The sequence below is a fragment of the Bombina bombina genome, chromosome 2 (assembly GCF_027579735.1).
Source record: "Bombina bombina isolate aBomBom1 chromosome 2, aBomBom1.pri, whole genome shotgun sequence".
Classification (NCBI taxonomy): Eukaryota; Metazoa; Chordata; class Amphibia; order Anura; family Bombinatoridae; genus Bombina; species Bombina bombina.
The window spans coordinates 120,037,146-120,181,324 of NC_069500.1; the positions used below are offsets into that span (position 1 = coordinate 120,037,146).

General features: G+C 40.9%; 1 protein-coding gene across 1 annotated transcript; it reads right to left on the minus strand.

The window, feature by feature from the left end:
* Positions 1-58,482: 58,482 nt before the first annotated feature.
* On the minus strand, positions 58,483-118,284 carry LOC128648520 (succinyl-CoA:3-ketoacid coenzyme A transferase 1, mitochondrial-like). The gene is made up of 4 exons (XM_053701240.1): positions 118,158-118,284; positions 68,370-68,450; positions 67,382-67,483; positions 58,483-58,721 (listed from the first exon to the last, which is right to left on the minus strand). The coding sequence occupies exons 1-4, from the start codon at positions 118,236-118,238 to the stop codon at positions 58,680-58,682; spliced, it is 306 nt and encodes a 101-aa protein (XP_053557215.1). The 5' UTR covers positions 118,239-118,284; the 3' UTR covers positions 58,483-58,679.
* Positions 118,285-144,179: the final 25,895 nt, after the last annotated feature.

A 144,179-nucleotide genomic window follows, 5' to 3' on the forward strand; every position in this document is an offset into this window, starting at 1 on the left:
GAATATTATAAAAACAATATAAAAAAGGAAATTTATGCTTACCTGATAAATTTATTTATTTTACGATAGGACGAGTCCACGGATTTCATTCTTGCTTATGGGATATCGCCTCCTGGTCAACAGGAGGAGGCAAAGAGCTCCACAGCAGAGCTGCATAAATAGCTCCTCCCTTCCCCCCCAACCCAGTCATTCGACCGAAGTTAGGAAGAGAAAGGAAAAACCAAGGAGCAGAGGTGACTGAAGTTTAACAAAAAATAAAAACCTTTCTTTAGAAAAAAAACGACAGGGTGGGCCGTGGACTCGTCATATCGTAAAAGAAATAAATTTATCAGGTAAGCATAAATGTCATTTTCTTTTACAAGATATGACGAGTCCACGGATTTCATCCTTACTTATGGGATACAATACCAAAGCTATAGGACATGGATGAAAGGGAGGGACAAGACAGGAACCTAAATGGAAGGCACCACTGCTTGAAGAACCTTTCTCCCAAAAACAGCCTCGGACGAGGCAAAAGTATCAAATTTGGAAAATTTGGAAAAAGTGTGAAGAGACGACCAAGTTGCAGCCTTGCAAATCTGTTCAACAGAAGCATCATTTTTAAATGCCCATGAGGAAGCCACAACCCTAGTAGAATGAGCCGTAATTCGTTCAGGAGGCTGCTGTCCAGCAGTCTCATATGCAACGCGGATGATACTCTTCAGCCAAAAAGAAAGAGGTAGCCGTAGCTTTCTGACCCCTACGTTTCCCAGCAAAAACAACAAATAATGAAGATGTTTGACGAAAATCCTTAGTCGCCTGCAAGTAGAACTTCAAGGCACGGACTACGTCCAAATTATGTAACAGATGCTCCTTCTTAGAAGAAGGGTTAGGACACAAGGAAGGAACAACAATTTCCTGATTAATATTTTTGTTGGAAACAACCTTAGGAAGAAAACCAGGTTTGGTACGTAACACCACCTTATCAGAATGAAAAATAAGATAAGGAGAATCACATTGTAAAGCCGAAAGCTCAGAAACTCTGTGAACAGAAGAAATAGCAACCAAAAATAAAACCTTCCAAGATAATAACTTAATATCTATGGGATGCATAGGTTCAAACGGAACCCCTTGAAGAACTTTAAGAACTAAATTCAAACTCCAAGGAGGAGCAAGTAGTCTAAACACAGGCCTGATTCTAGTCAGAGCCTGACAAAAAGATAGAACATCTGGAACATCTGCCAGACGTTTGTGTAGCAAAATAGACAAATCAGAAATCTGTCCCTTTAAGGAACTTGCCGACAACCCTTTCCCCAAGCCTTCTTGGAGAAAAGATAAGATCCTAGGAATCCTAATCTTATTCCATGAGTAGCCCTTGGATTCACACCAATAAAGATATTTACGCCATATCTTATGGTAAATTCTTCTAGTAACAGGCTTGCGCGCCTGAATCAAGGTATCAATGACCACATCAGAGAACCCTCACTTAGATAAAATCAAGCGGCCAATCTCCAAGCAGTCAGCTGCAGAGAAATTAGATTCGGATGATGGAAGGGTCCCTGAATGAGAAGGTCCTGCCTCAATGGAAGCTTCCACGGCGACAGAGAGGACATGTCCACCAGATCGGCATACCAAGTCCTGCGAGGCAACACAGGAGCGATTAGAATCACTGAAGTCCTCTCCTGTTTGATCCGTGCAATCACCCGGGGAAGGAGAGCAAACGGTGGAAACACATAAGCTAGGTTGAACAACCAAGGCACTGCCAAGGCATCTATCAGTTCGGCTTGAGGATCCCTGGACCTGGATCCGTATCTCGGGAGCTTGGCATTCTGACGAGACGCCATCAGATCCAATTCCGGTCTGCCCCACCTGAGGATCAAGGTGGCAAAAACCTCCGGGTGGAGTTCCCATTCCCCCGGATTAAACGTTTGTCTGCTCAAAAAATCCGCCTCCCAGTTCTCCACTCCTGGGATGTAGATTGCTGACAGATAATAGTGAGCCTCCGCCCACCAAATTATCTTGGATACTTCCGTCATCGCTAAGGAACTCCTTGTTCCTCCCTGATGATTGATGTAAGCCACAGTCGTGATGTTGTCTGACTGAAAACGGATGAATTTGGCCAAAGCCAACTGAGGCCAAGCCTGAAGAGCATTGAATATTGCCCTCAACTCCAGAATATTGATTGGAAGTAGAGACTCCGACCAAGTCCACACACCCTGAGCCTTCAGGGAATTCCAGACTGCACCCCATCCTAGTAGACTGGCGTCCGTTGTCACTATCACCCATGAGGGTCTGCGGAAGCACGTCCCTTGGGACAGATGACCCAGCGACAACCACCAAAGAAGAGAGTCTCTTGTCTCCCGATCCAGATCTATCTGAGGAGACAAATTTGCATAATCTCCATTCCACTGTCTGAGCATGCTCAGTTGTAGAGGTCTGAGATGAAAACGAGCAAACGGAATGATGTCCATTGCCGCCACCATCAATCCAATTACCTCCATGCACTGAGCCACTGATGGCCGAGGATTGGACTGAAGGATTCGGCATGTGTTCAGAATCTTTAGCTTTCTGACTTCCGTCAAAAAGATTTTCATGGATACCGAGTCTATTAGAGTTCCCAGGAAGGGAACCCTTGTCTGTGGAATTAGTGAACTCTTTTCAAGATTCAGCTTCCACCCGTGAGTCTTTAGAAAGGATAGAACAATGTCGGTATGAGACTTTGTCAGCTGATAAGACGACGCCTGGATCAGAATATCGTCCAGATAAGGCTCCACTGCAATGCCCCACGGCCTGAGAACCGCCAGCAGAGACCCTAGAACCTTCGTGAAGATCCTGGGTGCTGTGGCCAGCCCAAAAGGAAGAGCCACAAACTGAAAATATTTGTCCAGGTAGGCAAACCTTAGGAACTGGTGATGATCCTTGTGGATAGGAATATGAAGATATGCATCCTTTAAGTCCACGGTAGTCATATATTGACCCTCCTGGATCATTGGAAGAATTGTCCGAATAGTCTCCATCTTGAAGGAGGGAACTCTGAGAAACTTGTTTAGACTCTTGAGATCTAAAATGGGACGGAACGTTCCCTCTTTTTTGGGAACCACGAAAAGGTTTGAGTAAAACCCCTGCCCCTGTCTTGGAACGGGACAAATTACTCCCATAGTGGAGAGGTCTTTTACACAACGTAAGAACGCCTCTCTTTTTGTCTGGTCTACAGACAATCGTGAAAGAAGAAACCTTCCCCTTGGGAAAGAATTTTTGAACTCCAACTGATACCCTTGAGACACAATTTCCAGTGTCCAGGGATCCTGAACATCTCTTATCCAAGCCTGGACAAAGAGAGACAGTCTGCCCCCTACTAGATCGGTCCCGGATCGGGGGCCGCCCCTTCATGCTGTCTTGGGAGCAGCAACGGGCTTCTTGGGTTGTTTACCCTTGTTCCAAGCCTGGTTGGGTCTCCAGACAGACTTGGCCTGTGCAAAATTCCCCTCCTGTTTAGCGGAAGAGGGGACTCCCTTGAAATTTCGAAAGGAACGAAAATTACTCTGTCTACCCCTCTGCTTAGATGTTTTATCCTGAGGTAGGAGATGACCCTTACCTCTCGTAATGTCAGAAATGATCTCTTTCAAGTCAGGCCCGAATAGGGTCTTTCCCTTGAAAGGAATAGCCAAAAGTTTGGATTTAGAGGACACATCCACAGACCAAGATTTTAACCATAAGGCTCTGTGAGCTAGAATGGCAAATCCTGCATTCTTAGCTGCCAATTTGGCTATCTGAAAGGCGGCATCTGTAACAAAAGAATTACCAGCTTAAGGGCCTTAATTCTATCCATTATCTCCTCTAAAGAAGTCTCAGTCTTAAGAGACTCTTCTAAGGCATCAAACCAAAAGGCAGCTGCAGTTGTGACTGGTACAATGCAGGCCGTCGGTTGTAATAGAAACCCCTGATGAACAAATAGCTTTTTTAGAAGACCCTCCAACTTTTTATCCATAGGGTCTTTGAAAGCACAACTGTCCTCAATAGGGATAGTTGTACGCTTAGCCAGGGTAGAAATAGCTCCCTCCACCTTAGGAATCGTTTGCCAAGAGTCCCGAACGGTGTCAGGTATAGGGTACATTTTCTTAAAAATAGGGGAAGGTGAGAACGGAATACACGGTTCCTTAATAATTTCCGAAATTCTCTTAGGAACTGGAAAAACGTCAGAATAAGATGGAACTTCTAAATACTTGTCCATCTTACACAATTTTTCTGGAGGGACCACTATAGAGTCACAGTCATCCCGAGTCATAAAAAAAAAGCCTCAGTTCACAAGGTCCCCTAGATATCATAGGACATGTAGTGAAATACGCACATAAGCAGTGACTCACCCGTTGCGTCAGCAATTGTGTCTACCAGATGATCTGGAAAGGTTTAACATGTTGGGATCCCCCTTGTAATAAAAAGACAGCCCACACATGCTACCCAGGGAAGCCCTTACCGAGCTCCTCACAGAATAAATAGAGGCATAGTACAGTCAGGTTCTGGGTTAATCTTACAGTATCACAAGGTCCACTCTTCCTCCTAAGGTCCTGAAAGGTATAAGGGTCTTAGTCAATATTCTATGACCGCACACAGAGAAGCAGCACAGTTGTGGGAGGTGCAGTGAAACTAAAATCCACTAGTTCCCATAACCTGTCAGCTATTTTCAGATGCTTCTCTGTAGAAAAAACATAATTTATGTAAGAACTTACCTGATAAATTAATTTCTTTCATATTAGCAAGAGTCCATGAGCTAGTGACGTATGGGATATACATTCCTACCAGGAGGGGCGAAGTTTCCCAAACCTTAAAATGCCTATAAATACACCCCTCACCACACCCACAATTCAGTTTAACCAATAGCCAAGAAGTGGGGTGATAAGAAAGGAGCGAAAGCATCAAAAAATAAGGAATTGGAATAATTGTGCTTTATACAAAAAAATCATAACCACCACAAAAAAGGGTGGGCCTCATGGACTCTTGCTAATATGAAAGAAATAAATTAATCAGGTAAGTTCTTACATAAATTATGTTTTCTTTCATGTAATTAGCAAGAGTCCATGAGCTAGTGACGTATGGGATAGCAAATACCCAAGATGTGGAACTTCCACGCAAGAGTCACTAGAGAGGGAGGGATAAAATAAAGACAGCCAATTCCGCTGAAAAATTAATCCACTACCCAAATCAAAAAAGTTTCAATTTTTATAATGAAAAAAACTGAAAATATAAGCAGAAGAATCAAACTGAAACAGCTGCCTGAAGTACCATTCTGCCAAAACTGCTTCTAAAGAAGAGAAAACATCAAAATGGTAGAACATAGTAAAAGTATGCAAAGAAGACCAAGTCATTGCTTTGCAAATCTGATCAACAGAAGCTTCATTCTTAAAAAGCCCAGGAAGTAGAAACTTGCCTAGTAGAATGAGCCGTAATCCTCCGAGGCGGGAATCCACCCGACTCCAAATAAGCATAATGAATCAAAAGTTTAAGCAAGATGCCAAATAAATGGCAGAATCCTTTTGACCTTCCTAAAACCAGAAAAGATAAAAAATAGACTAGAAGTCTATCTGAAATCTGAATAGCTTCAACATAGAATTTCAAAAACTCTTACCATATCCAAAGAAAGTATGAATCTCACCAAAGAAGTCTTAGGAAAACAATAATTCCTCCCTAATGTTTGTTAGAATTTACAACTTTAGGTAAGAATTGAAATGAGGACAGCAAAAACCACCTTATCCTGATGAAAAAATCAGAAAAAAGAGATTCACAAGAAAGAACAGATAATTCAAAAAATGTTCTAGCTGAAGAGATGAAAGTAATTAATGTCCAGAGCAAGCATATGCTCAAATAGAAGAGCCTGAAAAGCCTTCAGAACCAAATTAAGACTCCAAGGAGGAGAAATTGGCTCAATGACAGGTTTGATACGAATCAAAACCTGAACAAAATGATAAATATCAGGAAGTAACACTGCCTTATCCTGATGAAAAATCAGAAAAGGATATTCACAAAAAAGAGCAGATAAGTCAAAAACTCTTCTAGCAGAAGAAAAAACCAAAAGGAACAATACTTTTCCAAGAAAGTAATTTAATGTTCAGAGAATGCATAGTTTCCAACGGAGGAGCCAGTAAAGCCCTCAGCACCAAATTGAGACTCCAAAGAGGAGAGATTGAATTAATGACAGGCTTGATACGGACCAAAGCCTGTACAAAACAATGAATATCAGGATGATTAGCAATCTTTCTGTGAAAAAAGAACAGAAAGAGAAGAGATTTGTCCTATCAAAGAACTGAAGACAAAACCTTATCCAAACCAACCTGAAAAAATAATAAAATTCTATGAATTTTAAAAGAATGCCAAGAAAAGTAGGTCTTCCAGACTCAATAATAAATCTTTCTAGAGACAGATTTACGAGCCTGAAACATAGTATTAATCAATGAGTCAGAGAAACCTCTATGACTAAAAATCAAGCGTTCAATCTCCATCCCTTCAAATTTAATGATTTGAGATCCTGATGGAAAAAATGGGCCTTGAGAAAGAAGGTCTGGTTTAAACGGAAGTGTCCAAGGTTGGCAACTGGCCATCCGAAAGAGATCCGCATACCAAAACCTGAGAGGCCATACTGGAGCCACCAGCAGAACAAACAAATATTCCATAAGAATTTTGGAAATTACTTTGGAAGAAGAACTAGAGGCTGAAAGAAATAGGCAAAAAGATAATTCCAAAGAAATTTCAATGCATACACTACTTCTGCCTGAGGATCCCCGGACCTGAATAGGCCCCTGGGAAGTTCTTTATTCAGATGAGATGCCAACAGATCTATTTCTAGAAATGCTCACATCTGAAAAATTGAAAAACATATCTGGGTATGAAAGACCATTCTCCCGGATGTAAAGCTTGATTAAGAGATTATCCGCTTCCCAAAAATCTATACCTGGGAAAAAAAACACAGAATTTAGATAGGAGCTGGATTTAGCCCAAGCTAATATCCGAGACACTTCTGTCACAGCCTAAGGACTGATAGTCCTACCCTGATGATTGACATACACCATAGTTGTGATATTGTCTGAAAAACAATAAACGTCTCTTCTTCAAAAAGAAACTAACTGAAAAACTCTGAGAATGCACGGAGTTCTAAAATATCAAATGGTAATCTCGCCTCCTGAGATTTCCAAACCCCTTTGTGCTGACACAGATCCTCAGACAGCCTCCCAACCAAAAAGACTCACATCTGTAGAGATCATGGTCCAGGTTGAAAGAAACGAAGAGACCTGTAGAACTAAATGATGGTGATCTTAACCACCAAATCAAGAGAGATATATATTAGGATTCGAAGATTTAAAAATGCGAAATCCTAGAATCCCTGCAGCATAATTCAGCATAAAAGACTGGAAAGGTTCTTTCTATTGAAAATGAGCAAAGGGAATTGAATCCAATGCTGTGGCCATAAGACCTAAAACTTCTATGCATATATAGCAACTGAAGGAAATTATAGAGACTAAAGGTACCGACAGACGGAACCCAATAAAATTGTCCCTTGTTTGATAGAGACAAAGACAGTGACACAAACTATCTGGAAACCTAAAAAAGGTGACCCTTGTGTGAGGAATCAAGAGCTTTTGAAAAAAAATCCTCTATGTCCTGGAAGAACAAAGTGAATCATATGAGATTCCGCATCCTCAGAAAATAATCTGAATGAAAATATGCATTTATTGTATCTAATGAAAACAAATGATGCTATCACTGACCAAAAAAAGGCAGAATAGATTGAATAAAACTCCAAAACCCAGTTCCTAAAAATGGAACTGGAAGAAATACCCCAGAAGATTCCAGGTCTGAGCAGCGCTCGAACCTCACGGGTGATCAGCCATGCTTCAACAGTACCCAAAATATATAGGACCGAAACACACTTAAAGAAAGTGTTAGCCTTACTGGAATAAAATCAAAGAAATTTGGACCAAATAGAACCAAATAAATTTCAAAAAAGTCTGATTTCGAACTGAAAAATTTCCAATTAAAAACATGTTACTTGGGAAAGAATTCAGGAATTCGTTCCTTAATAAGAACAACCAAACTAATATAAGCTTAAAGTTTTAGTCTTAGAACTCAATCTTGAAGCCCAGAGTAACAGTTTAAGAATTGAACCCAATTATAATTTATTATCTTAAAACAAAAGAAATATGGATTTTTAGAAATCGCAAAATTCTTCTAGCTAAAACAGCTAAAGACATAGATTAAACCTCATTTGCGAAAATATTCAATAAAATGAAGACACAAATGAAATTATTAGCATGATAGTCCAGTTAAAGGACCAGTCAATACACTGGATTTGCATAATCAATAAATGCAAAACAACAAGACAAATGCAACAGCACCTAGTCTAATAAATTTTGTCTCTATTAACAATGCTAAAATAAATCATAATCTGATACTTGATCTTAAAGTAAACAGAAAAAATGAAGCAATTGCAACATCATCCAAATAAATCACAGGTCCAAGAAAAGTACCTGAAACTAAATAATTTTCCATAAATAAGATACAACCATCTAAAGGAAAATAATTACTATTTTGCTATAGAAACGATAGCATAATTAGTAGGAGTAGAGATAGCCCCAATAAATTGGAGAACCCTCCAAATTGAATTTAACTGCCGGCAAAGAATATAGTTTAAAACCTTTGAAGAAAGAATAAAAGAAAATTCTCAGCCTATTCCATTCCCTAGTATGAGGAACTGGAAAAACAGAATTTATGTTTACCTGATAAATTACTTTCTCCAACGGTGTGTCCGGTCCACGGCGTCATCCTTACTTGTGGGATATTCTCTTCCCCAACAGGAAATGGCAAAGAGCCCAGCAAAGCTGGTCACATGATCCCTCCTAGGCTCCGCCTACCCCAGTCATTCGACCGACGTTAAGGAGGAATATTTGCATAGGAGAAACCATATGATACCGTGGTGACTGTAGTTAAAGAAAATAAATTATCAGACCTGATTAAAAAACCAGGGCGGGCCGTGGACCGGACACACCGTTGGAGAAAGTAATTTATCAGGTAAACATAAATTCTGTTTTCTCCAACATAGGTGTGTCCGGTCCACGGCGTCATCCTTACTTGTGGGAACCAATACCAAAGCTTTAGGACACGGATGAAGGGAGGGAGCAAATCAGGTCACCTAAATGGAAGGCACCACGGCTTGCAAAACCTTTCTCCCAAAAATAGCCTCAGAAGAAGCAAAAGTATCAAACTTGTAAAATTTGGTAAAAGTGTGCAGCGAAGACCAAGTCGCTGCCCTACATATCTGATCAACAGAAGCCTCGTTCTTGAAGGCCCATGTGGAAGCCACAGCCCTAGTGGAATGAGCTGTGATTCTTTCAGGAGGCTGCCGTCCGGCAGTCTCGTAAGCCAATCTGATGATGCTTTTAATCCAAAAAGAGAGAGAGGTAGAAGTTGCTTTTTGACCTCTCCTTTTACCAGAATAAACAACAAACAAGGAAGATGTTTGTCTAAAATCCTTTGTAGCATCTAAATAGAATTTTAGAGCGCGAACAACATCCAAATTGTGCAACAAACGTTCCTTCTTCGAAACTGGTTTCGGACACAAAGAAGGCACGACTATCTCCTGGTTAATGTTTTTGTTAGAAACAACTTTTGGAAGAAAACCAGGCTTAGTACGTAAAACCACCTTATCTGCATGGAACACCAGATAAGGAGGAGAACACTGCAGAGCAGATAATTCTGAAACTCTTCTAGCAGAAGAAATTGCAACCAAAAACAAAACTTTCCAAGATAATAACTTAATATCAACGGAATGTAAGGGTTCAAACGGAACCCCCTGAAGAACTGAAAGAACTAAGTTGAGACTCCAAGGAGGAGTCAAAGGTTTGTAAACAGGCTTGATTCTAACCAGAGCCTGAACAAAGGCTTGAACATCTGGCACAGCTGCCAGCTTTTTGTGAAGTAACACAGACAAGGCAGAAATCTGTCCCTTCAAGGAACTTGCAGATAATCCTTTCTCCAATCCTCCTTGAAGAAAGGATAGAATCTTAGGAATCTTTACCTTGTCCCAAGGGAATCCTTTAGATTCACACCAACAGATATATTTTTTCCATATTTTGTGGTAAATTTTTCTAGTTACAGGCTTTCTGGCCTGAACAAGAGTATCAATAACAGAATCTGAGAACCCTCGTTTTGATAAGATCAAGCGTTCAATCTCCAAGCAGTCCGCTGGAGTGAGACCAGATTCGGATGTTCGAACGGACCTTGAACAAGAAGGTCTCGTCTCAAAGGTAGCTTCCATGGTGGAGCCGATGACATATTCACCAGATCTGCATACCAAGTCCTGCGTGGCCACGCAGGAGCTATCAAGATCACCGACGCCCTCTCCTGATTGATCCTGGCTACCAGCCTGGGGATGAGAGGAAACGGCGGGAATACATAAGCTAGTTTGAAGGTCCAAGGTGCTACTAGTGCATCTACTAGAGTCGCCTTGGGATCCCTGGATCTGGACCCGTAGCAAGGAACCTTGAAGTTCTGACGAGAGGCCATCAGATCCATGTCTGGAATGCCCCACAGATGAGTAATTTGGGCAAAGATTTCCGGATGGAGTTCCCACTCCCCCGGATGTAATGTCTGACGACTCAGAAAATCCGCTTCCCAATTTTCCACTCCTGGGATGTGGATTGCAGACAGGTGGCAGGAGTGAGTCTCCGCCCATTGAATGATTTTGGTCACTTCTTCCATCGCCAGGGAACTCCTTGTTCCCCCCTGATGGTTGATGTACGCAACAGTCGTCATGTTGTCTGATTGAAACCGTATGAACTTGGCCTTTGCTAGCTGAGGCCAAGCCTTGAGAGCATTGAATATCGCTCTCAGTTCCAGAATATTTATCGGTAGAAGAGATTCTTCCCGAGACCAAAGACCCTGAGCTTTCAGGGATCCCCAGACCGCGCCCCAGCCCATCAGACTGGCGTCGGTCGTGACAATGACCCACTCTGGTCTGCGGAAGGTCATCCCTAGTGACAGGTTGTCCAGGGACAGCCACCAACGGAGTGAGTCTCTGGTCCTCTGATTTACTTGTATCTTCGGAGACAAGTCTGTATAGTCCCCATTCCACTGACTGAGCATGCACAGTTGTAATGGTCTTAGATGAATGCGCGCAAAAGGAACTATGTCCATTGCCGCTACCATCAAACCTATTACTTCCATGCATTGCGCTATGGAAGGAAGAGGAACGGAATGAAGTGTTTGACAAGAGTTTAGAAGTTTTGTTTTTCTGGCCTCTGTCAGAAAAATCCTCATTTCTAAGGAGTCTATTATTGTTCCCAAGAAGGGAACCCTTGTCGACGGAGATAGAGAACTCTTTTCCACGTTCACTTTCCATCCGTGAGATCTGAGAAAGGCCAGGACTATGTCCGTGTGAGCCTTTGCTAGAGGAAGGGACGACGCTTGAATCAGAATGTCGTCCAAGTAAGGTACTACTGCAATGCCCCTTGGTCTTAGCACCGCTAGAAGGGACCCTAGTACCTTTGTGAAAATCCTTGGAGCAGTGGCTAATCCGAAAGGAAGCGCCACGAACTGGTAATGCTCGGCCAGGAATGCGAACCTTAGGAACCGATGATGTTCCTTGTGGATAGGAATATGTAGATACGCATCCTTTAAATCCACCGTGGTCATGAATTGACCTTCCTGGATGGAAGGAAGAATTGTTCGAATGGTTTCCATTTTGAACGATGGAACCTTGAGAAACTTGTTTAAGATCTTGAGATCTAAGATTGGTCTGAACGTTCCCTCTTTTTTGGGAACTATGAACAGATTGGAGTAGAACCCCATCCCTTGTTCTCCTAATGGAACAGGATGAATCACTCCCATTTTTAACAGGTCTTCTACACAATGTAAGAATGCCTGTCTCTTTATGTGGTCTGAAGACAATTGAGACCTGTGGAACCTCCCCCTTGGGGGAAGCCCCTTGAATTCCAGAAGATAACCTTGGGAGACTATTTCTAGTGCCCAAGGATCCAGAACATCTCTTGCCCAAGCCTGAGCGAAGAGAGAGAGTCTGCCCCCCACCAGATCCGGTCTCGGATCGGGGGCCAACATTTCATGCTGTCTTGGTAGCAGTGGCAGGTTTCTTGGCCTGCTTTCCCTTGTTCCAGCCTTGCATTGGTCTCCAGGCTGGCTTGGCTTGAGAAGTATTACCCTCTTGCTTAGAGGACGTAGCACTTGGGGCTGGTCCGTTTCTACGAAAGGGACGAAAATTAGGTTTATTTTTGGCCTTGAAAGACCTATCCTGAGGAAGGGCGTGGCCCTTACCCCCAGTGATATCAGAGATAATCTCTTTCAAGTCAGGGCCAAACAGCGTTTTCCCCTTGAAAGGAATGTTAAGGAGTTTGTTCTTGGACGACGCATCCGCTGACCAAGATTTCAACCAAAGCGCTCTACGCGCCACAATAGCAAACCCAGAATTCTTCGCCGCTAACCTAGCCAATTGCAAAGTGGCGTCTAGGGTGAAAGAATTAGCCAATTTGAGAGTACGGATTCTGTCCATAATCTTCTCATAAGGAGGAGAATCACTATCGATCGCCTTTACTAGCTCATCGAACCAGAAACACGCGGCTGTAGTGACAGGGACAATGCATGAAATTGGTTGTAGAAGGTAACCTTGCTGAACAAACATTTTTTTAAGCAAACCTTCTAATTTTTTATCCATAGGATCTTTGAAAGCACAACTATCTTCTATGGGTATAGTGGTGCGTTTGTTTAAAGTAGAAACCGCTCCCTCGACCTTGGGGACAGTCTGCCATAAGTCCTTTCTAGGGTCGACCATAGGAAACAATTTTTTAAATATGGGGGGAGGGACGAAAGGTATACCGGGCCTTTCCCATTCTTTATTTACAATGTCCGCCACCCGCTTGGGTATAGGAAAAGCTTCTGGGAGCCCCGGGACCTCTAGGAACTTGTCCATTTTACATAGTTTCTCTGGGATGATCAAATTCTCACAATCATCCAGAGTGGATAATACCTCCTTAAGCAGAGCCCGGAGATGTTCCAACTTAAATTTAAATGTAATCACATCGGGTTCAGCTTGATGAGAAATTTTCCCTGAATCTGAAATTTCTCCCTCAGACAAAACCTCCCTGGCCCCCTCAGACTGGTGTAGGGGCATTTCAGAACCATTATCATCAGCGTCCTCATGCTCTTCAGTATCTAAAACAGAGCAGTCGCGCTTACGCTGATAAGTGGGCATTTTGGCTAAAATGTTTTTGATAGAATTATCCATTACAGCCGTTAATTGTTGCATAGTAAGGAGAATTGGCGCGCTAGATGTACTAGGGGCCTCCTGAGTGGGCAAGACTCGTGTAGACGAAGGAGGGAATGATGCAGTACCATGCTTACTCCCCTCACTTGAGGAATCATCTTGGGCATCATTTTCAGTGTCACATAAATCACATTTATTTAAATGAAAAGGAACCTTGGCTTCCCCACATTCAGAACACAGTCTATCTGGTAGTTCAGACATGTTAAACAGGCATAAACTTGATAACAAAGTACAAAAAACGTTTTAAAATAAAACCGTTACTGTCACTTTAAATTTTAAACTGAACACACTTTATTACTGCAATTGCGAAAAAGTATGAAGGAATTGTTCAAAATTCACCAAAATTTCACCACAGTGTCTTAAAGCCTTAAAAGTATTGCACACCAAATTTGGAAGCTTTAACCCTTAAAATAACGGAACCGGAGCCGTTTTTAACTTTAACCCCTTTACAGTCCCTGGTATCTGCTTTGCTGAGACCCAACCAAGCCCAAAGGGGAATACGATACCAAATGAAGCCTTCAGAAAGTCTTTTCTATGTATCAGAGCTCCTCACACATGCGAATGCATGTCATGCTTCTCAAAAACAAGTGCGCAATACCGGCGCGAAAATGAGGCTCTGCCTATGATTAGGGAAAGCCCCTAGAGAATAAGGTGTCTAAAACAGTGCCTGCCGATATTATTTAACAAAAATACCCAGATTAAATGATTCCTCAAGGCTAAATATGTGTAATATATGAATCTATTTAGCCCAGAAAAATGTCTACAGTCTTAATAAGCCCTTGTGAAGCCCTTATTTACTGTCTGAATAAAAATGGCTTACCGGATCCCATAGGGAAAATGACAGCTTCCAGCATTACATCGTCTTGTTAGAATGTGTCATACCTCAAGCAGCAAAAGACTGCTCACTGTTCCCCCAACTGAAGTTAATTCCTCTCAACAGTCCTGTGTGGAACAGCCATGGATTTTAGTAACGGTTGCTAAAATCATTTTCCTCATACAAACAGAAATCTTCATCTCTTTTCTGTTTCAGAGTAAATAGTACATACCAGCACTATTTTAAAATAACAAACTCTTGATTGAATAATAAAAACTACAGTTAAACACTAAAAAACTCTAAGCCATCTCCGTGGAGATGTTGCCTGTACAACGGCAAAGAGAATGACTGGGGTAGGCGGAGCCTAGGAGGGATCATGTGACCAGCTTTGCTGGGCTCTTTGCCATTTCCTGTTGGGGAAGAGAATATCCCACAAGTAAGGATGACGCCGTGGACCGGACACACCTATGTTGGAGAAAAAACCTCTGAAAACACAGAAGAATAAAAAAGCAGAAATAGTGTTAGCTAGTCTTGAAAAAGAACTAGTTACCTTAATATCCAAAATAATCAACACCTTTTCAACAAAGAACAAATGTACTTTAATAAAAAAATAAAATAAAAAAAGTAGATTTGTTAGTGTCAATATCTAATGAAGAAAATTCTGAACGAGAAAAAACATCATCAGAGAAGGATAAATCAGTATGTTGTTGGTCATTTGAAACTTCAATAATTAAAAAAGAAGTTTGAAAAAGACCTAAAATTTTTTATTAGAAGGCACAATGTCAGACAAAGCCTTTAAAATAGAATCAGAAAAATATTCTTATAAATCTTCTAAATATTTCTTGTACATAAGATGTAAAAAGAATAGCAATATATAAAGCATAAATACTAATGGATTCTGCATGTAAAAGTTTATCATGATAACTTATTACAAACCATAGCTAAAGATAAAAATTCATAACATTTAAAATAAATGAACTTAGCTTGGTAGGACTGAACTCAGTCAACAGGAATCCCATAGATCGTTTTGAAACAGGAACAGTGAAATCTTGCAATATGTAATAGAAAAAAACAATATTTAAAGCAAAATTATCAAATTCCTTAAATGACAGTTTCAGGAATGGGAAAAGAATGCAAAATAATAAGCTTCTAGAAACCAGAAGCAATAAAAAAGTGAGGTTTAAATAATGTGAGGAAAAAAAGTGGAACAAAAAATACGCCCACATTTTTTGGCGCCAAATATGACGCCCACATTATTGGAGCTAAATACAACGACCATATTTTTGGCGCCAAGTATGACGCCACAACCACTGACGCCAGAACCGACGCCCACATTTTTTGGCGCAAAAAAAAATAAAAAAATGTCTGAATACACATGCGTCAAAAATGACGTTTAACAGAATACAACTTCCGGCGTCAACTACAGCGCCGGAAATGACGAAATTTTTGCGCCAAAAATAGTCCGCGCCAAGAATGACGCAATAAAAAGAAACATTTTCTGCCCCCGCGAGCCTAACAGCACACAGGGAAAAATGATCAATTGAAAATTTTCAAGGTAAAGAAAAATAAATTGAATTAAAATGCATTATCCCAAATAATGAAACTGACAGTCTGGATTTTAAAGGAATACTGATTATCCTGAATCATGGCTAATATAAGTTTAAAGACATATATTTAGAACTTTACGTAGAAAGTGCCCAACCATAGCTTAGTGTGTCATAATAAAATAAGACTTACTTACCCTAAGACACTCATCTACATATAGTAGCCAAACCAGTACTGAAACGAGAATCAGTAGAGGTAATGGTTTATAAGAGTATATTGTCGATCTGAAAAGGGAGGTAAGAGATGAATCTCTACGACCGATAACAGAGAACCTATGAAACAGATCCCATAGAAGGAGACCATTGAATTCAAATAGGCAATACTCTCTTCACATCCCTCTGACATTCACTGCACTCTGAGAGGAAAACCGGGCTCCAGCCTGCTGCGAATCGCATATCAACGTAGAATCTAGCACAAACTTACTTCATCACCTTCATGGGAGGCAAAGTTTGTAAAACTGAATTGTGGGTGTGGTGAGGGGTGTATTTATAGGCATTTTAAGGTTTGGGAAACTTTGCCCCTCCTGGTAGGAATGTATATCCCATACGTCACTAGCTCAAGGACTCTTGCTAATTACATGAAAGAAATAGTACCATCGGCACCATTTAAAATAAAAAACTCTTGATAGAAGATTTCAAACTAACACCTCACTTTACCTCACTCCTATCACTAACACAGACAAAGAGAATGACTGGGTTACGGGGGAAGGGAGGAGCTATTTATGCAGCTCTGCTGTGGAGCTCTTTGCCTCCTCCTGCTGACCAGGAGGCGATATCCCATAAGTAAGGATAAAATCCGTGGACTCGTCATATCTTGTAAAAGAAATGAAGTTTAACAATTGAGATTCATGAGTGATCTCCTTTATCTTGGGGTGCCTTCTACTATTATAATTGTTGCACAAGTTTAGGAGGTCCAAAAGTGACCTTAGCAATATAGAAAGTGTTCAGTATAGTTGGCACTGTTTTCCATAAATTTTATTGTGCGACATGTAAATGTCGATTTTAATTTGCCTGGCTTTATCTACTGAAATGTAAATTCTTACGTCATATTGTTTGTATGCCTTGCATTGAACCCCAATAAAAAAAAAGTATCAGTAACAAATCTTTTGGCTTTGATAGTGGTGACAAATGTGATTAGCTTTACATGGATTTACTTTTAGTTACAACCAACTGTACTTTAAACTTATTTTATCCATCCAATTTAATAAGGGATTTTAAAAACTTTTCTGAAAACTGAAGTGATAAACTAAAATGTTTTGTGGCGATTCCCTATTCTTCAGTAGCCACATAAAATGTAACAAAGACTTTAAGCAAAGGGAAATTTAAATCAGAGAAATATAAAGAACCTTTAGGGTATGCTTTACATGTTAGATTTAATTTCTTGCTCTGAATTTTCCATGCTTCACAAGCATTTTCTGTTCTCTCTCTCATTGAAAATGATGAATGCTGACTTACAGATCCTGTACTGTTATCCTTCAGAAACAATCTAGGCAGAAACAGAAGTCTGCCCTATAAATTACAAGCAATGAAAGTGAAAGATGATGGAATTAGTCATCTACAATACAACAAACACAGCCTTAACAGCCAGATGAAAATCTTGAGACACATTGTGTGCCAGGTGATAGAAAATGGCTTAAGACTAGATAATTTAATTTCAAGATAAACGACTAGTGCTGCGATTAACAATGCAAGATGAAAGGAACCACCCCCATTGATACACAAATTTAAATCAATTTCACTACTTTCATTGCAACCATAAATATATATATATATATATATATATATATATATATATATATATATATACATACACACACACAGTTCTGCTCATAAGTTTACATACCCTGGCAGAATTTATGATTTCTTGGCCATTTTTCAGAGAATATGAATGATAACACAAACACTTTTCTTTCACTCATGGTTAGTGTTTGGCTGAAGCCATTTATTATCAATCAACTGTGTTTACTCTTTTTAAATCATAATGACAACAGAAACTACACAAATGACTCTGATCAAAAGTTTACATACCCTGGTGATTTTGGCCTGATAACATGCACACAAGTTAACACAAAGGGGTTTGAATGGCTATTAAAGGTAACCATCCTCACCTGTGATCTGTGTGCTTGTAATTAGTGTGTGTGTATAAAAGGTCAATGAGTTTCTGGACTCCTGACAGACCCTTGCATCTTTCATCCAGTGCTGCACTGACGTTTCTGGATTCTGAGTCATGGGGAAAGAAAAAGAATTGTCAAAGGATCTGTGGGAAAAAGGTAGTTGAACTGTATAAAACAGGAAAGGTGTATAAAAAGATATCCAAGGAATTGAGAATGCAAATCAGCAGTGTTCAAACTCTAATCAAGAAGTGGAAAATGAGGGGTTCTGTTTGAGAACATACTGCATTCATCTTGCCATCAATTCTGACCAAATTCCCAGTGCCTTTGTAGCTCACACATCCCCAAAATATCAGTGATCCACCTCCGTGTTTCACAGTAGGAATGGTGTACCTTTCATCATAGGTCTTGTTGACTCCTCTCCAAATGTAGCATTTATGGTTGTGGCCAAAAAGCTCAATTTTGGTCTCATCACTCCAAATGACTTTGTGCCAGAAGGTTTGAGGCTTGCCTCTGTGCTGTTTGGCGTATTGTAAGCGGGCTACTTTGTGGCATTTGCATAGTAATGGCTTTCTTTTGGCGATACAACCATGCAATATATATATATATATATATATATATATATATATATATATATATATATATATATATATATATATATATATATATATATATATAACCCATGCCACAATTGATAACAGACCAACAGTCATATGTAACAATATATTACATTTCGTCATAAGGGTTATAAAAGTATCAAATCCTACAAGAAACACACTGTTTAATTGTGTCCCAACGCACTATAATATGTATCCATTCTTAAGTATATGATAAACAGACACTTCAAAGCATAATATAGGTGGTGTTTACAGAAGCTACTAAAGCCAGATCGTAATGAGAAAAAAATATATATGCTCAATAATCTTATACCGGTATTACCCATCCTACCTTATAGTCAAATGTGTAGCGTGTTCATGGTGGTGTTAATTTTACTGGCCATATCAGGCTCCAAATACTGGGCAGAGTGGATCGTATAAAAGTAACAAATATTGCCGTTGCAATATACCAGGCGCCAAAAAAACAGCTCTGGCGCCCGTAGAGCTCCTTAGCCTAGTGCATGGCTAATTAACATATACTGATGACGTGTGTGTGTGTTCACGCGTAGTCATGGAAACACTGTTGTGAAATTCAATACATTTAGTGAGCGATCCTGACGGCCTGTTATACTAGCGCTAACTAAGAACAGGGATTAATTGAGAGATCACACTAAATAGAATGATGTTATATGGGCATATCTTGAACCTAGGTAGGCTAAGATCGAAACAGCTAATAAGTAAATTCACCTCTAGACCCCCCCGGTGGGTCATAAATCATACTGTAGTGTATGTAAAGCCGGATAGTGCATATAGTGCATAAAAGATGTTTACACATAAAGAAAGCAGGGTGTGTGCAAAAAAGCAATGTGCCATGCAACGTTAAAAGCAATGTTATAACCACTGTCCTACAGACATCGCTGGAGAGGAAGAGGGATGCTATACATTATCCCTAGATGCTAAAAATAATTCTGCCATTGAATAAACACGTATGGTGACAATTAAGCCAAACAGAGAGTGATCCTTATCAGGTATATGCATACAAATATATGACAAAAAAAGAATAAGACTTTGTGCCTGGACACCCACGTGTCCATACAGTGGAACCTCAAAGTATATCATTGGTTCACTGTTATAAATGGCAATCAAAGTTAACCATGATGTCCTATGCAAGCTTTTAAAAGTGTGCTACCAATTTTATACTGGTACTCTTGATCCAGGAGGGCATGTGTCGATTCTCACAATTAGTTCCTGTGTTTGGTTGTGATACATCCACACAGAGTCCATAGTAGGACCTTCAAATAGTCACAGGGTATCCAAGGTACCCCATCGCTACCCATGTATTAATGTGACCTGCTTCCATCTGTGTGCAGCCATCACAAAGGCCCAAAAAAAGGCTATTAAGGAGGTCCCACTAAGTGTGTATCACACTAGAGCATATGAAACTCACTGGTTAGTTAACCAACTAAAGTACGTCAAGGATGGACCAAACCAGTGTGCATCACATGTAATCCACTGGTCAATACTTCAGCACTTACTTGTGTCCCACCATCGCAGGCGAATCACACCAGGTGAATCATCACAAGAGCGGAGTACTTAGTAGTCAATCTACATTGGTATCAGAGGAAGCAGTGCCAGTCATTAGACATTCAGGCCTTTGGGGTATAGGGTACCAAGTCTATGAATCCATCTAGACTCCACCTGGAGTAGGGTTCTATCCCTGTCTCCCCCTCGTTTGAGGGCTGGAACATGGTCAATTAAGATGAACCTCAAGTCAGTTACTTTATGTTTGGCCATAAGAAAATGTCTTGCCACGGGTTGGTCTGTTACTCCTTTGTCCAAGGCGATCCTTATGGCTGATCTGTGATTAGCCATCCTTAGTCGTGCATTGTCAGTCGTTTTTTCCTACATAAAATTGGCCACAACAGCAGCTCAACAGGTAGATCACATGAGTAGTTGTACAGGTGATAAAATGTCTTATTGTGTACTTCTGAGTCGTATGTGGATGTCTAAATACTTTACATGGGATCATTCCACTGCATGCTGTGCATCCCAAACACCGGTAACAGCCCTTTTTCTTTGTTTTGAGCCATTGTTTTTTCATGTAGCATTGTTGTGGGTCTGTAGACATGAGTAGATCCCTTAGGCTCCTTCCGCGTCTATACCCCATAATGGGGGGATCCATATGTTCAAAAACATAATTTATGTAAGAACTTACCTGATAAATTCATTTCTTTCATATTAGCAAGAGTCCATGAGCTAGTGACGTATGGGATATACATTCCTACCAGGAGGGGCAAAGTTTCCCAAACCTCAAAATGCCTACAAATACACCCCTCACCACACCCACAAATCAGTTTAACGAATAGCCAAGAAGTGGGGTGATAAGAAAAAAGTGCGAAAGCATAAAAAATAAGGAATTGGAATAATTGTGCTTTATACAAAAAAATCATAACCACCACAAAAAAGGGCGGGCCTCATGGACTCTTGCTAATATGAAAGAAATGAATTTATCAGGTAAGTTCTTACATAAATTATGTTTTCTTTCATGTAATTAGCAAGAGTCCATGAGCTAGTGACGTATGGGATAATGACTACCCAAGATGTGGATCTTTCCACGCAAGAGTCACTAGAGAGGGAGGGATAAAATAAAGACAGCCAATTCCTGCTGAAAATAATCCACACCCAAAATAAAGTTTAATGAAAAACAAACAGAAGATTCAAACTGAAACCGCTGCCTGAAGTACTTTTCTACCAAAAACTGCTTCAGAAGAAGAAAATACATCAAAATGGTAGAATTTAGTAAAAGTATGCAAAGAGGACCAAGTTGCTGCTTTGCAAATCTGATCAACCGAAGCTTCATTCCTAAACGCCCAGGAAGTAGAAACTGACCTAGTAGAATGAGCTGTAATCCTTTGAAGCGGAGTTTTACCCGACTCGACATAGGCATGATGAATTAAAGATTTCAACCAAGATGCCAAAGAAATGGCAGAAGCTTTCTGGCCTTTTCTAGAACCGGAAAAGATAACAAATAGACTAGAAGTCTTTCGGAAAGACTTAGTAGCTTCAACATAATATTTCAAAGCTCTAACAACATCCAAAGAATGCAACGATTTCTCCTTAGAATTCTTAGGATTAGGACATAATGAGGGAACCACAATTTCTCTACTAATGTTGTTGGAATTCACAACCTTAGATAAAAATTCAAAAGAAGTTCGCAACACCGCCTTATCCTGATGAAAAATCAGAAAAGGAGACTCACAAGAAAGAGCAGATAATTCAGAGACTCTTCTGGCAGAAGAGATCGCCAAAAGGAACAAAACTTTCCAAAAAAGTAATTTAATGTCCAATGAATGCCTGGGTTCAAAAGGAGGAGCTTGAAGAGCCCCCAGAACCAAATTCAAACTCCAAGGAGGAGAAATTGACTTAATGACAGGTTTTATACGAACCAAAGCTTGTACAAAACAATGAATATCAGGAAGATTAGCAATCTTTCTGTGAAAAAGAACAGAAAGAGCAGAGATTTGTCCTTTCAAAGAACTTGCGGATAAACCTTTATCTAAACCATCCTGAAGAAACTGTAAAATTCTCGGAATTCTAAAAGAATGCCAAGAAAAATGATGAGAAAGACACCAAGAAATATAAGTCTTCCAGACTCTATAATATATCTCTCTAGATACAGATTTACGAGCCTGTAACATAGTATTAATCACAGAGTCAGAGAAACCTCTTTGACCAAGAATCAAGCGTTCAATCTCCATACCTTTAAATTTAAGGATTTCAGATCCTGATGGAAAAAAGGACCTTGCGACAGAAGGTCTGGTCTTAGCGTAAGAGTCCACGGATGGCAAGAGGCCATCCGGACAAGATCCGCATACCAAAACCTGTGAGGCCATGCCGGAGCTACCAGCAGAACAAACGAGCATTCCTTCAGAATCTTGGAGATTACTCTTGGAAGAAGAACTAGAGGCGGAAAGATATAGGCAGGATGATACTTCCAAGGAAGTGATAATGCATCCACTGCTTCCGCCTGAGGATCCCGGGATCTGGACAGATACCTGTGAAGTTTCTTGTTTAGATGAGACGCCATCAGATCAATTTCTGGAAGCTCCCACATTTGAACAATCTGAAGAAATACCTCTGGGTGAAGAGACCATTCGCCCGGATGCAACGTTTGGCGACTGAGATAATCCGCTTCCCAATTGTCTATACCTGGGATATGAACCGCAGAGATTAGACAGGAACTGGATTCCGCCCAAACCAGAATTCGAGATACTTCTTTCATAGCCAGAGGACTGTGAGTCCCTCCTTGATGATTGATGTATGCAACAGTTGTGACATTGTCTGTCTGAAAACAAATGAACGATTCTCTCTTCAGAAGAGGCCAAGACTGAAGAGCTCTGAAAATTGCACGGAGTTCCAAAATATTGATCGGTAATCTCACCTCCTGAGATTCCCAAACTCCTTGTGCCGTCAGAGATCCCCACACAGCTCCCCAACCTGTAAGACTTGCATCTGTTGAAATTACAGTCCAGGTCGGAAGAACAAAAGAAGCCCCCTGAATTAAACGATGGTGATCTGTCCACCATGTTAGAGTGTGTCGTACAATCGGTTTTAAAGATATTAATTGAGATATCTTTGTGTAATCCCTGCACCATTGATTCAGCATACAGAGCTGAAGAGGTCGCATGTGAAAACGAGCAAAGGGGATCGCGTCCGATGCAGCAGTCATAAGACCTAGAATTTCCATGCATAAGGCTACCGAAGGGAATGATTGTGACTGAAGGTTTCGACAAGCTGAAATCAATTTTAGACGTCTCTTGTCTGTCAAAGACAGAGTCATGGACACTGAATCTATCTGGAAACCCAGAAAGGTTACCCTTGTCTGAGGAATCAATGAACTTTTTAGTGAATTGATCCTCCAACCATGATCTTGAAGAAACAACACAATCGATTCGTATGAGATTCTGCTAAATGTAAAGACTGAGCAAGTACCAAGATATCGTCCAAATAAGGAAATACCACAATACCCTGTTCTCTGATTACAGACAGAAGGGCACCGAGAACCTTTGTAAAAATTCTTGGAGCTGTAGCTAGGCCAAACGGCAGAGCCACAAACTGGTAATGCTTGTCCAGAAAAGAGAATCTCAGGAACTGATAATGATCTGGATGAATCGGAATATGCAGATATGCATCCTGTAAATCTATTGTGGACATATAATGCCCTTGCTGAACAAAAGGCAAGATAGTCCTTACAGTTACCATTTTGAACGTTGGTATCCTTACATAACGATTCAATATTTTTAGATACAGAACTGGTCTGAAGGAATTCTCCTTCTTTGGTACAATGAAGAGATTCGAATAAAAACCCCAGCCCCTGTTCCAGAACTGGAACTGGCATAATTACTCCAGCCAACTCTAGATCTGAAACACATTTCAGAAATGCTTGAGCTTTCACTGGATTTACTGGGACACGGGAAAGAAAAAATCTCTTTGCAGGAGGTCTTATCTTGAAACCAATTCTGTACCCTTCTGAAACAATGTTCTGAATCCAAAGATTGTGAACAGAATTGATCCAAATTTCTTTGAAAAAACGTAACCTGCCCCCTACCAGCTGAGCTGGAATGAGGGCCGCACCTTCATGTGGACTTAGAAGCTGGCTTTGCTTTTCTAGAAGGCTTGGATTTATTCCAGACTGGAGATGGTTTCCAAACTGAAACTGCTCCTGAGGATGAAGGATCAGGTTTTTGTTCTTTGTTGAAACGAAAGGAACGAAAACGATTATTAGCCCTGTTTTTACCCTTAGATTTTTTATCCTGTGGTAAAAAAGTTCCTTTCCCACCAGTAACAGTTGAGATAATAGAATCCAACTGAGAACCAAATAATTTGTTACCCTGGAAAGAAATGGAAAGTAGAGTAGATTTAGAAGACATATCAGCATTCCAAATTTTAAGCCATAAAGCTCTTCTAGCTAAAATAGTTAGAGACATAAACCTGACATCAACTCTGATAATATCAAAAAATGGCATCACAGATAAAATTATTAGCATGTTGAAGAAGAATAATAATATTATGAGAATCATGATCTGTTACTTGTTGCGCTAAAGTTTCCAATCAAAAAGTTGAAGCTGCAGCAACATCAGCCAATGATATAGCAGGTCTAAGAAGATTACCTGAACACAGATAAGCTTTTCCTAGAAAGGATTCAATTTTCCTATCTAAAGGATCCTTAAACGAAGTACCATCTGACGTAGGAATAGTAGTACGTTTAGCAAGGGTAGAAATAGCCCCATCAACTTTAGGGATTTTGTCCCAAAATTCTAATCTGTCAGACGGCACAGGATATAATTGCTTAAAACGTTTAGAAGGAGTAAATGAATTACCCAAATTATTCCATTCTCTGGAAATTACTTCAGAAATAGCACCAGGAACAGGAAAAACTTCTGGAATAACCACAGGAGATTTAAAGACCTTATCTAAACGTTTAGATTTAGTATCAAGAGGACCAGAATCCTCAATTTCTAAAGCAATTAGTACTTCTTTAAGTAAAGAACGAATAAATTCCATTTTAAATAAATATGAAGATTTATCAGCATCAACGTCTGAGACAGAATCCTCTGAACCAGAAGAGTCATTAGAATCAGAATGATGATGTTCATTTAAAAATTCATCTGTATAAAGAGAAGTTTTAAAAGATTTTTTATGTTTACTAGAAGGAGGAATAACAGGTATAGCCTTCTTGATGGATTCAGAAACAAAATCTCTTATGTTATCAGGAACATTCTGAACATTAGATGTTGATGGAACTGCAACAGGTAATGGTACATTACTAAAGGAAATATCTGCATTAATAAGTTTGTCATGACAATTAATACAAACAACAGCTGGAGGAACAGCTACCAAAAGTTTACAGCAGATACACTTAGCTTTGGTAGTTCCAGCACCAGACAGCGATTTTCCTGAAGTATCTTCTGACTCAGATGCAACGTGAGACATCTTGCAATATGTAAGAGAAAAAACAACATATAAAGCAAAATTGATCAAATTCCTTAAATGACAGTTTCAGGAATGGGAAAAAATGCCAAGGAACAAGCTTCTAGCAACCAGAAGCAAAGAAAAATGAGACTTAAATAATGTGGAGACAAAAGCGACGCCCATATTTTTTTAGCGCCAAATAAGACGCCCACATTATTTGGCGCCTAAATGCTTTTGGCGCCAAAAATGATGCCACGTCCGGAACGCCGACATTTTTGGGGCAAAAGAACGTCAAAAATGACACAACTTCCGGCGACACGTATGACGCCGGAAACAGAAAAGATTTTTTGCGCCAAAAAAGTCTGCGCCAAGAATGACGCAATAAAATGAAGCATTTTCAGCCCCCGCGAGCCTAACAGCCCACAGGGAAAAAAGTCAAATTTTTAAGGTAAGAAAAATATTTGATTCAAGTGCATTATCCCAAATATGAAACTGACTGTCTGAAAATAAGGAATGTTGAACATCCTGAGTCAAGGCAAATAAATGTTTGAATACATATATTTAGAACTTTATTAAAAAAGTGCCCAACCATAGCTTAGAGTGTCACAGAAAATAAGACTTACTTACCCCAGGACACTCATCTACATGTTTGTAGAAAGCCAAACCAGTACTGAAACGAAAATCAGCAGAGGTAATGGTATATATATAAGAGTATATCGTCGATCTGAAAAGGGAGGTAAGAGATGAATCTCTACGACCTATAACAGAGAACCTATGAAATAGACCCCGTAGAAGGAGATCATTGAATTCAAACAGGCAATACTCTCCTCACATCCCTCTGACATTCACTGCACGCTGAGAGGAAAACTGGGCTCCAACCTGCTGCGGAGCGCATATCAACGTAGAATCTAGCACAAACTTACTTCACCACCTCCATAGGAGGCAAAGTTTGTAAAACTGATTTGTGGGTGTGGTGTGGGGTGTATTTGTAGGCATTTTGAGGTTTGGGAAACTTTGCCCCTCCTGGTAGGAATGTATATCCCATACGTCACTAGCTCATGGACTCTTGCTAATTACATGAAAGAAAAGTCAATTTAAAAGGTAAGAAAAAAATTGATAATTCATATGCATTATCCGAAATAATGAAACTGTTTGTCTGAAATAAGGAATATTGATCATCCTGAATCAAGGCAAATAAATGTTTAAACACATATATTTAGAACTTTATATAAAAGTGCCCAACCATAGCTTAGAGTGTCACAAAAAATAAGATTTACTTACCCCAGGACACTCATCTACATGTAGTAGAAAGCCAAACCAGTACTGAAACGAGAATCAGTAGAGGTAATGGTATATAAGAGTATATCGTCGATCTGAAAAGGGAGGTAAGAGATGAATCTCTACGACCGATAACAGAGAACCTATGAAAAAAGATCCCGTAGAAGGAGACCATTCAATTCAAATAGGCAATACTCTCTTCACATCCCTCTGACATTCACTGCACACTGAGAGGAAAACCGGGCTCCAGCCTGCTGCGAAGCGCATATCAACGTAGAATCTAGCACAACCTTACTTCACCACCTCCATGGGAGGCAAAGTTTGTAAAACTGATTTGTGGGTGTGGTGAGGGGTGTATTTATAGGCATTTTGAGGTTTGGGAAACTTTGACCCTCCTGGTAGGAATGTATATCCCATACGTCACTAGCTCATGGACTCTTGCTAATTACATGAAAGAAACCTCTATGACTAAGCACTAGGCGTTCAATTTCCATACCTTCAAATTGAATGATTTGAGATCCTAATGGAAAAACGGACCTTGAGACAGAAGCAACACAAACGATTGCTCCATGATGATTTAGGAGATCATTCTAGGAAGAAGAACTAGAGGCGGGAAAATATAAGCAGGTTGATAACACCAAGGAAGTGTCAACGCATCCATTGCTTCTGCCTGAGGATCCCTGGACCTGGACAGGTACCTGGGACATTTCTTGTTTAGATGAGAAGCCATCAGATCTATTTCTGGAAGATCCCACATCTGAACAACCTGAGAAAACACATCTGGATGGAGGGACCAGTTCCCCGGACGTAAAGTCACGGCTTAGATAATCCGCTTCCCAATTGTCTATACCTGGGATATGAACCACAGAAATTAGACAGGAGCTGGATTCCGCCCAAGCAAGTATCCGAGATACTTCTTTCATAGCTTGGAGACTGAGTCCCACCCTGATGATTGACATATGCCACAGATGTGAGATTGTCTGTCTGAAAACAAATGAAGGGTTCTCTCTTCAACAAAGGCCAAATTTGAAGAGCCCTGAAAATCGCACGGAGTTCCAAAATATTGATTGGTAATCTCGCCTCTTGAGATTTCCAAACCCATTGCGCTGTCAGAGATCCCCAAACAGCTCCCCAACCTGAAAGACTCACATCTGTTGTGATCACAGTTCAGCTTGGACCAACAAAAGAGGTACCTAGAACTATACAATGGTGATTTAACCACAAAGTCAGAGATAGTCGAACATTGGGATTTAAGGATATTAATTGTGATATCCTTGTATAATCCCTGCACCATTGGTTCAGAATACAAAGCTGGAGAGGTCTCATATGAAAACGAGCAACGGGGATCGCGTCCGATACTGCATTCATGAGACCTAAAACTTCCATGCACATAGCTACTGAAGGGAATGATTGAGACTGAAGGTTCCTACAAGCTGAAGCCAATTTAAAATGTCTCTTGTCTGTTAGAAACAGAGTCAAGGACACTGAATATATCTGAAAACCTAAAAAGGAGACCCTTGTCTGAGGAATCAAAGAACTTTTTGGTAAATTGATCCTCCAACCATGTTTTTGAATAAACAACACTAGTTAATTTGTGTGAGATTCTGCAGAATGTAAAGACTGAGCTAGTACCAAACTGCAATACCCCGCTCTCTGAATACAGAGAGTAGGGCACCGAGAACCTTTGAAAACATTCTTGGACCTGTCGCTAGGCCAAAAGTAAGAGCGACAAATTGGTAATGCTTGTCTAGAAAAGAGAATCTCAGAAACTGATAATGATCTGAATGAATCGGAATATGAATATATGTATCCTGTAAATCCATTGTGGACATATAATGCCTGTGCTGAACAAAAGGCAGAATAGTCCTTATAGTCACCATCTTGAAATTTGGTACATTTAAATAACTATTCAAAATTTACAGATCCAGAACTGGTCTGAATGAATTTTCTTTCTTTGGGACAATGATTTGAATAAAACCCCAAACCCTGTTCCTGAAACGGAACCGGCATGATTACCCCTGAAAACTCCAGATCTGAAACACATTTCAGGAAAGCCTGAGCCTTTACTGGATTTGCTGGGATGCGTGAGAGAAAATATTTTCTCACAGGAGGTCTTACTCTGAATCCTATTCGGTACCCCTGAGAGACAATTCTCAGAATCGATTGATTTTGGACAGAATTTGTCCAAAAATCCTTGAAAAAAAAATCTTAATCTGCCCCCTACCAGCAGAGCTGGAATGAAGGCCGCACCTTTATGCAGACTTGGGAAACAGATTCCTTGGGGGAAGGATTAGGTTTCTGTTCCTTAATTTGTCGAAAGGAACGAAAATGGTTAGAAGCTTTAGAATTACCCTTAAGACTTTTATCCTGAGGCAAAAAAACTTCCCCCCAGTGACAGTTGAAATAATCAAATCCAACTGAGAACCAAATAACTTATTACCTTGGAAAGAAAGATAGCAATCTAGACTTAGAAGTCATGTCAGCATTCCAAGATTTAAGCCACAAAGCTCTTCTAGCTAAAAACATAGATTTAACATCAATTTTGATGATATCAAAAAATGTTGATGCAAGTGAACAATGCTAGACAAATCAGAATCCAATTCTTGTTGCGCTAAATTTTCCAACCAAAAAGTTGATGCAGCTGCAACATCAGCCAAAGAAAATGCAGGCCTGAGAAGATGACCAGAATATAAATAGGCTTTCCTTAGATAAGATACAAGTTTTCCATCTAAAGGATCTTTAAAATAAATACTATTTTCCATAGGAAAAGTAATACGTTTAGCAAGAGTAGAGATAGTCCCATCAACTTTGGAGATCTTTTCCCAAAACTCCAATGTAACTGCTGGCAAAAGATACAATTTTTTTAAACCTTGAAGGAGAAAAAAAAGTACCAGGCCTATTCTATTCCTTAGAAATCATATCAGAAATAGCATCAGGAACAGGAAAAACCTCTGGAGTAACCACATGAGGTTTATAAACAGAATTTAAACGTTTACTAGTTTTAATATCAAAAGGACTAGTTTCCTCAATATCCAATGTAATCAACGCTTCTTAAACAATGCATATACTCCATTTAAAATAAATAAGTAGATTTGTCAGTGTCAATATCTGAGGAAGGATCTTCTGAATCAGATAGATCCTCATTAGGAGGAGGATAATTCAGTATATTATCGGTCATTTGAAATTTCATCAACTTTATGAGAAGTTTTAAAAGACCTTTTATGTTTATTAGAAGGCGGAATTGCAGACAAAGCCTTCTGAATAGAATCAGCAATAAATTCTTTTAAACTCACAGGTATATCTTGTACATTAGATGTTGAAGAAACAGCAACAGGCAATGTACTATTACTGATGGACACATTCTCTGCATGTAAAAGTTTATCATTACAACTATTACAAACCACAGCTGGAGATATAAACTCCAGAAGTTTACAACAAATGTACTTAGCTTTGGTAGAACTGTTATCAGGCAGCAGGGTTCCAACAGTGATTTCTGAGACAGGAACAGATTGAGACATCTTGCAAATGTAAGAGAAAAAAACAACATATAAAGCAAAATTATCAATTTCCTTATATGGCAGTTTCAGGAATAGGGAAAAAAAAATGCAAACAACATAGCCCTCTGATAGAGAAAAAAGGCAAGAGGCATGTAGGAATGGGGTTTAAAATAATGAAAATATTTGGCGCCAAGTATGACGCACAACACAAACAGAAAAAAAAATTGGCGCTAACAACATCCGGAAATGACACTTGTGTCATTGAAGACGCAACCCTGTGAAAGGACTCGGCGTCGACTAAGACGCTGGAAATTATGAATTTGCGTCATCGGAAGTAACTTGGCACCAAAAAATTTCGCACCAACAATGACTCAATATACTTTGGCATTTTGCGCCCTCGCAAACCTAATTCTGCCCGAAGAATTTTAAAATGACATTCAATTGAAAAAAAGACTATACCCCAGGTAAGAATACATTTTTCCTAAAAAATGCATTTCCCAGATATGAAACTGACAGTCTGCAAAAGGAATTATATTTGCCATGATTCAGGTTTCAGTATAAGTACAATACATATATTTAGAACTTTATATAAATACATACAGTGCCAAACCATAGCTGAGAGTGTCTTAAGTAATGAAAACATACTTACCAAAAGACACCCATCCACATATAGCAGATAGCCAAACCAGTACTGAAACGGTTATCAGTAGAGGTAATGGAATATGAGAGTATATCATCAATCTGAAATGGGAGGTAGGAGATGACCGATAACAGAGAACCTTTGAAAAGATTTCCCGTGAGGAAAACCATAGAATCAATAGTACTCTCTTCACATCCCTCTGACAAACAAACACTGTACTCCGAGGAATCGGGCTACAAAATGCTGAGAAGCGCATATCGGAGAAGAAAATCATGCACAAACTTACTTCACCACCTCCATAGGGAAGCAAAGTTTGTAAAACTGAATTGTGGGTGTGGTGAGGGGTGTATTTATAGGCATTTTGAGGTTTGGGAAACTTTGCCCCTCCTGGTAGCATTATCCCATACATCACTAGCTCATGGATTCTTGCCAATTACATGAAAAATGAAATTATCAGGTAAGCATAATTTATGTTTTCCATCTAATACGAGGAGAGTCCACGGCTTAATTCATTACTTGTGGTTAACAAATACCCAAGCGCAAGAGAACACTGAATGAAAAAAACGGGAGGGTAAAAAGGAGGCAGACCCTATTCTGAGGGCACCATAGCCTGCAAAACCTTTCTCCCAAAAGCTGCCTCAGCCAAAGCAAAAACGTCAAATTTGTAAAAGTATGTAAGGAGGACCAGGTAGCCGCCTTACAAATCTGCTCCATAGAGGCCTCATTCTTAAAGGGCCAAGAAGAAGCCACAGCTCTAGTTGAGTGAGCCATAATCCTCTGAGGAGGCTTATGTCTCGCTGTCTCATAAGCCAAACGGAATCATGCTCCTCAGCCAAAAGAATAGGGAAGATTTAGAAGCCTTCTGCCCCTTGCACTTCCCCGAATAAACAACAAACAAAGCTGAAGTTTGTCTGAAATCTTTTGTAGCCTGAAGATTGAATTTCAAAGCTCGAACCACAACCAAGTTATGAAGTAAGCATTCCTTCAAAGGTGGTTTAGGACACAAGGAAGGAACCACAATTTCCTGATTAATGTTGCGATCAGACACAACCTTAGGGAGAAATCCCAGTCCAGTGCGAATGACAGCCTTATCTGCATGGAAAACCAGGTAAGTAGGCTCAACTTGCAAGGCCGCTAATTCAGACACTCCGTCTTGGAAGGTTCTTTTTCTACTGGCTATTGCTTAGGAACGCAGAGTCTTAATGTCAAGAGAATGCATAGGTTCTAACGGAGGCCCCTGCAAAACCTTCAGAACCAAATTCAAACTCCAAGGAGTAGAATGTCTAAACACAGGCCTGATCCTGGACAGAGCCTGAACAAAAGACTGAATATCAGGGAGCTCAGCGAGCTTCTTGTGTAACAGCACAGATAGAGCAGAAATCTGTCCCCTTAAGTCCCTACTCCAGACTGTCCTGGAGGAATGAAAAAGTTCTGGATACCCTGACCACTCCAGAATCCGAGACACTTCCCTCATGGCTAGGGAGCTTTTCGTTCCCCCTTGATGGTTGATGTAAGCCACCAAGGTAATGTCTGACTGGAATCTGATGAACTTGGCGAAACATGAGGGGCCAAGCCTCCAGAGAGTTGAAGAATGCCCAAAGTTCCAGGATGTTGATCGGGAGAAGAGACTCCTTCCGATTCCACTTGCCCTGTGCCTTCCTGGCAGCCAAATCCGCTCCTCAACCTGAGAGACTCGCATCCATAGTCACAATCTCCCAAGATGGTCTGAGGAAGGATGTCCCCTGGGACAGCTGATCTGGACAGAGCCACCAAGAGAGAGACTCCCTCGACCCATTGTCCAGAGAGATCAGTTGGGATAGGTCCAAATGATCGCTGCACCTCTGCCTCAGCATGCACAGCTGAAGAGGCCGGAGATGCAATCTGGCGAATGGAATGACAATAGTGGATACCATGAGCCCAGTTACCTCCATGCACCGGGCCACTGATGGCCTTGAGGAGGAATGAAGGGCAAGAGAGCTGAAGACAATCTTGCAACATCTCTGGTCTGTTAGGAATATCTTCATGGCACTGGAGTCTATTCTCGTTCCCAGGAACTCCACTCTGGTACTGGGAGTACCATTCATCGTAGAAGAGCTCTCGAAAGGTCCTCTGCCAGCCGGTAGGTTGGAGCCTGAACCAGAACGTCGTCCAGATAAGGAGCCACTGCTGATCCTTGATCTCGCCACCGCGAGCAGAGCTCCCAAAACCTTTGTGAAGATTGTTGGAGCAGTAGGCAGCCCAAAAGGAAGAGCTACAAACTGGAAGTGCAGATCCAGAAAGGCAAACCTTAAGAACCTGAAGTAATCCTTGTGTATCGGCACATGAAGGTAAGCATCCTTCAAGTCTATCATAGTCATAAACTGACCCTCTTGAACTAGGGGCAGTATAGACCTTATAGTTTCCATTTTGAACAATGGAACCGACAAACTTGTTTAAGCACTTTAGGTCTAGAATCAGACGAAACGTGCCCTCTTTCTTTGGTACCACGAAAAGGTTTGAATAGTACCCTAGACCCCTTTCTGTTAGAGGTACCAGTACAATTACTCCTAGAGAGGAGAGATCCCTCACACACTCTAGAAAGGCAATCAGTTTCTCTGGATTTGATGAGAGATTTGAAAAGAGGAATCTGCCCCAGGGAGGATGAGTTTTGAAACCTATCCTGTAACCCTGATTAACAACTTCCAGGACCCAAGGATCCTGTACGTCTATCAACCAAGCCTCCGCAAAAAGAGAGTCTGCACCCTACGAGATCCAGAGACAGATCGGGGCCGCCCCTTCATGTCAATTTTGTCTCAGCTGGATTCTCTCTGCTTGGCCTTATTCCAAGACTGAGAGGGTTTCCAAGATTCCTTGGACTGCTCGGGCTTCGCGGCAGGTTGCTGACCTTGGGACTTGTCCGAACGAAAGGGACGAAAATTAGGACCCTTCGGTTTAATCTTATCTTGCGGTAGAAAGGCACCCTTGCCCCCCGTGACCATGGATATGATCGAGTCTAGGCCTGGATCGAAAAGAATCTTTCCTTTAAATGGAAGGGAAAGCAATCTAGATTTGGACGTCATGTCAGCAGACCATGACTTCAACACAGGGCCCTCCGGGCCAAAACAGAATAATCTGCATATTAGCATTACAGATAAATGAATTAGCTACCCTCATCGCCTCAAATCTCATGTATTTCATTGAGGGGAGTCTCCACCTTGATCATCTCTGATAGAGAGTCGCACCAATAGGTAGCGGCTCCCGCCACCGCAGCAACCACGGCTGCAGGTTAAAAAACGAACCCCATTTGCTGAAACATTTTTCTTAACAGGATCTCTAATTTTTTTAGCCATGGGTTCCTTAAACGGCATCTATCCTCAAGCGGCATAGTGGTGCGCTTAGCGAGCATGGAGATAGCTCCATCCACCTTAGGGACAGATCCCCACAATTCTAGCTAAAAATCTGGAACCGGGAACATTTAAACAAAGAAGTGGAGAAAGACTTTCCAAGTCTCTTCCATTCATTCTTAATTTTCGCCATCTTTATGGGAACCGGGAAAGTCTGGGGTACTACCCTGTCCTCAAACTTTATCAATCTTAGGAATAGAAGGTTCCTCGGGTAACTTCGGTTCCGGAACCTCTAGAGTCGCCAATACCTCTTAACAAAAAGCTTAAGTTCTCCATCCTAAACCTAAAGTATGGTTGGAGGTTTAGAGGGCGCAGATTCCGACCCAGAGAGAGAGTCTTCCGAAGTATCGGCATTCTCTGCATCAGCGGATAACCTAGTCTTGGATACATCCAATGGAGTAGATGACCCCTGGGAAGGATAGCAATGTGCAACTTTTCACTTGCACTTGGCTGGGCAAGGTAAAGCACCAATGACCGCAGATACCTCCGTTTACAAATGCTCAGCAAAATCGTGCGGCAACGTGGCCCCTCCCGCAGGAGGATTAGAAGCTGCATGTGTAATCGGAATTGAATGTAGGGAACCCACCTCACGGGACAAAGACCCCTCAGAGGTGGACGGCTCAGTGGTACTAAACATCTCATTTCTTTTAGATATCACTATTTTATCGAGGCATGTGGAACATAGCTGAGCAGGTGGGTATACCTAAACCTCCTCACAATAAACACAAACATTAGATTTAGGTAAAGAGGGAGTACCCTCTAACAGAGTCCTCCATAGCTTGCGCTTTTAAGGATTATAGAAAAGATTAAATGGCACCTTTATACTTCCAATGGCTGGGGCACTCACCAACTCCTATGACCCAGGCCCACAGAGAAACTCGTTTTCGGCTCCTGCAACCGACTGTCAGGAAAAAAAGAGGCCACACCCTGTCACATGGAGTACCGTGCAGGACCGCCCCCGCAGCCAGGAAAAAAGCGCGCCAACTAAACAGGCTGTGCAGAAATCAAGGAATTAAAAAACCTGACTGTTCCACATTGCTAGAGCCACATATCATACATGTCGCAGCAAAAAACACAAAAACATCATGTATACATCACCCCCTGTTCAATAATCACCTTTCGGAGATATTAACCCTTGATTCTATACAGATAAAGGAGCCACACTGTGACCCTGTCTTCTTGCGTTATTACAGATATAAAAAATGAAACGATCTTACCAGAGTCAACAACGTGGAACAGGAACACGGCCTCAAGTTTGACAGTGTGTAGCATCGCTCCTGACAGACGAGTGAAGAAAGCAGGCAGTGAAACTTGTCAACACTGATTGCTTAAGGAGCTGTTAATATGAGTCTGGATGGTTTTGCTGTAAGACTCTACCTGCATCTCTAGACCCTAGCATTCATCAATGCTCTCACTGAGTGGCTGAAAAGACTACTTAAAACTCCAGTCCCATTACGAAGCGTACTAACCTCTATAAGGAGACTACTCCGAAATCTTCCGACACTTGTCTGCCATCCTCCTGTGACGAAAGGCAAAGAATGACAGGGGGATGAGGGGAGTGGGGGAGGTATTTAAGCCTTTGGCTGGGGTGTCTTTGCCTTCTGGTGGCCAGGTTCTGTATTCCCACAAAAATGAATGAAGCCGTGGACTCTCCTCGTATTAAATGGGAAAAAACCACACAGGTCAGTCGACCTGAAAGAGAAACATTCTATGAGAGAACCATCTCTCAACAGTTCAACCTCCAGGCAGTTAACTGCAAGGTATCAAGATCCTGATAAAAGATAAAGGACCCAGACAACAAATACCACGAAGAGGCAGTCATCAAGGAGAAGCAGAACACATTCTCACTAAATCAGCATGCCAAAGCCTGTGCGGCCATGCAGGAGCAATTAGAATAGTAGGAACACCCTAATGTTTGATCCAAGCCACCACTCTTGAGAAGAATAGGAGGGAACAGGTAGACTAAGTTGTAGTTTCATGAAACCACATGCCCTATGATCTTTAGTCCTAGCACCATACCTCGGAAGCTTAGCTTTGAAGCAGGAGGCTATTAAATCTATATCTGGAAAACCCCCAAAGAAAGGTTATTTCCTGAAAAACTTACTGATTTAAAGAACATTCTTCCGAATGGAGAGTCTGCCTATTGACATTGGCTCCTCTGCTTACTGCAGAATGCAAGATAATTCCTGCATAGGCAGAGGACTCTGGGCACCTCCCCGAAGGTTGGTATAGGTTACCGTTGTGAGGTTTCCCAAATGGAACTGAATAAAGAGGAGTGCAAGACAAATGAGGTCACTATAAAAGTGTATTATAAAATAGCCCTTAACTCCAGAATATTGATAAGGAGAGACACTTCCTCTTGATCCCAAGAGCCTTGTGCTTCAAAAGAAGAACAAAAAGCAACCTAGTCAGACAGAAAAACATTCTGTAACAAGTCTGAATGATCCCCATTCAACTGTGGAAGCATGCACATTTGAAGGTGACACAAATTAAACCAAGCAAATGGCACACCATCAGATGCTGCCATTATTCGATATACCACCTCAATATATTGTGCCACTGACTAATGAGCTTTAGAGAGAAGCTGGGAACATACCTCCTGAAGTGCATTCCTTCCAGATAAAGACTTATGCTGACAGTCTATAACCGTTCCACGAAAGCAAAGCATTGTAGATGGAACTCCTTTCCTGGTCAATCCTCCAACCATGCGCTTAAAAGCAAGACAGAATCTTTTGAGTGTGGTCCTGTGCCACCCACAGTAAGGGAGCATGATTTAGAATATCCTCCAAGTAGGAAGCCACAGCAATCCCCTGTAAAAGAACCCTAGCCAAAAGAGCTCCCAGAACCTTGGTAAGGACTCGAGGAGCCGTAGCTATACCTATTGGCAACGCTACACACTGGTAATGCCGATTTAGAACACCAAAAACGCAAGAAATTTAAAAAATCCCTATGCATCGGGATGTGAAGGAAAGCATTCTTTAAGCCAATGGTAGACAGATTGACCCTCCTCCCATTAGGAGAAGAAAAGATTTCAATGATTCCACCTTAAATAAATATTGGAAGGTGAACAGATCTGTTTAAATCCTTCAAGTCAAAAATAGGATGGAATCATTATTTCCCATCTGTTCCGAAGTCTGTGAGGGAAAGCAGTTTACTCTATCCTCTAGCCCCAGAGACTATAGCTCCGATACCAAGGAGGTCTTCGAGACAATGAAAGCCTCCCTTCTGACTGAATCCTCCTGGACCCTTGATGGAACAAAATCCCTTGGAGGACGGGACTTTAAACAGAACCTGTAGCCCTGATTGATATATCCAGCTGCCATGGGTCCCAGACTGACCAGGCCCAATCCTTCCAATACAGAGAAAGTCTGCCCCCCTACACTGCTCGTCTCCCAACTCTCTCCTTATGTCCAACAGACTCAGGACGATCCTCTGAGCCTCCCAGCCCAAAAAACATCACCACAAGTTGACAGGGTCGCTTAAACTCTGACCAACTAATGACCTGCCCCTAATAGGCAAACATAAGAGGACATACTCAGGAACATGATACCCAGGCTGCAACAGAACTCACAGGGCTAGCCAAATCTGCAAAGCTGGAGATCCTTGCAGTGATAACTATGTGAAGGATAGCTTCCCTGATGTAGTAATTGGCTAATCCCAAAAAGCTGACTTGGTCCTGGATCTCCTCCAGGGAAATCGCCTTATCTTCGCTATCAAATCAGGATTTAGCAGCTTCCGATAATGTAGTAATGTCCACAGCTGGCTATCTCCAAAAGGACTGCCATCTTGTGGATCTCTGCCTCGCTCCACAAAACTCTCCCCCTCGCTCCACAAAACTCTCCCCTAGTTTTGAAAGCTTCAAGCGCTCCCTAAAGTCTCTTCTGTTCAGGGATGCATACAACCTACACTAACCTTTCCTAATACCAGTTCCTCTCTTCCATTACTATCCGCCATGAACCCCCTTAGAATGTAAGCCTAAGAGCCCACTTACTTGCAGATCACCTTTACTAGAGCTGACTACAACAGTGCGACTCTAGGCAGGGCCCTCTACCCATTTGATCCCTATAATTGCTACCTTGTATAACGCCTATGTTTATAGTGCTGCAGAATCTGTTGGTGCTCTACAAAAAATAAATAAAAATAATAATAAAAATAATAAGGGACAGCACCCTGAGATATTCCAATAAGCCCCCCACCAAAGAAGAAGACAGAAACCGTGAACTCCCTGTTAGCTGTAAGGGTTATTGTGCTATTTCTGTTTCCCAACTGCGGTCCTCAAGTACCCAAACAGGCCTGGTTTTCATTATAGCTGAATCAATGCACAGCTGAAGTAATCAGCTGATCAGTAACCAACCTGCTCTCATCCATCAGCTGATTATTTCACCTGTGCTCTAGTTTAGCTATATTGATCTCCCACAGAACTATTGCTTAGCGTATCTAGAGCGGAAATGGCATGTATTAGAATGAAGCCTTTGGTTTGAAGTAACTAGATTGAAAAGAACGATCTGTACAACATGAGCCTTCGAGATCTGTTCTGTACCTCAACTCCCAACGGCAGGCCACACCCGATGTATTCCAGCCAGTATGATGGTAGGCCACCAACCATGAGTCGTCACAGTTTGATAAAACAAATCCTTATGAAACCTTGGGGGATTTTGACTAAGGATCCTATTTTGGGAAGTTTAATAGGTTCAAAATCAAAGATGGTGTATAAAAGAGCACCTAATTTAAAGACCATGTTGGCCCCCAGCAAAATAGTGAAATATAGAAAAATTGAGAACCCTTTTACCATCAAGTCTAGATCATTATCTCTAGAGTCCTATCGATGTGGAGTCAGTAGGTGTAAGCTGTGTGCTTGTATTGCACACAAACAAGAGACATTTAAATCTAATGTGACTGGACAAATATTTTCCATCATTGGTCATATATCATGTGCTTCACACTATGTTGTATATTTATTTTCATGTATGTGGGATACAGTACGTTGGTCGTACATGTAGGAGGCCCAGCATCAGATGGTCTGAGCATGTACGCAATATGGAAAAACAGTGTCCCCAGACACTAATTTGCAACATAATGGTGACATCAGATGTTTTTCTATCATTCCAATCGAGTTTGTGCCTAAGTCACATCTCTATAATAGATTGTCTAGACTTAGGCAGAGAGAGACCTACCGGATCCATGTATTTAAGAGTCTACATCCTGCGGGTCTAAATCTTAATATAGACTTGGCAGCCTATCAATAACACAGGTTTAGATGTATATATATATATATATGTATATATATATATATATATATATATATATATATTAGAATCAACTATTTAGGGGTGCTCATTTAGAGCCTAGAATATTTCTTATAATCAGAATATTTATTACATTCCAAATGGGTCACTATTTAGAAGAAATAGGTCTGTATTGATGGATCTCTCTCTTTTCTCCCTCTTTCCATATCCCCATGCCTATCTGGCCTATGAGTTAGTTATGGAAGATAGATTAGAATTACACACTGTTCTATGATTGGCCATATAAGTCTGGTGTATATAATATGAGATTGGATCAATATTATATTATGTTTAGATTATGAATTGTATTCTTATCATGATGTAATGCACTGAATAGAGTTATATGTGTATTAGTTGTAGTATTATTTCTGGGGTTTTTTTATATATATTTTTATTGTATGTAACATTGGTCTATTATTGATACTATGTTCTGTTTAGATTTTAGATTAATATTATTATTAGTATCTGTATTGTATGTTTCTGAATATATAGAAGCAGTATTTTATGTCATGTCATGTAGGTATTGTATGTGTATATGTGCATGTATGTGTATATGTATATATATATATATATATCATGTGGTATTATGGCTGTTTGTGATATTTATAATGTGACAGGTCAGTATCAATGGGCGAGACGATTACACGCCCCCCCTTTTTTAGGGTTGATAGTTATTCCCACATATGATTGGATGGGTGATTTTTACCCATAACCTCACCTTTAGGGGGGCGTGTGTAGTTTGCTGCGCTTTGAACCTTGTAGTAGTTATATTGTGCATGAGGAGTAAGGTATTTTATACAGCCTGATGAAATGGCTAGTTTTTAGCTGAGAAACGCATTGCTGGTTTTAGCTGACTAATAATAAACAGTCATTTAATTTTACTGCCTGCTCCTCTTATTTGGCACTATCCTGTATGCCCTGTGTGGGTTACGTTCTAATAACCTATCCAGATTCGGCGCCCCACCACACCTTCTTGGTTTGCCGACTGCCATCACCGGATTGGATCTTGTGGACCGTCTGAAGCTCTGGGTTTTCTGATCCGTATTGTGCGTCTGTCGGGCGACTCAATAGATCTGACATGCTGTGTCTGGCACTATTGACATGCCGCTGCTTCTATGAGTAGTTTTTTGTAAAGGGGGGGGGGGGGACACCTCCTATTGTCCTGTGTTGCTGCTCTTCAGACAGTGTTCTATTTGGCGCCTCTCTGTTTCTGTTCTCTACAGGATCTAACACTTCGTCTGTCTCTGTCGGGAGTGCTGCCGTAATCAGGGAAATCTTATTGGCCTTTATCCAGCGCACATCTCTTGGGCTTTTTGGCTCCGTTTTTTTCTTGACTGTTCTTAGTCTTCTGCCTTGAGGTTTGCAACTCTGCTCTATGCTGACAATATAAATTTCTTGGTTTGTATATGTTTATAGGCATTGTGTTTTACTGTTTTTCCTAAAGATATTTGCACATAATATCAACATTCACTGCAATGTATATTGTTATATTTACTGCGTAAATATGTGATTGGTATGTGAGATATTGGCACACTGTGGTATGTTACACGTAGGTTAGTTTATTCGAATATTGTTGCTCTCATTATATATATATATATATATATATATATATATATATATATATATATATATATATATATATATATATATATATATATATATATATATTTATATATCGTTTTTACATTTTTGTCACATTGTTTATGTGAATTATCCATGAGATATTACTTTATACCAGGGGCATATTACAGAAGTTGTATCGACTATAATATTTCGATTTGGTCTAAACAATTTTTGGACTTTGGTTTTAGATACACATTTTATTATAAGTATCAAGATGTATAGCATTTTTATTTACTATTGATACTCTGATTATATATTTAAAGAGATAGTTTATTTTAGGATTATTTATCCTTCACATTTGAATATTGGGTTTATTGGTTATATTTACTAGTGGAACACAAATAGGATGCTTTCAGTGGGAGAAAGAACCGATATGAGACTACTATTGATCTTTCATACTTCATCTTTGAGTCCTGTACCTTCTGAAGAGCATTCTATTGACAAACTTTCAATTCATGCCTTGTTTGCTAAATTGGAGGAACCCAATAATACAGAATGCAGACATTGGTTGGATGCAGAAATGTTACAGAAAAACATTGATAAGAAACAGGTTCCAAGGGGCCTCAGGATTTTTAAAAACAGCTCCTTTAAGGAAGATCCCACTCATATCTAAATGGAAGGAAGCACTTAGGATTTTCATCAAAGTTTGCGAGCAATCATTGATTGCCCATAGAAATTTTTTTTTTAAATTAGATGAAGATCTTAATATGGTATTACAGAAAACTCACACCTTTCAAAAAGATCTAATGGAGAACAAAAATCGTAAAATAGATGAGGAAGATTACAAAAAACATAATTTATGTAAGAACTTACCTGATAAATTCATTTCTTTCATATTAGCAAGAGTCCATGAGCTAGTGACATATGGGATATACATTACTACCAGGAGGGGCAAAGTTTCCCAAACCTCAAAATGCCTATAAATACACCCCTCACCACACCCACAAATCAGTTTAACGCATAGCCAAGAAGTGGGGTGATAAGACAAAAGTGCGAAAGCATAAAAAATAAGGAATTGGAATAATTGTGCTTTATACAAAAAATCATAACCACCACAAAAAGGGTGGGCCTCATGGACTCTTGCTAATATGAAAGAAATGAATTTATCAGGTAAGTTCTTACATAAATTATGTTTTCTTTCATGTAATTAGCAAGAGTCCATGAGCTAGTGACGTATGGGATAATGACTACCCAAGATGTGGATCTTCCACGCAAGAGTCACTAGAGAGGGAGGGATAAAATAAAGACAGCCAATTCCGCTGAAAATAATCCACACCCAAGATAAAGTTTAAATCTTATAATGAAAAAAAACTGAAATTATAAGCAGAATAATCAAACTGAAACAGCTGCCTGAAGTACTTTTCTACCAAAAACTGCTTCAGAAGAAGAAAACACATCAAAATGGTAGAATTTAGTAAAAGTATGCAAAGAAGACCAAGTTGCTGCTTTGCAAATCTGATCAACCGAAGCTTCATTCCTAAACGCCCAGGAAGTAGAAACTGGCCTAGTAGAATGAGCTGTAATCCTTTGAGGCGGAGTTTTACCCGACTCGACATAAGCATGATGAATTAAAGATTTCAACCAAGATGCCAAAGAAATGGTAGAGGCCTTCTGACCTTTCCTAGAACCGGAAAAGATAACAAATAGACTAGAAGTCTTTCGGAAATTCTTAGTAGCCTCAACATAATATTTCAAAGCTCTAACTACATCCAAAGAATGCAATGATCTCTCCTTAGAATTCTTAGGATTAGGGCATAATGAAGGAACCACAATTTCTCTGCTAATGTTGTTAGAATTCACAACCTTAGGTAAAAATTTAAAAGAAGTTCGCAACACCGCCTTATCCTGATGAAAAATCAGAAAAGGAGACTCACAAGAAAGAGCAGATAATTCAGAGACTCTTCTAGCAGAAGAGATGGCCAAAAGAAACAAAACTTTCCAAGAAAGTAATTTAATGTCCAATGAATGCATAGGTTCAAACGGAGGAGCTTGAAGAGCCCCCAGAACCAAATTCAAACTCCAAGGAGGAGAAATTGACTTAATGACAGGTTTTATACGAACCAAAGCTTGTACAAAACAATGAATATCAGGAAGATTAGCAATCTTTCTGTGAAAAAGAAAAGAAAGAGCAGAGATTTGTCCTTTCAAGGAACTTGCAGACAAACCTTTATCCAAACCATCCTGAAGAAACTGTAAAATTCTCGGAATTCTAAAAGAATGCCAGGAAAAATGATGAGAAAGACACCAAGAAATATAAGTCTTCCAGACTCGATAATATATCTTCCTAGATACAGATTTACGAGCCTGTAACATAGTATTAATCACAGAGTCAGAGAAACCTCTTTGACTAAGAATCAAGCGTTCAATCTCCATACCTTTAAAGTTAAGGATTTGAGATCCTGATGGTAAAAAGGACCTTGCGACAAAAGGTCTGGTCTTAACGGAAGAGACCATGGTTGGCAAGAAGCCATCCGGACAAGATCCGCATACCAAAACCTGTGAGGCCATGCTGGAGCCACCAGCAGAACAAACGAGCATTCCTTCAGAATCTTGGAGATTACTCTTGGAAGAAGAACTAGAGGCAGAAAGATATAGGCAGGATGATACTTCCAAGGAAGTGACAATGCATCCACTGCTTCCGCCTGAGGATCCCTGGATCTGGACAGATACCTGGGAAGTTTCTTGTTTAGATGAGAAGCCATCAGATCTATTTCTGGAAGTCCCCACATTTGAACAATCTGAAGAAATACCTCTGGGTGAAGAGACCATTCGCCCGGATGCAACGTTTGGCGACTGAGATAATCCGCTTCCCAATTGTCTATACCTGGGATATAAACCGCAGAAATTAGACAGGAGCTGGATTCCGCCCATACCAGTATTCGAGATACTTCTTTCATAGCCAGAGGACTGTGAGTCCCTCCTTGATGATTGATATATGCCACAGTTGTGACATTGTCTGTCTGAAAACAAATGAACGATTCTCTCTTTAGAAGAGGCCATGACTGAAGAGCTCTGAAAATTGCACGGAGTTCCAAAATATTGATTGGTAATCTCACCTCCTGAGATTCCCAAACCCCTTGTGCTGTCAGAGACCCCCAAACAGTTCCCCAACCTGTCAGACTTGCAACTGTTGAAATTACAGTCCAGGTCCGAAGAACAAAAGAAGCCCCCTGAATTAAACGATGGTGATCTGTCCACCACGTCAGAGAGTGTCGTACAATCTGTTTTAAAGATATTAATTGAGATATCTTTGTGTAATCCCTGCACCACTGGTTCAGTATACAGAGCTGAAGAGGTCGCATGTGAAAACGAGCAAATGGGATCGCGTCCGATGCAGCAGTCATAAGACCTAGAATTTCCATGCATAAGGCTACCGAAGGGAATGATTGTGACTGAAGGTTTCGACAAGCTGAGATCAATTTTAGACGTCTCTTGTCTGTCAGAGACAGAGTCATGGACACTGAATCTATCTGGAAACCTAAAAAGGTTACCCTTGTCTGAGGAATCAATCAACTTTTCGGTAAATTGATCCTCCAACCATGATCTTGAAGAAACAACACAAGTCGATTCGTATGAGATTCTGCTAAATGTAAAGACTGAGCAAGTACCAAGATATCGTCCAAATAAGGAAATACCACAATACCCTGTTCTCTGATTACAGACAGAAGGGCACCGAGAACCTTTGTAAAAATTCTTGGAGCTGTAGCTAGGCCAAACGGCAGAGCCACAAACTGGTAATGCTTGTCCAGAAAAGAGAATCTCAGGAACTGATAATGATCTGGATGAATCGGAATATGCAGATATGCATCCTGTAAATCTATTGTGGACATATAATGCCCTTGCTGAACAAAAGGCAAGATAGTCCTTACAGTTACCATTTTGAACGTTGGTATCCTTACATAACGATTCAATATTTTTAGATCCAGAACTGGTCTGAAGGAATTCTTCTTTGGTACAATGAAGAGATTCGAATAAAACCCCAGCCCCTGTTCCAGAACTGGAACTGGCATAATTACTCCAGCCAACTCTAGATCTGAAACACATTTCAGAAATGCTTGAGCTCTCACTGGATTTACTGGGACACGGGAAAGAAAAAATCTCTTTGCAGGAGGTCTTATCTTGAAACCAATTCTGTACCCTTCTGAAACAATGTTCTGAATCCAAAGATTGTGAACAGAATTGATCCAAATTTCTTTGAAAAAACGTAACCTGCCCCCTACCAGCTGAGCTGGAATGAGGGCCGCACCTTCATGTGGACTTAGAAGCTGGCTTTGCTTTTCTAGAAGGCTTGGATTTATTCCAGACTGGAGATGGTTTCCAAACTGAAACTGCTCCTGAGGATGAAGGATCAGGTTTTTGTTCTTTGTTGAAACGAAAGGAACGAAAACGATTATTAGCCCTGTTTTTACCCTTAGATTTTTTATCCTGTGGTAAAAAAGTTCCTTTCCCACCAGTAACAGTTGAGATAATAGAATCCAACTGAGAACCAAATAATTTGTTACCCTGGAAAGAAATGGAAAGTAGAGTCGATTTAGAAGACATATCAGCATTCCAAGTTTTAAGCCATAAAGCTCTTCTAGCTAAAATAGCTAGAGACATAAACCTGACATCAACTCTGATAATATCAAAAAATGGCATCACAGATAAAATTATTAGAATGTTGAAGAAGAAGAATAATATTATGAGAATCATGATCTGTTACTTGTTGCGTTAAAGTTTCCAACCAAAAAGTTGAAGCTGCAGCAACATCAGCCAATGATATAGCAGGTCTAAGAAGAAGATTACCTGAACACAGAAAAGCTTTTCTTAGAAAGGATTCAATTTTCCTATCTAAAGGATCCTTAAACGAAGTACCATCTGACGTAGGAATAGTAGTACGTTTAGCAAGGGTAGAAATAGCCCCATCAACTTTAGGGATTTTGTCCCAAAATTCTAATCTGTCAGACGGCACAGGATATAATTGCTTAAAACGTTTAGAAGGAGTAAATGAATTACCCAAATTATTCCATTCTCTGGAAATTACTTCAGAAATAGCACCAGGAACAGGAAAAACTTCTGGAATAACCACAGGAGATTTAAAGACCTTATCTAAACGTTTAGATTTAGTATCAAGAGGACCAGAATCCTCAATTTCTAAAGCAATTAGTACTTCTTTAAGTAAAGAACGAATAAATTCCATTTTAAATAAATATGAAGATTTATCAGCATCAACGTCTGAGACAGAATCCTCTGAACCAGAAGAATCATTAGAATCAGAATGATGATGTTCATTTAAAAATTCATCTGTATAAAGAGAAGTTTTAAAAGATTTTTTATGTTTACTAGAAGGAGGAATAACAGACATAGCCTTCTTGATGGATTCAGAAACAAAATCTCTTATGTTATCAAGAACATTCTGAACATTAGATGTTGATGGAACTGGAACAGGTAATGGTACATTACTAAAGGAAATATTATCTGCATTAATAAGTTTGTCATGACAATTAAAACAACAGCTGGAGGAACAGCTACCAAAAGTTTACAGCAGATACACTTAGCTTTGGTAGTTCCAGCACCAGACAGCGATTTTCCTGAAGTATCTTCTGACTCAGATGCAACGTGAGACATCTTGCAATATGTAAGAGAAAAAACAACATATAAAGCAAAATTGATCAAATTCCTTAAATGACAGTTTCAGGAATGGGAAAAAATGCCAAGGAACAAGCTTCTAGCAACCAGAAGCAAAGAAAAATGAGACTTAAATAATGTGGAGACAAAAGCGACGGCCAAAAATGACGCCACGTCCGGAACGCCAGCATTTTTGGCGCAAAAGAACGTCAAAAATGACGCAACTTCCGGCGACACGTATGACGCCGGAAACAGAAAAGATTTTTTGGGCCAAAAAAGTCTGCGCCAAGAATGACGCAATAAAATGAAGCATTTTCAGCCCCCGCGAGCCTAACAGCCCACAGGGAAAAAAGTCAAATTTTTAAGGTAAGAAAAATATTTGATTCAAGTGCATTATCCCAAATATGAAACTGATTGTCTGAAAATAAGGAATGTTGAACATCCTGAGTCAAGGCAAATAAATGTTTGAATACATATATTTAGAACTTTATAAACAAAGTGCCCAACCATAGCTTAGAGTGTCACAGAAAATAAGACTTACTTACCCCAGGACACTCATCTACATGTTGTAGAAAGCCAAACCAGTACTGAAACGAAAATCAGCAGAGGTAATGGTATATATATATATATATATATATATATATATATATATATATATATATATATATATATATATATATATGAGTATATCGTCGATCTGAAAAGGGAGGTAAGAGATGAATCTCTACGACCGATAACAGAGAACCTATGAAATAGACCCCGTAGAAGGAGATCATTGAATTCAAACAGGCAATACTCTCCTCACATCCCTCTGACATTCACTGCACGCTGAGAGGAAAACCGGGCTCCAACCTGCTGCGGAGCGCATATCAACGTAGAATCTAGCACAGACTTACTTCACCACCTCCATAGGAGGCAACGTTTGTAAAACTGATTTGTGGGTGTGGTGAGGGGTGTATTTGTAGGCATTTTGAGGTTTGGGAAACTTTGCCCCTCCTGGTAGGAATGTATATCCCATACGTCACTAGCTCATGGACTCTTGCTAATTACATGAAAGAAAACAACATATAAAGCAAAATTGATCAAATTCCTTAAATGACAGTTTCAGGAATGGGAAAAAATGCCAGTGAACAAGCTTCTAGCAACCAGAAGCAATAAATAATGAGACTTAAATAATGTGGAGACAAAAGTGACGCCCATATTTTTTAGCGCCAAAAAAGACGCCCACATTATTTGGCGCCTAAATGCTTTTGGCGCCAAAAATGATGCCACATCCTTAACGCCGACACTTTTGGCGCAAAAAAAACGTCAAAAAATGACGCAACTTCCGGCGACACGTATGACGCCGGAAACAGAAAATAATTTTTTGCGCCAAAAAAGTCTGCGCCAAGAATGACGCAATAAAATAAAGCATTTTCAGCCCCCGCGAGCCTAACAGCCCACAGGGAAAAAAGTCAAATTTTTAAGGTAAGAAAAAAATTGATTTATTCATATGCATTATCCCAAATATGAAACTGACTGTCTGCAATAAGGAACGTTGAACATCCTGAGTCAAGGCAAATAAATGTTTGAACACATATATTTAGAACTTTATATAAAAGTGCCCAACCATAGCTTAGAGTGTCACAGAAAATAAGACTTACTTACCCCAGGACACTCATCTACATGTAGTAGAAAGCCAAACCAGTACTGAAACGAGAATCAGTAGAGGTAATGGTATATATAAGAGTATATCGTCGATCTGAAAAGGGAGGTAAGAGATGAATCTCTACGACCGATAACAGAGAACCTATGAAATAGACCCCGTAGAAGGAGATCATTGAATTCAAATAGGCAATACTCTCCTCACATCCCTCTGACATTCACTGCACGCTGAGAGGAAAACCGGGCTCCAACCTGCTGCGGAGCGCATATCAACGTAGAATCTAGCACAAACTTACTTGACCACCTCCATAGGAGGCAAAGTTTGTAAAACTGATTTGTGGGTGTGGTGAGGGGTGTATTTATAGGCATTTTGAGGTTTGGGAAACTTTGCCCCTCCTGGTAGGAATGCATATCCCATACGTCACTAGCTCATGGACTCTTGCTAATTACATGAAAGAAAAGGCGTAGTTTTTACCTTTAATAAAAAGCAAGTAGTGTTTACATCTCCCCCTGTAGGTCAGGATGAATATTGTAACAACTATGGTCCACCTACCATTCCTTCTAAGGAATGGACTACAGTGAGTTATCACAAACATAAAAATAGGAAGAAAAATCATAATAAGACTAAAGATACATATACCAATTCAGATAAAAACTACCATCATCAGAATGTTTACCAAAACCACGAGAATGGTTACCGAAATAACCAGGAAAACATATATATCTTATATCTTGAGAGGTCTCACCATCATTCTAGTGGATTTTCCCCTAGATATCAACGTTTGAATGATTGTTCTGAAAGGTGGGAGTCTGATGGAGTACCATCCTTCTAAAGATACCCGTTCTAGATATCAGTGGCAGTCTAATAATAATAATCAACAATGGTCAAAAGTACCGTTTAGAGTATCTGGAAGTCAGCCTTCACCTAGAGGTCCCCGTTAGTAATAATGCGAACTATGGTTCCAACCATCCTCCCACACGAAGTTCTGAATCTAATTATGGGGGATCCAATAGACCTAGTCATACAATTGCACAACATCATGGGAGCACTATCTTTTGACTCCAATTTAGGACCCTCTGCTGAACATTGTTTCTGCACAACCTTTTTTAGAGCAGGGCCAGTGCCAACAATCTTGGAAGCAAGAGACCATATCCAGTTACCTGGAGCCTGTAGTCTCTCTTACAACACCCCAAAAATGTAAAAGACCCTACGGACACAGGGATGTAGAGAGGGTGGAACAGCCGTCAAAAGACAAGACTACAGGCACTAAAGTAAGGGGATTTTCAATTTGTCATCACATGGTTTAAGACGAGGTGAGGATATTGGGAAGGGGTTTATCGTTTAGCCCTACAAACAAACATTTTTTCTTTGATAATTTTTGAGTAAACCGGTTCAAATCAACAATGCAAAAATATTTTGCTGAAAAAAGACTGAAAGATCAGACTAGAGCCTATTTTAACAGATATAATGGACATGAGACTTGATCAGTCACAAATTCCTGTTTTTGAACCTGAAACTTTAGCCGAACAATTATGTGAAGGCTTTATCCATACTAACTTTAGAAACAAATCCAAATTTCATGCAACAGTTTAATAATGCACACATCAAAATATTTAAAAAGTTAATGATGACTTGGATCGTATTCGAAAGAACACTAAGAATATTAAAAATAACCTTTTTGGTAATGAAAAATGAGCTTTGGCAAGTTTAAGAAATAACAAGTCCCTTGTCATTAGACAGGCTGACAAGGGGGGTGGGGTGGTCTTACAGAATCTGGACGATTACCTTATAGAGGCTAGGAAAATTCTTCATGATCCCACATTATACAAGACTAAAACACGATCCTACTTCCCAATATAAAAGTATCTTGGTGGACCGTGCATTTAGGGAGGGCATAATATATAAAAAAAAAAAAAAAAAGAGAAATAATATTTGGTGCCCACTGAATCAAATTATGCTTTTTATTATCTTCCCAAGATGTATAAGGATCCACTATGTCCTCCAGGTCGCCCCATAATAGCGGGCATAGGAAGTTTAACTGATAATGTTTCTTCCCATGTCGACTATTTTTTACAAAAATATGCAATAGGTCTGGATTCTTCTATTCGTGACTCTTCAGATCTGATTAATAAATTTTAATCTGTTACCATTACTTCCGATTTATTATGGATCACTTGAGAAATATTAGAATACAATGCTTGTACATCGCATCAATTGGGGATTGTGGCAGTATCTAATTATTTACAACAATATCCTTACCTTCCTGAAAGTCAAAGTGAGTTTATTATACAACTCATCTCTTAATGCACTTAGGCATAACCATTTTATGTTTCAGGATGAGTTTTATCTTCAAGTCAAAAGGTACCGACATGATTACCAGGATCGCCTCCAGTTATGCCAATTTGTTCATGGGGTCATTTGAGCAGTATTATATCTGTGACCCTGCATATGGGGCGAACATGGTATTCTATTGGCGGTACATTGACGATTTGATTTTTGTTTGGAAAGGGGACTTGGTTTCTGCCTATTTGTTGAACATCTAAATAATAATGACAGGGGACTTTTCTTCACTAGTGCCATAGACAATGTGACTACAGTATTTTTGGAACTTGCACTTAAATTTGACAAGGGGAAGGTCACAAGTACTACCCATTTTAAGATGGTAGACTGTAATAGTTATTTAGACTTTACATGTCATCATTATTACCCGTGGAAACGAAATGTGACCTACGACTAGTTCAAACTGATTCGGCGCAATTTTAGTACGCTTGCGGATTTTGAGACCCAAAGTTTGATATCGAAGGAAAGGTTTATGGAGAAAAATTATCCTTCACATATTGTAGACAGTTATAGAAGAGCGAAATTGGATAATAGAGATGACTATTTCTTAAAATTTAATAAAAAGAACGAGAATGAAAATAGTAGTAAAGAATTTAATGCCCTATTTATTACCCAATATAATTGTCATCAAAGTCTGATAAAACAAATCCTTATGAAACATTGGAGGATTTTGACTAAGGATCCTATTTTGGGAAGTTTAATAGGTTCAAAACCAAAGATAGTGTATAAAAGAGCACCTAATTTAAAGACCATGTTGGCCCCCAGCAAAATAGTGAAACATAGAATTGAGAACCCTTTACCATCAAGTCTAGATCATTATCTCTAGAGTCCTATCGATGTGGAGTCAGTAGGTGTAAGCTGTGTGCTTGTATTGCACACAAATAAGACATTTAAATCTAATGTGATTTGACAAATCTTTTCCATTATTGGTCATATATCATGTGCTTCACACTATGTTGTACATTTATTATCATGTGTATGTGGGATACAGTACGTTGGTCGTACATGTAGGAGGCTCAGCATCAGATGGTCTGAGCATGTACGCAATATGGAAAATAATTACAAAAACAGTGTCCCCAGACACTGTAATTTGCAACATAATGGTGACATCAGATGTTTTTCTATCATTCCGATCAAGTTTCTGCTTAAGTCTCATCTCTATAATAGATTGTCTAGACTTAGGCAGAGAGAGACCTACTGGATTCATGTATTTAAGAGTCTACATCCTGCGGGTCTAAATTTTAATATAGACTTGGCAGCCTTTCAATAACAAGTGTATATATATATATATATATATATACATATATATATATATATACATATATATATATACATATATATATAACAGAATTTATGTTACCTGATAAATTTCTTTCTCCAACGGTGTGTCCGGTCCACGGCGTCATCCTTACTTGTGGGATATTCTCTTCCCCAACAGGAAATGGCAAAGAGCCCAGCAAAGCTGGTCACATGATCCCTCCTAGGCTCCGCCTACCCCAGTCATTCGACCGACGTTAAGGAGGAATAATAGCATAGGAGAAACCATATGGTACCGTGGTGACTGTAGTTAAAGAAAATAAATTATCAGACCTGATTAAAAAACCAGGGCGGGCCGTGGACCGGACACACCGTTGGAGAAAGAAATTTATCAGGTAAACATAAATTCTGTTTTCTCCAACATAGGTGTGTCCGGTCCACGGCGTCATCCTTACTTGTGGGAACCAATACCAAAGCTTTAGGACACGGATGAAGGGAGGGAGCAAATCAGGTCACCTAAATGGAAGGCACCACGGCTTGCAAAACCTTTCTCCCAAAAATAGCCTCAGAAGAAGCAAAAGTATCAAACTTGTAAAATTTGGTAAAAGTGTGCAGTGAAGACCAAGTCGCTGCCCTACATATCTGATCAACAGAAGCCTCGTTCTTGAAGGCCCATGTGGAAGCCACAGCCCTAGTGGAATGAGCTGTGATTCTTTCGGGAGGCTGCCGTCCGGCAGTCTCGTAAGCCAATCTGATGATGCTTTTAATCCAAAAAGAGAGAGAGGTAGAAGTTGCTTTTTGACCTCTCCTTTTACCTGAATAAACAACAAACAAGGAAGATGTTTGTCTAAAATCCTTTGTAGCATCTAAATAGAATTTTAGAGCGCGAACAACATCCAAATTGTGTAACAAGCGTTCCTTCTTTGAAACTGGTTTCGGACACAGAGAAGGTACGATAATCTCCTGGTTAATGTTTTTGTTAGAAACAACTTTTGGAAGAAAACCAGGTTTAGTACGTAAAACCACCTTATCTGCATGGAACACCAGATAAGGAGGAGAACACTGCAGAGCAGATAATTCTGAAACTCTTCTAGCAGAAGAAATTGCAACTAAAAACAAAACTTTCCAAGATAATAACTTAATATCAACGGAATGTAAGGGTTCAAACGGAACCCCTGTCATCCCTCGTGACAGGTTGTCCAGGGACAGCCACCAACGGAGTGAGTCTCTGGTCCTCTGATTTACTTGTATCTTTGGAGATAAGTCTGTATAGTCCCCATTCCACTGACTGAGCATGCACAGTTGTAATGGTCTTAGATGAATGCGCGCAAAAGGAACTATGTCCATTGCCGCTACCATCAACCCGATCACTTCCATGCACTGAGCTACGGAAGGAAGAGGAACGGAAGGAAGAGGAACGGAATGAAGAATTCGACAAGAGTCCAGAAGTTTTGTCTTTCTGGCCTCTGTTAGAAAAATCCTCATTTCTGAGGAGTCTATAATTGTTCCCAAGAAGGGAACCCTTGTTGACGGGGATAGAGAACTCTTTTCCACGTTCACTTTCCAGCCGTGAGATCTGAGAAAGGCCAGGACGATGTCCGTGTGAGCCTTTGCTCGAGGGAGGGACGACGCTTGAATCAGAATGTCGTCCAGGTAAGGTACTACTGCAATGCCCCTTGGTCTTAGCACCGCTAGAAGGGACCCTAGTACCTTTGTGAAAATCCTTGGAGCAGTGGCTAATCCGAAAGGAAGCGCCACGAACTGGTAATGTTAAACACTAAAAAACTCTAAGCCATCTCCGTGGAGATGTTGCCTGTACAACGGCAAAGAGAATGACTGGGGTAGGCGGAGCCTAGGAGGGATCATGTGACCAGCTTTGCTGGGCTCTTTGCCATTTCCTGTTGGGGAAGAGAATATCCCACAAGTAAGGATGACGCCGTGGACCGGACACACCTATGTTGGAGAAATATATATATATATATATATATATATATATATATATACACACACATACACACATCATTAACTATTTAGGGGTGCTCATTTAGAGCCTAGAATATTTCTTATAATCAGAATATTTATTACATTCCGAATGGGTCACTATTTAGAAGATGTAGGTCTGTATTGATGGCTCCCTCTCTTTTCTCCCTCTTTCCGTATCCCCCATGCCTATCTGGCCTATGAGTTAGTTATGGAAGATAGATTAGAATTACACACTGTTCTATGATTGGCCATATTAGTCTGGTGTATAGAATATGAGATTGGATCAATATTATAATGTTATGTTTAGATTATAATTTGAATCTTATGATGTTGTAATGAACTCAATACAGTTATGTGTATTAGTTGTAGTATTATATCTGTATATTTTTATTGTTTGCAACATTGGTCTATTATTGATACTATGTTGTGTTTAGATTCTAGATTATTATTATTAGTATCTGTATTGTATGTTTCTGAATATATAGAAGAAGTTTTTTTATGTTATGTCATGTAGGTATTGTATGTATATATCATGCGGTATTATGGCTGTTTGTGATATTTATGTGACAGGTCAGTATCAATGGGCGAGACGATTACACGCCCCCCCCTTTTTTTAGGGTTGATAGTTATTCCCACATATGATTGGATGGGTTATTTTTACTCATAACCGCACCTTTAGGGGGGCGTGTGTGGTTTGCCACGCTTTGATTGTACCTTGTAGTAGTTATATTGTGCATGAGGAGTAAGGTATTTTATACAGCCTGATGAAACAGCTAGTTTTTAGCTGAGAAACACATTGCTGGTTTTAGCTGACTAATAATAAACAGTCATTTAATTTTACTGCCTGATCCTCTTATTTGGCACTATCCTGTATGCCCTGCGTGGGTTACGTTCTAATAAACTATCCGGATTCGGCGCCCCACCACACCTTCTTGGTTTGCCGACTGCTATCACCGGATTGGATCTTGTGGACTGTCTGACGCTCTGGGTTTCCCGATTCGTATGGTGTGTCTGTCGGGCGATTCTCAATAGATCCGATCTGCTGTGTCTGGCCCTATTGACGTGCCGCTGCTTCTGTGAGTAGTTTTTTGTAGGGGGGACACCTCCTATTGTGCTGTGTTGCTGCTCTTCAGACATTATTGTCCTATTTGGTGCCTCTACAGGATCTATCACTAGGCCACCAACCATGAGTGCGGCTCAAGTATTAGAACCTAGCAGCAACAATCTAATGTTAGTGATATGGTCCTTTTAGGACCAACGCTTGTCCAAAGTCTATATACCACTGTGACAAAGCACACCTCTGCACTTCCCAGTACTCAGCCCCCTGAACAGAAAGCAGCTTGCCACTGTTACCCTAACATATACCACAGGGACAAGACTTTATACCTCCTCTATTAGACAAAATTCCATGAAAAAGGGGACAACTCATCCATATTAAGTCTGTAATTTAGTGTGAAACACCACGTTATCAGAAAGGGGATAAAGTATAGATGAGAAACAAAGCATCAACAAGTATTCAATATACACACACACACACCAATACTCCTTTGAGAGAGTAGTATTTCCTATAGGTCATGAATGTCATTGTGGAGTCACTGCCAATAGAAGGAAAGCACTTTGTATATTACTTGCCCTTTGAAGCTATCAATACTTTAAGCAGGTCATCTATAAAACATTTATTAAAAATTTCTAAAGGGGTTCTCATCGCCAAAGATGAGAAAAAGCGATCACCAACCCATACCAATTTGTGGATTGTATTAAAGATTTTTTCATAATGGGTCTGAAATTTTAATTTTAAATACAGAAAAGTATCAACTTTTGGACTTTACATTAACACGTCACTTAGACGGCAGAGTTACTAGTGACATTTATAGAAAGCCCATAGCAGGTAACCCTGTTCCCCATGCAGGGAGCTCCCATCCTAAATTTGCCCTTACTCTAAAGCAATTGTTAAACTAATTTGCTCAAAATGGAATGGTTCAGTTCCCATTGTTTTTCAATAGAGGGTGGATGAAATGACACTTAGTCTTCAAAAGAAAGGATACTCTTCTAATGTCATTAACAGGGCTAGGTCCGAGGTACACACTTAATCAAAGATTATATGGTGTTTATCATTCCTCTTAACAGTTTACAACTGTAGCAGGACAATCCTCTACCTCCAAAGCAATTAAAACTTCCCGCAATAAAAACAGGAATATGATCAAACCTAAAATTAAAGGACACATTCTCTGCCACAGCAGCAGGGCCCTGAGATTCAGACAATCCTCACAAGAGTAAGAAACACCCCTATCATAAATGGGCAATTTAGAGAAGTTGCTCTAAGGAAAGTTCCTGATGAGCTAAGGGCCAAAAAGAACCAGTCCTTGCAAACAAGTCCACTTTAAAGCTGAAGACAAGCAAACTAGAACCTCACAAATAGAGTGAATATAATACTTAAAGGGACAGTGTAGGCCAAAATAAACTTTCATGATTCAGATAGAGCATGTAATTTTAAACAATTTTCCAATTTACTTTTATCACCAATTTTTCTTTGTTCTCTTGGTATTCTTAGTTGAAAGCTTAACCTAGGAGGTTCATATGCTAATTTCTTAGACCTTGAAGGCCACCTCTTTTCAGAATGCATTTTAACAGTTTTTCACCACTAGAGGGTGTTAGTTCATGTATTTCATATAGATAACACTGTGCTCGTGCACGTGAAGTTTTCTGGGAGCAGGCACTGACTGGCTAAACTGCAAGTCTGTCAAAAGAACTGAAATAAAGGGGCAGTTTGCAGAGGCTTGGATATAAGATAATCACAGAGGTTACAAGTATATTAATATAACTGTTGGTTAGGCAAAACTGGGGAATGGGTAATAAAGGGATTATCTATCTTTTCAAAACAATAAAAATTCTGGTGTACACTGTCCCTTTAAGTTTTGGATAAAGCTCAGATGAAGTATTCAACTTTGATACAGTAATAACCTATGCACACTGAAGTGCAGCAAAACCTTGTATAGAAAAGCAATACTCAGCACAATGAGGTACAAAATGCTATTTAATGTTTCTCAAGTGTATCTCATGCTCAAACTGGAAGGGGTTAAAGTATCAAAGCCCCCCCTTCTGGACGATAAGCTCCTAGTCAAGGAAGCAAAATAAAGTGACTGAGGTGGGAAATATCCAACACTTAATTTTTCCATATAGATGTATACACACACAGGGCTTGAAATTTCCAGTGGTCCAGGATGACATACAATTTGACTTTTTCTGATCTTTAACATTGAGTTGATTATTAACTTTTTCCCTCTTGGCTAGTAGCTTTTAACATGTGTGTGTGTGTGCGTGCGTGCGCGCAAGAGAGAGAGCGTGCAAGAGAGAGAGCGTGCAAGAGAGAGAGACTGGCACAAAGCAAGGTCCACGAAGACAATGCATTGTTTGACTGTAATGCTCGAGGGATACTCTTCTATCAGCGTCGAGCTGGAATGATAGGGAATATCCCAAAGCAGAGTAGGTTTGCAAGATGAGATAAATGGCACTCAACACAGGCAGGACAGTCCTTGGCAGCAACAGGCAGGAAACCAGAGACAAACCAATAGGGTGTTCAGGCAGGCAAGGTATGGCAACAGTAAGGCAGTCCAGGGGTAAACCACTAGGATGGTCAGGCAGGCAGGGTTTGGCAATAGTAAGGCAGTTAAGTGTTAAAAAGGCAGAGTGGTCAGACAAGCAGGGGTCAGCAACAAAATAACAATCCAGCATATGAATCAATAACACCCAGGAGAACAGTAAGTAACACCTATAATTGGTCAGTGATAGGTGGGACTGAAGTTACTTACATAGGCTCAGGATTCGCGCCACAGGAGATCCAGACCGGCTTCTGAAGGAGGAAGCGTGCTGCGATGACGTCACCGCCGCACGCAGAGAGGAGCCGACTTCCCCCTGGGCAACGAGCAGACAGCAGGCGCCACGTCCCTAGCAACAGCCGGCGCGGCATTGACAAGTTTGTTGTGGAAGAACTAGAGTGGCCTGCAGAGCCCTGACCTCAACCCCAATGAACTGCAAGCCAAAAATCTTCTCATCCATCCGCATGAATGCTTTTTTAGCTGAAGGGCACAAATTTCCAGACAACACAAAATCTTGTGGAGAGCCTCCCCAGAGAAGTGGCAGCTGTCATAGCCCTACAGGATATTTTTACAAAATTGCCAAAACTGGAAACATCACAATTCGCTCTACATGTTTTGTTGTTATTGTTACTTTAAACCAGTTCAATCTTGTCCAAGCCGTTATTGTCACACCAGGGGGATTGACAATTATAAGCTGTTTTAGTCAGTCCCCTGCACTACAGGCCAGAGATGGTTGATGGCCTAGTAGGTGGCACTCCCAAGCTTTGAATAGAGTGAATCACCTTTCCTCATCCAGCTCCCCCATGTATCTACAAACCCCTCAATCTCCGCTATCCCCTTCTCTTTCAAATAGTGGTGTTAAGCAACACCCCCCCCCCCCCCAAGAGAATAAAAATAAGTCAGAACATGGGGTTAAAGTGGGATTGGGTAATATACAATCTACACAGAAAATTTTAAAGATAGCATTTATTGGCCACAAAGTGTATCAACATTTCTATGAGAAAGTTTATGTAACAGCTGTATTCTTTAAAGAAAAATATATATATATATGATTAAGTGCTCTACTGTAGATTGTCCTGATCTTCTGAAACCATATAAGCCAGTAACTGTTCTTCATTGAAGTCCAGGTGGATTTGTAACAACAAATTTTAGTCGCCAATTTGTCTCATCTTTGTGAGGTTTGGTGAAACCTGAAACATAAAAGCATATATTGTATCATAGCCTTCACCAATGTATATAAAACCATTTAATCAAGGGATATGAAACCCAAAACGGATTTCATGATTTAGATAGAATTTTATAATAGAAGTAAATTAGAAAGTTGTTTAAAATTGCATGCTCTTTGTTCTCTTGGTATGTTTTGATGAAAAGCAGGAACGTATGCTTAGGAGCCGGCACATTTCTGAAACACTATATGGCAGCAGTTTAGAAAAAATGTTATCCATTTGCAAGAGCACTAGATGGCAGCAGATTTCCTGTCATGTAGAGCTCCAGATGCCTACCTAGGTATTTTGGGGTTTCTTATCCCTTTCAAGGAGCCAGTTTTGACTCCTCATGTTTTAATGCAACTACAATTCACTTCTTTAAACATACTACAAGTTAAGCGCCAATCAGTTGCCAGTTTTACTAGTCAAATACTAATTCTGTTTAGAGTTCCAAGAAACTTGCAAGGACAAATCTTAACACTTTGTACTTTTCAGTTCCATGTCCTAAGGTATTTAGTTTTTACGTTTTCTTGTAGATAACCATCAATTAAAAAAAAAAAGTTAATTATCAATATAATTAATATGACTAAGGTGGTCTAAATGATATTAATCATTTACAAAAGTTGTACATAAAAATAATTAAATACACACATTAAAAAACACCCCTGCCCAAAAAACAAAAACACTATTTTTCAGAAATCACATTATCCTCCACACGAGCAAGCAACACTGCAAAACTTGCATGGCCCTGTGGCATTCCTTCAACTACCTCAACACTGGTTCCATCAATGTTTAGTGCAGCACTGAATACAGTTAGCCTAGAGGAACCATTATGTTACCAGGAGAAGGGATGAGAGAACTGTCACTTCTATTTGACTAGAAAATGACTTATGCTTGCGGTCACTAGAGAGGGGACACAATGCAAAATTATACAGATCACAGGATTTGTGAAATGGAACGGTCACCACTATTACATTAGCAGACAATCAGCCCTCTCATTCGCTGGAAAGCAAGCTGAAGTATTGAAGGGTGGGGGTATAATGGTGCACAGAAATGTTTTATAGAGTGCTAAAATAATTATATATAAACCATTGTCAGCACTGTGCTGAACATGCTCCATACCTAGCTGTATTCCTGCAAACAATAGCAGTTACCTGTCCATGTTTTTATGAGAAACTTTAAAGGGAGATTCTAATGCAAAAATAGCATGCATTAAATCTTTTGGGCATTTGTTTTGCATTACTGACCCTTGCTAACTGTTTATTTAATCCCTTTGCCAAGGTTCAATTAATGCTTGGCACTGGCAATTCTTGTTGCTCCAATGTGGGACTTTAAGCCCAGCAAAAGGGCATGTTACATACCCCCCCACCTGTTAGATAACTGGCGTCATCAGTATAAAATGCATTGTTGCAATTAGGGACACACATGTAGCAGGATTAGAATTGAGAAGTCATATCCACAAGTCCTAATACCTTGGAATTGTACGCAACTGAGAAATTAAAGTCAAATAAAGTGTAAATAGTTCTCCTTTGAACAGCTATAATATTTAAAAAAAAATAAAAATAAATAAAAAAAATAAAAAAAAAAGTACAATGGGCACTTAAAGGGAAAGTAAAAGAAAATTATCTCATGATTTGGATAGAACATACAATTCACAAGAGACAAGTGCAGGAACCAATCAGTAGCTATCCCCCACTAGTGTAGGCAATGTGCATATTCTTTTTTCAAAAATGGATACCAAAAGGACGAAGCACATTTGAAAATAGAAGTAAACTTTAAAATGTGTCTTAAAATTACATGCTCTATCCGAATCATGCAAGTTTAATTTTGACTTTCCTATCCCTTTAAGGGAATTTTTAGAAGAGCTCTAAAAATAAGTTTTACTAAACATGATATGTTGCAAAAAGTCTGTTGTAACAAAATAGAACTTTTAGGTAACTGAGGCAAAATGTAACCAGATCTAATGGTTAAAACAGGGCTTGTGTAATAAGGTTGGGCATTTAGCATTTGTTGAAGAGACAAATGCCAGAGGCAGATTTGACATTTTTTTATCGAGGGCTAGATATTTTTGTGTTATAGTGTAAATCCAGATTCAGCTTTTGTATCATAAATCACTGTTTAATCCAGTTTGTTTTAAATCATACACAACACTTTATTTCCATTATGGCTTTCTGGTAATTGTAAAAAAAAAAAAAAAATCACAACATACCAGATAATTACCTTTCCTTCTGTATGAGGCGAGTCCACGGCTTCATTCATTACTTGTGGGAACACAGAACCTGGCCACCAGGAGGAGGCAAAGACACCCCCAGCCAAAGGCTTAAATACCTCCCCCACTCCCCTCATCCCCCAGTCATTCTTCCGAGGGAAAAAGGAACAGGAGGAGAAATATCATGGTATAAAAGGTGCCAGAAAAACAAAAATTTTGGTCCGCCCAACAGAGAAAAAGTGACGGGGGCCGTGGGCTCTCCTCATATAGAAGGAAAGGAAATTAACTGGTAAGCATAATTTATGCTTTCCTTCTTAATATGAGGAGAGTCCATGGCTTTATTCATTCTTGAGGACACAATGAAAACAGGAGGGTAAAAAGACAGGTGGACCCTAATCTGAGGATACCACAGCCTGCAAAACTTTTCTCCCAAAAGCTGCTTCAGCCGAAGCAAAAACGTCAAATTTGTTAACATTTTTGAAAAGGTATGCGAGAACCAGGTAGCCGCCTTACAAATCTGCTGCAGAGGCCTCATTCTCTGAGGAGGCTTATGTCCCGCTGATTCATATGCCAAGCAAATAATGCTATCCACCAAAAGGATAGGGAAGTGGAAGAAGCCTTCTGCCCTTTACGCTTCCCAGAATAAACAAACAAGGACGAAGTCCGTTTAAATTCCTTCGTAGCCTAAATATAGAATTTCAAAGCCCTAACAACATCCACATTATGAAGTAATCGTTCCTTTAAAAAGAAGGATTGGGACACAAGGAACGACAATCTCCTGATTGATGTTTCGATCAGACACAACCTTAGGGAGAAACCCAAACCCAGTACGAAGAACAGCCTTAGCATGAAAAACCAGGTAAGGAGGCTCAAATTGCAAGGCCGCCATCTCAGACTCTGCATGCCAAAGCAATAGCCAGTAGAAAAAGGACCTTCCACGACAGTAATTTAATGTCAACCAAATGCATAGGCTCAAACGGAGATTGTAAGCCTATGGGCCCAGCTGTTTACAGATCGCTTCATAAGAGCCGACTACAACAGTGATACTCTAGGCAGGGCCCTCTACCCACTTGACCCCTACAAAAGCTATCCTGTACACCGACTGTTTACAGCGCTGCGGAATCTGTTGGCGCTCTACAAATACCTGATAATAATAATAAACGGAGCCCTCTGCAAAAATTTAAAGGGACAGTCAACACTAAAAATAAACTAGCTTGAATGCATTACTTACAACACGATTAGTGCAAACATCCTTATTCACATCCTATAATCCATACTGAACCGATTTTGTAAACAAAAACAACTGCCGTTCTGAGCCGTTTGGGCAAAAAAACATGGCTCCATAACTCCTCCTCTCATCTTCTTCCCCACAGCTAGTTTGAAGCTCTGTAGTGCCCGCCAAAGGTTCTAACAACTGACGCATGCGCATAGTGTCCGTTTTTTTTTTCTGCAGGAAGAGGCGGGGATGTATTTTAGTGTTGCACCAGTCCCACGCTGCTCGTTTTCCTTTGTGCAGTTTTGTGTTACTATGTGAACCGGGGAATTATTTTTATTGAAAAGTAGCAGACTCAGAAGTGATTTTCTGAAATAATTCCTTATAGAAAGGATAGCTTATGGAAAGTTCTTCCTGTATCAGCTGTCTGGATAAATATAGTATTCAGGCATGACAGTATGCACCACCTCCTACCTACCATTGGGTTTCTACACCTCCGCTCGCCACTAAAGTAATCGCCCTCTTTAGGTTTCCTTCCTCCCAACAGGATGTTACAGCTGCTTTCCCCTGAGCTCAGGGCAGAGCCATACACCGTTTCCCTACTGCGCCCCCGGGTGACGTAGTCACATACACAAGTCTGAAAAAAACCCAGACGTAAACTAGAGAGAGACACTCACTGCTGTGAAACAGTTATTAAAAATGTTTATGGTGTATGGCTCTGCCCTGAGCTCAGGGGAAAGCAGCTGTAACATCCTGTTGGGAGGAAGGAAACCTAAAGAGGGCGATTACTTTAGTGGCGAGCGGCGGTGTAGAAACCCAATGGCAGGTAGGAGGAAGTGCATACTGTCATGCCTGAATACTATATTTATCCAGACAGTGCTGGTCCGTCGCTGAATAGGGAACCTTTACACTGTTCCGGGTATAAAGAGGCAGATACTGAAGTAACATACGATTCACGCATGCGCAATTGGGTGTGAACGCTCAGGAGTCGTTGTGGCCGACACTCCTGTCATTTGCAGTTGGAATCAGCCTGAGAGTGACGTCAACATAGGAGTTTATGATCGTTTTTTGCTTAGTACGGCAGTTTTTAAAAAAAAAAAAAAAAAAAAAAAATCGATTGTCTGCATTATAGGATGTGAATAAGGATGTTTGCACTAATCGTGTTGTAAGTAATGCATTCAAGCTAGTTTATTTTTAGTGTTGACTGTACCTTTAACTAGATTTTAAGCTCCAGGGAGGAGCGGTATGTCTAAACACAGACCTGATTCTAGCCAGAGCCTGAACAAAAAAGACTGCTCAGTGAGCCTCTTGTACAATAAACAGAGCCGAAATCTGTCCCTTTAAGGAACTAGCAGAGAGTCCCTTCTCCAAACCATCTTGAAGGAAAGAAAGAATCCTGGACACCTTGACCTTATGCCAGGGGGATCCATGCACTTCAAACCAGAATAAGTAGGTCCTCCACACCTTATGATATATGAGGCGGGTGACCGGCTTTCTAGCTTGAATGAGTATCAGTAACTCAGAAAAACATCTCTTGGCTAGGACTAAGCGTTAAATTTCCACGCAGTCAGCCTCAGAATCTAGATTTTGATGAACAAAAGGACCCTGTTCCAGCAGATCCCTGCGACAAGGTAACCTCCATGGAGGAGATGAATACCACATCCTTCGCAGCCACGATGGAGCAATTAGAATAGCCAAAGCTTGCTCCTGCTTGATGCGGGCCACTACATGAGGGAGAAGCTTGGTATTGAGTCAGGACGCCATGAGACCTATCTCCAGCGTCCCATCTGTTGCAAATCTCGGCAACACCTCAGGATGGAAAGACCATTCCCTGGATGAAAGACCATTCCCTGGATGAAACGATTGTCTGCTAAATCCGCTTCCCAGTTGTCCACACCCAGAATGTGGATCCTTGACAGCAAGCAATTGTGGGCCTCCACCCATTATAGAATCCGAGATTCTTCCCTCATTGCTAGGGAGCTCCTTGCCGCCCCCCCCCCCGATGGTTGATGTAAGCCACCGAGGTTATGTTGTCTGATTGAAATCTGATAAACTGGGACAAACCCAGAAGAGGACAAGCCTTCAGAGCATTGAAAAAAATGCTCAAAGTTCCTAAATTTTGATCAGGAAGAGATTCCTCTTGAGTTCACAGGCACTGTGCCTTCCTGGCACCCCAAAGAGCTCCCCATCCTGATAGACTTGTGTCAGTAGTCACAATCTCCCCGGATAGTCTCAAGAAAGATGTCCCTTAGGACAGGTGACCTGGACAGAGCCACCAAGAGAGCAATTCTCTCGAACGGTTGTCCAAAGAAATCTGTTCTGTCTTGAATGTCCCCAAGCCAAGCCTCCACAAAAAGATAGTCTGCCCACAACACGATTCAACAATGGATCGGAGGCCGCCCCTTCATACTGATTGTTTCGGCGGGCTTCTTGTACTTATTCCAAGATTGAGACGGTTACCAAGTTCACTTGGACTGCTCAGGCTTCGTGGAGGGCTGCTGGCGTTGGGCCTTATCCGAACGAAAGGGACAAAAATTAGGACCATGTCCTTTAAGTTTATTCTTATCCTGCAGTAGAAAGGCACCTTTGCATCCAGTGACCATGGATATGATGGAGTCCAGGCTTGGATCGAAAAGAATCTTCCCCTTAAATGGAAGGGAAAGTAATCTAGATTTTGAAGTCATGTCCACAGACCAAGGCTTCAGCCAGAGTGCCCTACGGGCTAGAACAGAAAAACCTGATGTCTTGGCATTCAGGCGAATGATCTGCATATTGGCATCACAGATAAAAGAATTAGCTACCCTCAAGGCCTTAATTCTTTCCTGGATCTTGTCAAGAGGAGTTTCCACCTCAATCATTTCTGACAGTCACACAAATAGGTAGAGGCTCCATCCACCGCAGCGACCGGCGCTGCAGGTTGAAACAAATACCCTGTGTGCTGAAACATCTTAAGAGTTTCTAGCTTCTTATCCATGGGCTCCTTAAACGACGAACTATCCTCAAGCGGGATAGTAGTGCGCTTAGCAAGTGTGGAGATAGCTCCATTCACCTTAGGGACGGAACCCCACAACTCCAGAGAGTCTGGAACCGGGATCAATTTCTTAAAAGAAGGGGAGAAAGAAGATTCAAGTCTCTCCCATTCAATTTTAATAATAATTTGACATTTTTACAGGAACTGGGAAAGTCTGTGGCACCACACTGTCCTCAAACCTTATCAAGTTTAGGAATAGAAGGTTCCTCGGGTAATTTAGGTTCTGGAACCTCTAAAGTAGCCAACACTTTATTTAACAGAAAGTGTAAATGCTCAAGTCTGGTTCCTCCGCAGCTGGAGGTTTAGAGGCTGCAGATTCCAACCCAGAAAGAGCATTCTCTGAAGTTTCAGATGCGTCATCAGCAGATAATCTTGTATCAGATAAACCCCACAAGTTGGTAGATGTCCCCTGGGAAGGATAGCAATATTTTACCTTTCACTTGCGCTCAGCAGGGCGAGTTAAAGCACTGAAGGGCCACAGACACTGCCGTTTGTAGTTGACCAGTAAAGTCTGGTGGTAAGAGGGCCCCTCCCGAAGGATTAGCAGTGCAATGGGAAGCTGCATGTGTAATAGGAGACAGCAGGGAATGCACCTCACGGGACGAAGACCACCTCAGAGGTGGACGTATCAGTGGTACTAAACATCTTGGTTTTCTTAGATTTAAGTACTTTATCAAGGCCTGAGGAACATAATTGAGAAGGCGGGTATACCATACTCTCTTCACAATAAAATGAGGTATTAGATTTCGGTAAAGAGGGATTACCCTTAAACGTATTTGAGTCCTCCATAGCTTGCATTTTCAGATGGACTATAGAAAAAGATAAGGCACCTTTATACCCCCAATGGCTGGGGCACTCACCACCTCCTATGACCCAGGCTCCACATAAAAACCGCTTTGTCTCCTGTAAACCACATGGTCAGGAAAGAGGAAATCAATGAGAATACACAAGGTCACGTGGGGTGCCATGCAGAACCGACACTGCTCCTGGAATGAGCGCGCCAAACCTAACAGGCCATGCAGTTATCCAAAAATGAAAGTAAAACCTGAATGTTTCAACAACTGCCTGAGCCTCCTCTCACACATTTCTCAGCATAAAACATAAGCAAATTATGCAGCAATCCCCCCTGTTCAATAATCCCCTTCCGGAAATATTAACCCTCTATTCCATACAGATAAAAGGAGTTACACTGTGACCCTGTCTTCTTGCGTTATCATATGTGTAAGACTATATAACCAAAGTGCTGCCATCTTGTATCTAAGAATCCATTATGAACTAACATTGAACTGTTGTACTGATATTGAACGGTTAGGTTTTTTCTGTATTTTGTTATATGACATCTGTTCTTTGGGGAGTAACGTCTTTATCTCATTACTAAGGTAACCATGTAATTAAGAGCATTCTTAGATTACCTGTTTTCTTCTCAAGGATGAATGCCTCTAGTCTTAAAGAATTTAACAGACATTGAATCCTTTGTTTAAGTCTTACACTAACTTGTAATAAGGGGTGTGTATGAAGACCCTTTGTGTAATGTACATTTATGATGTATCCTATACAACTGCATTGTAGGTGGTCAATAAACAGAACAGTGTTACACTTCATTTGTGTGGTTTGACTCTGTTCTCCAAGATCTTGTGTCAAGTGCAATGTTTTGCTGCAGATGAGATTCAGAATGCATAGTGGTGATAATTGGTATCCGGTCATCTAATTTACCCCTAACAATATGAGTATAAAATGAAACAATCTTACCGGAATCACCGCCGTGGAACAGACACACAACCTCAAGTTTGACAGTCTTGTAGCATCGCACCCGAAAAGGACTTGAGTGATAGAAGCAGGCAGTGAAACTCGTCAACACTGATTGCTTAAGAGCTGTTAATACAAATCTGGATGGTTTCGCAGAAGGCTGACAAAACTACTTAAAACTCCAGTCCCATGCCAAAGAGTACTACCCTCCATAAGAGACTACTCCGAATCTTCCAAAACTTCTCTGCCATCCTCCTGTGATGGAAGGCAAAGAATGACTGGGGGATGAGGGGAGTGGGGGAGGATTTTAAGTCTTTGGCTGGGGTGTCTGACTCCTCCTGGAGGCCAGGTTCTGTATTCCCACAAGTAATGAATGAAGCCATGGACTCTCCCCATATTAAGGAAATTATCTTTTATACAATAGAATTCTTATGTCAGATACTCACAGCAAAACTACAACCAGTATATTTTGTTATGTCATCTACAGAAAGGCCGTCAGCTACTTCAATCAGTGTTAGCCCATTCTTCTTGTCCACATCGAAGACAGCCTACAATATATCCACACAAAAACTCCAGATTAATACCAGACTGAAGACATTTATTGTAAAAACATAGAATGTGTGACATTTTTCTAATATTTATTAGGTGTCAAAGCAGTAACTTAATCTTTCTATTTTGAATACCTGTGACTACTCAGCATTACAAAATTTTTACAACCCTGTTTATTTCTCAATTACATAAAAAAAAATATATTTTAGTTATTGCTGCATATACCGTATTTTCACAATAGATTATAAATTAACAAAAAAGTGAATTATTAAAATGCTTTTATTTTCTTATATATATATTTTTTTAATTATATTCATTTATATGTATAATTAAGACAAATGTTTGCGATTATGACTTGGTAATTTTTTAATAAAAGTTTGATTACAATGATCACGCTTGTTTTAGTTTTTTTACACAGGTGTATGCAGACAAAGAATTGGGAAATTAAAGGCACTATATGCAATTTAACAATTACCGTCGCCCACATGAAAGCAATGTAAATGTAAACTTTATTGCCAGAAAAATAAAAATATGAATGGAAGACAATTTAAAGTTTAATACCAGTACTACTTTTGCACTGCTGGATAATAATTTAACATGGATAGGAAATACCTACAAACCAATGAGCAATAGTAAAAGGCACCAATTAACCAATGAATTACTAATGCTGATTGGTACTCCAGGTAATAAAATGCCTGTTAATCAGAACTGACAACTGTATTAGATTCAATCTAAACTTATTAGATAGCTATAACAAACATGTATAGATTTAAGATTTAGTACAGACTCTATTAGTATTGTGATTACAATTTACAGCCTTCATGCAATTTTGGTTTTGTAAATTAACATTTGTACGTTTAAACAACTTAAGACAGACAACTTTACCTTCTCTGTAATAATACGATCTACACACTGTTTCCCAGTTAAAGGCAAGTTGCACTGTTCCAAAATTTTGTGTGCTCCACCCTGCAAAGGACAAGAAATATTACAAGACCACTATTGGTGCAATGTTAGCTTCTTTAAGAATTTCAATATTCATGGAACTAATGACTAGAGGGTACACGCATGCCTCTTTTTAACCAGATGTGCTCAACATTCATGTTTAGATCCTATCAACCATAAGCCAAGCTAACTCCCCAATAGTGTGTTCCTGTTGGTAACCCAACCAAGTAAAAAATCTTTTATTAATGTGAACGTTTTCGGGGTTGCCCCCGTCTATATCTATCTATCTATCTATCTATATATATATCAGCAGAAGACCTAAAGAAATTAAATACTGAATAGCAAACCAAGCTGTTTTTTGCCTGGAAGTGGTAGTATTTGCAGTCCATGAGTATCTGGACAGTAACACTTTCTCATGCACTTAAATTGTTTTTTGGCAAGAAAAAATAAAATTTAAATAAATTTGTAAAATACAAATAATGTAAGAACTTGCCAATATGAAAGAAATTAATTTATCAGGTAAGTACATGAGCGAGTGATATATGGGATATACATTCCTACCAGGAGGGGGCAAAGTTTCCTAAACCTCAAAATGCCTATAAATACACCTCCCACCACACCCACAATTAATTTTAACGAATAATCAAGTAGTGGGGTGATAACAAAAGGAGTAAAAAGCATTCAAGGGGGCGGAGCCTACAGCTGTTGCGGATGGTCATGTTTGTGAGGAGCTCCTGACTATCTAGACTTTTAGAGACTATGTCATTTAAATTTGGTTTGACAAGGCTGAGTTTGAAGGTGAGGTGTCCTGAGACACCCTAGAGCTGTCTGAGTTTTTTGCGAAGATAGACTTTCCTATGTTCCACAGCTAAGCGGCGAGGGGAGCTGACCGCATGACAGAGAACCTGTGCTGTGAATCTGCTTCCCGGACTGCTTGGGCTGCCGCACAGTCTCCCCCCAGGATCTAGAAGACACTGGGTTATTAGCAGTGAAAAGTGCTGCTTCAGTTAATACTGTTCCTGTATTACAAAGTGCTTTTGTTTTAAATATTGCCCATAACACTTAAAATGGCGCCTCCTTACTATGATCTACTATCTGCTGCATCCTGGATCTTAGAAGGCCGCCTAGAGGAACTGTAATTACACTTGCTCCAAACGCTAGAGTACGACACTGCAGGCACTACTATCCAACCTAAGTCTGATGTGAAGCAGCCAGGAGATAAACATATCCAGCTACTAGAGTGTCCTCAGATGCATAGTACCCGGACCTCTAGGGTGGCCTTACCGGAGCTTCCTGAGAGTGGAGAGGACACTCACCCAGAGCAGAAGATAGTGCATACTGGAGAGATCGAGGTGGCTGTTTCACATGCACTAATACAGCCCTGTTCATATGATTATGCCGAGAGAGAGAAACCTCCCGCCCTGGTAGAGAACATAGAAGCGAAAGGTAAGGATCCTGACAGTGTTTATGTCTGCCATGTGGCTGCTCCGCTATGCTCGTCTCTGAATAAGACACAGCCCCTAAACTCATTAATAATGCCTGGTTCGGCTGGATTGAATCCGAAGTTATGGGATGCTCATATGAGGCAGCTTGAGGCCATATATGGGACATGCAGAATCCTACCTAGCCCTTTGCAGGCACGGATGGTCCCTGAGCCGATTAAGGACTCAAGCAGCACCACAGAACCCTTCCCACAGCTAATGGATCCTGGGTCAGACCAGAGGGAACAAAAGAAGGCAAAAAGAGCAGAGGTATGTACTTCCACATGGGATCGCAGCAAAATAGACATCCGCTCACTTAAGCAGCAAAGCTGGACCTTACTCACTGATAGCTCTACAGCCTGGAGACCTCCAGGTATATATTGCGACAGCTATCGTTACCGATCCCCAGATCCTACTAGCATCAGGTACATAATTAACAGTGTGCCCGGATCGACCCGTAGTCCCCAAAATCTATTACCCTCCCAGCAACTAATAACCAAATGTCCCGGGGCAAAGCAGTCTTCCTACCTAAGACTCTTTCATCTATGTGCTGGATCTGAACTTGAGCTCTCAGGGTACGGCTTAGCCTGGCGGTCTGGGGTAGGCTGATGATGACTGTTAGACAGTGCCTCGTGTTGCAGTCCTGTGGGTTACTGCAGCTGGGAAATATATCTGTGCATGTTTCACAATGATTCTTATAATACTGTTCGGTTTATATTTTATATTACATGTCGTTTCTTTACACATATATGTCTAAAGTTCTAGTTCTGTAGAAAAGTATGGTCTACACTGACCTAGTGCTTCGTCTGAAATCTATTAATCCTACACTAGGCTATATATAACGATTGTTATAGTTTCACTCTAGTTTTGTATGTATTTATACAAGCACATTACTGAAAAAAGTGTACCGGGTATAATTTTAATCTAATCAGTTTATTCTTAAGGTCCCAACCTATTTTAGTGCACATTGTTATAATAACCCTTACACTGAATTATAGCTGCCCAGCTTATATTTTAAACCTACAATACCCAAAATATAGAAATTAGATGGAGATTTGTTTTTCCTCTATTTTAGATTATCAGATGCTTCTTTCTAGGCTCTGTGTTTTTCAGTTCTTTCCATGTTCTATAGCACTGTATTATTATGTCTCATATGCATTGAGGGACCTATGCATCACCCTATGCCATATGCTTGTGCCCTCCGGATAAGAACGCATGTTATCTTGCTCTATTAGTCTGAGTGTTCTAACCAGCTGTAGTGTACTGTGATCCTTATTTAATTTAAGAGGGTCTCCCTTAGCTCTGCAAGTCCTTTTAGACATTAGAAGGCCCAAGTCCCTAGCACAATGTCCTTATAATGTGATAAATATCAGACCTTATATTCCTTCCTCCATGAGCTCAGTTATTAGAATTATGGCTCCATCCCCCCTCAGGTTTAGTTTACAGAGTAAACAATGGAACGTGGATTCCTCAGAACTTATCCCTCTTAATTATTTATTTGATGTAATATAGCAGCCATTGATATTCCTACCCTTAATTATTTTCTATGACAATTTATTTAGATAGTCCTATTTCCCAGATTTTATATTTCTTATATTCTTGACCCAAAGTGATATTCTACTGGTTTAGGAAATACTATACTATGGATATAAATAAGGTCAAAAACAGAATTTATGTTTACCTGATAAATTACTTTCTCCAACGGTGTGTCCGGTCCACGGCGTCATCCTTACTTGTGGATATTCTCTTCCCCAACAGGAAATGGCAAAGAGCCCAGCAAAGCTGGTCACATGATCCCTCCTAGGCTCCGCCTTCCCCAGTCATTCGACCGACGTAAAGGAGGAATATTTGCATAGGAGAAACCATATGATACCGTGGTGACTGTAGTTAAAGAAAATAAAATATCAGACCTGATTAAAAAACCAGGGTGGCCGTGGACCGGACACACCGTTGGAGAAAGTAATTTATCAGGTAAACATAAATTCTGTTTTCTCCAACATAGGTGTGTCCGGTCCACGGCGTCATCCTTACTTGTGGGAACCAATACCAAAGCTTTAGGACACGGATGAAGGGAGGGAGCAAATCAGGTCACCTAGATGGAAGGCACCACGGCTTGCAAAACCTTTCTCCCAAAAATAGCCTCAGAAGAAGCAAAAGTATCAAACTTGTAAAATTTAGTAAAAGTGTGCAGTGAAGACCAAGTCGCTGCCTTACATATCTGATCAACAGAAGCCTCGTTCTTGAAGGCCCATGTGGAAGCCACAGCCCTAGTGGAATGAGCTGTGATTCTTTCAGGAGGCTGCCGTCCGGCAGTCTCATAAGCCAATCTGATGATGCTTTTAATCCAAAAAGAGAGAGAGGTAGAAGTTGCTTTTTGACCTCTCCTTTTACCAGAATAAACAACAAACAAGGAAGATGTTTGTCTAAAATCCTTTGTAGCATCTAAATAGAATTTTAGAGCACGAACAACATCCAAATTGTGCAACAAACGTTCCTTCTTTGAAACTGGATTCGGACACAAAGAAGGCACGACTATCTCCTGGTTAATGTTTTTGTTAGAAACAACTTTCGGAAGAAAACCAGGTTTAGTACGTAAAACCACCTTATCTGCATGGAACACCAGATAAGGAGGAGAACACTGCAGAGCAGATAATTCTGAAACTCTTCTAGCAGAAGAAATTGCAACCAAAAACAAAACTTTCCAAGATAATAACTTAATATCAACGGAATGTAAGGGTTCAAACGGAACCCCCTGAAGAACTGAAAGAACTAAATTGAGACTCCAAGGAGGAGTCAAAGGTTTGTAAACAGGCTTGATTCTAACCAGAGCCTGAACAAAGGCTTGAACATCTGGCACAGCTGCCAGCTTTTTGTGAAGTAACACAGACAAGGCAGAAATCTGTCCCTTCAAGGAACTTGCAGATAATCCTTTCTCCAAACCTTCTTGAAGAAAGGATAGAATCTTAGGAATTTTTACCTTGTCCCAAGGGAATCCTTTAGATTCACACCAACAGATATATTTTTTCCATATTTTGTGGTAAATTTTTCTAGTTACAGGCTTTCTGGCCTGAACAAGAGTATCAATGACAGAATCTGAGAACCCTCGCTTTGATAAGATCAAGCGTTCAATCTCCAAGCAGTCAGTTGGAGTGAGACCAGATTCGGATGTTCGAACGGACCTTGAACAAGAAGGTCTCGTCTCAAAGGTAGCTTCCATGGTGGAGCCGATGACATATTCACCAGGTCTGCATACCAAGTCCTGCGTGGCCACGCAGGAGCTATCAAGATCACCGATGCCCTCTCCTGATTGATCCTGGCTACCAGCCTGGGGATGAGAGGAAACGGCGGGAATACATAAGCTAGTTTGAAGGTCCAAGGTGCTACTAGTGCATCTACTAGAGTCGCCTTGGGATCCCTGGATCTGGACCCGTAGCAAGGAACCTTGAAGTTCTGACGAGAGGCCATCAGATCCATGTCTGGAATGCCCCACAATTGAGTAATTTGGGCAAAGATTTCCGGATGGAGTTCCCACTCCCCCGGATGAAATGTCTGACGACTCAGAAAATCCGCTTCCCAATTTTCCACTCCTGGGATGTGGATTGCAGACAAGTGGCAGGAGTGAGTCTCCGCCCATTGAATGATTTTGGTCACTTCTTCCATCGCCAGGGAACTCCTTGTTCCCCCCTGATGGTTGATGTACGCAACAGTCGTCATGTTGTCTTATTGAAACCGTATGAACTTGGCCTTTGCTAGCTGAGGCCAAGCCCTGAGAGCATTGAATATCGCTCTCAGTTCCAGAATATTTATCGGAAGAAGAGATTCTTCCCGAGACCAAAGACCCTGAGCTTTCAGGGGTCCCCAGACCGCGCCCCCAGCCCACCAGACTGGCGTCGGTCGTGACAATGACCCACTCTGGTCTGCGGAAGCTCATCCCCTGTGACAGGTTGTCCAGGGACAGCCACCAACGGAGTGAATCTCTGGTCCTCTGATCTACTTGTATCGTCGGAGACAAGTCTGTATAGTCCCCATTCCACTGACTGAGCATGCACAGTTGTAATGGTCTTAGATGAATTCGCGCAAAAGGAACTATGTCCATTGCCGCTACCATCAAACCTATTACTTCCATGCACTGCGCTATGGAAGGAAGAGGAACAGAATGAAGTATTTGACAAGAGTTTAGAAGTTTTGATTTTCTGGCCTCTGTCAGAAAAATCCTCATTTCTAAGGAGTCTATTATTGTTCCCAAGAAGGGAACCCTTGTTGACGGAGATAGAGAACTTTTTTCTACGTTCACTTTCCACCCGTGAGATCTGAGAAAGGCCAGGACAATGTCCGTGTGAGCCTTTGCTTGAGGAAGGGACGACGCTTGAATCAGAATGTCGTCCAAGTAAGGTACTACTGCAATGCCCCTTGGTCTTAGAACCGCTAGAAGGGACCCTAGTACCTTTGTGAAAATCCTTGGAGCAGTGGCTAATCCGAACGGAAGTGCCACAAACTGGTAATGCTTGTCCACGAATGCGAACCTTAGGAACCGATGATGTTCCTTGTGGATAGGAATATGTAGATACGCATCCTTTAAATCCACCGTGGTCATGAATTGACCTTCCTGGATGGAAGGAAGAATTGTTCGAATGGTTTCCATTTTGAACGATGGAACCTTGAGAAACTTGTTTAGGATCTTGAGATCTAAGATTGGTCTGAATGTTCCCTCTTTTTTGGGAACTACGAACAGATTGGAGTAGAACCCCCTCCCTTGTTCTCCTAAAGGAACAGGATGAATCACTCCCATTTTTAACAGGTCTTCTACACAATGTAAGAATGCCTGTCTTTTCATGTGGTCTGAAGACAATTGAGACCTGTGGAACCTCCCCCTTGGGGGAGGCCCCTTGAATTCCAGAAGATAACCTTGGGAGACTATTTCTAGTGCCCAAGGATCCAGAACATCTCTTGCCCAAGCCTGAGCGAAGAGAGAAAGTCTGCCCCCCACCAGATCCGGTCCCGGATCGGGGGCCAACATTTCATGCTGTCTTGGTAGCAGTGGCAGGCTTCTTGGCCTGCTTTCCCTTGTTCCAGCCTTGCATTGGTCTCCAGGCTGGCTTGGCTTGAGAAGAATTACCCTCTTGCTTAGAGGACGTAGCACTTGGGGCTGGTCCGTTTCTACGAAAGGGACGAAAATTAGGTTTATTTTTGGCCTTGAAAGACCTATCCTGAGGAAGGGCGTGGCCCTTACCCCCAGTGATATCAGAGATAATCTCTTTCAAGTCAGGGCCAAACAGCGTTTTCCCCTTGAAAGGAATGTTAAGCAATTTGTTCTTGGAAGACGCATCCGCTGACCAAGATTTCAACCAAAGCGCTCTGCGCGCCACAATAGCAAACCCAGAATTTTTCGCCGCTAACCTAGCCAATTGCAAAGTGGCGTCTAGGGTGAAAGAATTAGCCAATTTGAGAGCACGGATTCTGTCCATAATCTCTTCATAAGGAGGAGAATCACTATCGATCGCCTTTTCTAGCTCATCAAACCAGAAACACGCGGCTGTAGTGACAGGGACAATGCATGAAATTGGTTGTAGAAGGTAACCTTGCTGAACAAACATCTTTTTAAGCAAACCTTCTAATTTTTTATCCATAGGATCTTTGAAAGCACAACTATCTTCTATGGGTATAGTGGTGCGTTTGTTTAAAGTAGAAACCGCCCCCTCGACCTTGGGGACTGTCTGCCATAAGTCCTTTCTGGGGTCGACCATGGGAAACAATTTTTTAAATATGGGGGGAGGGACGAAAGGTATACCGGGCCTTTCCCATTCTTTATTTACAATGTCCGCCACCCGCTTGGGTATAGGAAAAGCTTCTGGGGGCCCCGGGACCTCTAGGAACTTGTCCATTTTACATAGTTTCTCTGGGATGATCAAATTCTCACAATCATCCAGAGTGGATAACACCTCCTTAAGCAGAGCGCGGAGATGTTCCAACTTAAATTTAAATGTAATCACATCGGGTTCAGCTTGTTGAGAAATTTTCCCTGAATCTGAAATTTCTCCCTCAGACAAAACCTCCCTGGCCCCCTCAGACTGGTGTAGGGGCATATCAGAACCATTATCCTCAGCGTCCTCATGCTCTTCAGTATCTAAAACAGAGCAGTCGCGCTTACGCTGATAAGTGGGCATTTTGGCTAAAATGTTTTTGATAGAATTATCCATTACAGCCGTTAATTGTTGCATAGTAAGGAGTATTGGCGCGCTAGATGTACTAGGGGCCTCCTGAGTGGGCAAGACTGGTGTAGACGAAGGAGGGAATGATGCAGTACCATGCTTACTCCCCTCACTTGAGGAATCATCTTGGGCATCATTTTCAGTGTCACATAAATCACATCTATTTAAATGAGAAGGAACCTTGGCTTCCCCACATTCAGAACACAGTCTATCTGGTAGTTCAGACATGTTAAACAGGCATAAACTTGATAACAAAGTACAAAAAACGTTTTAAAATAAAACCGTTACTGTCACTTTAAATTTTAAACTGAACACACTTTATTACTGCAATTGCGAAAAAGTATGAAGGAATTGTTCAAAATTCACCAAAATTTCACCACAGTGTCTTAAAGCCTTAAAAGTACTGCACACCAAATTTGGAAGCTTTAACCCTTAAAATAACGGAACCGGAGCCGTTTTTATCTTTAACCCCTTTACAGTCCCTGGTATCTGCTTTGCTGAGACCCAACCAAGCCCAAAGGGGAATACGATACCAAATGACGCCTTCAGAAAGTCTTTTTTATGTATCAGAGCTCCTCACACATGCGACTGCATGTCATGCTTCTCAAAAACAAGTGCGCAATACCGGCGCGAAAATGAGGCTCTGCCTATGATTAGGGAAAGCCCCTAGAGAATAAGGTGTCTAAAACAGTGCCTGCCGATATTATTTTACAAAAATACCCATATTAAATGATTCCTCAAGGCTAAATATGTTATATATGAATCGATTTAGCCCAGAAAATGTCTACAGTCTTAACAAGCCCTTGTGAAGCCCTTATTTACTCTGTAATAAAAATGGCTTACCGGATCCCATAGGGAAAATGACAGCTTCCAGCATTACATCGTCTTGTTAGAATGTGTCATACCTCAAGCAGCAAAAGTCTGCTCACTGTTCCCCCAACTGAAGTTAATTCCTCTCAACAGTCCTGTGTGGAACAGCCATCGATTTTAGTAACGGTTGCTAAAATCATTTTCCTCTTACAAACAGAAATCTTCATCTCTTTTCTGTTTCAGAGTAAATAGTACATACCAGCACTATTTTAAAATAACAAACTCTTGATTGAATAATAAAAACTACAGTTAAACACTAAAAAACTCTAAGCCATCTCCGTGGAGATGTTGCCTGTACAACGGCAAAGAGAATGACTGGGGAAGGCGGAGCCTAGGAGGGATCATGTGACCAGCTTTGCTGGGCTCTTTGCCATTTCCTGTTGGGAAAGAGAATATCCACAAGTAAGGATGACGCCGTGGACCGGACACACCTATGTTGGAGAAAAGCAAATGTATAGGATGTTTGTTTTTAGTCACATGTTTCTTTCCGTTGTAGGCTGAATGTGAATTATGGACTTTATCTGACATTCATACTATTATGTAGATTTATGCCTATGTCCATATCTCTCTGAAGAGATTGTGTATGTTTATAAGTTTTATGACTTCAATAAAAAAAAAAAAGGGAAAAAAAAAAAAAGCATTCAAAAAGGAACTGGAAATATATTTCTGCTTTTATACAAAATCATAACCACCATAAAAAGGGTGGGCCTCATGGACTCTTGCCAATATGAAAGAAATCAGGTAAGTTCTTACATAAATTATGTTTTCTTTCATGTAATTGGCAAGAGTCCATGAGCTAGTGATGTATGGGATAGAAAAAAAAAACAAGATGTGGAAGTCCACAGAAGAGTCACTAGAGAGGGAGGGATAAAATAACAGCTATTTCCACAGAGAAATTAAATCCACAAAATTAAATTCTTCTTAAAAAAAAAAAAAATTAAATCAAAAGCAGTAGCATCAAACTGAGACAGCTGCCTGAAGAACTTTTCTACCAAAGACTGCTTCAGAAGAATCACAAAACAAAATGGTAAAAATAAAAGTATGCAAAGAAAACCAAATTACTGCTTCGCAAATTTGATCATACGAAGCGTCATTCGGAAAAAGCCCAAGAAATGGCAACTAAACTTAGTAGAATGAGCTGTAAATCTGAGGCAGAGCCTGCCCTGCTTCCAAATAAGCCTTGAGAAACAAAAGCTTGAACCAGTATGTCAAAGAAATGGCAGAGGTTTACATCCAAAGAACTCTCAAAGAATTCTTAAGGATTAGGATACAAAAAAGGAACAACAATTTCTCTACTAATGTTGTTCAAATGTACAACCATAGGAGAAAATGAAGTCCACAAAACCACTTATCTAGATGAAAAAATATCAGATAAGGAGACACAGGAGAAAGCTGATAAATCAGAAACTCTTCTAGCAGAAGAGATAGCCAAAAGAAACACCACTTTATTCAAATTATCCTGAAGAAACTGAAAAATCCTAGGAATTCTAAAGGAATGCCAAGAGAATTTATGACAAGAACACCATAAAATATAGGTTTTCCAAACCTGATAATACATGTTCCTTGAAACAGACTTATAAGCCTGCAACATAGTGATAAAAACTGAGTCAGAGAAACCTCTATGACTAAACGCTAATCAATTTCCATATCTTCAAATTAGTAATTTGAGATCCCGATGGAAAAATGGTCCCTGAAACAAGAGGGCTGGCCAAAAGAAAAAGCAGCCAAGGATGGCAACTGGACAGATGAACAAGATTCACATACCAAACCTGTGAGGCCATGCTGATGCTATCAGAAACACATGAGACTGTACCAATATGATCTTTGAGATCACTCTTAGAAGAAAAAAAACAGAGGCAGAAAGATGTAGCCAGGTTGCAAAGCCAAGACACTGCTAATGCATCCACCATTTTTGCCTGAGGATCCCTAGGCCTGAAAAGGTACCTGGGAAATTGAGAAAACACATCTGTATAGAGATACCACTCTCCCGGATGTTAAGACTGACTGCTGAGATCATCCACCTCCCAAATGTCTAAACCGGAGATATAAATCGTAGAAATTAGACAGGAGATTAATTCCACCTATGAACGTATTCAAAATACTTCTTAATTGCTAAGGAACTGTGAGTCCCTATTTGATGATTGACATATGCCACAGTTGTGATATTGTCTGTTTGAAAGCAAAATGAAAATTCTCTCCTAAAAGAGGCCAAGCCTGAAGAGCTCTGAAAATAGCATGGAATTCTAAAATATCGATTGGAAACCTCGCCTCTTGAGGTTTCCAAACCCCTTGTGCTGTCAGAGACCCTCAAACAGCTTCCCAACCTGTAAGACTTGCATCCATTAAGAAAACAGTCCAGGAAGGACAAACAAATGGAGGCCCCCTGAACAAAATGATAGTTAATCACCAAATCAGAGTTGAGTGTTGGGATTTAAGAATATCAACTGTGATATCTGAAGACAATCCCTGCACCATTGATTCGGTATACAAAAGCAAAAAAAAAAAAAAAGCAAAAAAAAAAAAAAAAAAGAGGTCTCCTATGCAAAATGAGCAAAGGGAACCACATCCGATGCTGTAGTTATGAGACCTAAAACTTCCATGCACATAGCCACTGAAAGGAATGTTCTAGACTGGCTAGACAGGCTAATGCCAATTACAATTGACTTTTGTCCGATCAAGACAAAGTCATGAACACAGAATCCATCTAGAAACCTAAAAAAAAAAAAAAAATTAAAAAAAAAGAATACCCTCTAACCATGTCTTGAACAAAATTAGTTGATTCATGAGATTCCAATAAAAGAAAAAAAGATTAAGATAAAACCAAGATACCATCCAAACAAGAAGACACCACAATACCCTAACTGTCCGATTACAGATAAAAGGGCACCCAGAACCTTTGAAAAAAGATTCATAAAACTGCCGCTAGATCAAATGGAAAAGCGACAAATTGGTAAAGCTTATCTAAAAAAAATGATAATCTCAGAAACCAAAAGTGGTCTGAATTAAATAAAATATGATAAACGTCTTGTAAAATTGAGTGGACATGAAATGACCTTGCTGAACAAACGGCATAATAGTCCTTTTTAGTCGCCAACTTGAAAGTTGAGACTCTTACAAGACGATATAAAGTCTTCAGATCCAAGATTGGACTGAATAAACCTCTTTGGGACAAAGAATAGAAGCCAAAACCCTGTTCCTGCTAAAGAACTGGTATAATCATTCCTGAAAAAAAAATTCACAGAGTGTACTGAGAAAGAATCTTCCGTTAGTTGTTCAAAAACAATTTAATCTGCCTCCCACCAGGACGACTGGTTTGTGATCCGCACCTTCATGCAGTCTAATAACTAGTAATTATATTGCGTTTTTCTCCCAGAAGTAAACAAAAACACGCTTTTTCAGTGCTTGCATTCAAAGTTAACCAAATTAGCAGCTGGATAAAAAAAAAAAAAATTACCCAAATAAATGGTACACAATAAATTGACCTCAAAAGGCCGAAGGGCTGTATTAACCCTGCCGGGATATGAATCTATGACCCTTAGATCTAGAACAAGTGTTTGTACTCAGGACATTCACCAACTGATCTACATCACCAGACTAAACTAAAAGGAGGGCAGGAAAAAAAAAAAAAAAACTCAACCTCCACAAATAATGGAAATAGAAATCAAACAAATTATCCCAACAAGCTAGAGATAATAAAATATATTTGAAATCATGATATAGTAAACATAATAAAAATGAATAGATCAGAAGTAAATCAGTTATAAACTTGAGAATCTGAAACTGCTTATGCTAACTGTTCAACAACAAAAAGGTTGAAAGAACACCAATGTCAGCCACAGATAAAGCTGAGCTAAAAACAAACAGGGCGTGAATATTCTCTACTAAAGATTATATTCAAACTCTAAAGAATCCTAAAATAAAGTACCAATTTCCATAAAAATAGTAGTGTCCCAAAAGGGAATTCGGATAAACCATTCTTTAGAGCAGGGGTTTCAAAACTTTGCTCTCCAGAGGTTTTGGAACTACATTTCCCATGATGCTCAGCTAGATAAAATGCTGGCTGAGCATCATGGGAAATGTAGTTCCAAAACCTCTGGAGGGCCAAGTTTTGAAACCCCTGCTTTAGAACATAATACAGATAGTATCTTGAATAGGAAAAAAAAAAAAAAAAAAACACTGGAGCAAATTAAAGTCTTAAAATTCAGATTTTAAAATAACAGTTAATAGGAGGACTAGGCTCCTAAAAGCTAAAAAAACAAATTATGCTTACCTGAATTTCATTTCCATCGAGGGGAGGAAAGTCCACGGCTTCATTCATTAATGTTGGGAATTAAGAACCTGGCCACCAGGAGGCGGCAAAGACAACCCAGCCAAAGGTTTAAATACCTCCCCCACTTTCCTCATCCCCCAGTCATTCTGCCGAGGGAACAAGGAACAGTAGGAGAAATATCAGGGTATAAATGGTGCCAAAAGATTAATAAAATTTAGGTCCGCCCATCGGAGATATAGGCAGGAGCCGTGGACACTCCTCCCCTCAATGGAAATGAAATTATCAGGCAAGCATAATTTATGTTTTTTATCTAAAGGGGAGGAGAGTCCACAGCTTCATTCATTATTGTTGGGAACATATACCCAAGCTCTAGAGGCGAATCAAGCTCCTCAACCAAAAGGACAAAGTAGAAGAGGCTTTCTGCCCCTTGCTCTTCCCTGAATACAACACAAAGAGGTAGACTGTCTGAAATACTTAGTAGCCTGAAGATAGAACTTCAGGGCACGAACCACATCCAGATTATGAAGTAACCTCTCCTTTGAAGAAGGGTTAGGACACAAAGAAGGAAACACTATTTCCTGATTGATGTTATGGTTAGACACCACCTTGGAAAGAAACCCCAAACCAGTGCAAATCACAGCTTTATCCACATGAAAAACAGATAAGGAGGCTCACATTGCAAAACAGCCAGTTCAGATACTCTGCGTGCCGATGCAATGGCCAACAGGAAGAGAACCTTCCAGGACAGAATCTTAATGTCAATGGAATGCATAGGCTCAAATGGAACCTTCTGCAATACCTTAAGAACCAAGTTTAAGCTCCATGGGGGAGCAGACTGTCTAATTACAGGCCTGATGCTAGACAGAGCCTTAAAAGATTGGATTATCAGGGAGCTCAACAAGTCTATGCAACAAGACTGATGATGCCAAAATCTGTCCCTTTAAGGAACTGGAGGCAAGACCCTTCTCCAAACCGACTTGGAGAAAGGACAGAATCCTGGATACCGTCACCTTATGCCAAGGATACCCATGCTTCTTACACCAGGACAAGCATGTCCTCCACACCTTGTGGTAGATACAAGTGACTGGCTTCCTTGCCTGACAGAGCATCAATCACACTTTCAGAAAAGCCCATCTTGGCCAAGACTAGGCATTCAATCTCCCCGCAGTCAGCCTCAGAGAATCGAGATTTTGATGTTGAAAAGGGCCCTGTTCCAGCAGATCCCTGCAACAGGGTAACCTCCACGGCGGAGAGGATGATATCCCCACCAAATCCGCAAACCACGTCCTCCGCAGCCACTACGGAGCAATCAGAATGGTTGAGGCTCGCTCCTGTTTGATGCGTGCCACTACACGAGGTAGAAGTGGTAAGGGTGGAAATATGAAAGCTAGGCTGAACCCCCAAGGCCCTGCTAAGGCATCTATTAGCTCTGCCTGGGGATCCATGGACCCGTATCGGGGTAGCTTGCAATTCAGTCTGGATGTCATGAGATATCCAGCATTCCCCACCTGAGACAAAACTCTGCAAACACTTTGGGGTGAAGAGACCATTCTCCCGGATGGAGGATTGCCTGCTGAGAAAGTCTGCTTCCCAGCTGGAATGTGAATCGCTGAGAGCGAGCTGCTGTGGGAATCCACCCTCTCCAAGATCCGAGACACCTCCCTCATGGCTAGGGAGCTCCTCATACTCCCCTGATGGTTGATGTAAGCCACCGAGGTAATGTTGTCGGTCTGGAATATGATGAAGCTGAACGACCCCAGAGGAGGACATGCCTTCGGAGCATTGCAGATTGCTCAGAGTTCCAGAATATTTATTCCTCCCCGGGACCATTTTCCTTGTGCCATCCTGGCACCCTAAACAGCTCCCCATCCTGCCAGACTCACGTCCGTGATCACAATCTCCCAGGACGGTCTCAAGAAGGATGTCCCCATGGACAGTTGCTCAGGATGGATCCACCAAGAAAGGGAGATCCGTGTCCGAGCATCCATGGATATCTGCTGTGGAATGATGTCTATGCTGGAAACCATGAGTCCGATCACCTCCATACACTGAGCCACAGAGAAGCTTGAGGAGGACTGAAGAGCAAGACAAGAGGACGCAATCTTCCTGCGTCGATGGTCTGAGAAATATCTTCATGGACAGTCTATTATCGTGCCCAGGAACTCCACCCTGTTGCTGGGAACCCTTTCCTGAGTTGATCTTCCAACTGTGAGATTGGAGCAAATGAAGAAGAGCCCTCGAATGATCCTCTGCAAGACTGAGCGACAGCGCCTTGACTAGGATGTCGTTTCAGATAGAAAAAAGGCATTGCTGTGGAGCCCTATCGCAAGTATCGCCCCAGAAACTTTGTGAAGACTCTGAGCCGTCGCCAGACCAAAGGGGAGGGCCACAAACTGGAAGTGTTGATCCAGAAATGCAAATCTTAGGAACTTTAAGTGGTCCCTGTGGATTGGCACATGAAGGTATGCGTCCTTCAAGTCTATAGTTGTCATGAACTGCCCCTCTTGAACTATGGGCAGAATAGATCTGATCTTTTCCATTTTGAACGATGGAACACTCAGAAACTTGTTTAAACACTTTAGGTCCAGAATCAGGCGGAATGCGCCCTCCTTTGGAACCACAAAAATATTTGAATAGTACCCTAGAAGCCTTTCTGCTAGGGGTGCTGATACGATAACCATGACAGAGGAGAGACCCCTTCACACACTCTAGAAAGGCCTCTCTTTTCTGGTCTTTAAGACAGGTTTGAAATTAGGAATCTGCCCTTGGGCGGATGGGATCTGAACCCTATCCTGTAACAACCTTGAGAACCCAAGGGTCCTGAACGTCCTGTAACCAGGCTTCTGAAAAGAGATTCTGAACCCTACTTGGTCCGGGGCCGCCCCTTCATGCCGATTATGTCTCTGTGGGCTTCTTGCTCTGCTTAGAGTTGGCTTCCAAATTCCCATGGACTGGACTGCTTTTGCGGCGGGCTGCTGGGCCTTGTCCACACGAAAGGGACAAAAAGTAGATCCTTTAGGCTTAGCCTTATCCTTTGGTAGGAAAGCTCCCTTGCCTCCCGTAACAATGAATATGATCGAATCCAATCCTGGACCGAACAGAATCTTTCCTTGAAAAGGCAGGGACAGCAGCCTTGACTTAGAGGTCATGTCTGCAGATCAAGACTTTAGCTATAGAGCCCTGCGAGCTAAAATGAAAAAACCTGACACCTTAGCGTTCAGGCAAATAATTTGCATATTGGCATCACAGCTGAAAGAATTGGTGACCTTCAGCGCCTTAATCTTATCCTGTATCTCGTTGATGGAAGTTTCCCCCTCTACCATTTCACAGCAATATGCAGCAGCTACGGCTGCTGGCGGCTGAAAAATAAACCTTTTGTGTTGAAACATCTTCCTAACATTAGCCATCTTAACAGGAACCAGGAAGTCCTGAGGCACCACCCTGTCCTCGTATACCTTATCAAGCTTAGGAATCGCAGGTTCCTCCAGAGTAGCAAGCACTTGCTTCAGCGAAAATCGCAAATTCTCTATCCTAAACCTAAAGTCAGGCTCCTCCGCAGCCAGAGGTTTAGATGACACAGACTGACCCAGAAGGGGCCTCATCCGAAGAGTTGGAGTGGGCATCGTCATCGTATAATGCCTCTGATATTTCCATAGGCATAGACAACCCCTGGGCCGGGCCGCCATCATACACCCTATGCTTGTGCTAAGCAGAAAGTGGTAAGGAATGGATAATTTTCGATACCGCCGTTTGCAGTTGATCCGCAAAATCTGACAGCCAATGAATCTCTTCCATAGGAGTAATGGTTGGACCCTGGAGCGCTGCATGTGCAATTGGAGATGCATGCAGGGAATGCACCTCACGGGACGGGGAACCCTCAGAGGTGGATGGCTCAGTACTAGACAAGGTGGATGGCTCAGTACTAGACATCCGTTTACTTTTAGATGTCATAACTTTATTGAGGCATATGGAACATAGTTGATCAGGCTGTTCTACCAGAACCTACTCACAACAAACACAGGAATAAGACCTTGTTAAAGAGGGAGAACCCTCTAACGCGTCAGAGTCCTTCATAGCTTGCGCTGTTATTACGGACTATATTAACTTATAAGGCACCTTTATAACCTCCAAATGGCCCGGGCACTCACCACCTTCTATGACCCGGACTACAGAAACCGATTCATCTCCTGCGCCACTGATCAGATGAGATACACACCTGGTCACATGGAATGCCTGACAGGACTGCCCCTGCCTAAGGAGAAAACACGCCAAGAAGGGCCGCGCAATACTCCCGTAACTCATCAAAAAGTTACACACATTGCCAGAGCCTTATCTCACTCAATGCAGCAATGACACAAACAATATCATGTATAACCCCCCCCATTCAATAATCCCCTTTCCAGCAATATTAACCCTTGATTCTTCAAAGATAAACACTGTGACCCTGTCTTCAGTGTTATCATTATGTAATAAAAAATGAAAGAATCTTACCAGAATCTACGCTGTGGAACAGGAACACAGCCCTTCAAGTGTGACAGGTTAATAGCCTCGCTCCTGACATGGACTTGGAGTGTAAAAAGCAGGCAGCGAAAATAGTCAATGCTGATTGCATGTTGAGCTGTTAATATGAGAGTCGGGATGGTTTTGCAGAAAGACTCTCCCTGCATCTCTGGACTAACTTTCGCCCAGGCTCTTTGAGGCTGACAGGACTACTTAAAACTCCAGTCCTAATGCAAAGAGTACTACCCTCCATAAGAGACTACTCCGATCTTCAGCACTTCTCTGCCGTCCTCCTGTGACGAAAGGCAAAGAATGACTGGGGGATGAGGGAAATGGGGGAGGTATTTAAGCCTTTGCCTGGGGTTTCTTGCCTCCTGCTGGTGGCCAGGTTCTTAAATTCCCAACAGTAATGAATGAATGAAGCCATGGACTCATCCCCTTTAGATGGAAATAAATTTTCCTTAAAGAATGTTCAAATGAAAACAAGGAGAATTTTTAACAAAACTGTCTGATACAGGATCCTTTGAGCCAAAGAATCCTTCATCAATAGAATAAACTTAAGAATACTGTCGGTCAGAGCAAAATTAATTAAATCTTAATTTTGAAAAGACCTCGTAAGTTTACTTAAAGGCATAATAGCAGTCATTACCATTTATGATAAAAACAATAACAATTTGCAGATGAAATCAAGTACATGAACTGAATAAGTAAAAACAGTAAATATTGTACATATAGAAACATTATTATGATAAATAAATGCCACATAATTGAGCTGAAGAAAAATAACAGCTTAATAATTAAAAGAACACACTTAGCTTTGTAGAATTGTGTTTCAGGGCATCAGTTTCTACAGTAACATCAGTCAGGATCAGAATAAGACATTTGCAAAATGTAACAGAAAAGGAAAAAAACATAATTTATGTAAGAACTTAACAGATAAATTAATTTCTTTCATATTGGCAAGAGTCCATGTGCTAGTGACGTATGGGAATGCAATACCCAAGATGTGGAACTCCACGCAAGAGTCACTAGAGAGGGAGGGACAAAATAAACTAAATTTATGCTTACCTGATAAATTACTTTCTTTTACGATATGACGAGTCCACGGATTTCATCCTTACTTGTGGGATATTAACCTCCTGCTAACAGGAAGTGGCAAAGAGCACCACAGCAGAGCTGTATATATAGCCCCTCCCCTTCCCCTCCACCCTCAGTCATTCAGCCGAAGGTTATAGGAAGAGAAAAGGAAAGGCTAAAAAAAAGGTGCAGAGGTGACTGAAGTTTTCAAAATATAAAATAAACCTGTTAAAATAACAGGGAGGGCCGTGGACTTGTCATATCGTAAAAGAACGTAATTTATCAGGTAAGCATAAATTTAGTTTTCTTTTACAAAGATATGACGAGTCAACGGATTTCATCCTTACTTGTGGGAAACCAATACCAAAGCAATAGGACACGGATGAAAGGGAGGGACAAGACAGGAACCTAAACGGAAGGCACCACTGCTTGAAGAACCTTTCTCCCAAAAATAGCCTCAGAAGAAGCAAAAGTATCAAATTTGGAAAATTTGCAAACAGTGTGAAGGGACGACCAAGTTGCAGCCTTACAAATCTGATCCACAGATGCATCGTTTTGAAATGCCCAAGTGGAAGCCACAGCCCTAGTAGAATGAGCCGTAATTCTTTCAGGAGGCTGCTGTCCAGCAGTCTCATATGCCAGGCGGATGATACTTCTCAGCCAAAAATAGAGAGGTAGCCGTAGCTTTCTGACCCCTACGCTTTACAGAATAAACAATGAATAATGAAGATGATTGACAGAAATCCTTAGTTGCCTGTAAGTAAAACTAAGGCACGGACCACATCCAAGTTATGTAACAGACGCTCCTTCTTAGAAGAAGGATTAGGACACAAGGAAGAAACAACAATTTTCTGATTAATATTCTTATTCGAAACAACCTTAGGAAGGAACCCAGGTTTGGTACGTAAAACCACCTTATCAGAATGAAATATGAGATAAGGCGAATCACACTAATGCTGAAAGCTCAGAAACTCTTTGAGCAGAAGAAATAGCAACCAAAAACAGAACTTTCCAAGATAATAGTTTAATATCTATGGAATGCATAGGTTCAAACGGAACCCCTTGCAGCACTTGAACTAAATTCAAACTCCAGGGAGAAGTAATAGGTCTAAATACAGGCTTAATTCTAGATAGAGCCTGATAAAAAGACTGAACAACTGGCACATCTGCCAAACGTTTGTGAAACAGAATTGACAAAGCTGAAATTTGTCCCTTTAAGGATCTTGCTGATAACCCTTTCTCCAATCCTTCTTGGAGAAAAGACAAAAAATCCTAGGAATCATAACTTTACTCCATGAGTAACCCTTGGATTCACACCAATAAAGATATTTATGCCATATCTTATGATAGATCTTTCTAGCGACAGACTTTCTAGCCTGCATCAAAGTATAGATAACTGAATCAGAGAATCCTCGCTTCGATAAAATCAAGCGTTCAATCTCAACGCAGTCAGTTGCAGAGAAATTAGATTTGGATGTTGGAAAGGACCTTGAATGAGAAGGTCCTATCTCAACTGAAGTTTTCACGGTGGCAGAGAGGACATGTCCACTAGATCTGCATACCAAGTCCTGTGTGGCCACGCAGGCGCTATCAGGATCACTGAAGCTCTCTCCTGGGAGGAGAGGAAACGGCGGAAACACATAAGCTAGGCTGAACAACCAAGGTACTGCCAAGGCATCTATCAGTTCGGCCTGAGGATCCCTTGACCGGGATCCGTACCTTGGAAGCTTGGCAATCTGATGAGATGCCATCAAATCCAATTCCGGGCTGCCCCATATGAGAATCAATGAGGCAAATACCTCTGGGTGAAGTTCCCACTCCCCCGGATGAAAAGCCTGTCGACTTAGAAAATCTGCCTCCCAGTTCTCTACCACTGGGATGTAGATCGCTGACAGATGACAAGAGTGGGCCTCTGCCCGACTGATTATCTTGGATACTTCTATCATCGCTAAGGAACTCTTTGTTCCCCCCTGATTGACATATGCCACAGTCGTTATGTTGTCCGACTGGAATCTGATGAATTTGGCGGACGCCAACTGAGGCCATGCCTGAAGCGCATTGAATATTGCTCTCAATTCCAGAATATTGATTGGAAGTAGACACTCCACCTGAGTCCAAACACCTTGAGCCTTCAGGGAGTTCCAAACTGCACCCCAGCCCAGAAGGCTGGCATCTGTTGTCACTATCACCCACGAGGGTCTGCGGAAACAAGTCCCCTGGGACAGATGATCTGGCGACAACCACCAAAGGAGTTTCTGGTCTCTTGATCCAGAATTATCTTTGGAGATAATCCGCATAATCCCCATTCCACTGACCGAGCATGCACAGTTGCAGTGGTCTGAGATGAAAGCGAGCAAATGGAACAATGTCCATTGCCGCTACCATTACTCCGATTACCTCCATACACTGAGCCACTGATGGCCGACGAATGGACAGAAGTGCTCGGCAAGCATTCAAAATCTTTGATTTTCTGACCTCCGTCAGAAATACTTTCATGGCTACCGAGTCTCAGAGTTCCCAAGTCTGTGGAACAAGTGAACTCTTCTCTATGTTCACATTCCAGCCGTGAGTTCTCAGAAAAGACAACACTGTGTCCGTGGGAGATTTTGTCAGATATGTTGACACCTGAATCAGAATATCGTCCAGATAAGGCGCCACCGCTATCCCTTGCGGTCTGAGAACCACCAAAAAAGAGACCCTAAAACCTTTGTGAAGATTCTGGGTGCTGTGGCCAACCCGAAAGGAAGAGCCACAAACTGATAATGTTTGCATTCTTCAAATCCACGGTAGTCATATATTGACCCTCCTGGATCATTGGCAAAATCGTTCGAGTTGTCTCCATCTTGAATGATGGAACTCTTAGAAATTTGTTTAGACACTTGAGGTCAAAAATGGGTCTGAACGTTCTTTTCTGGGGACCACAATTCGGTTTGAGTAAAACCCCTGTCCCAATTTTGGAACAGGACAGATTACTCCCATAGTAAAAACATAATTTATGCTTACCTGATAAATTCCTTTCTCCTGTAGTGTGATCAGTCCACGGGTCATCATTACTTCTGGGATATTGCTCCTCCCCAACAGGAAGTGCAAGAGGATTCACCCAGCAGAGCTGCCATATAGCTCCTCCCCTCTACGTCACCTCCAGTCATTCGACCAAGGACCAACGAGAAAGGAGAAGCCAAAGGGTGTAGTGGTGAATGGAGTATAATTTAAAAAATATTTACCTGCCGTAAAAAACAGGGCGGGCCGTGGACTGATCACACTACAGGAGAAAGGAATTTATCAGGTAAGCATAAATTATGTTTTCTCCTGTTAAGTGTGATCAGTCCACGGGTCATCATTACTTCTGGGATACCAATACCAAAGCAAAAGTACACGGATGACGGGAGGGACAGGCAGGCTCTTTATACAGAAGGAACCACTGCCTGAAGAACCTTTCTCCCAAAAATAGCCTCCGAAGAAGCAAAAGTGTCAAATTTGTAAAATTTGGAAAAAGTATGAAGCGAAGACCAAGTTGCAGCCTTGCAAATCTGTTCAACAGAGGCCTCATTCTTAAAGGCCCAAGTGGAAGCCACAGCTCTAGTGGAATGAGCTGTAATTCTTTCAGGAGGCTGCTGTCCAGCAGTCTCATAAGCTAAACGTATTATGCTACGAAGCCAAAAAGAGAGAGAGGTAGCAGAAGCTTTTTGACCTCTCCTCTGACCAGAGTAAACGACAAACAGGGAAGACGTTTGTCGAAAATCTTTAGTTGCCTGTAAATAAAATTTTAGGGCACGAACTACATCCAGATTGTGCAGAAGTCGTTCCTTCCTTGAAGAAGGATTTGGACACAAGGATGGAACAACAATCTCTTGATTGATATTCCTGTTAGTGACTACCTTAGGTAAGAACCCAGGTTTAGTACGCAGAACTACCTTATCCGAGTGAAAAATCAAATAAGGAGAATCACAATGTAAGGCTGATAACTCAGAGACTCTTCGAGCCGAGGAAATAGCCATTAAAAATAGAACTTTCCAAGATAACTTTATATCAATGGAATGAAGGGGTTCAAACGGAACGCCCTGTAAAACGTTAAGAACAAGGTTTAAACTCCATGGCGGAGCAACAGTTTTAAACACAGGCTTAATCCTGGTCAAAGCCTGACAAAAAGCCTGAACGTCTGGAACTTCTGACAGACGTTTGTGCAACAGAATGGACAGAGCTGAGATCTGTCCCTTTAAGGAACTAGCGGATAAACCCTTTTCTAAACCTTCTTGTAGAAAAGACAAAATCCTAGGAATCCTAACCTTACTCCAAGAGTAACCTTTGGATTCGCACCAATATAGGTATTTACGCCATATTTTATGGTAAATCTTTCTGGTAACAGGCTTCCTAGCCTGTATTAAGGTATCAATAACTGACTCAGAAAAACCACGTTTTGATAAAATCAAGCGTTCAATTTCCAAGCAGTCAGCTTCAGAGAAGTTAGATTTTGATGTTTGAAAAGACCCTGTATCAGAAGGTCCTGTTTCAGAGGTAGAGACCAAGGTGGACAGGATGACATGTCCACCAGATCTGCATACCAAGTCCTGCGTGGCCATGCAGGCGCTATTAGAATCACTGATGCTCTCTCCTGTTTGATTCTGGCAATCAATCGAGGAAGCATCGGGAAGGGTGGAAACACATAAGCCATCCTGAAGGTCCAAGGTGCTGTCAAGGCATCTATCAGGACCGCTCCCGGATCCCTGGATCTGGACCCGTAACGAGGAAGCTTGGCGTTCTGTCGAGACGCCATGAGATCTATCTCTGGTTTGCCCCAATGACGAAGTATTTGGGCAAAGACCTCCGGATGAAGTTCCCACTCCCCCGGATGAAAAGTCTGACGACTTAAGAAATCCGCCTCCCAGTTCTCCACTCCCGGGATGTGGATTGCTGACAGGTGGCAAGAGTGAGACTCTGCCCAGCGAATTATCTTTGATACTTCCATCATTGCAAGGGAGCTTCTTGTCCCTCCCTGATGGTTGATGTAGGCTACAGTCGTGATGTTGTCCGACTGAAACCTGATGAACCCCCGAGTTGTCAACTGGGGCCAAGCCAGAAGGGCATTGAGAACTGCTCTCAATTCCAGAATGTTTATTGGTAGGAGACTCTCCTCCTGATTCCATTGTCCCTGAGCCTTCAGAGAATTCCAGACGGCGCCCCAACCTAGTAGGCTGGCGTCTGTTGTTACAATTGTCCAGTCTGGCCAGCTGAATGGCATCCCCCTGGACAGATGTGGCCGAGAAAGCCACCATAGAAGAGAATTTCTGGTCTCTTGATCCAGATTCAGAGAAGGGGACAAGTCTGAGTAATCCCCATTCCACTGACTTAGCATGCACAATTGCAGCGGTCTGAGGTGTAGGCGTGCAAAGGGTACTATGTCCATTGCCGCTACCATTAAGCCGATTACCTCCATGCATTGAGCCACTGACGGGTGTTGAATGGAATGAAGGACACGGCATGCACTTTGAAGTTTTGTTAACCTGTCTTCTGTCAGGTAAATTTTCATTTCTACAGAATCTATAAGAGTCCCCAGGAAGGGAACTCTTGTGAGTGGAAAGAGAGAACTCTTCTTTTCGTTCACCTTCCATCCATGCGACCTTAGAAATGCCAGTACTAACTCTGTATGAGACTTGGCAGTTTGAAAGCTTGAAGCTTGTATCAGAATGTCGTCTAGGTACGGAGCTACCAAAATTCCTCGCGGTCTTAGTACCGCCAGAAGAGCACCCAGAACCTTTGTGAAGATTCTTGGAGCCGTAGCCAATCCGAATGGAAGAGCTACAAACTGGTAATGCCTGTCTAGAAAGGCAAACCTTATATACCGGTAATGATCTTTGTGGATCGGTATGTGAAGGTAAGCATCCTTTAAATCCACTGTGGTCATGTACTGACCCTTTTGGATCATGGGTAAAATTGTCCAAATAGTCTCCATTTTGAACGATGGAACTCTTAGGAATTTGTTTAGGATCTTTAAATCCAGGATTGGCCTGAAAGTTCCCTCTTTTTTGGGAACCACAAACAGATTTGAGTAAAACCCTTGTCCCTGTTCCGACCGTGGAACTGGATGGATTACTCCCATTAATAAAAGCTCTTGTACGCAGCGTAGAAACGCCTCTTTCTTTATTTGGTTTGTTGACAACCTTGACAGATGAAATCTCTCTCTTGGGGGAGAGTATTTGAAGTCCAGAAGGTATCCCTGAGATATCTCTAGCGCCCAGGGATCCTGGACATCTCTTGCCCAAGCCTGGGCGAAGAGAGAAAGTCTGCCCCCCACTAGATCCGTTCCCGGATCGGGGGCCCTCAAATCATGCTGTTTTAGGGGCAGCAGCAGGTTTCCTGGCCTGCTTGCCCTTGTTCCAGGACTGGTTAGGTCTCCAGCCTTGTCTGTAGCGAGCAACAGATCCTTCTTGTTTTGGAGCAGAGGAAGTTGATGCTGCTCCTGCTTTGAAATTCCGAAATGAACGAAAATTAGATTGTCTAGCCTTAGGTTTGGCTCTGTCTTGAGGCAGGGCATGACCTTTACCTCCTGTAATGTCAGCGATAATTTCTTTCAATCCGGGCCCGAATAAGGTCTGCCCTTTGAAAGGTATATTAAGTAATTTAGACTTAGAAGTAACGTCAGCTGACCAGGATTTTAGCCACAGTGCTCTGCGCGCCTGAATGGCGAATCCGGAATTCTTAGCCGTAAGCTTAGTTAAATGTACTACGGCATCTGAAATAAATGAGTTAGCTAACTTAAGAGCTTTAAGCTTGTGTGTAATCTCATCTAATGGAGCTGATTCAAGTGTCTCTTCCAGAGACTCAAACCAAAATGCTGCTGCAGCCGTGACAGGCGCAATGCATGCAAGGGGTTGCAATATAAAACCTTGTTGAACAAACATTTTCTTAAGGTAACCCTCTAACTTTTTATCCATTGGATTTGAAAAGGCACAGCTATCCTCCACCGGGATAGTGGTACGCTTAGCTAAAGTAGAAACTGCTCCCTCCACCTTAGGGACCGTTTGCCATAAGTCCCGTGTGGTGGTGTCTATTGGAAACATCTTTCTAAATATCGGAGGGGGTGAGAACGGCACACCGGGTCTATCCCACTCCTTAGTAACAATTTCAGTAAGTCTCTTAGGTATAGGAAAAAAGTCAGTACTCGACGGTACCGCAAAATATTTATCCAACCTACACATTTTCTCTGGTATTGCAACTGTGTTACAATCATTCAGAGCCGCTAACACCTCCCCTAGTAATACACAGAGGTTTTCCAGCTTAAATTTAAAATTTGAAATATCTGAATCCAATCTGTTTGGATCAGAACCGTCAACCGCAGAATGAAGCTCTCCGTCCTCATGTTCTGCAAGTTGTGACGCAGTATCTGACATGGCCCTAACATTATCAGCGCACTCTGTTCTCATCCCAGAGTGATCACGCTTACCTCTTAGTTCTGGTAATTTAGCCAAAACTTCAGTCATAACAGTAGCCATATCCTGTAATGTGATTTGTAATGGCCGCCCAGATGTACTCAGCGCCACAATATCACGCACCTCCCGAGCGGGAGATGCAGGTACTGACACGTGAGGCGAGTTAGTCGGCATAACTCTCCCCTCGTTGTTTGGTGAAATGTGTTCAATTTGTACAGATTGACTCTTATTTAAAGTAGCATCAATGCAGTTAGTACATAAATTTCTATTGGGCTCCACTTTGGCATTAGCACATATAGCACAGATGTCTTCCTCTGAATCAGACATGTTCAACACACTAGCAAATAAACTAGCAACTTGGAAATACTTTTCAAGTAATTTATTATAATAAGAAAACGTACTGTGCCTATAAGAAGCACAGAAAGAGTTATGACAGTTGAAAGTTAAACTGAAAGGTTATAGCATCAAATCTTTGTAAAAAAACAATTTATGTAAGAACTTACCTGATAAATTCATTTCTTTCATATTAGCAAGAGTCCATGAGCTAGTGACGTATGGGATATACATTCCTACCAGGAGGGGCAAAGTTTCCCAAACCTTAAAATGCCTATAAATACACCCCTCACCACACCCACAATTCAGTTTAACGAATAGCCAAGAAGTGGGGTGATAAGAAAAAAGTGCGAAAGCATATAAAATAAGGAATTGGAATAATTGTGCTTTATACAAAAAAATCATAACCACCACAAAAAAAGGGCGGGCCTCATGGACTCTTGCTAATATGAAAGAAATGAATTTATCAGGTAAGTTCTTACATAAATTATGTTTTCTTTCATGTAATTAGCAAGAGTCCATGAGCTAGTGACGTATGGGATAATGACTACCCAAGATGTGGATCTTTCCACACAAGAGTCACTAGAGAGGGAGGGATAAAATAAAGACAGCCAATTCCTGCTGAAAATAATCCACACCCAAAATAAAGTTTAATGAAAAACATAAGCAGAAGATTCAAACTGAAAACGCTGCCTGAAGTACTTTTCTACCAAAAACTGCTTCAGAAGAAGAAAATACAACAAAATGGTAGAATTTGGTAAAAGTATGCAAAGAGGACCAAGTTGCCGCTTTGCAAATCTGATCAACCGAAGCTTCATTCCTAAACGCCCAGGAAGTAGAAACTGACCTAGTAGAATGAGCTGTAATCCTATGAGGCGGAGTCTTACCCGACCCAACATAGGCAAGATGAATTAAAGATTTCAACCAAGATGCCAAAGAAATGGCAGAAGTTTTCTGGCCTTTCTAAAACCGGAAAAGATAACAAATAAACTTGAAGTCTTTCGGAAAGACTTAGTAGCTTCAACATAATATTTCAAAGAATGCAACGATTTCTCCTTAGAATTCTTAGGATTAAGACATAATGAAGGAACCACAATGTCTCTACTAATGTTGTTGGAATTCACAACTTAGGTAAAAATTCAAAAGAAGTTCGCAACACCGCCTTATCCTGATGAAAAATCAGAAAAAGAGACTCACAAGAAAGAGCAGATAATTCAGAAACTCTTCTGGCAGAAGAGATGGCCAAAAGGAACAAAACTTTCCAAGAAAGTAATTTAATATCCAATGAATGCATAGGTTCAAATGGAGGAGCTTTAAGAGCCCCCAGAACCAAATTCAAACTCCAAGGAGGAGAAATTGACTTAATGACAGGCTTTATACGAACCAAAGCTTGTACAAAACAATGAATATCAGGAAGAATAGCAATCTGTCTGTGAAAAAGAACAGAAAGAGCAGGGATTTGACCTTTCAAGGAACTTGCGGACAAACCCTTATCTAAACCATCCTGAAGAAACTGTAATATTCTCGGTATTCTAAAAGAATGCCAAGAAAAATGATGAGAAAGACACCAAGAAATATAAGTCTTCCAGACTCTATAATATATCTCTCTGGTTACAGATTTACGAGCCTGTAACATAGTATTAATCACAGAGTCAGAGAAGCCTCTTTGACCAAGAATCAAGCGTTCAATCTCCATACCTTTAAATTTAAGGATTTCAGATCCTGATGGAAAAAAGGACCTTGAGACAAAAGGTCTGGTCTTAACGGAAGAGTCCACGGTTGGCAAGAGGCCATCCGGACAAGATCCGCATACCAAAACCTGTGAGGCCATGCCGGAGCTACCAGCAGAACAAACGAGCATTCCTTCAGAATCTTGGAGATTACTCTTGGAAGAAGAACTAGAGGCGGAAAGATATAGGCAGGATGATACTTCCAAGGAAGTGATAATGCATCCACTGCCTCCGCCTGAGGATCCCGGGATCTGGACAGATACCTGGGAAGTTTCTTGTTTAGATGAGAAGCCATCAGATCTATTTCTGGAAGTTCCCACATTTAAACAATCTGAAGAAATACCTCTGGGTGAAGAGACCATTCGCCCGGATGCAACGTTTGGCGACTGAGATAATCCGCTTTCCAATTGTCCATACCTGGGATATGAACCGCAGAGATTAGACAGGAGCTGGATTCCGCCCAAACCAAAATTCGAGATACTTCTTTCATAGCCAGAGGACTGTGAGTCCCTCCTTGATGATTGATGTATGCCACAGTTGTGACATTGTCTATCTGAAAACAAATGAACAACTCTCTCTTGAGAAGAGGCCAAGACTGAAGAGCTCTGAAAATTGCACGGAGTTCCAAAATATTGATCGGAAATCTCACCTCCTGAGATTCCCAAACCCCTTGTGCCGTCAGATACCCCCACACAGCTCCCCAACCTGTAAGACTTGCATCTGTTGAGATTATAGTCCAGGTCGGAAGAACAAAGAAGCCCCCTGAACTAAACGATGGTGATCTGTCCACCATGTCAGAGAGTGTTGTAAAATCGGTTTAAAGATATTAATTGAGATATCTTTGAGTAATCCCTGCACCATTGGTTCAGCATACAGAGCTGAAGAGGTCGCATGTGAAAACGAGCAAAGGAGATCGCATCTGATGCGGCAGTCCTAAGACCCAACATTTCCATGCATAAGGCTACCAAAGGGAATGATTGTGACTGAAGGTTTTGACAAGCTGATATCAATGTTAAACTTCTCGTCTGACAAGGACAGAGTCATAGACACTGAATTTATCTAGAAACCTAAAAAGGTTACCCTTGTCTGAGGAATCAATGAACTGAATGGTAAATTGATCCTCCAACCATGAATTTGAAGAAACAACACAAGTCGATTCGTATGAGATTCTTCGAAAATGAGAAGACTGAGCAAGTACCAAGATATCGTCCAAATAAGGAAATACCAAAACCCTATTCTCTGATTACAGATAAAAGGGGCACCGAGAACCTTTGAAAAAAATTCTTGGAACTGAGGCTAGGCCAAACGGTAGAGCCACAAAACTGGTAATGCTTGTCTAAAAAGAGAATCTCAGACACTAAAAGTGATCTGGATGAATCGGAATATGCAGATACACATCCTGTAAATCTATTGTAGACATATAATGCCCTTGCTAAACAAAAGGCAGGATAGTCCTACAGTAACCATCTTGAATGTTGGTATCCTAACATAACGATTCAATAATGACAGATCCGGAACTGGTCTGAAGGAATTGACCTTCTTTGGTACAAATGAAGAGATAAAATAAAACCCCAGCCCCTGTTCCAGAACTGGAACTGGCATAAATACTCCAGCCAACTCTAGATCTGAAACACATTACAGAAATGCTGAGCCTTTGCTGTGTTAACTGGGACACGGGAAAGAAAAGAATCTCTTAGCAGGAGGCCTTAACTTGAAGCCAATTCTGTACCTTTCCGAAACAATGTTTCTGAAACCAGAGATTAAGAACGGAATTGATCCAAATTTCTTTGAAGAAAACGTAATCTGCCCCATACCAGCTGAGCTGGAATAAGGGCCGCACCTTCATAGGTACTTAGGAGCTGGCTATAGGTTTCTATAAGGCTTGGATATATTCCAAACTGGAAATAGTTTCCAAACTGATACCGCTCCTGAGGATGAAGGATCAGGCTTTTGTTCCTTGTGAGGAAAGGAACTAAAATGATTATTTACCCTGGAAAGAAAGGGAAAGCAAAGATGACTTAGAAGACATGTCAGCATTCCAAGTTTAATCCATAAAGCTTTTCTAGCTAAAATAGCTAGAGACATATACCTGACATCAACTCTAATGATATCAAAAGATGGTATCACCAATAAAATTATTAGCATGTTATAGAATAATAATAATGCTATAAAATTATGATCTGTTACTTGTTGCGCTAAAGCTTCTAATCAAAAAGTTGAAGCTGCAGCAACATCCGCTAAAAATATAGCAGGTCTAAGAAGATTACCTGAACATAAGTAAGCTTTTCTTAGAAAGGATTCAATTTTCCTAACTAAAGGATCCTTAAATGAAGTACTATCTGCCGTAGGAATAGTAGTACATTAGCAGGAGTAGAGACAGCCCCATAACCTTAGGGATTTTTGTCTCAAAAAACTCTAATCTGTCAGATGGCACAGGATATAATTTGCTTAAACGTCTAGAAGGAGTAAATAAATTACCCAAATTATTCCATTCCCTGGAAATTACTTCAGAAATAGCATCAGGGAGATAAAACACTTCTGGAATAACTACAGGAGATTTAAAAACCTTATTTAAACGTTTACATTTAGAATCAAGAGGACCAGAATCCTCTATTTCTAATGCAAATAACACTTCTTTAAGTAAAGAACAAATAAATTCCATCTTGAACAAATACAAAGATTTATCAGCATCAACCTCTGAGACAGAAACCTCTGAACCAGAAGAACCATTATCAGTATCAGAATGATGATGTTCATTTAAAAATTCATCTGAAAAAAGAGAAGTTTTAAAAGACTTTTATGTATACTAGAAGGAGAAATAACAGACATAGCCTTCTTAATGGATTTAAAAAATAAAATCTCTTATGTTATCAGGAACACTCTGAAAATTAGATGTTGACGGAACAGCAACAGGTAATGTAACAGTACTAAAGGAAATTTTATCTGCATTAATAAGTTTGACATGACATGCAATACAAATAACAGCTGGAGAAACAGATACCAAAAGTTTATAGCAGATACACTTAGCTTGGTAGCTCCAGCACTGTGCAGTGATTTTCCTGAAGTATCTTCTGACTCAGTTGCAACGTGGAACATCTTGCAATATGTAAAAGAAAAAAAAAACAACATATAAAGCAAAATTGATCAAATTCCTTAAATGACAGTTTCAGGAATGGGAAAAAATGCCAAAGAACAAGCTTCTAGCAACCAGAAGCAATAAAAAATGAGACTTAAATAATGTGGAGACAAAAGTGACGCCCATATTTTTTCGCGCCAAATAAGACGCCCACATTATTTGGCGCCTAAATGCTTTTTGGCGCCAAAAATGACGCCACATCCGGAACGCCGACATTTTTGGCGCAAAATAACGTCAAAGAATGACGCAACTTCCGGCAACATGTATGACGCCGGAAACGGAAATAGAATTTTTGCGCCAAAAAAGTCCGCGCCAAGAATGACGCAATAAAATGAAGCATTTTCAGCCCCCGCGAGCCTAACAGCCCACAGGGAAAAAGTCAAATTTTAAGGTAAAAAATGTTAAATTAAAATGCATTATCCCAAATATGAAACTGACTGTCTGAAAAATAAGGAAAGTTGAACATTCTGAGTCAAGGCAAATAAATGTTTGAATACATATATTTAGAACTTTATAAACAAAGTGCCCAACCATAGCTAGGAGTGTCACAGAAAATAAGACTTACTTACCCCAGGACACTCATCTACATATAGCAGATAGCCAAACCAGTACTGAAACGAGAATCAGCAGAGGTAATGGTATATATAAGAGTATATCGTCGATCTGAAAAGGGAGGTAAGAGATGAATCTCTACGACCGATAACAGAGAACCTATGAAATAGACCCCTTAGAAGGAGATCACTGCATTCAAATAGGCAATACTCTCCTCACATCCCTCTGACATTCACTGCACGCTGAGAGGAAAACCGGGCTCCAACTTGCTGCGGAGCGCATATCAACGTAGAATCTAGCACAAACTTACTTCACCACCTCCATCGGAGGCAAAGTTTGTAAAACTGAATTGTGGGTGTGGTGAGGGGTGTATTTATAGGCATTTTAAGGTTTGGGAAACTTTGCCCCTCCTGGTAGGAATGTATATCCCATACGTCACTAGCTCATGGACTCTTGCTAATTACATGAAAGAAAACACAATTTTAGCAAAGGCTTGTTCCCATTAGCAAAGGATAACTAACCCTGATAGCAGAAAAAAAAAGTTACAGAAATAAACGTTTTTTTATCACAGTCAACTACAATCTCACAGCTCTGCTGTGAGTGATTACCTCCCTCAAAACAAGTTTTGAAGACCCCTGAGTTCTGTAGAGATGAACCGGATCATGCAGGAAGTACAGTGAGCTTCTGACTGAATTTTTTGATGCGTAGCAAAAGCGCCAAAAACGGCCCCTCCCCCTCACACACAACAGTGAGAGAGATCAGTAAACTGTCATAAATTAAATAAAACAACTGCCAAGTGGAAAAAAATAGTGCCCAAAATATTTTATTCACCCAGTACCTCAGAAATGAAATGATTTTACATGCCAGCAAAAAACGTTTAACATAAATTAAGTGTTATTAAAAAGCCTGTTGCTAGTCCCTGCAAATTAGGCTAAAGTCTTATGCACACAGTATAATTCCAGTGAAGTGCCATTCCCCAGAATACTGAAGTGTAAAATATACATAAATGACAGCCTGATACCAGTTGTTGCTACTGCATTTAAGGCTGAGTTTACATTATATCGGTATGGCAGAATTTTCTCATCAATTCCATTGTCAGAAAATAATAAGCTGCTACATACCTCTTTGCAAATTAATCTGCCCGCTGTCCCCTGATCTGAAGTTTACCTCTCCTCAGATGGCCGAGAAACAGCAATATGATCTTAACTACGCCGGCTAAAATCATAGTAAAAACTCAGGTAGATTCTTCTTCAAATTCTACCAGAGAAGGAATAACACACTCCGGTGCTATTATAAAATAAACTTTTGATTGAAGGTATAAAACTAAGTATAATCACCATAGTCCTCTCACACATCCTATCTAGTCGTTGGGTGCAAGAGAATGACTGGAGGTGACGTAGAGGGGAGGAGCTATATGGCAGCTCTGCTGGGTGAATCCTCTTGCACTTCCTGTTGGGGAGGAGCAATATCCCAGAAGTAATGATGACCCGTGGACTGATCACACTTAACAGGAGAAAAGGTCTTTTACACAGCGTAAGAACGCCTCTCTCTATCTGGTTTGCAGATAATTTTGAAAGATGAAATCTCCCTCTTGGGAGAAAATCCTTTAATTCCAATTGATAACTGTGGGTCACTATTTCTTGTGCCCAGGAATCCTGAGCATCTCTTGCCCAAGCCTGAGCAAAGAAAGAATGTCTGCCCCCTACTAGATCCGGTTCCGGATCGGGGGCCACACCTTCATGCTGCTTTGTGGAAGAAGAAGAAGCTGGGGGTCCTCCTTTAAAGTTCCGAAAGAAAAGAAAATTATTCTGTTTACCCCTCATTTTAACCGACCTATCCTGAGGTAGGGCATGGCCGCTAATTTAGCAATTTGAAAAGCGGCATCAGTAATAAAAGAAATAGAATTAAGGCTCTTAAGCTAGCTATCTAGAATGTCATCTAATGGAGTCTCAACCTTAAGAGACTCTTCTAGAGCCTCAAACCAAAAAGCTGCTGCAGTAGTTACTGGAACAATGCAAGCCGTAAGTTGTAAAAGAAATCCCTGATTAACAAATAATTTCTTTAGTAGACCCTCTAATTTCTTATCCATAGGGTCTTTGAAAGCACAACTATCCTCAATGGGTATAGTAGTACGCTTAGCTAGGGAAGATATAGCTCCCTCTACCTTAGGGACCGTTTGCCATGAGTCCCGAATGGTATCAGATATAGGAAACATTTTCTCATAATAAGGAGAGGGAGAAAACGGTATACCTGGTCTATCCCATTCCTTACTAATAATTTCCGAAATTCTCTTAGGAACCGAAAAAAACATCAGTGTAAGTAGGAACTTCCAAATATTTATCCATTTTACACAATTTCTCTGGAGGAATCACAAAAGGATCACAATAATCCAGAGTCGCTAAAACCTCCCTAAGCAAAAGGCGGAGGTGTTCAAGCTTAAATTTAAATGACATAGCATCCTAATCTGTCTGAGGCAAAACATTCCCTGAATCAGAAATTTCACCCTCAGACAGTAATTCCCAGATCCCCAACTCTGAGCACTGCGAGGGAACATCGGAAATAGCTAATAAAGCATCAGAGGATTCAGTATTTACATTAATACCTGACCTACTGCGTTTACCCTGCAACACTAGTAATTTAGACAATACCTCTGAAAGGGTAGTTGACATAACTGCAGCCATCTCCTGCAGAGTAAAGGAATTGGACGCACTAGAGGTACTTGGCGCCGCTTTTGTGGGCGTTTAAGGTTGTGACACTTGGGGGGAATTGGATGGCATAACCTGAATCTCTTCAGATTGAGAATCATCCTTAGACACACTATCTTGACCTAAAATATTGTCTTTACAATGTAAGGCCCTTTCAGTACAAGAGGTACACAATGTAAGAGGGGGTTCCACAAAAGCTTCTAAACACATAGAACAATGATAATCCTCAATGCCAGACATGTTGAACAGACTAGTAATACCACAAAAGTCGTTTAAACACTTTATTGCTTAAAATAAAAAAACTTTGAAAAGCGTGTACTGCGCCTTTAAGAAAGAAAAAGTGAACAATTTTTCCAAAACTGCTTAAATAACTAATTTGCTACCAAAATTCACTAAAACTAATTAGTATATCCAAAAATTATTGCAACCTATGAGGAAGGTGAAAAATAAGGATCTAAAGTGAAAAATACATCAGTTTACACAAAAACACGCTCTGCACTGCTGCGGCGCCAAACTGCCCCCAGGGTACTTTCGGAATGAATAGCCAACACTCCAAGCCAGAGACTACTGTCCAGGAGCAACAGAGTTACTGCTTGCTGCTCCTCTGTCAGAAGGAAGTGCGCATCTGAGCACGCGAAGACAAGCCCCGTCCCTTATAGCCGAAGTTGAAGTAGGCCCAAACACAACCGCATGGGAAGCGGTTTTTCATACAGCTAAGTGGAACACAAAACACACCTCAAACACATCCCAGCAAGTCATGCTGGATATATAATAAAAAATAGCTCAATCGTTAAACTACTTATCGATTTAAAGCCTGTATGCCTCTCCCAGAGTGTCATATCATTCCCTTATGTCAGAAAATATAAAATAAAAACAAGGGACTCCAGTAACACCCTTCTGTGAAACAGGTCTACTGCTTACCCCATTCCCATATAGGGAAATAAATGCCAGCCAGTTCTGATATATCAAGTCTCTTCAGAAATAAAAGGCTGCACATACCTTAATGCTGCTTGTAGCATGAAACCGGTCTCCACACTGAAGATGACTCATGTGTTACCTTCAGAAGTCTTGTAGGGACCAGCGTGGATCTTAGTTACAACTGCTAAGATCATCAACCTCAGGGCAGAATCTTCTTCCATAACCCCCTGAGGAATATAGTACACACCGGTACCATTTAAAATAAAAAAAACTTCTTGATTGAAGAAACTAAAACTAACACCTCACTTTACCGTGTCTTCCTAGTAGAACACAGGAAAAGAGAATGACTGAGGATGAAGGGGAAGGGAGAGGCTATATATATACAGCTCTGCTTTGGTGCTCTTTGCCACTTCCTGTTAGCAGGAGGTTAATATCCCACAAGGATGAAATCCGTGGACTCGTCATATCTTTGTAAAAGAAATTATCAATTTCCTTATATGGAAGTTTCAGGAATGGGAAAAAAAATGCAAACAGCATAGCCCTCTGAACATAGAAATAAGCAAGAGGCACATAGGAAGTGGGGTTTAAATAATAAAATTTATTTGGCGACAAGTATGATGCGCAACGCAAAATGAAATTTTTTGGCGCCAACATCTGGAAATGACTCAACTCGTGTGATGCAGACACAACTTTGTGCAAGGAACTTGGCATCAACTAAGACGCCGGAAATGGAAAATGTGCGTCACCGAACGTACCTTCGTGCCAAAAAAATAAATACATTTTGGCCTCGTGAGCCTAAATTTTGCCTGCGAAAATTAATGGAAACAGTCAATTTTGAAGAAAAGACTATACCCCAGGTAAGAAAAAATAACTTCCTCAATATATTTTTCCCAATTTTGAAATGGATAGTCTGCAAAAGGAAATATACATAAACCTGACTCATGGCAAAAATAAAGTACAATACATATATTTAGAACTTTACATTAATACATAAAGTGCCAAACCATAGCTGAGAGTGTCTCAAGTAATGAAAACATACTTACCGAAAGACACCCATCCACACATATAGAAGATAGCCAAACCAGTACTGAAAAAGTATTAGTAGCGTTAATGGAATATGAGAGTATATCGTCGATCTAAAAAGGGAGGTAGGAGATGAATCTCTACGACCGATAACAGAACCTATGAAAAGATTTCCCGCGAGGAAAACCACAGAATTCAAATAGGTGATACTCCCTTCACATCCCTCTGACATTCACTGTACTCAGAGGAATCGGGCTTCAAAATGCTGAGAAGCGCATATCACAGAAGAAAATCAAGCACAAACTTACTTTACCACCTCCATAGGGAGGCAAAGTTTGTAAAACTGAATTGTGGGTGTGGTAAGGGTGTATTTATAGGCATTTTGAGGTTTGGGAAATTTTGCCCCTCCTGGTAGGAATGTATATCCCATACATCACTAACTCATGAACTCTTGCCAATTACATGAAAGAAAATATACATACGCTACGATTACTAATCAGCTAATTTCACCTGTGCTCCAGTACAGATATCCACAAAATGTGGCCTGTTAGGGAGGCTTGGGGACAGAAACCAGTGCTTGGACAGAATTAATTAATTTTCAATAAGCCAAATTCTATAGAAATTATATTTGTGCAAGGGCAATGCGGGGGTCGGGAAGAGAAATACTACATATAAATGAGCAAAGCCCCAACACATACCAAGCAAACTAGTGCTACAGTTTTATTTTATTTTTTTATTGCATTTTCTGATCATATAAAGACCTGTAGTATATTACCAAAGATACAAACCCTTGAGTTGGCATATCCTCAAAAGTGGCTTTTGAAAAACCTAAAATCTTAAAATTGATATGTAAATAAAAAGGTATATTGACAGTATAAGTTATTACTAAGATTGCAAATGCAGATACTAAACTATTAGTAGTGATCCGATTCAATTTTTTTTTCTTCATGAGTTATGTTTTAGATTTCAGTTCTCATGTAGACATGAAAACTTTGCATTTACCAAATGTTAAAAAAAAAATGACAATATGCAAGTATGTAATCCAAGTGCATCAACCTTCTTACCTCTTTGGTAACGAAAGCTTTTTCTTCCTTTTCAGGCAATGGGACAGATTTGCTTAAAGGGACATTAAACACTAAAATGCTAGCTAGACTAATCTTTTCTTTTGAATGAATCATTCTGAGAACAACAACATGTAGATAACAGAATTTATGTTTACCTGATAAATTACTTTCTCCAACGGTGTGTCCGGTCCACGGCGTCATCCTTACTTGTGGGATATTCTCTTCCCCAACAGGAAATGGCAAAGAGCCCAGCAAAGCTGGTCACATGATCCCTCCTAGGCTCCGCCTTCCCCAGTCATTCGACCGACGTAAAGGAGGAATATTTGCATAGGAGAAATCATATGATACCGTGGTGACTGTAGTTAAAGAAAATAAATCATCAGACCTGATTAAAAAACCAGGGCGGGCCGTGGACCGGACACACCGTTGGAGAAAGTAATTTATCAGGTAAACATAAATTCTGTTTTCTCCAACATAGGTGTGTCCGGTCCACGGCGTCATCCTTACTTGTGGGAACCAATACCAAAGCTTTAGGACACGGATGATGGGAGGGAGCAAATCAGGTCACCTAGATGGAAGGCACCACGGTTTGCAAAACCTTCTCTCCCAAAAATAGCCTCAGAAGAAGCAAAAGTATCAAATTTGTAAAATTTGGTAAAAGTGTGCAGTGAAGACCAAGTCGCTGCCTTACATATCTGATCAACAGAAGCCTCGTTCTTAAAGGCCCATGTGGAAGCCACGGCCCTAGTGGAATGAGCTGTGATTCTTTCAGGAGGCTGCCGTCCGGCAGTCTCATAAGCCAATCTGATGATGCTTTTAAGCCAAAAAGATAGAGAGGTAGAAGTTGCTTTTTGACCTCTCCTTTTACCAGAATAAACAACAAACAAGGAAGATGTTTGTCTGAAATCCTTTGTAGCATCTAAATAGAATTTTAGAGCACGAACTACATCCAAATTGTGCAACAAACGTTCCTTCTTTGAAACTGGATTCGGACACAAAGAAGGCACGACTATCTCCTGGTTAATGTTTTTGTTAGAAACAACTTTCGGAAGAAAACCAGGTTTAGTACGCAAAACCACCTTATCTGCATGGAACACCAGATAAGGAGGAGAACACTGCAGAGCAGATAACTCTGAAACTCTTCTAGCAGAAGAAATTGCAACCAAAAACAGAACTTTCCAAGATAATAACTTGATATCAACGGAATGTAGGGGCTCAAACGGAACCCCCTGAAGAACTGAAAGAACTAGATTGAGACTCCAAGGAGGAGTCAAAGGTTTGTAAACAGGCTTGATTCTAACCAGAGCCTGAACAAAAGCCTGAACATCTGGCACAGCCGCCAGCTTTTTGTGAAGTAAAACAGATAAAGCAGAAATCTGTCCCTTCAAAGAACTTGCAGATAATCCTTTCTCCAAACCTTCTTGAAGAAAGGATAGAATCTTAGGAATTTTTATCTTGTTCCATGGTAATCCTTTAGATTCACACCAACAGATATATTTTTTCCATATTTTGTGGTAGATTTTTCTAGTTACAGGCTTTCTGGCCTGAACAAGAGTATCAATGACAGAATCTGAGAACCTTCGCTTTGATAAAATCAAGCGTTCAATCTCCAAGCAGTCAGTTGGAGTGAAACCAGATTCGGATGTTCGAACGGACCTTGAACAAGAAGGTCCTGTCTCAAAGGTAGCTTCCATGGTGGAGCCGATGACATATTCACCAGGTCTGCATACCAAGTCCTGCGTGGCCACGCAGGAGCTATCAAGATCACCGATGCCCTCTCCTGATTGATCCTGGCTACCAGCCTGGGGATGAGAGGAAACGGTGGGAATACATAAGCTAGGTTGAAGGTCCAAGGTGCTACTAGTGCATCTACTAGAGTCGCCTTGGGATCCCTGGATCTGGACCCGTAGCAAGGAACCTTGAAGTTCTGACGAGAGGCCATCAGATCCATGTCTGGAATGCCCCACAATTGAGTTATTTGGGCAAAGATTTCCGGATGGAGTTCCCACTCCCCCGGATGAAATGTCTGACGACTCAGAAAATCCGCTTCCCAATTTTCCACGCCTGGGATGTGGATTGCAGACAAGTGGCAGGAGTGAGTCTCCGCCCATTGAATGATTTTGGTCACTTCTTCCATCGCCAGGGAACTCCTTGTTCCCCCCTGATGGTTGATATACGCAACAGTCGTCATGTTGTCTGATTGAAACCGTATGAATTTGGCCTTTGCTAGCTGAGGCCAAGCTTTGAGAGCATTGAATATCGCTCTCAGTTCCAGAATATTTATCGGGAGAAGAGATTCTTCCCGAGACCAAAGACCCTGAGCTTTCAGGGGTTCCCAGACCGCGCCCCAGCCTACCAGACTGGCGTCGGTCGTGACAATGACCCACTCTGGTCTGCGGAAGCTCATCCCCTGTGACAGGTTGTCCAGGGTCAGCCACCAACGGAGTGAATCTCTGGTCCTCTGATCTACTTGTATCGTCGGAGACAAGTCTGTATAATCCCCATTCCACTGACTGAGCATGCACAGTTGTAATGGTCTCAGATGAATTCGCGCAAAAGGAACTATGTCCATTGCCGCGACCATCAAACCTATTACTTCCATGCACTGTGCTATGGAAGGAAGAAGAACAGAATGAAGTACTTGACAAGAGCTTAGAAGATTTGATTTTCTGGCCTCTGTCAGAAAAATCCTCATTTCTAAGGAGTCTATTATTGTTCCCAAGAAGGGAACTCTTGTTGACGGAGATAGAGAACTTTTTTCTACGTTCACTTTCCACCCGTGAGATCTGAGAAAGGCCAGGACAATGTCCGTATGAGCCTTTGCTTGTGGTAGGGACGACGCTTGAATCAGAATGTCGTCCAAGTAAGGTACTACTGCAATGCCCCTTGGTCGTAGCACCGCTAGAAGGGACCCTAGTACCTTTGTGAAAATTCTTGGAGCAGTGGCTAATCCGAATGGAAGTGCCACAAACTGGTAATGCTTGTCCAGAAAGGCGAACCTTAGGAACCGATGATGTTCCTTGTGGATAGGAATATGTAGATACGCATCCTTTAAATCCACCGTGGTCATGCATTGACCTTCCTGGATGGAAGGAAGAATTGTCCGAATGGTTTCCATTTTGAACGATGGAACCTTGAGAAACTTGTTTAGGATCTTGAGATCTAAGATTGGTCTGAATGTTCGCTCTTTTTTGGGAACTATGAACAGATTGGAGTAGAATCCCATCCCTTGTTCTCCTAATGGAACAGGATGAATCACTCCCATTTTTAACAGGTCTTCTACACAATGTAAGAATGCCTGTCTTTTTATGTGGTCTGAAGACAATTGAGACCTGTGGAACCTCCCCCTTGGGGGAAGCTCCTTGAATTCCAGAAGATAACCTTGGGAGACTATTTCTAGCGCCCAAGGATCCAGAACATCTCTTGCCCAAGCCTGAGCGAAGAGAGAAAGTCTGCCCCCCACCAGATCCGGTCCCGGATCGGGGGCCAACATCTCATGCTGTCTTGGTAGCAGTGGCAGGTTTCTTGGCCTGCTTACCTTTGTTCCAGCCTTGCATTGGCCTCCAGGCTGGCTTGGTTTGAGAAGTATTACCCTCTTGCTTAGAGGATGTAGCACTTGGGGCTGGTCCGTTTCTGCGAAAGGGACGAAAATTTGGTTTATTTTTAGCCTTGAAAGACCTATCCTGAGGAAGGGCGTGGCCCTTACCCCCAGTGATATCAGAAATAATCTCTTTCAAGTCAGGGCCAAACAGCGTTTTCCCCTTGAAAGGTATGTTAAGCAATTTGTTCTTGGAAGACGCATCCGCTGACCAAGATTTTAGCCAAAGCGCTCTGCGCGCCACAATAGCAAACCCTGAATTTTTCGCCGCTAATCTAGCCAATTGCAAAGTGGCGTCTAAAGTAAAAGAGTTAGCCAATTTGAGAGCATGAATTCTGTCCATAATCTCCTCATAAGAAGAATCTTTATTGAGCGACTTTTCTAGTTCATCGAACCAGAAACACGCTGCTGTAGTGACAGGAACAATGCATGAAATTGGTTGTAGAAGGTAACCTTGCTGAACAAACATCTTTTTAAGCAAACCCTCTAATTTTTTATCCATAGGATCTTTGAAAGCACAACTATCTTCTATAGGGATAGTAGTGCGTTAGTTTAGAGTAGAAACCGCCCCCTCGACCTTGGGGACTGTCTGCCATAAGTCCTTTCTGGGGTCAACCATAGGAAACAATTTCTTAAATATAGGGGGAGGGACAAAAGGTATGCCGGGCCTTTCCCATTCTTTGTTTACAATGTCCGCCACCCGCTTGGGTATAGGAAAAGCTTCGGGGGGCCCCGGGAACTCTAGGAACTTGTCCATCTTACATAATTTCTCTGGAATGACCAAATTCTCACAATCATCCAGAGTAGATAACACCTCCTTAAGCAGAGCGCGGAGATGTTCCAATTTAAATTTGAATGTAATCACATCAGGTTCAGCTTGTTGAGAAATTTTCCCTGAATCTGAAATTTCTCCCTCAGACAAAACCTCCCTGGCCCCCTCAGACTGGTGTAGGGGCATTTCAGAACCATTATCATCAGCGTCCTCATGCTCTTCAGTATTTTCTAAAACAGAGCAGTCGCGCTTTCGCTGATAAGTGGGCATTTTGGCTAAAATGTTTTTGATAGAATTATCCATTACAGCCGTTAATTGTTGCATAGTAAGGAGTATTGGCGCACTAGATGTACTAGGGGCCTCCTGTGTGGGCAAGACTGGCGTAGACGAAGGAGGGGATGATGCAGTACCATGCTTACTCCCCTCACTTGAGGAATCATCTTGGGCATCATTTTCTCTAAATTTTGTGTCACATAAATCACATCTATTTAAATGAGAAGGAACCTTGGCTTCCCCACATACAGAACATAGTCTATCTGATAGTTCAGACATGTTAAACAGGCATAAACTTGATAACAAAGTACAAAAAACGTTTTAGAATAAAACCGTTACTGTCACTTTAAATTTTAAACTGAACACACTTTATTACTGAAAATGTGAAAAAGTATGAAGGAATTGTTCAAAATTCACCAAAATTTCACCACAGTGTCTTAAAGCCTTAAAAGTATTGCACACCAAATTTGAAAGCTTTAACTCTTAAAATAACGGAACCGGAGCCGTTTTTATATTTAACCCCTATACAGCCCCTGGTATCTGCTTTGCTGAGACCCAACCAAGCCCAAAGGGGAATACGATACCAAATGACGCCTTCAGTAAGCTTTTTCTATGTATCTGAGCTCCTCACGCATGCATCTGCATGCCTTGCTTCCCAAAAACAACTGCGCAATAGAGGCGCGAAAATGAGGCTCTGCCTATGATTAGAGAAGGCCCCCAGTGAAAAAGGTGTCCAATACAGTGCCTGCCGGTTATTTTACATAATTCCCAAGAATAAAATAACTCCTCAAAGCTATGAAGTATTAAAAATGCTTATAAATCAATCGTTTTAGCCCAGAAAAATGTCTACCAGTCTTTAAAGCCCTTGTGAAGCCCTTTATTCTTATATAATAAAAACAGAATTTATGTTTACCTGATAAATTTCTTTCTCCAACGGTGTGTCCGGTCCACGGCGTCATCCTTACTTGTGGGATATTCTCTTCCCCAACAGGAAATGGCAAAGAGCCCAGCAAAGCTGGTCACATGATCCCTCCTAGGCTCCGCCTACCCCAGTCATTCGACCGACGTTAAGGAGGAATAATAGCATAGGAGAAACCATATGGTACCGTGGTGACTGTAGTTAAAGAAAATAAATTATCAGACCTGATTAAAAAACCAGGGCGGGCCGTGGACCGGACACACCGTTGGAGAAAGAAAATTATAAGGTAAACATAAAATCTGTTTTCTCCAACATAGGTGTGTCCGGTCCACGGCGTCATCCTTAATTGTGGGAACCAATACCAAAGCTTTAGGACACGGATGAAGGGAGGGAGCAAATCAGGTCACCTAAATGGAAGGCACCACGGCTTGCAAAACCTTTCTCCCAAAAATAGCCTCAGAAGAAGCAAAAGTATCAAACTTGTAAAATTTGGTAAAAGTGTGCAGTGAAGACCAAGTCGCTGCCCTACATATCTGATCAACAGAAGCCTCGTTCTTGAAGGCCCATGTGGAAGCCACAGCCCTAGTGGAATGAGCCGTGATTCTTTCGGGAGGCTGCCGTCCGGCAGTCTCGTAAGCCAATCTGATGATGCTTTTAATCCAAAAAGAGAGAGAGGTAGAAGTTGCTTTTTGACCTCTCCTTTTACCTGAATAAACAACAAACAGGGAAGATGTTTGTCTAAAATCCTTTGTAGCATCTAAATAGAATTTTAGAGCGCGAACAACATCCAAATTGTGCAACAAGCGTTCCTTCTTTGAAACTGGTTTCGGACACAGAGAAGGTACGATAATCTCCTGGTTAATGTTTTTGTTAGAAACAACTTTTGGAAGAAAACCAGGTTTAGTACGTAAAACCACCTTATCTGCATGGAACACCAGATAAGGAGGAGAACACTGCAGAGCAGATAATTCTGAAACTCTTCTAGCAGAAGAAATTGCAACTAAAAACAAAACTTTCCAAGATAATAACTTAATATCAACGGAATGTAAGGGTTCAAACGGAACCCCCTGAAGAACTGAAAGAACTAAATTGAGACTCCAAGGAGGAGTCAAAGGTTTGTAAACAGGCTTGATTCTAACCAGAGCCTGAACAAAGGCTTGAACATCTGGCACAGCTGCCAGTTTTTTGTGAAGTAACACCGACAAGGCAGAAATCTGTCCCTTCAGGGAACTTGCCGATAATCCTTTTTCCAATCCTTCTTGAAGGAAGGATAGAATCCTAGGAATCTTAACCTTGTCCCAAGGGAATCCTTTAGATTCACACCAACAGATATATTTTTTCCAAATTTTGTGGTAAATCTTTCTAGTTACAGGCTTTCTGGCCTGAACAAGAGTATCGATAACAGAATCTGAGAAACCTCGCTTCGATAAAATCAAGCGTTCAATCTCCAAGCAGTCAGCTGGAGTGAAACCAGATTCGGATGTTCGAACGGACCCTGAACAAGAAGGTCTCGTCTCAAAGGTAGCTTCCAAGGTGGAGCCGATGACATATTCACCAGATCTGCATACCAAGTCCTGCGTGGCCACGCAGGAGCTATCAAGATCACCGACGCCCTCTCCTGATTGATCCTGGCTACCAGCCTGGGGATGAGAGGAAACGGCGGGAACACATAAGCTAGTTTGAAGGTCCAAGGTGCTACTAGTGCATCCACTAGAGCCGCCTTGGGATCCCTGGATCTGGACCCGTAGCAAGGAACTTTGAAGTTCTGACGAGAGGCCATCAGATCCATGTCTGGAATGCCCCAAAGTTGAGTGACTTGGGCAAAGATTTCCGGATGGAGTTCCCACTCCCCCGGATGCAATGTCTGACGACTCAGAAAATCCGCTTCCCAATTTTCCACTCCCGGGATGTGGATAGCAGACAGGTGGCAGGAGTGAGACTCCGCCCATAGAATAATCTTGGTCACTTCTTCCATCGCTAGGGAACTCCTTGTTCCCCCCTGATGGTTGATGTACGCAACAGTCGTCATGTTGTCTGATTGAAACCGTATGAACTTGGTCCTCGCTAGCTGAGGCCAAGCCTTGAGAGCATTGAATATCGCTCTCAGTTCCAGAATATTTATCGGTAGAAGAGATTCTTCCCGAGACCAAAGACCCTGAGCTTTCAGGGATCCCCAGACCGCGCCCCAGCCCATCAGACTGGCGTCGGTCGTGACAATGACCCACTCTGGTCTGTGGAATGTCATCCCTCGTGACAGGTTGTCCAGGGACAGCCACCAACGGAGTGAGTCTCTGGTCCTCTGATTTACTTGTATCTTTGGAGACAAGTCTGTATAGTCCCCATTCCACTGACTGAGCATGCACAGTTGTAATGGTCTTAGATGAATGCGCGCAAAAGGAACTATGTCCATTGCCGCTACCATCAACCCGATCACTTCCATGCACTGAGCTACGGAAGGAAGAGGAACGGAATGAAGTATTCGACAAGAGTCCAGAAGCTTTGTCTTTCTGGCCTCTGTTAGAAAAATCCTCATTTCTGAGGAGTCTATAATTGTTCCCAAGAAGGGAACCCTTGTTGACGGGGATAGAGAACTCTTTTCCACGTTCACTTTCCAGCCGTGCGATCTGAGAAAGGCCAGGACGATGTCCGTGTGAGCCTTTGCTCGAGGGAGGGACGACGCTTGAATCAGAATGTCGTCCAGGTAAGGTACTACTGCAATGCCCCTTGGTCTTAGCACAGCTAGAAGGGACCCTAGTACCTTTGTGAAAATCCTTGGAGCAGTGGCTAATCCGAAAGGAAGCGCCACGAACTGGTAATGTTTGTCCAGGAATGCAAACCTTAGGAACCGATGATGTTCCTTGTGGATAGGAATATGTAGATACGCATCCTTTAAATCCACCGTGGTCATGAATTGACCTTCCTGGATGGAAGGAAGGATAGTTCGAATGGTTTCCATCTTGAAAGATGGGACCTTGAGAAATTTGTTTAAGATCTTGAGATCTAGGATTGGTCTGAATGTTCCCTCTTTTTTGGGAACTATGAACAGATTGGAGTAGAACCCCATCCCTTGTTCTCTCAATGGAACAGGATGAATCACTCCCATTTTTAACAGGTCTTCTACACAATGTAAGAACGCCTGTCTTTTTATGTGGTCTGAAGACAACTGAGACCTGTGGAACCTTCCCCTTGGGGGAAGTCCCTTGAATTCCAGAAGATAACCCTGGGAGACTATTTCTAGCGCCCAAGGATCCAGAACATCTCTTGCCCAAGCCTGAGCGAAGAGAGAGAGTCTGCCCCCCACCAGATCCGGTCCCGGATCGGGGGCCGATATTTCATGCTGTCTTGGTAGCAGTGGCAGGTTTCTTTGCCTGCTTTCCCTTGTTCCAGCCTTGCATTGGTCTCCAAGCTGGCTTGGCCTGAGAAGTATTACCCTCTTGCTTAGAGGACGTAGCACCTTGGGCTGGTCCGTTTTTACGAAAGGGACGAAAATTAGGTCTATTTTTTGCCTTGAAAGGCCGATCCTGAGGAAGGGCATGGCCCTTACCCCCAGTGATATCAGAGATAATCTCTTTCAAGTCAGGACCAAACAGCGTTTTCCCCTTGAAAGGAATGTTTAGTAGCTTGTTCTTGGAAGACGCATCAGCCGACCAAGATTTCAACCAAAGCGCTCTGCGCGCCACAATAGCAAACCCAGAATTCTTAGCCGCTAACTTAGCCAATTGCAAAGAGGCGTCTAGAGTGAAAGAATTAGCCAATTTGAGAGCATTGACTCTGTCCATAATCTCCTCATAAGGAGGAGAGTCACTATCGAGCACCTTAATCAGTTCATCAAACCAGAAATATGCGGCTGTAGTGACAGGGACAATGCATGAAATGGGTTGTAGAAGGTAACCCTGCTGAACAAACATCTTTTTAAGCAAACCTTCTAATTTTTTATCCATAGGATCTTTGAAAGCACAACTATCCTCTATGGGAATAGTGGTGCGTTTGTTTAAAGTAGAAACCGCTCCCTCGACCTTGGGGACTGACTGCCATAAGTCCTTTCTGGGGTCGACCATAGGAAACAATTTTTTAAATATGGGGGGAGGGACGAAAGGAATACCGGGCCTTTCCCATTCTTTATTAACAATGTCCGCCACCCGCTTGGGTATAGGAAAAGCTTCTGGGAGCCCCGGCACCTCTAGGAACTTGTCCATTTTACATAGTTTCTCTGGGATGACCAAATTTTCACAATCATCCAGAGTGGATAATACCTCCTTAAGCAAAATGCGGAGATGTTCCAATTTAAATTTAAAAGTAATCACATCAGATTCAGCCTGCTGAGAAATGTTCCCTAAATCAGTAATTTCTCCCTCAGACAAAACCTCCCTGGCCCCCTCAGATTGGGTTAGGGGCCCTTCAGAGATATTAATATCAGCGTCGTCATGCTCTTCAGTAACTAAAACAGAGCATCCACGCTTACACTGACAAGGGTTCATTTTGGCTAAAATGTTTTTGACAGAATTATCCATTACAGCCGTTAATTGTTGCATAGTAAGGAGTATTGGCGCGCTAGATGTACTAGGGGCCTCCTGAGTGGGCAAGACTCGTGTAGACGAAGGAGGGAATGATGCAGTACCATGCTTACTCCCCTCACTTGAGGAATCATCTTGGGCATCATTGTCATTATCACATAAATCACATTTATTTAAATGAATAGGAATTCTGGCTTCCCCACATTCAGAACACAGTCTATCTGGTAGTTCAGACATGTTAAACAGGCATAAACTTGATAAGAAAGTACAAAAAACGTTTTGAAATAAAACCGTTACTGTCACTTTAAATTTTAAACTGAACACACTTTATTACTGCAATTGCGAAAAAACATGAAGGAATTGTTCAAAATTCACCAAACTTTCACCACAGTGTCTTAAAGCCTTGAAAATATTGCACACCAAATTTGGAAGCTTTAACCCTTAAAATAACGGAACCGGAGCCGTTTTAAGCTTTAACCCCTTTACAGTCCCTGGTATCTGCTTTGCTGAGACCCAACCAAACCCAAGGGGAATACGATACCAAATGATGCCTTCAGAAGTCTTTTATAAGTATCAGAGCTCCTCTCACATGCGACTGCATGCCATGCCTCTCAAAAACAAGTGCGCAACACCGGCGCGAAAATGAGACTCTGCCTATGCTTTGGGAAAGCCCCTAAAGAATAAGGTGTCTAAAACAGTGCCTGCCGATATTATTATATCAAAATACCCAGAATAAATGATTCCTCAAGGCTAAATAAGTGTTAATATCAATCGATTTAGCCCAAAAAATGTCTACAGTCTAAATAAGCCCTTGTGAAGCCCTTATTTACAATCGTAATAAACATGGCTTACCGGATCCCATAGGGAAAATGACAGCTTCCAGCATTACATCGTCTTGTTAGAATGTGTCATACCTCAAGCAGCAAGGACTGCAAACTGTTCCCCCAACTGAAGTTAATGCTCTCAACAGTCCTGTGTGGAACAGCCATGGATTTTAGTTACGGTTGCTAAAATCATTTTCCTCATACAAACAGAATTCTTCATCTCTTTTCTGTTTCTGAGTAAATAGTACGTACCAGCACTATTTGAAAATAACAAACTCTTGATTGAATAATGAAAAACTACAGTTAAACACTAAAAAACTCTAAGCCATCTCCGTGGAGATGTTGCCTGTACAACGGCAAAGAGAATGACTGGGGTAGGCGGAGCCTAGGAGGGATCATGTGACCAGCTTTGCTGGGCTCTTTGCCATTTCCTGTTGGGGAAGAGAATATCCCACAAGTAAGGATGACGCCGTGGACCGGACACACCTATGTTGGAGAAAATGGCTTACCGGATCCCATAGGGAAAATGACAGCTTCCAGCATTACCAAGTCTTGTTAGAAATGTGTCATACCTCAAGCAGCCAAAGTCTGCTCACTGTGTCCCCCAACTGAAGTTAATTCCTCTCAACAGTCCTGTGTGGAAACAGCCATCGATTTTAGTAACGGTTGCTAAAATCATTTTCCTCTTACAAACAGAAATCTTCATCTCTTTTCTGTTTCAGAGTAAATAGTACATACCAGCACTATTTTAAAATAACAAACTCTTGATTGAAGAATAAAAACTACATTTAAACACCAAAAAACTCTAAGCCATCTCCGTGGAGATGTTGCCTGTACAACGGCAAAGAGAATGACTTGGGAAGGCGGAGCCTAGGAGGGATCATGTGACCAGCTTTGCTGGGCTCTTTGCCATTTCCTGTTGGGGAAGAGAATATCCCACAAGTAAGGATGACGCCGTGGACCGGACACACCTATGTTGGAGAAATATATTTTAAAGCTTAAATGTTTACAATTTTACTTTGTCAACATTTGTCTATAAAACAATGGAGCTGCCATGTTGTAACTTAGGTTACCTTCTCTGCTGTGGCCATTTAGAGACAGTTCTAAATAGGTCATCTGAATGTGCAGCCAATGGCTGAGAAATGCCCTTCAATCAGAATCGGAAACGCTTAGTTTCAGAATGGAATTACAAGAAAGGGGACAACAAAAATAAAGTCTATTGTAGAGTTGTTTTTTATATATATATTTTCTAGTACCATCTTAAAGTGTTTTATGTCACTTTAAGGAGAACAGTGTTATAGAGGTAAACTTGTCTTTACAGTTATCCTTATATTTAAAAAATAAATAATTGTAACCAATAACTTTGACAAGCTGAAGCTTTCTAGAGTTTAAAAAAAACAAAAAAAACGCCACTACCACATCAAAAGTATACTATATTTTATCTAAAAACACATTGAAGCAGGAACAATATACCATGATAGATTTTCTAAATAAAAAAAGTGAAATTAAATTATGCAATACACAACCTCAACTTACTTTTGCGGAGTGTTCCATAGTAACAACTACTTTTGTTCCTGAACTGACTAAATCCATGGCTCCTCCCATTCCTTTCACCATCTTACCCTAAAATAAAAATAAAAAAAAATAAAAATTTAAATTAGAGCAGCAACCTCTGAAAAATACAAAAACCGGGAAATTCCAACCGTAACCCTGTCCATACTCATATTTGTGCTGCTGGCTTTGATTAACACTTACTGTGCCAACCTACCTTATTATAGGGTGATCGGCTCTTATAACTGGGTTTAAGTGTATTTAATCTTTTGCTGCTGCCATCGTATGTGTGGAAGCTTTTATGAAACATTAATAAAGTTTAAAGTATGAATGTTGATTATATTAGAAATTAATTTAACCTTGATTTTTTCTGATGGGCCGAGTTTTAACTTAATACACATTTCTGAGCTGCTTATATACAGTTGTATATCCTAATACAATTATTTTTAGTCATGTATGACATTGTTAAATGGTGCAATTCCACTATATTTGATGGTTCTTTAATTCTGCACTGAAAACAAAATGTATGCTTAATAAAATTATTTTCTTTCCTGGCATGGAGAGTCCACAAATTCATTCCAATTACTAGGGGGAATAAAACTCCTGGCCACCAGGCGGCAAAGAACACCCCAACAAAGCTTTAAGTATCCCTCCCACTTCCCATAATCCCCAGTCATTCAGCCGAGGGAATACGGAAAGAGAAGAGGAACACCAGTAGATATAGGTGCCTGAAGTCTTAGAAAAGCAAAATAAGAGCTGTCTTGAAATTTAGACTAGGGAGGGTTGTGGACTCTCCATGCGAGAAGAGAAAATAATTTATCAGGTAAGCATAAAGTTAGTTTTCTTTCCAATGGCATGGAGAGTCCACAAATTCATTCCGATTACTAGTGGGAAACAATACCCAAGCTAGAGGACACAGAATGAAAAAAAGGTAGGGAGAAAAGACGGGCAGACTTAAACTGAGGGCACCACCGCTTGAAGAACCTCTCTCACAAAGAAACTAAAATACGGCTATACACTGTGCCACCAAGTGTCATACAGATGGATGAATAGAAAGACAGGCAGAAAAAGTTTGGATTTTCTACTTAATCTTGGAGATTTTTTTAAGTCTAAGATTCCCCAAAAAACAGACTTGTACTATGGAACACTTGTCCAGATTCACCATCCACCCAGAGCGAAGAATCCAACAGCAGAGCAGCTGTATGGGAACTTGCTAAATTAAAAAAAGATGGGGCCTGGACCAAAATATCATCCAGGTATAGTGCCACCACAATTCCTTGAAATCTGGCTACTGTCAAAGGAGTCCCTAGAACCTTTGAAAAGCCTTGAGGAGCTGTGGCTAGGCTGAAAGTAAGGTCTCCATTTGAAGATGGAACCCCAAAATAGAGATAAGGCACTCCAGGTCTAGAATAGGTCAAAAAGTTCTCTTTCTTGGGAACCACCAACAGATTGAATAGAATCCTCTACCTTGATCTGCCAGAGAAACAGGAATAATTATTCCTAGAGAAGAGAGGTCCCAGACAAAATTTAAGAATGCCTCTCTTTGACCTAGTGTTGCCTCCTGTATTGCTGATAATGACAGGAGAAAACTGCCTCTCGGAGGACAAGATTTGAAAACTCTTGTGTCCCCGAGAGGCCACCTCCACTACCCAAGGATCTGGGACAATACAAATCCAAGCTTGAAAGAGAGACTGCCCCCTAACTTGATCCGATTTCGGACTGGGGGCAGATCCTTAATGCTAACTTGTTCTCAGAAGGCGGCTTCTTGGACTGCTTGCCCTATTCCAAGGCAGGATAGGTCTCCGGGAGGCCTAGATTTGTTAAGGACTGAATGAAGAAGTAGAAGACTATTTCTGTCCCTTGAATTACTAAAGGAATGAAAAAAGACCCTTAGGTCTAATTTCTTATCCTGGGGCAGGAAAAAAAACCCCTCACACATGATAGTGGAATGAAGGTGTCCAAACCAGGAATAAACAAAGTCATCCTCCATAAAGAGAAGAGACAAAACTTGGAGACTATGACTACAGACCTGGACCTGCGAGATAGAATGGCAAGACTGTAGGTCCTTGCCCTCATATGAACCACATGTATTCTGGTATCACAAGATCTTAAAGGGACAGTATACTATGAAATAGTTTTTCCCTTAACTTGTTTCCAATTACTTTTTTTACTGCCTGCAGAGTATAAAAATGTATGAGATTTGCTTTAAGGTTTAATTGTGTATATGACTTGGCTAATTTTGTGTTTTGAAGCAACCCACGGTGGATAAAAATCAATGATTTTTTTAAAAAAAAAAAATTAAAAAAAAAAAAAAAAAACCTTTTTTAATCTGATTTTTTGGATTTAAAATCAGATAATTTTTTTTTAAATTAAATGCTTTTTGAGGAAAATATATTACCATCCAAAGGTTATTCCATCATGAAATAAAGATTAGTTTTTTAATTATGTAGAATAAGGCTGTATATGTTTAATTTTTTTGGTAAATAAATTCCATTAATCCATTCACAATGTCATGCTCTTCCAGAGGTTTTTGTAAGATTATTGGGCAGTTTCTCTGCCTACTAAGATATTATCACAGATGCTTGGTTTACTTTTGCAGTTCTCAAAACTGAATTTGACTCAGCAGAGATCACATGCCTCTTCACAGCAAAAATGTTATAACATGAACAGAGTTGAGAAAAAGACCTTAATCCTTACTTCTACAAACCTATGAATACAGAATCAACCCCTTATGTGCTAAGTTTCAAGAAGTTCAGAGAATAGAAACAATATTTTTCTGATTGTTTGGACTGGAATAGATCTGCACAAGAAGAAAGTGAAACCTAGTGTGAGGAGGAAGGGGCAAGCAGACAAGCAGTACTACAAAAACAAAATTTATGCTTACCTGATAAATGTATTTCTCTTGTGGTGTATCCAGTCCACGGGTTCATCCATTACTTGTGGGATATTCTCCTTCCCAACAGGAAGCTGCAAGAGGACACCCACAGCAGAGCCGTCTATATAGCTCCTCCCCTAACTGCCACCCCCAGTCATTCGACCGAAGACCAGCAAGAAAAAAAGGAGAAACTATAGGGTGCAGTGGTGACTGTAGTTTAAAAATAAAAAAACACCGGCCTTAAAATGACAGGGCGGGCCGTGGACTGGATACACCACAAGAGAAATAAATTTATCAGGTAAGCATAAATTTTGTTCTCTTGTAAAGGTGTATCCAGTCCACGGGTTCATCCATTACTTGTGGGATACCAATACCAAAGCTATAGGACACGGATGAAGGGAGGGACAAGGCAGGAACGGAAGGCACCACTGCCTGTAAGACCTTTCTCCCAAAAATAGCCTCCGAAGAAGCAAAAGTATCAAATTTATAGAATTTAGAAAAGGTATGAATCGAAGACCAAGTCGCCGCCTTACAAATCTGTTTAGAGGCCTCATGTTTAAAAGCCCATGTGGAAGCTACTGCTCTAGTAGAATGAGCTGTAATTCTTTCAGGAGGCTGCTGGCCAGCAGTCTCATAAGCTAAGCGACTTATGCTTCTTAGCCAAAAGGAAAGAGAAGTTGCCGAAGCCTTTTGGCCTCTCCTCTGTCCAGAGTAGACAACAAACAAAGCAGATGTTTGACGAATATCTTTCGTAGCTTGTAAATAAAACTTTAAAGCACGAACCACATCAAGATTGTGTAATAGACGTTCCTTCTTTGAAAAAGGATTAAGACATAGGGAAGGAACAACAATCTCCTGATTGAAATTCTTATTAGATACCACCTTAGGCAGAAACCCAGGTTTGGTACGTAACACTACCTTATCTGCATGGAAAATCAGATAAGGGGAATCACACTATAAAGCAGATAACTCAAACTCTTCGAGCCGAGGAGATAGCTACTAAAAACAGAACTTTCCAAGATAAAAGCTTAATATCTATGGAATGCAAAGGTTCAAACAGAACCCCTTGAAGAACTTTAAGAACTAAATTTAAACTAAATGGCGGAGCAAAAGGTTTAAACACAGGCTTGATTCTAACTAAAGCCTGACAAAACGCCTGAACATCTGGAACCTCAGCCAGACGTTTGTGCAAAAGAATAGACAGAGCAGAAATCTGTCCCTTTAAGGAACTAGCTGACAATCCCTTCTCCAATCCTTCTTGGAGAAAACATAATATCCTAGGAATCCTGACCTTACTCCATGAGTAACCCTTGGATTCACACCAATGAAGATATTTACACCATATCTTATGATAGATTTTCCTAGTGACAGGCTTTCGAGCCTGAATTAAGGTATCAATGACTGATTCGGAAAAACCACGCATTGATAAAGTCAAGCGTTCAATCTCCAGGCAGTCAGACGTAGAGAAATTAGTCTGTTTGGTCCTTAACTTGTTGGACCTATCCTGGGGAAGGGCGTGGCCTTTTCCTCCAGTAATATCAGAAATGATCTCCTTCAGTCCAGGACCAAATAGGGTCTGCCCTTTGAAGGGGATCTTGAGAAGTTTAGACTTTGAAGTGACATCAGCTGACCAGGATTTAAGCCATAGCGCCCTACGTGCCTGAATGGCAAAACCTGAATTTTTAGCCGTTAGCTTGGTTAAATGAAAACCGGCGTCAGAAATAAATGAATTGGCTAACTTAAGAGCTTTAAGCCTGTCAAGGATATCATCCAACGGGGTCTCTACCTGTAAAGCCTCCTCCAGAGACTCGAACCAGAAAGCTGCTGCAGCAGTGACTGGGGCAATGCATGCAAGAGGCTGGAGAATAAAACCATGTTGTATATAGATTTTCTTAAGGAAACCCTCTAATTTCTTATCCATAGGATCTAGGAAAGCACAACTGTCCTCGACAGGAATAGTTGTACGCTTAGCTAGGGTAGAGACTGCTCCCTCCACCTTAGGGACCGTCTGCCACAAGTCCTGTGTAGAGGCATCTATAGGAAACATTTTCTTAAAAGCAGGAGGGGGAGAGAACGGCACACCTGGTCTATCCCATTCCTTAGTAATAATTTATGAAAACCTCTTAGGGATTGGAAAAACATCAGTGTAAACAGGTACTGCAAAGTATTTGTCCATTTTACACAATTTTTCTGGGACTACAATGTTGTCACAGTCATACAGAGTCGCTAAAACCTCCCTGAGCAACACGCGGAGGTGTTCAAGCTTAAATTTAAATGCTGTCATTTCAGAGTCACACTGAAGTAACGCCTTCCCTGAATCAGAGAAGTCACCCACAGATAGAAGCTCTCCTGCTTCAACTTCTGCACATTGTGAGGGTATATCAGACATAGCTACTAAAGGGTCAGAGAGCTCTGTATTTGTTCTAGCCCCAGAGCTGTGCCGCTTTCCTTGTAACCCTGGCAGTTTGGACAATACCTCTGTGAGGGTATGATTCATAACTGCCGCCATGTCTTGTAAAGTAAACGCATTGGACGCGCTAGATGTACTTGGCGTCCCTTGAGCGGGAGTTATAGGTTCTGACACGTGGAGAGAACTAGATGGCATAACCTCCCTTTTGTCAGTCTCAGAAACCTCAGGTGATAAATCTTTAAAAGCCATAATATGGTCTTTATAACTTATAGAAAGGTCAGTGCATTTGGTACACATTCTAAGAGGGGGTTCCACAATGGCTTCTAAACATAATGAACTAGGAGTTTCCTCTATTTCAGACATGTTTAACAGACTAGTAATGAGACCAGCAAGCTTGGAAAACACTTTAATAAATGTGAAAAAAGCAATAAAAAAACGGTACTGTGCCTTTAAGAGAAAAAAATCTACCACAAACTGCAAAACAATGAAAAAAAAAGTAGTAAACTCTACGAAATTTTTACAGTGTGTATAAGGGACTAAAGCAGCATTGCACCCACTTGCAAATGGATGATTAACCCCTCAGGCCCAAAAACGAATTAGAAAAACATTAAACCTGTTAACAGTCAAACACTCTGCCACAGCTCTGCTGTGGCTCCTACCTGCCCTTAAAAACGATTTTTGCAGGAACAAAACCCTCTATAGGTCCTATAAGCCAGAGGACTCCTTCAGGGAAGCTGGATGTCTCAGACTGAAAACGAAAAAAGGCCCCTCCCACCATGCACTCAAAGTCAGAGGGCCTTAAAAAAAGTACTCCTAGGAGTAATCTAACAAGCCATGTGGAAACTAGGCCCCAAATAAAGATTCATCACCCTCAGAGAAAAAACATTTTTATTTATAAATCATGCAACGTTTTTACACAAAGTAATATAGGTATTAACATGATTATCCCTTTTTGCAAGCATGATCCCAGTTGTTAAATCACTGTATCAGGCTTACCTTAAATATACCAGGCACTGTAAGCATTTTCTAGACCTTTTCTAGACCATTTTCTAGACCTTATCTCTAGAAAAACATAATTTATGCTTACCTGATAAATTCCTTTCTCCTGTAGTGTAGTCAGTCCACGGGTCACCCATTACTTATGGGATTATATCTCCTCCCTAACAGGAAGTGCAAGAGGATCACCCAAGCAGAGCTGCTATATAGCTCCTCCCCTCTACGTCATACCCAGTCATTCGACCGAAACCAAACGAGAAAGGAGAAACTATAGGGTGCAGTGGTGACTGGAGTTTAATTTAAAATTTAGACCTGCCGTAAAACAGGGCGGGCCGTGGACTGACTACACTACAGGAGAAAGGAATTTATCAGGTAAGCATAAATTATGTTTTCTCCTGTTAAGTGTAGTCAGTCCACGGGTCATCCATTACTTATGGGATACCAATACCAAAGCTAAAAGTACACGGATGACGGGAGGGACAGGCAGGACCTTTACACGGAAGGAACCACTGCCTGAAGAACCTTTCTCCCAAAAATAGCCTCCGAAGAAGCAAAAGTGTCAAATTTGTAAAATTTTGAAAAGGTGTGAAGTGAAGACCAAGTTGCAGCCTTGCAAATCTGTTCAACAGAGGCCTCATTTTTAAAGGCCCAAGTGGAAGCCACAGCTCTGGTAGAATGAGCTGTAATTCTTTCAGGAGGCTGCTGTCCAGCAGTCTCATAGGCTAAACGTATTATGATACGAAGCCAGAAGGAGAGAGAGGTAGCCCAAGGCTTTTTGACCTCTCCTTTGTCCAGAATAAACGACAAAAAGGGAAGAAGTTTGTCGAAAATCTTTAGTTGCCTGCAAATAAAATTTCAGGGCACGGACTACGTCCAGATTGTGCAAAAGTCGTTCCTTCTTTGAAGAAGGGTTCGGGCACAGTGAAGGAACAACAATCTCTTGATTGATATTTCTGTTAGTGACTACCTTAGGTAAGAACCCAGGTTTAGTACGCAAAACTACCTTGTCTGAGTGAAAAATCAGATAAGGAGAATCACAATGTAAAGCCGATAACTCAGAGACTCTTCGAGCCGAGGAAATAGCCATTAAGAACAGAACTTTCCACGATAACAGCTTGATATCAATGGAATGAAGGGGTTCAAACGGAACACCCTGTAAAACGTTAAGAACTAAGTTTAAGCTCCATGGCGGAGCAACAGTTTTAAACACAGGCTTAATCCTGGCCAAAGCCTGACAAAAAGCCTGAACGTCTGGAACTTCTGACAGACGTTTGTGTAAAAGGATGGACAGAGCTGAGATCTGTCCCTTTAACGAACTAGCAGATAAACCCTTTTCTAAACCTTCTTGTAGAAAAGACAATATCCTAGGAATCCTTACTCCATGAGTAACTCTTGGATTCGCACCAATGCAAATATTTACGCCATATTTTATGGTAAATTTTCCTGGTAACAGGTTTCCTAGCCTGTATTAAGTTATCAATCACTGACTCAGAGAATCCACGCTTTGACAGAATCAAGCGTTCAATCTCCATGCAGTCAGCTTCAGAGAAATTAGATTTGGATGTTTGAAAGGACCCTGAACCAGAAGGTCCTGTCTCAGAGGCAGAGACCAAGGTGGACAGGACGACATGTCCACTAGATCTGCATACCAGGTCCTGCGTGGCCACGCAGGCGCTATTAGAATCACCGATGCTCTCTCCTGTTTGATCCTGGCAATCAGTCGAGGAAGTATCGGGAATGGTGGAAACACATAAGCCATGTTGAAGACCCAAGGTGCTGTCAGAGCATCTATCAGAACCGCTCCCGGGTCCCTGGACCTGGATCCGTAACAAGGAAGCTTGGCGTTCTTGCGAGACGCCATGAGATCCAGATCTGGTTTGCCCCAACGCCGAAGCAGTTGGGCAAATACCTCCGGGTGAAGTTCCCACTCCCCCGGGTGAAAAAAGTCTGGCGACTTAGGAAATCCGCCTCCCAGTTCTCCACGCCTGGGATATGGATCGCTGACAGGTGGCAAGAGTGAGACTCAGCCCAGCGAATTATCTTTGAGACTTCCATCATCGCTAGGGAACTTCTTGTCCCTCCCTGATGGTTGATGTAAGCCACAGTCGTGATGTTGTCCGACTGAAACCTGATGAACCTCAGAGTTGCTAACTGAGGCCAAGCCAGGAGAGCATTGAGAACTGCTCTTAATTCCAGAATGTTTATTGGAAGGAGACTCTCCTCCTGAGACCATGATCCCTGAGCCTTCAGGGAATTCCAGACAGCGCCCCAACCTAGGAGGCTGGCGTCTGTTACAAACGTCCAATCTGGCCTGCTGAAGGGCATCCCCCTGGACAGATGTGGCCGAGAAAGCCACCATAGAAGAGAATCTCTGGTCTCTTGATCCAGATTCAGCATAGGGGACAAATCTGAGTAATCCCCATTCCACTGACTTAGCATGCACAATTGTAGTGGTCTGAGATGTAGGCGAGCAAAAGGTACTATGTCCATTGCCGCTACCATTAAGCCGATTACCTCCATGCATTGAGCCACTGACGGGTGTTAAATGGAATGAAGGACACGGCAAGCATTTAGAAGTTTTGTTAACCTTTCTTCTGTCAGGTAAATTTTCATTTCTACAGAATCTATAAGAGTCCCCAAGAAGGGAACTCTTGTGAGTGGCAAAAGAGAACTCTTTTCTACGTTCACCTTCCACCCATGCAACCTTAGAAATGCCAGAACCAACTCTGTGTGAGACTTGGCAGTCTGGAAACTTGACGCTTGTATCAGAATGTCGTCTAGGTATGGAGCTACCGAAATTCCTTGCGGTCTTAGTACCGCCAGAAGAGAGCCCAGAACCTTTGTGAAGATTCTTGGAGCCGTGGCTAAATCTTTGTGAATCGGTATGTGAAGGTAGGCATCCTTTAGATCCACTGTGGTCATGTACTGACCCTTTTGGATCATAGGTAAGATTGTCCGAATAGTTTCCATTTTGAACGATGGAACTCTTAGGAATTTGTTTAGGATTTTTAAGTCCAAGATTGGTCTGAAGGTTCCCTCTTTTTTGGGAACCACAGATTTGAGTAAAACCCTTGTCCGTGTTCCGACCGCGGAACTGGGTGGATCACTCCCATTAGTAAAAGGTCTTGTACACAGCGTAGAAACGCCTCTTTCTTTACCTGGTTTGCTGACAACCTTGAAAGATGAAATCTCCCTTTTGGGGGAGAAGCTTTGAAGTCCAGAAGATATCCCTGAGATATGATCTCTAACGCCCAGGGATCCTGGACATCTCTTGCCCAAGCCTGGGCGAAGAGAGAAAGTCTGCCCCCCACTAGATCCGTTTCCGGATCGGGGGCCCTCACTTCATGCTGTCTTAGGGGCAGCAGCAGGCTTTCTGGCCTGCTTGCCCTTGTTCCAGGACTGGTTAGGTTTCCAGCCCTGTCTGTAGCGAGCAACAGTTCCTTCCTGTTTTGGAGCGGAGGAAGTTGATGCTGCTCCTGCCTTGAAGTTACGAAAGGCACGAAAATTAGACTGTCTAGCCCTTGGTTTGGCTCTGTCTTGAGGCAGGGCATGGCCCTTACCTCCAGTAATGTCAGCGATAATTTCCTTCAAACCGGGCCCGAATAATGTCTGCCCTTTGAAAGGAATGTTAAGCAATTTAGATTTAGAAGTAACATCAGCTGACCAGGATTTAAGCCACAGCGCTCTGCGCGCTTGAATGGCGAATCCAGAATTCTTAGCCGTAAGTTTAGTTAAGTGTACTACGGCATCTGAAATAAATGAGTTAGCTAGCTTAAGGACTCTAAGCTTGTCTGTAATCTCATCCAATGTAGCTGAGCTAATGGTCTCTTCCAGAGACTCAAACCAGAATGCCGCCGCAGCCGTGACAGGCGCAATGCATGCAAGGGGTTGTAATATAAAACCTTGTTGAACAAACATTTTCTTAAGGTAACCCTCTAACTTTTTATCCATTGGATCTGAAAAAGCACAGCTATCCTCCACTGGAATAGTGGTGCGTTTAGCCAAAGTAGAAACTGCTCCCTCCACCTTAGGGACCATCTGCCATAAGTCCCGTGTGGTGGCGTCTATTGGAAACATTTTTCTAAATATAGGAGGGGGAGAAAAAGGCACACCAGGTCTATCCCACTCCTTGTTAACAATTTCTGTAAGCCTTTTAGGTATAGGAAAAACGTCAGTACCGCAAAATATTTATCCAGCCTACATATTTTCTCTGGAATTGCAACCGTGTTACAATCATTCAGAGCCGCTAATACCTCCCCTAGCAATACACTGAGGTTCTCAAGCTTAAATTTAAAATTTGAAATGTCTGAGTCCAGTTTACTTGGATCAGATCCGTCACCCACAGAATGAAGCTCTCCGTCCTCATGTTCTGCAAATTGTGACGCAGTATCAGACATGGCTCTATTATTATCAGCGCACTCTGTTCTCACCCCAGAGTGGTCGCGTTTACCCCTAAATTCTGGCAATTTAGATAATACTTCAGTCATAACATTAGCCATGTCTTGCAAAGTGATTTGTATGGGCCGCCCTGATGTACTTGGCGCCACAATATCACGCACCTCCTGAGCGGGAGATGAAGGTACTAACACGTGAGGGGAGTTAGTCGGCATAACTTCCCCCTCGTTATCTGGTGAATTTTTCTTTACATGTACAGATTGGCTTTTATTTAAAGTAGCATCAATGCAATTAGTACACAAATTTCTATTGGGCTCCACATTGGCCTTTAAACATATAGCACAAAGAGATTCCTCTATGTCAGACATGTTTAACCAAACTAGCAATGAAACTAGCAAGCTTGGAAAATACTTTTCAAATAAATTTACAAGCAATATAAAAAAACGTTACTGTGCCTTTAAGAAGCACAAGGAAAACTGTCACAGTTGAAATAACAATGAACCAAAAAAGTTATAGCAACCAAATTTTCACAGTAAATGCATTAAGTTAGCAAAGGATTGCACCCACCAGCAAATGGATGATTAACCCCTTAGTACCCAAAAAACTGATAACAGATTAATATAAACGTTTTATCACAGTCAATAGCACAGTCTCACAGGTCTGCTGTCAGTGATTACCTCCCTCAAAACAAGTTTTGGAGACCCCTGAGCTCTGTAGAGACGTCCTGGATCATGGAGGAAGAAAAAGGAAGACTGACAGAATTTTTACTGCGCAATAAAGCGCCAAAATAGGCCCCTCCCACTCATACTACAACAGTGGGGAAGCTTAGTAAACTGAACTTATTCATAATAAACGACAGCCATGTGGAAAAGTAATGCCCAAAATTTTTTATCACCAAGTACCTCAGAGAAAAACGATTAACATGCCAGTAAACGTTTTAAAATAAAATTATGAAATGATATTAATAAGCCTGCTGCTAGTCGCTTTCACTGCAGTGGGGGCTCAATACAAATTAAATGTATACAGTATTTTCTTAGTGAAATTCCATTCCCCAGAAATACCTCAGTTTAAATATACACACATATCAGCCTGATACCAGTCACTACTACTGCATTTAAGGCTGCACTTACATTATAACGGTATTAGCAGTATTTTCTCAGTCAATTCCATTCCTTAGAAAATAATATACTGCAACATACCTCCTTGCAGGTGAACCCTGCCCGCTGTCCCCTGTTCTGAAGTTACCTCACTCCTCAGAATGGCCGAGAACAGCAAATGGATCTTAGTTACGACCGCTAAGATCATACACAAACTCAGGTAGATTCTTCTTCTAATGCTGCCTGAGAAAAAAACAACACACTCCGGTGCTGTTTAAAATAACAAACTTTTGATTGAAGACATAAAAACTAATTTTAATAACCACAGTCCTCTCACACGTCCTATCTATTAGTTAGGTGCAAGAGAATGACTGGGTATGACGTAGAGGGGAGGAGCTATATAGCAGCTCTGCTTGGGTGATCCTCTTGCACTTCCTGTTAGGGAGGAGATATAATCCCATAAGTAATGGATGACCCGTGGACTGACTACACTTAACAGGAGAAAAAATATACTGAACATAGCTCAAAGCAGGCAATCTGCAGACCGTCTCCCCAACTGAAGTTTTCTTTCCATACTCTTCAGTTATGTGTGAGAAAAGCAATGGACTGCTAAGATCATCAAACCTCCAGGCAGAAGTCTTCTTCCAATTTCTGCCTGAGAGTAAAAACAGTACAACGCCGGTACCGTTTAAAAATAAACTTTTGATTGAAGGTAAAAACTACACTAAGTCACCACATCTCTCTTGATACTTCCTTTCTTGTCGAGAATGACTGGGGGTGGCAGTTAGGGGAGGAGCTATATAGACAGCTCTGCTGTGGCTGTCCTCTTGCAGCTTCCTGTTGGGAAGGAGAATATCCCACAAGTAATGGATGAACCCGTGGACTGGATACACCTTTACAAGAGAAATGAAAGTGAAACTTTGTGGCTGTGCAGTATTGTGCTCATAGACAGACTTGTCTTTGGAACTTTTTGTGTGTATATGACTTGAGGTTTATCACATTCTTTCCTTGGAGGAAAAAGCCTATAATGGCAGAAGGCTGTAAAAGAGACCCAGTTTGGCAATATTTTAATGAAGTTCCTTTACCATTGCCAACTATAATAAACTTCAAAGCTAAGGGGGAACCATTCAAGAAATATATGTTTGCTGAAGATATTTTAAAGAAAGTCACACCAGTGAACTGGTGGAAGTCACTTAAGCACTTGGATTTAGAGACTGTTCAAGTAATGATTTCACTTTTAACAGCAGTAGCTTCTTCTGCAGGCGTTGAAAGAATATTCTCTTCCTTTGGACTCATTCATTCTAAATTGAGAAATCGTTTGGGACCCAATAAAGCAGGAAAGCTTGTTTTTCTTTTCCAGATTATGAACAAAGAAGAAGCTGAAGATGACGAGTGAGCTAAGGAGGACAGTATTTAAGTTTTTCATGTGTAGGCTGGGCTACAGTTTCTTAAAATATATATATATATATATATATATATATATATATATATATATATATATATATATATATATATATATATTTTTTATTTTTTTTTTTGTTTATCCAAATTAGTTAACCAACATGGATGTTTGTTTAAGCAAATAAAATATGCTGTAATGTTATTGTTTCAGTTGAATAAATCTATTTAAATTATTATTAAAGGGACACTGAACTTAAATTTTTTCTTTCATAATTCAGATAGAGCATGACATTTTAAGCAACTTTCTAATTTACTCCTATTATCAAATTGTATTTATTCTCTTGGTATCTTTATTTGAAATGCAAGAATGTAAGTTTAGATGCTGGCCCATTTTTTGTAAACAACCTGGGTTGTCCTTGCTGATTGGTGGATAAATTCATCCACCAATAAAAAAGTGCTGTCCACAGATCGGAAAAAAAAAAAGCTTAGATGCCTTTTTCAAATAAAGATAGTAAGTGAACGAAAAAAAATTAATAGGAGTAAATTAGAAAGTTGCTTAAAATTGAATGCTCTATCTGAATCATGGAATAAAAAAAATGGGTTCATTGTCCCTTTAAAAGGTAATGATTATTTATCTCCTTCCTAAGTACAACAGAAAAGTTGTCCAAATATGAATTATATTTATTAACCTATTAAACTGGGGATAAAAAAACTAACATGAAAAGTTATTCTAAAAATCTTCATCTACTTTCATATTAAAGTTATACCAGCAAGAATTAGTCTTTATGTAGAAAAACATAATTTATGTAAGAACTTACCTGATAAATTCATTTCTTTCATATTAGCAAGAGTCCATGAGCTAGTGACGTATGGGATATACATTCCTACCAGGAGGGGCAAAGTTTCCCAAACCTCAAAATGCCTATAAATACACCCCTCACCACACCCACAATTCAGTTTAACGAATAGCCAAGAAGTGGGGTGATAAGAAAGGAGCGAAAGCATCAAAAATAAGGAATTGGAATAATTGTGCTTTATACAAAAAAATCATAACCACCACAAAAAGGGTGGGCCTCATGGACTCTTGCTAATATGAAAGAAATGAATTTATCAGGTAAGTTCTTACACAAATTATGTTTTCATTCATGTAATTAGCAAGAGTCCATGAGCTAGTGACGTATGGGATAGCAGATACCCAAGATGTGGAACTTCCACGCAAGAGTAACTAGAGAGGGAGGGAGGGATAAAATAAAGACAGCCAATTCCGCTGAAAAAATACACAACCCAAATCAAAAAGTTTTAATCTTATAATGAAAAAAACTGAAATTATAAGCAGAAGAATCAAACTGAAACAGCTGCCTGAAATACTATTCTACCAAAAACTGCTTCTGAAGAAGAGAAAACATCAAAATGGTAGAATTTAGTAAAAGTATGCAAAGAAGACCAATTTGCAGCTTTGCAAATTTGATCAACAGAAGCTTCATTCCTAAAAGCCCAGGAAGTAGAAACTGACCTAGTAGAATGAGCCGTAATCCTTTGAAGCGGGGACTTACCCGACTCCACATAAGCATGATGAATCAAAGACTTTAACCAAGATGCCAATGAAATGGCAGTAGCCTTCTGACCTTTTCCTGGAACCAGAAAAGATAACAAATAGACTAGAAGTCTTTCTAAAACCTTTAGTAGCTTCAACATAATATTTCAAAGCTCTTACTACATCCAAAGAATGTAAAGATCTCTCCAGAGAATTCTTAGGATTAGGACACCATGAAGGGACAACAATTTCTCTACTAATGTTGTTAGAATTCACAACCTTAGGTAAGAATTTAAATGAAGTCCGCAACAACGCCTTATCCTGATGAAAAATCAGAAAAGGAGATTCACAAGAAAGAGGAGATAACTCAGAATCTCTTCTAGCAGAAGAGATGGCCAAAAGGAACAACACTTTCCAAGAAAGTAATTTAATATCCAGAGAATGCATAGGTTCAAACGGAGGAGCCTATAAAGCCCTCAGAACCAAATTAAGACTCCAAGGAGGAGAGATTGACTTAATGACAGGCTTGATACGAACCAAAGCCTGTACAAAACAATGAATATCAGGATGATTAGCAATCTTTCTGTGAAAAAGAACAGAAAGAGCAGAGATTTGACCTTTCAAAGAGCTTGCAGACAAACACTTATCCAAACCTTCCTGAAGAAACTGTAAAATTCTAGGAATTCTAAAAGAATGCCAAGAGAATTTATGAGAAGAACACCAAGAAATGTAAGTCTTCCAGACTCGGTAATAAATCTTCCTAGACACAGATTTACGAGCCTGTAACATAGTATTAATCACTGAGTCAGAGAAACCTCTATGACTAAGAATCAAACGTTCAATCTCCATACCTTCAAATTTAATGATTTGAGATCCTGATGGAAAAATGGGCCTTGAGATAGAAGGTCTGACCCTTAACGGAAGTGTCCAAGGTTGGCAACTTGCCATCCGAACGAAATCCCCATACCAAAACCTGTGAGGCCATGCTGGAGCCACCAGCAATACAAACGAACATTCCATTAGAATTTTGGAAATCACTTTTGGAGGAAGAACTAGAGGCGGAAAGATATAAGCAGGTTGATAATTCCAAGGAAGCAACAACGCGTCCACTGCTTCCACCTGAGGATCCCTGGATCTGGACAGATACCTGGGAAGTTTGTTTAGATATGAGGCCATCAGATCTATTTCTGGAAGTCCTCAGATTTGAACAATCTGAAGAAATACCTCTGGGTGAAGAGACCATTCGCCCGGATGTAACATCTGGCGACTGAGATAATCCGCTTCCCAATTGTCTACACCTGGGATGTGAACCGCAGAAATTAAACAGGAGCTGGATTCCGCCCATACAAGTATCCGAGACACTTCTTTCATAGCCTGAGGACTGTGAGTCCCACCTTGATGATTGACATACGCCACGGTTGTGACATTGTCTGTCTGAAAACAAACAATTCTCTTCAGAAGAGGCCAGAACTGAAGAGCTCTGAAAATCGCACGAAGTTCCAAAATGTTGATTGGTAATTTCGCCTCCTGAAATTCCCAAACCCCCTGTGCTGTCAGAGATCCCCATAGAGCTCCCCAACCTGAAAGACTTGCATCTGTTGAGATCACAGTCCAGGTTGGACGAACAAAAGAGGCCCCTTGAATTAGACGGTGATTCAACCACCAAGTCAGAGAAGATCGAACATTGGGATTTAAGGATATTAATTGTGATATCTTTGTATAATCCCTGCACCACTGGTTCAGCATACAAAGCTGGAGTGGTCTTATGTGAAAACGAGCAAAAGGGATCGCGTCCGATGCAGCAGTCATGAGACCTAGAATATCCATGCACAAAGCTACTGAAGGGAACGATTGAGACTGAAGGTTTCGACAAGCTGAAACCAATTTCAGACGTCTCTTTTCTGTTAGAGACAAAGTCATGAACACTGAATCTATTTGAAAACCCAAAAAGGTTACCTTTGTCTGAGGAATCAAGGAACTCTTTGGTAAATTTATCCTCCAACCATGTCTTTGAAGAAACAACACAAGTTGATTCGTATGAGGTTCTGCAGAATGTAAAGACTTAGCAAGTACCAAGATATCGTCCAAATAAGGAAATACCACAATACCCTGTTCTCTGATTACAGAGAGAAGGGCACCGGGAACCTTGGAAAAGATCCTTGGAGCTGTTGCTAGGCCAAACGGAAGAGCAACAAACTGGTAATGCTTGTCTAGAAAAGAGAATCTCAGGAACTGATAGTGATATGGATGAATTGGAATATGAAGATATGCATCCTGTAAGTCTATTGTAGACATATAATGCCCTTGCTGAACAAAAGGCAAAATAGTCCTTATAGTCACCATTTTGAATGTCTGTATCCTTACATGACGATTCAATATTTTTAGATCCAGAACTGGTCTGAAGGAATTCTTCTTTGGTACAATGAATAGATTTGAGTAAAAACCCCAGACCCCGTTCCAGAACTGGAACTGGCACAATTACCCCAGCCAACTCTAGGTCTGAAACACATTTCAGAAACGCCTGAGCCTTCACTGGGTTTACTGGAATGCGTGAGAAAAAATCTTCACAGGCGGCCTTACCTTGAAACCTATTCTGTATCCTTGTGAAACAATGTTCTTAATCCAAAGACTGAATCTAATTGATCCAAATATCTTTGAAAAATCGTAACCTGCCCCCTACCAGCTGTGCTGGAATGAGGGCCGCACCTTCATGCGGATTTGGGAGCTGTTTTTTACTTTCTAAAAGGCTTGGATTTATTCCAGACTGGAGAAGGTTTCCAAACGGAAACCGTTCCTTTAGGGGAAGGGTCAGGCTTCTGTTCCTTATTCTGACGAAAGGAACGAAAACGATTAGCAGCCCTATATTTACCTTTAGATTTTTTGTCCCGAGGCAAAAAGGTTCCTTTTCCCCCAGTAACAGTTGAAATTATAGAATCCAACTGTGAACCAAATAATTTATTACTTTGGAAAGAAAGAGAAAGCAATGTTGACTTAGAAGTCATATCTGCATTCCAAAATTTTAAGCCAAAAAGCTCTTCTAGCTAAAATAGCTAAAGACATATACCTGACATCAATTCTAATGATATCAAAAATGGCATCACAAATAAAGTTATTAGCATGTTGAAGAAGTTTAACAATGCTATAAGCATTATGGTCTGACACTTGTTGCGCTAAAGCCTCCAACCAGAAAGTGGAAGCTGCAGCAACATCAGCCAAAGAAATAGCAGGTCTAAGAAGTTTACCCGATCATAAATAAGCTCTCCTTAGAAAGGATTCAAGCTTCCTATCTAAAGGATCCTTAAAGGAAGTACTATCCGCCGTAGGAATAGTAGTACGTTTAGCAAGAGTAGAGATAGCCCCATCAACTTTAGGGATGTTGTCCCAAAACTCTAATCTATCAGATGGCACAGGGTACAATTTCTTAAACCTTGGAGAAGGAGTAAATTAAGTACCCAGACTATTCCATTCCCTAGAAATTACTTCTGAAAAAGCATCAGGAACTGGAAAAGCTTCTGGAATAACTACATGAGGTTTAAAAACCGATTTTAAACGCTTAGTAGATTTAGTATCAAGAGGACTAGACACCTCCATATCTAATGCAATCAACACTTCTTTAAGTAAAGAACGAATAAACTCCATCTTAAATAAATATGAAGATTTATGAGTGTCAATATCTGAGGCAGAATCTTCTGAACCAGATAGATCCTCCTAAGAAATAGATAAGTCAGAATGATGGCGGTCACTTAAATTCATCTGAAATATGAGAAGTTTTAAAAGACCTTTTACGTTTACTGGAAGGAGCAACAGACCGAGCCTTCCTAATAGAATTAGAAACAAATTGTTTTACATTAACAGGGACATCCTGAACATTCGATGTTTAAGGAAAAACAGGTAAAAGGATTATTACTAATGGAGACATTATCTGCGTTAGAAAGTTTATCATGACAACACAAACTACAGCCGGAGGAACAGTTACCAAAAGTTTACAACAAATGCACTTAGCTTTAGTAGAACCAACATCAGGCAGCGTCTTTCCAGAAGTAGATTCTGATCCAGGGTCAGGTTGTGACATCTTGCAATATGTAATAGAAAAAAACATATAAAGCAAAATTATCAAATTCCTTAAATGACAGTTTCAGGAATGGTAAAAAATGCAAAATAAACAAGCCTCTAGCAACCAGAAGCAACAAAAAAGTGAGACTTAAATAATGTCAAAAAAAAGTGGAAACAAGTATGACGCCCACATTTTTTGGCGCCAAGAACAATGCCCATATTTTTGGCGCCAAATATGACGCCACATCCTCTGGCGCCGAGAACGACGCCCACATTTTTTGGCGCAAAAAAGTCTAACACACATGCGTCAAAAAATGACGCAACCACGAACAAACTTCCGGCGTCAACTATGGCGCCGGAAATGACAATTTTGCGCCAAAAAAGTTTGCGCCAAAATGAAGCAATAAATTGAAGTCTTTTCTGCCCCCGCGAGCCCGCAGCCTGCAGGGAAAAAAGTCAATTGAAAATTTTTAAGGTAAGAAAAAATATTTATTCATATGCATTATCCCAAAATAATGAAACCGACAGTCTGAATGAAGGAATACTGATTATCCTGAATCATGGCAAATATAAGTTTAAACACATGTATTTAGAACTTTACATATAAAGTGTCCAACCATAGCTTTGAGTGTCATAAATAAAAATAAGACTTACTTACCCTAAGACACTCATCTACATATAGTAGATAGCCAAACCAGTACTGAAACGAGAATCAGTAGAGGTAATGGTATATAAGAGTATATCGTCGATCTGAAAAGGGAGGTAGGAGAAGAAATCTCTACGACCGATAACAGAGAAGCTATTAAATAGATCCCCTAGAGGAAGACCATTGAATTCAAATAGGCAATTCTCTCTTCACATCCCTTTGACATTCACTGCACTCAGAGGAAAACCGGGCTTCAGCCTGCTGCTAAGCGCATATCAACGTAGAATCTAGCACAAACTTACTTCACCACCTCCATGGGAGGCAAAGTTTGTAAAACTGAATTGTGGGTGTGGTGAGGGGTGCATTTATAGGCATTTTGAGTTTTGGGAAACTTTGCCCCTCCTGGTAGGAATGTATATCCCATACGTCACTAGCTCATGGACTCTTGCTAATTACATGAAAGAAAAGGGCTTTTTGGGGTGCTGTCCTTACAGCAGAGATCAGATGAGTCCTTCAGGACTGTAGTGGACACTGAATACACTAGCCTAGCTATCGATTTCCCTATTAATCAACAGCAGCTACACTGTCCCTCCTCTCCCTAAGAATGCAGCTTCCGAATGAATCTAAAATGGATGCTGTCCAGGAGGTAGGGGGTCTGCTGCTGATTGGCTGGAATGTGCCTGCTGACTGAGGTACAGGGTCAAAGTATTACTTAATGATGACTAATAGGGGGCGGATCGAACATCGCAAATGTTCGCCCGCCGTGGCGAACATGCTATGTTCGCCGGGAACTATTCGCCGGCGAACTATTCGCAACATCACTACTGACGGGGCATGATATAACAAATTCAAGAGTTTAAAAGTAAATATTACAAGATTAACAACTAATGCCTTTTATTTTTAAATATTTAAATACCTTACTTTAAAGAGACACTGTACCCAAATTATTTCTCTCATGATTCAGATAGGGCATGCAATTTTAAGCAACTTTCTAATTTACGCCTATGATCAAATTTTATTCATTCTCTTGGTATCTTTATTTTAAAGCAAGAATTTAAGTTTAGGTGCCGGCCCATTTTTGGTGAACAACCTGGGTTGTCCTTGCTGATTGGACAGCACCAATAAACAAGTGCTGTCCATGGTTCTGAACTACAAATTGGCTGGCTCCTTAGCTTAGATGCCTTTTTCAAATAAAGAAAGCAAGAGAACGAAGAAAAATTGATAATAGGAGTAAATTAGAAAGTTGCATAAAATTGCTTGCTCTAGAGAAATTTCGCCATCCTATGCCATCTGCATCTCCCTTGACAGATAAGCTGTCCGGGAAACCTTGGCAGATAGAAGCATTCTACCTACTTCTTCCCCGGAGGGCATTATACCAGATTACACTCCGTAGGGAGTTATTGAGCAATGGAGCCGGAAAGTGACATTGCCGCGCACTTTTGCCTATTTTTGAGCGCCTTTTCCTGAGCTACAAAAATCTACAGGAGGTGGTTCAGGCAACTAAAAGAACTTGTCCCTCGGTATCCGGCAAGACACCGGCACTGATAACTAACCACCAACAGTCAAAGCACGATTCCTCATGCAGCACCGTGGGGTTGGATGACACGCAGCCCGATTCGAGTAATGACAGGCAGCTAACTCGAAACCCCTGGAGATCCTCCTTGCTGAAAGGGGCCAACTACCTTGGCTTCAAACCCGCTCTGAGAGACAAGACTACTGAAGCTACGCAACGCATAAATCCTCCACGCTTACCAATGTCAGCAGTAGATTGGCTCTCCATATCGCCACGGCTCTGGATGGACACGCATTGTCTGCACGGAGGAGTACGAGTGGAACGGCACTTACTGGCACCTGCAGCGGGTCTTTCTAAGATGGCGCAAATACCTTCGTGGAGGGGTCAGGGGGTGTTGAACATTGTTTGGCACACTTCGGACTACTCGATGGAAAAAGATGTCCGCCGTGGCTCAAGCTTTATGGATGCGATTGCTCTGCCAAGGAGCGGAGTGGGGTGACTTCATACATCAGGACAGTGTAAGCTGGCCCGGAGGTAGCCGACACTTCTTAAGGGACACAACTTTTCAATCCCTACACTCTGGCTATCGAGCGTTCTGTTGCACGATTTGTCTGGGTTTCTCCTGTTTTTCAATTACCAGCATTTCCACTGCTAGGGCCAAGTGAATTTATCAGCTGCAATCCTTGGGCTGACGCTTGGCACTTTGGGTCTGCATTGTTTTGGATGACTTATGGTTTAGTATGTTTGATTATAGTGCTTCCCTATAACACTAAATTCTAGCTGATAACATTATGATAGTTGTGCTTTTACATGTCTCCTACACTACCTCTGTCAATTAAGAATACTGTCACAGCTCATGGCCACATGCCTGGTTTGATTTGGATGATCAGTCTGTTATATTGTTTAACCAATGTTTTGTTATGGTGTCCTTAACATGCACTATATATCTTATTAATGTTTACTTTGACTGCACTGCACACATCAGGTTTACCCCTTTTATTACTACGCTACTGCAACTTACTGCTTCATGTTACATGCCAATTTGCAAGTTTAGCAGAGAGGATCTTGGCGGATATAGCAAATTAAGTAATGCCTGCCTACTCATTAGAACATCTTAATTTACTTTGCCAACAGCCTTGGAAACATTTAGGAGTAGATACAGAGGTAGTTCACCATTATATGTACCGGTCCTCTCACTTAACGACAGCACTTTGAGATAGCTCTTAAATGTCTATCCTTTATTTGTATGCTATGTTATGCTATGTTATATTTTATCACATGAGTGGCACTTTGGGTGAATGCATGCGTAGAGATGGACACATTATATAAGGATTCTTTGAACTGCATAGTATTGTGTAGAACATTTGCCAACTGAAATTAGGTTTGTCATATCAATCCAAAACCCGTCAGATCATGCAAAGTATTTTGTTTGTTTTCTTAATGTTCAACCCATGCTCCTCTTATAGAACGGACATGTGTCCCTCATACTGTATTCGTTGCTTTGGAAGATTGTCAATTATCCTTGGCATTTAGGGGTCTACCCTCAATGTGGCAATCTTTCCCACGTTGATGAGGGGCATTGTAAATTAAATCCATATTGCCCCATCACAAATTCATATACATTTATATTGCATGTTTCACCTTGCAGGATCTCGGTATCTATACAATTTTAGTCTATCAATATATAACTATTCGGTAATATACATAACATTAACTCATCCTCTCAACCCGGGTATAGAGAAGAACCTCATTGTGATTTATCTAAAAGACATGCTGAATTTCTCATTCTATAGTTTGGAATAAAAATATGGGCGCAATACTTACACATGACCCACTATACTTCTTTTAAACGCCCCTAGTACTTTAAATATAAGCATTCTTACCTAGCATCATATCCCTGCATGTGTAATCTTTTACGGTGATCTTATGTACTGAACATGTCAGTTGAACTGAGTCCCCACTTTGTAAGGCCTATTAATGTTGATACTATTTATTACTCTCAGGGTACTGACACACTATTACGGACCGGCCAATAGTAATTAACGAGGGCATCCATATCTCTTTTGGAGGGTGTCACGTATTCCATTGGAAAATGTATTAGTTTGTAGATTTATTTTGTTTTTTGGTTTATAGAGGTTTAATTTGGTTATGTTAGTTTACTTAAAATAAAACCCCAACATTATGGTACAAGTGAGTACATATGCGAGAATGTTTTCTAATCCATTACAGTCTTTTATAGACCTTAATACAAATATGAAAATGGTATTCTACTATATTTGATAAAAATCTGTTGTTGCATGTTGTAATCTCATATTGTCTTATCAACTTCATATTATCTTGACACACCCTGCGTGGTGGGTTATTGACTTGTAATTTCTTACTGTACCATTTGCTGGTTATAAATAAAATTTAAAAAAAAAAATTGCTTGCTCTATATGAATCACAAGAGAAAAAATTTGGGTTCAGTGTCCCTTTAAGGAAAGAAAGCAGAGAACAAATAGGTGAAAAGAGGAGAAGGGAAGTAAGGGGGGGGGGGTGATCCATTTGTAAGAGAAGATAGGAGGGTAAGGGAGTATTAAGGCCTATTACCTAGTGCCGGAGATGTGTATTGAGTCCCAATAGAAATGGACCTCCTGTAAGGTGGTTCAATTTCCATTTTTATAGTAAGAATATTCTTCTAGGGAGAGGAGCTCTGAAGTATGGAGTTTCCAATCCTGTAAAGTTGGGATGTGTGCTGATTTCCACTTTCGTGCTATTAGTGATTTTGCGCTATTAAGACAGATTTGTAATACTTTCCAGCTAATTTTGCACATTTTCGATCTTGTAAATGAAGGATAGCAGTAGTGGGCGATAGTGTAAAAGATTTTCCCAAAACAAGTTTTTAAGAAAAAAAAAAAAGACTTAAAAGACAGTCTAGGCCAAAATAAAATTTCATGATTCAGATAGGAGCATGTAATTTTAAACAATTTTCCAATTTACTTTTATCACCAATTTTGCTTTGTTCTCTTGGTATTCTTAGTTGAAAGCTTAACCTAGGAGGTTCATATGCTAATTTCTTAGACCTTGAAGGCCATCTCTTTTCAGAATGCATTTTAACAGTTTTTCACCACTAGAGGTTGTTAGTTTACGTATTTCCTATAGATAACACTGGGCTCATGCACGTGAAGTTATCTGGGAGCAGGCACTGATTGGCTAAACTGCAAGTCTGTCAAAAGAACTGAAATAAAAGGGGCAGTTTGCAGAGGCTTAGATACAAGATAATCACAGAGGTTAAAAGTATATTAAAGGGACATAATACTCATATGCTAAATCACTTGAAACTGATGCAGTATAACTGTAAAAAGCTGACAGGAAAATATCACCTGAGCATCTCTATGTAAAAAAGGAAGATATTTTACCTCACCATCTCCTGAGCTCAGCAGAGTAAGTTCTGTGTAAAAAGTTATACTCAGCTGCTCCCAGCTGCAGGTAAAAAAAATTAAAAAAATGAAGAAATGAACAGCAGCCAATCAGCATCAGCAGTGCTGAGGTCATGAACTCTTACTGTGATCTCATGAGATTTGACTTAACTCTCATGAGATTTCATAGTAAGCTTCCTTTACCTGGTTGGTGAAATAATATGAGAGTGCACGATGCTAGTCCCTTCAGATGTCCCAGGACAAACACACTAAAATGCTGCTTAGAAATTCTTTACAATGGGAGGTGGCTACTGAGGAACTTTTGAGGTAAAATATCTTTCTTTTTTACATAGAGATGTTCAAGTGATATTTTCTAATCAGCTTTTTACAGCTATGCTGCATCACTTTCAAGTGTTTAAACATTTGGGTATTATGGCTCTTTAATATAAATGTTGGTTATGCAAAACTGGGGAATGGGTAATAAAAGGGATTATCTATCTTTTAAAACAATAAAAATTCTGGTGTAGACTGTCCCTTTAATGGCTTCCCAAAATGGTGACAATGTTTGGCATTCCCACCATATGTGTAGTATATTCCCTTTAACAAGAATCACTGTCCTTTGGGTAAATTTGTTTAATTCTCACAGGTGTGAGATCACACTGAATGAATCATGAGATTCAAATTTGATGGTAACATTTTAACGGCATATGCTTTGGGAACTTGGGGATAATTGCGTGTCACCACACGTGTGTACTATTCTATGATTGGGCATATGATATTGTCCGCTGCTCATATCTGTACATAAATGTCAACTAACCATTCTATTGTTTCCCAGACTCTCTTGTTACTACAGTCAGTGAGTAATACCTTGCCACTTAGACCCCCATGATTATACTGTCCTGGTATAGCTCCCAGTGAATATAGTGGAGTCCAGTGAGTAGTGCACTTCATAGGTTTTGATAGCTTAGATCCCTTTTATTCTGTCCTGTTTAATAACCCCCTTTGGTGATTTCTAAGGTTTACAGGTGTCAGATGTGTGTAGCTGGTCTGAGCTCCAATAGTGCTATCTTATAAATCTTTATGCACTTTCACATTGATTGCCTGTGCTGTTAGTGACCGGTGACTCAATTTAAACATGAATTTTACATTGTATTTATGTGAGTTTGAGGGATTATCTTCCTCTGTTTTTAGTGTGACTAGTATCCCACTCTTGATTAGTGTGATACTGTATACATCTCATTAAAAAAAAAAATACCCATTTAAAAGAGTGCTGTAGCTCCTGTCTTTTTTGCAGGTATGTTTGTTTATTTGCATACCTCTTTCTTTACGTACAGTTTGAATATGTTAAATATAGGAGTACCTGCTAATAGCTGTGGGTTGTGAGTGCAACTGAAAACTTAGCCCACACTACTGTTCTTGCCCAGCAAAATAGTACATCCTGGGTAGAGGATACTTACCAGTATATGCAACAGGTGTAGCTCGACAAAGCCAAAAGGGGAAGGCTGCAGGATAAATTCCAGCATAGGCTAGTGGCAAACTCCCACTGCCCTTGGTACTCCTCTACATCACTCTGTCCTATTCTCAGCTCTCTGATGGGATTATGAGTTCACACAGTTCTGAGAACCCCTGTACACAATTAATCTTTAAGAATCTCAAGATTTCACATTCTCCTGTGGAGGTAAAACAAAA

What these genes read in the sequence shown, in the direction of transcription:
- LOC128648520 (XM_053701240.1), bottom strand. Translation starts at nt 118,238, where the DNA reads ATGGTGAAAGGAATGGGAGGAGCCATGGATTTAGTCAGTTCAGGAACA. An exon ending in ATCGTATTATTACAGAGAAG is followed by an intron (nt 67,484 to 68,369) that starts GTAAAGTTGTCT and finishes GATATATTGTAG; the next exon opens with GCTGTCTTCGATGTGGACAA. An exon ending in ATACTGGTTGTAGTTTTGCT is followed by an intron (nt 58,722 to 67,381) that starts GTGAGTATCTGA and finishes TTTATGTTTCAG; the next exon opens with GTTTCACCAAACCTCACAAA.